This window comes from Fringilla coelebs (assembly GCF_963513975.1).
Source record: "Fringilla coelebs genome assembly, chromosome: 1".
In the NCBI taxonomy this organism is placed as follows: Eukaryota; Metazoa; Chordata; class Aves; order Passeriformes; family Fringillidae; genus Fringilla; species Fringilla coelebs.
This window is the reverse complement of record NC_140028.1, coordinates 153,045,425-153,152,969: the sequence shown is the minus strand read 5'-3', so window position 1 is coordinate 153,152,969 and position 107,545 is coordinate 153,045,425. Positions and strand designations below refer to the sequence as shown.

General features: G+C 68.9%; 10 protein-coding genes across 14 annotated transcripts; 5 read left to right on the top strand and 5 right to left on the bottom strand.

The window, feature by feature from the left end:
* The first annotated feature begins 2,012 nt into the window (after positions 1–2,012).
* Positions 2,013–3,951, top strand: TMUB1 (transmembrane and ubiquitin like domain containing 1). Its single transcript, XM_084211591.1, has 2 exons — positions 2,013–2,511; positions 2,990–3,951. Exons 1-2 carry the CDS (start codon positions 2,138–2,140, stop codon positions 3,342–3,344), a joined length of 729 nt encoding a protein of 242 aa, XP_084067717.1. The 5' UTR covers positions 2,013–2,137; the 3' UTR covers positions 3,345–3,951.
* A 247-nt stretch (positions 3,952–4,198) lies between these two features.
* FASTK (Fas activated serine/threonine kinase) lies at positions 4,199–13,915 on the top strand. Of its 2 annotated transcripts, XM_084219197.1 has the most exons (11): positions 4,199–4,327; positions 4,641–5,244; positions 7,408–7,878; positions 8,493–8,641; positions 8,827–9,043; positions 9,339–9,498; positions 10,442–10,533; positions 10,786–11,410; positions 11,718–11,832; positions 13,145–13,261; positions 13,633–13,915. In XM_084219197.1, the coding sequence occupies exons 2-11, from the start codon at positions 4,686–4,688 to the stop codon at positions 13,717–13,719; spliced, it is 2,592 nt and encodes an 863-aa protein (XP_084075323.1). In that variant the 5' UTR covers positions 4,199–4,327; positions 4,641–4,685; the 3' UTR covers positions 13,720–13,915. The 2 variants fall into 2 exon arrangements, with proteins under 2 accessions (XP_084075323.1, XP_084075324.1); XM_084219198.1 differs by lacking the exon at positions 13,145–13,261.
* A 531-nt stretch (positions 13,916–14,446) lies between these two features.
* SLC4A2 (solute carrier family 4 member 2) lies at positions 14,447–30,821 on the bottom strand. Of its 2 annotated transcripts, XM_084209461.1 has the most exons (24): positions 30,698–30,819; positions 29,937–29,991; positions 25,244–25,387; positions 22,591–22,759; positions 22,231–22,466; positions 21,957–22,081; positions 21,573–21,796; positions 20,757–20,893; positions 20,504–20,684; positions 20,283–20,418; positions 19,962–20,145; positions 19,769–19,883; positions 19,502–19,686; positions 18,738–18,951; positions 18,422–18,643; positions 18,092–18,240; positions 17,723–17,917; positions 17,401–17,643; positions 17,195–17,284; positions 16,776–16,942; positions 16,441–16,694; positions 16,005–16,174; positions 15,579–15,752; positions 14,447–15,029 (listed from the first exon to the last, which is right to left on the bottom strand). In XM_084209461.1, the coding sequence occupies exons 3-24, from the start codon at positions 25,301–25,303 to the stop codon at positions 14,949–14,951; spliced, it is 3,711 nt and encodes a 1,236-aa protein (XP_084065587.1). In that variant the 5' UTR covers positions 25,304–25,387; positions 29,937–29,991; positions 30,698–30,819; the 3' UTR covers positions 14,447–14,948. The 2 variants fall into 2 exon arrangements, with proteins under 2 accessions (XP_084065587.1, XP_084065588.1); XM_084209462.1 differs by lacking the exon at positions 29,937–29,991 and having other exon boundaries at positions 30,698–30,821.
* Positions 30,822–31,091: 270 nt separating this feature from the next.
* Positions 31,092–35,271, top strand: CDK5 (cyclin dependent kinase 5). Its single transcript, XM_084208298.1, has 12 exons — positions 31,092–31,203; positions 31,312–31,400; positions 31,512–31,579; positions 31,684–31,744; positions 31,987–32,043; positions 32,117–32,212; positions 33,490–33,564; positions 33,670–33,766; positions 33,847–33,916; positions 34,269–34,329; positions 34,405–34,485; positions 34,735–35,271. Exons 1-12 carry the CDS (start codon positions 31,167–31,169, stop codon positions 34,819–34,821), a joined length of 879 nt encoding a protein of 292 aa, XP_084064424.1. The 5' UTR covers positions 31,092–31,166; the 3' UTR covers positions 34,822–35,271.
* A 370-nt stretch (positions 35,272–35,641) lies between these two features.
* ASIC3 (acid sensing ion channel subunit 3) lies at positions 35,642–42,792 on the bottom strand. Of its 2 annotated transcripts, XM_084209865.1 has the most exons (11): positions 41,983–42,792; positions 39,418–39,568; positions 39,042–39,169; positions 38,071–38,221; positions 37,932–37,988; positions 37,439–37,592; positions 36,715–36,806; positions 36,563–36,642; positions 36,424–36,495; positions 36,276–36,322; positions 35,642–35,779 (listed from the first exon to the last, which is right to left on the bottom strand). In XM_084209865.1, the coding sequence occupies exons 1-11, from the start codon at positions 42,535–42,537 to the stop codon at positions 35,701–35,703; spliced, it is 1,566 nt and encodes a 521-aa protein (XP_084065991.1). In that variant the 5' UTR covers positions 42,538–42,792; the 3' UTR covers positions 35,642–35,700. The 2 variants fall into 2 exon arrangements, with proteins under 2 accessions (XP_084065991.1, XP_084065992.1); XM_084209866.1 differs by lacking the exon at positions 39,042–39,169 and having other exon boundaries at positions 38,071–38,235.
* A 1,355-nt stretch (positions 42,793–44,147) lies between these two features.
* ABCB8 (ATP binding cassette subfamily B member 8) lies at positions 44,148–49,032 on the bottom strand. Its single transcript, XM_084202671.1, has 16 exons — positions 48,897–49,032; positions 48,012–48,285; positions 47,223–47,378; positions 47,051–47,145; positions 46,876–46,981; positions 46,633–46,794; positions 46,465–46,550; positions 46,295–46,392; positions 46,071–46,176; positions 45,931–45,964; positions 45,657–45,793; positions 45,440–45,534; positions 45,155–45,288; positions 44,904–45,051; positions 44,374–44,624; positions 44,148–44,277 (listed from the first exon to the last, which is right to left on the bottom strand). The coding sequence occupies exons 1-16, from the start codon at positions 48,971–48,973 to the stop codon at positions 44,197–44,199; spliced, it is 2,040 nt and encodes a 679-aa protein (XP_084058797.1). The 5' UTR covers positions 48,974–49,032; the 3' UTR covers positions 44,148–44,196.
* Positions 49,033–49,052: 20 nt separating this feature from the next.
* Positions 49,053–56,606, top strand: ATG9B (autophagy related 9B). Its single transcript, XM_084202689.1, has 15 exons — positions 49,053–49,387; positions 50,945–51,077; positions 51,228–51,313; positions 51,396–51,451; positions 51,528–51,686; positions 52,211–52,352; positions 52,576–53,324; positions 53,437–53,590; positions 54,121–54,300; positions 54,378–54,623; positions 54,696–54,880; positions 55,188–55,290; positions 55,771–55,852; positions 55,976–56,082; positions 56,374–56,606. Exons 2-14 carry the CDS (start codon positions 50,948–50,950, stop codon positions 56,065–56,067), a joined length of 2,364 nt encoding a protein of 787 aa, XP_084058815.1. The 5' UTR covers positions 49,053–49,387; positions 50,945–50,947; the 3' UTR covers positions 56,068–56,082; positions 56,374–56,606.
* Positions 56,607–57,021: 415 nt separating this feature from the next.
* On the bottom strand, positions 57,022–68,846 carry NOS3 (nitric oxide synthase 3). Of its 2 annotated transcripts, none has more exons than XM_084211166.1 (26): positions 68,673–68,846; positions 67,490–67,592; positions 67,060–67,208; positions 66,422–66,584; positions 65,884–65,975; positions 65,672–65,813; positions 65,296–65,435; positions 64,723–64,897; positions 64,081–64,182; positions 63,662–63,856; positions 63,072–63,145; positions 62,835–62,979; positions 62,602–62,706; positions 62,052–62,119; positions 61,852–61,968; positions 61,279–61,453; positions 61,033–61,162; positions 60,426–60,504; positions 60,010–60,197; positions 59,330–59,508; positions 58,875–59,085; positions 58,562–58,649; positions 58,226–58,347; positions 57,681–57,829; positions 57,270–57,464; positions 57,022–57,182 (listed from the first exon to the last, which is right to left on the bottom strand). In XM_084211166.1, the coding sequence occupies exons 1-26, from the start codon at positions 68,807–68,809 to the stop codon at positions 57,060–57,062; spliced, it is 3,546 nt and encodes a 1,181-aa protein (XP_084067292.1). In that variant the 5' UTR covers positions 68,810–68,846; the 3' UTR covers positions 57,022–57,059. The 2 variants fall into 2 exon arrangements, with proteins under 2 accessions (XP_084067292.1, XP_084067293.1); XM_084211167.1 differs by having other exon boundaries at positions 65,884–65,909.
* A 3,221-nt stretch (positions 68,847–72,067) lies between these two features.
* Positions 72,068–98,353, top strand: KCNH2 (potassium voltage-gated channel subfamily H member 2). Its single transcript, XM_084223130.1, has 15 exons — positions 72,068–72,837; positions 73,941–74,171; positions 77,309–77,473; positions 78,277–78,744; positions 79,225–79,439; positions 87,740–88,165; positions 89,542–89,920; positions 92,871–93,070; positions 93,762–94,014; positions 94,464–94,657; positions 95,063–95,162; positions 95,237–95,482; positions 96,072–96,249; positions 96,646–96,808; positions 97,092–98,353. Exons 1-15 carry the CDS (start codon positions 72,762–72,764, stop codon positions 97,251–97,253), a joined length of 3,456 nt encoding a protein of 1,151 aa, XP_084079256.1. The 5' UTR covers positions 72,068–72,761; the 3' UTR covers positions 97,254–98,353.
* A 185-nt stretch (positions 98,354–98,538) lies between these two features.
* Positions 98,539–103,392, bottom strand: AOC1 (amine oxidase copper containing 1). The gene is made up of 5 exons (XM_084204757.1): positions 103,351–103,392; positions 101,329–102,872; positions 100,301–100,589; positions 99,553–99,685; positions 98,539–99,376 (listed from the first exon to the last, which is right to left on the bottom strand). Exons 1-5 carry the CDS (start codon positions 103,371–103,373, stop codon positions 99,098–99,100), a joined length of 2,268 nt encoding a protein of 755 aa, XP_084060883.1. The 5' UTR covers positions 103,374–103,392; the 3' UTR covers positions 98,539–99,097.
* Positions 103,393–107,545: the final 4,153 nt, after the last annotated feature.

Genomic DNA, 107,545 nt, shown 5'->3' with positions numbered 1-107,545 from the left:
CTCAGGGTCTGCACTGTCAGGAGAGGCCCGACTCAGCTCAGCCAGCCCAGGGGCCGGGCACTGCCGGGTTCCCCTGTGCCCCAGGAGGGCAGAGCTGCCCGTCACAGCCCAGCCCCAGCGGGGCAGAGCTGCAGGAAGGGGCTGGGACACCTCTGGGTGTCACCCTCGGGGGTCCCCACCCTGCTGAGCCCTGGGACCACCCCAGTGCCGCCTGCAGAGCCCGGGCAGGGCAGGACAGGGCAGGGCAGGGGGTTCCCACCTCCAGGACTGGCCCTAGTTTAGAGCACCAGTCTTTCAGGAGAGCATTGGAAAGTGCAAGGGATTCAGAGCAGCCCTGTGTTGAGAGCACAACACCGACGCTCCCTGGTTCCTCAGCAGCAGAGTTAAGGAGCACAATCTGCTTTTTCCTGGAAACTGCGGGTGGCTGGATGGTACTGGGGAAGAACTTTCAGGGGAATATTAAACAGCTTCTTAATCGAGGCAGGGAGGATGGAAAAGTCTCACTCTCTGGGAGCTGAACCAGACAAATCCACAGTGACAAGCAGACAGCGGATTTATCAGGGAGGGGATGAACCGCTGGATAAACCCTCAAATCTGAGCAGACACAGCCCCTCCAGCAGTGGATCCGGGCTCATTCCAGCATCAGGAGGGGATAAATCCCGTTCTGTGCCTGCACGGATCAGCCATGGTAAATCTGCTGCTGTGTCACATCCACTGCTCTGACAGCCCGGGATGCGCTGGGCTCCTCGGCAGCTCCGGCTCACACAGGCTCTGCCTCACCTGGGGCGGGCATCCCTCACCTGCAGCTCCCCACCGGAATCCCTGCCTCACCTGGGGCGGGCATCCCTCACCTGCAGCTCCCCACCGGAATCCCTGCCTCACCTGGAACAGGCATCCCTCACCTGCAGCCCCTCCTTCCATCCCAAGGCAGCTCCCCCCCGAATCCCCGCACAGAAATCATGGATTCCCTCCTGGGGAACCCAGGACCCCTCAGCAGGAAGGGGCTCCCCTGGCACGCTGATGCCTCCTGGCTTTATCCTGATTTCATCCTGACTTTTTTCCCAGGAAAAATAACATGGAGGAGAAAATCCTCCTGATGTCATCCCAGGAAATGTCAGTGCCCCGCCACCAAGTGACCCATGGAGGGGACACCCTGGGGACAGGGGACATTGTTGCCCAGAATTTCCCTTCCACCCACAATTGTCCTTCATGGGAAAGTGAGTTTGTCACCATCTCCCCCATCCCTGTCGCTGTATTTCCATGGCCGGACCTCTTCACCTAAGAGTAAGAACTTTTGACATAAATCTAAGAACTTTTCAATTAAAATTAAGAATCTTTCGCTTAAAATGAACAATTTCTAGCCTAAAATTAAGACATTTTCACCTAAAATTAACAATTTTTAGCCTAAAATTAAGGATTTTGCACCTAAAAGATTTTAATCAGAGCCTGCAGGTGGCTTTGGGCACTCCTGGGAATTCACAGCTCCAGAATCACTGAGGGCAGAAAACTCTCGGAGATGCCCAAGCCCACCCACCCTCAGCATGGCCACAGCCACCACTGCCCATGTCCCCAGGTGATACATCCACAGGAATTTAAACCTGGGAGTGACTGGAGCCATACTGGGGGTGACTGGTAGCTACTGGAACTACACTGGGGACAGGTGACATCATCCTGGGGTTAACTGGGTTGGTTAGAATTACACTGGGAGCAACTGAAACCACACTGGCGGCAACTGGGATCGTATTTGGAGCAGCTGGGCTCCTACTAGGGTAAAACTGACCCCACTGGGACTGTCTGGGAACTGGAATAATACTGCAGGTTACTGGAATAATACTGGGAGTGTCTAGGAGGGGCTGGGATCACACCGGGAGTAACCGGGACTGCACGGGGCGCGTCTCCGCCGGGCCGGGACTACAACTCCCGGCGCGCACCGCGCAGCAACCACGCCCCGCTATGGCGCCTACAGCCAGGACTACGTGTCCCATCGCCCCCCGCTCCCAGCCGGAAGCGGCGCGATGGCGGCCCGAGCCCGGCCCGGTGCGGCCGTGGCCCCGGTTCCCCGCGGCCCCGCGGGCTGAGGCCGCGCCCGCGCCCGCCTGCTACTCTCTCCCGGTGCGCTCCCGGTCCTGCCACCGCCATGGCGCTCATCGAGGGCGTCGGCGATGAGGTGACGGTGCTGTTCGCGCTGCTGCTGGTGGCCGCGGTGCTGGGGCTCGCCTGGGCCTCCACGCGCGCCCCCGAGCCCGCGGCGCCGCCGACTGAGGCGGCCCCGAGCACGGCCCCCGCCGAGCGAAAGGCCTCGACCCCCAACCCGGCCCCGGCCTCCACCTCGGCCCCGGACGAGGGAGCGGCGGCCTCCGATGAGGCGGAGGGGCTGCGGCACCGGAACCCTCCCGCGGCCACCGCCGAGGGCCCCGCCGAGCCCACGCTGGTGCTGCGGCTCAAGTTCCTGAACGACACGGAGCGCCTGGCGCGGGTGCGCCCCGGGGACACCGTCGGTGCGCTCAAGAGGTGAGGGCGTGCGGGCAGGGGCGGCTTGTCCCGGCTCGGGGGTCCCGGGTCCCTCCCCGCAGCACCTGGCAGGGGACAGCGCTGTCCCGGGGCAAGCGGCCCGCGCCCGAACAGCTGTGCCTGTCCCTGGCAGGGCCGTGGGACAGCCCAGGCTGGCAGGGGACACCTGGGGTGGCTGATGGGCACAAGCACGCTCGGGTGTGTGGGCAGGGCAGGGCGGGAGGGTCACGGTGGGTGCGTTGGCAGAGGGGACTGTCGCGGCAGGGGACAGCTGGGGCAGGCACAGGTGTGGGAGGTCAGGGTGAGCACACCCATAGGATGCGGCTGAAGAAACTGAGCTGGCAGGCAACACTTGGGGTGGCTGATGGGGACACAGGCTCAGCTGTGTACGTGGGGTGAGAGCTCGGGGTGGGCACAGGAGGTGGGTCAGAGGGGCCTGTCCTGTCAGCAGAGTGACTGCTGTCCCTGTCTCCTGCAGGACCTACTTCCCGGGGCAGGAGCAGCAGGTGCGCTTGATCTACCAGGGACAGCTGCTGCGTGACGATGCCCAGAGCCTGGCGGGGCTGCACCTGGGCCACCTGAGCGTCCTGCACTGCCACCTGTCCCCGCCCAGCGCGGCCCCCACGGCCCCCGGCAGCCCCGGCCCCCGCAGCCCTGCGCCTGCCGCGCTGGGCGTGGGCAGCCTGGCGCTGCCGCTCTTCGTGCTGCTGCTGGCCCTGCTCTGGTACCTGCAGCTGCAGCACCGACACGTCTTCACCGCCACTGCCACCACCTGCCTGGCCGGCCTCACCCTGCTCGTCACCTTCGTGGCCTTCGCCATGTACCGCAGATAGCGCGGCCGCACCCGTGCCGGGGACACACGGGGCCCGGAGCCCCACCGGGACCCTCAGAGCCTGCCCAGCCCGCGTGGGACGTGGAGGGCTCTGCATTCAGCCCACTCAGCATATCGGGGGCACGTGGGGCCTGCCCAGCACCTGAAGGGGACTGGCCCCGGACTGTGTCCCCCACGGGGCCAGGTGCCCACCCACACCCTGTCTGTGCACAGAGGCTGTGGTGGGAGAGGGGGCTCAGCTACCTCGGGGGAGTTCTGCTGCCCCCTGTCCCTGCATGGAGCATCCCCCCAGCCACTCCGCGTGCAGGAGCTCCTCGGGTGCGGTCCTGCCCGAGCAGGTGTCCCCGCCCGTGGAGCTTCTCCTCGTGGGAATACGGCCTGGCCCCTCCCAGGGGTCCCGGTGCCTGCTGAGGGACATGAGCCCTGGGGTGCCGAGGGTCCTGGTGCCGGCGGGATGCGCTCCTGAGGTCCCTGTGCCGGGGGAGGATTTGTGCCCCCAAGCGGTCCCGGAGCCGGGGGTGGCTGCACTCCCCACTCTGCCGGGGTTCCAATGCTGTGTTGGGGGGTGCCACCCCCCCCCCCCCCCGCCGTTCCGATTAAAGCGGAAAGACTGTGACCGGCCGTGGCGTCCCGGCTGTGCTGCGCCGCGGGTCGGGGGAGGTGGCGGCGCCCGGTGTGACCGGCAACCGGGCTGGGGGCGGGGCTCCGGGAGGGGCGGGGCCCGGCTCCTCCCGCCACGCGCTCCGCAGGGCCTTAGTGCGCCTGCGCTGGAGGCACTGCCCCGCTCTCAGTGGCGCTCTCGCTCATTGGCGGAGGCGCAGCGCTGATTTGCATGCAGCGCGCGTCGGCCCCGCCCCGGAAGTGCCGCGCGCGGGGCGGGGCCGCAGGAAGATGGCGGCGGGGCTGCGCTCCCGGCCCGTGTCCGTGTCCCGGCGGCGCTGAGCGGCGGCGGTGGCGGCGGGAGCGAGCGGCCGCCAGCGCCATGTACGGCCGGGCCGGATGGGGGGGCAGGGAATCCCGCCGGGGGGACCGGGGCGGGCCCGGTGCCGGTGGAGGTCGGGGTATGCCCGGGCGAGGGGCGGGCGCCGTGGGGCGGGGGACACCGGGCGGACGGGAGGTCTCGGCACCACGGTGCCGGGCGGGACGCGGGCCCGGACAGGGCGGCGGGCCCTGTGCCGGGGAGTTGCGTGGGCGGGGATCCCGGTGGGTGGGGGGAGTGCCCGCGGCCGCCCGTACCCCCGCCGGCCCCGGCCGTCCCGCAGGTCCCCCCGTCACGCCCCCGCCGCTCTGTCCCCAGGGTCCTCCGGAGCCGCGGAGCCCCCCGCGCCGCGCCGCCCCCGCCATGCTGTGCCCGCTGCTGTGCCCATGGCTCCGCGCTCTGACCCGGGCGGGCCCGCGGGGCCCGGCTGCCCGTGAGCGCCGCGGTGCCGCGATGTTCCCCGCCTGCTGCTGCGCCGGCAAGGCCAGGCCGCGGCTGCTGCTGCCCCTGGACCCCTACGGCCATGGGCTGCTGCCCACCGTGCACCCGGACGGCGGCCGGGGCCGGGCCCACGGCAAGAGGAAGAGCTGGAACTTCATCCACGAGAAGATGAGCTACGACACCTTCTTCACCATGAAGCGGCTGATCGAGCGCTCGCGCAGCGTGGGCGAGGTGCTGCGCTGGGTCACGCAGAACCCGGGCAAGGTGTCGGCCAGTCACTACCCCATAGCGCTGCACAAGCTGGGGCAGCTCCTGCAGCAGCAGCCGGGGCTGCCCGCGGGAGCCGGGGACGGCCGCGGGCCCGCGGGGCAGGTTCTGGAGCAGCCCGAGTTCCACGTGCTCTGCCAGGCCATCGTCAGCGGCTGCGCCAAGTTCGACAACTTCAGCATCGTCAACTGCCTGTACGCGGCGGCCGCGCTGGGTGAGCCTCCCCGGGGTCACACAGGGTGGGCAGCACGGCGCTGCCCCGGGGCCAGCCCGGGCTCCTGGACATTGCTGCAGTGCTGGGTTTGGGGCAGACGGAGCTGTGACCGCTGGCGGCTCTGGGCAGGGGGCCTCAGCTCAGTAGGGATGCTCTGCTCCTCCAGGGCTGAGTGTCCCCAGCTGACCAGGAGGTTGGTGCTGAGCAGCCCTGCTTGGCAGGATATGTATCAGCCACTCCTGGGCCGTGTCTAGCTCCAGTTTGAGTTCCAAGCCCTGAAAACCAGGAAACACCTGAGCACCAATGGGGAACACCACGGGTTTGGCTGCACTCTTGGAGGGCACAAGCCCCTTGTCACCGGGTGTTGCTGTGCACAAGAGAGGGTTTGAGGTATTTGGGTTCCTGTGCAGTTTCCTTGGGGTGCTACTGAGCTGGGGAGGCTGCATCCTGAGGGGCTGTGTCCCAGGGAAGGCTGCATGCCAGAGGCTCCTCCATCTGTGGGCTGGCATGACCCTGCAAGTTCTGCTGCAAGGAAGGGGATGGGGTCCACATCCAAAGAGGAGTGGACAGCAGGGCAGGAGGGGGAATCTTCCCCTCTGTCCCACTCAGGTGAGGCCCTACCTGCAGTGCTGCTTCCAGCTCTGAAGCCCAACAGCAGAAAGACATGGAGTGAGCCCAGAGGAGGCCACGGAGATGCTCTGAGAGCTGGAGAGGGACTTTGGACAAGGGCCTGGAGGGACAGGACAAGGGGGAATGGTTTCCCATGGCCAGAGGGCAGGGTTAAATGGGATATTGGTTAGGAATTCTTCCCTGTGAGGGCTGGGAGGCCCTGGCACAAGTTGCTCAGAGAAGCTGTTGCTGCCCCATCCCTAGAAGTGTTCAAGGCCGGGTTGGATGGGGCTTGGAGCAGCTTGGTGAGTGGAAGGTGTCCCTGGTCACGGCAGGAGGTTGTAACTGGATGATCTTTAAGGTCCCTTCCAACCCAAACAATTACAGGATTCCACGATCTGGCGGGTGCCTGCCCTCCTGCCCGTGGCTCCCCCATCCCATTCTTGTTCCCATTCCCCGCAGCCTTGCCGGGCCAGGGCTCAGTGGTTGAGGCAGTAACTCGAGCCCCTGCCGGGCTGGGGGGGCCAGCCCTGCCCGCCGTCCCGGCCGGCGGCGCCGGGTGTTTGTTGACACTGAGCCGGGGCTGCCTGCCCTCACTAGGCTCCCCATGCTGGGCCCCCCACGGCTCTGCTGTGCCCCCCACTTTGTTCTGCCCCCTTGTCCCTCATTAACACAAACTCCAGCCTTCTTTGAGGCCTTTTTACAGAACAAAGCGGCTGCTCAGACCAATTCTGCTCGTTCCCCCAGCTGAGTTCTGATTAACCCGCAGTGACTGGCTCTGCGCTGCCCTGTGCCCGCCCAGATCCTGGGGTGATGGGGAACTCCAGGCCCCCCCGGTGCTCTTTGCCTCTGCTGAGGCGATCCCTCCTGACAGCCAAGGCACTGAGCCTGTGCCCGGGCCTGGAAAACACGTCCTGAACTGCAGGGAAGTGTTTCCCTGGGAGCCAGGTCTTTAGCACAAGCTAAAGCTGAGCTGGGAAACAGGAGAAGGTCAGAAAAGCCAAAGGATTAGTCCCTGCTGGAGCAAACAGGGTTTAGTTTGGTCACATGGGATGGCACAGTTGTTTTCCAACCACAACTCTTTTTAATGAACTTTTTGAGGTGAGTTTTTTGAGTGCCCAGAGCCCCTGGAAGTGCTTCAGGTTGGATCAGCCTGGTCTAGTGGAACTGTCCCTGCCTATGGTAGAGGTGTGGAACTGGATGGGATTTAAGATTTCTTCCAAACCAAAACAGTCTGAAATTTTGGGATTCTATTAATTCCTTGTCTTTGAGATGTTTGAGACTTAGGAAATGAACCTTGCTCCTGCGGGTGAGCTGCAGCACTCCCATTCCAGTGGGAGGGGTGGGAATGACCCGCAGCTCCCCGCAGTGTTTCCCGTGGTGCGGATGCTCTGGTGTTCTGCCGGTGCTTTGCCTTCCCCTCCCTTCCCCTTCTTGGTTTGGGCACTGACCCAGCACATCCATCCTGTCATGGCAGTGGCCTCCTGCCCGAGCTCCGAGGCATGGCTGAGCCGTGCCCGGATCTGAGCCATGCCTGTGCCCGTCCCCCCGCAGGGCTGCCTGGGGAGTCCCCGCTTGTGCGGGTGCTGGAGGACGAGTCCCGCAGCCGCCTGGGCCGCTTCAACCAGAAGGACGTGTCGATGGTGTTCAGCAGCGTGATGCGGCTGCACCCCTCCAGCCCACACCCGCTGGTCGAGTCGTGCCTCAGCAGCCTGGAGAGGCACCTGGAAAAGGAGCGGCACCCCCAGACCCTGTTCCTGCTGCTCTCCTACTACCGGCTGCGGGCGCAGGCGCTGCAGGGCCACGCGGCCTCCGACCAGCAGCTCATCAACAACCGCAAGATCCTGCGCCTGGTGCGGCACACGCTGGGCCAGGTGAGCGCCATGAGGGAGCACGAGCTGGCGCTGCTGGACGAAATGCTGGCCCTCTGTGCCCAGGAGGCCAACAACAAGGCCCTGGAGGCCATCTTCAGCTCCCAGCTCTTCTACGAGAACCGGCAGGAGCGCTTCATTCGCAGCATGGCAGGTGAGGGGTGCCCGGGGGCGTCCAGCGTTGCCACCCACATTGGGAGTGCAGGGCTCTGGTCAGGCAGGGGACATGGGGGCCTCTGACTTGGTTGGGGGCAGCCTCTCAGACGCTTTCCCTGGCCCTGGACATGTTTGGGTGGTGCAGCCTCTGCTGGGGCCCTGCTGAGCACCAGAAGTGGAGCAGAAGGAGCCCTGTGTCATGGCCACCCTTGTCACTGACAGCCCAGCCCTTTGACAGGCTGGGAGCCCCCCAGTCCTCTAGGGCCTGGGAGGGACCAGGAGCCCCCCATTCCTTCAGGGGCTGTTTTCCCACAGTGTCTCCAGGCTGGGCACAGCAGAGTTTTGGTGGGGTTTTGCAGAGGGCCCCACCTGTGCACATTCCAGCTGTGCTCCATCTGTGCCCTCTAGCTATGTATGAGAGGAATCTGTCTCAGCCTCTCACCTAACCCGTACCTGAGGGTTTTAGGAGCTGCCTGGCTTTTGAGGTTTTTGGGACTGGCACTCCTGTCCAGTCCTGTCCTCCCGCCTGCCTGGGCTGTGGTGGCTGCAGAGGACCTGGGCTGGGGACAGAGCTGGCCCCTATGACGGCCTCCCCGCTGTGTTGGCTCGCAGAGTGGCTGCCCCGGAAGGCAGAGAACCTGACCCCCTACACCATGGCCCTCATTGCCAAATACGTGGCACGGCACCGCCTGCGTGAGCCGCGGCTGCTCGACACCATCGCCAACTTCCTGCTGAAGCGCAGCGAGCAGCTCGACAGCAAGGTGAGCACTCCCCTCCGTCTGTGGGCACACCTGGGCAGAGGAGCCACGGCCCTTCCATTCCAGGGGACCAGGGGCCATGCCCCAGTCCCGGTGGGTTCTGAGCATCCGTCTTTTCATGGCACTGGGCAGGTGGCCCCAACCTGTCCCTTGTCCCAGCGCGGCCCCACACGCCTCTCTTGCCATAGGTGATCCAGAAGTTGGTGTTTCCCTTCAGCCGGATGAACTACCGCCCCTCCAACCATGGCGAGCTCTTCCCCAAGCTGGAGGCCATTTTGGAGCAGAAGGCTGGCAGCTCCCCACTGGCCACCGTCAACATCCTCATGTCCATGTTCCAGCTCAGCCACTTCCCGCAGACTGTCCTGCACCAGGTCTTCTCCCCAGGCTTCATCACCAATGTCATGAGTACGTGGGGCCGTTGCCAGGGTGCTCCCAGCTGGCAGAGCCTCAGCTGGGGCAGGGGTGGTCCCTGCAGCGCGGCTGGGCAAGGGGTGCCCGTGGTGGTGGGCTCCATGCGTGCCACCCCGCAGGCAGCCCCTGCGCTGCCAGGGTGCTCTGGTGGCACAGCTGGGCAGGGGTGCCCGTGGCGTGGGCTCCGTGCGTGCTGCCCCGCAGGCAGCCCCTGCACTGCCAGGGTGCTCTGGTGGCACGGCTGGGCAGCGGTGCCCGTGGCGTGGGCTCCATGCGTGCCGCCCCGCAGGCAGCCCCTACGCGCTGATCGTGCGCCGGTACCTGTCGCTGCTGGATGCGGCCGTGGAGCTGGAGTTCCGCGAGTACAGCGGCCCCCGCCTGGACCCGCGCTACCGCGTCCTCATGTTCGAGCACGCCCTGACTGCCGACGAGGCCAACAGAAAGTACAGGTGAGGGGCGAGGGGGAGCGCCCCTGCTGTGCCTTGCTGTGGGAGACGGGGGTGTGTCACCTGCTCTGGCAGGATCCCACAGGGTGCTGGGATGAAGGCCCCTGTGGCAGCTCCAAAGCCTGTGGGGTAGCGCTCTAGAATCACAGAGGCATTTAAAATTGCAGAATTATTTGGGTTGAGAAAGCTGCAGAAACCTCAGTGGAAAAGAGGTGATATTCATACAGGGATAACTGGTTTGGAAGGGCCTCCAAGTCCAGCCAGAGATACCAATAGTGGGGGGCAGAAGCTGGATGCAGAGGCTCCCTTCCCAAAGCATTCTCAGTCAGTGCCCTCTCTGTGCCACTCCAGCCTCACCACACCCCAAGCATTTTGGGGGATACCACCTGCTGGAAGCAGGATGTACAGGAAGTCAGGAGACTGCCATATAGGTGAAGGCTTTCAGATTGACAATGAGGAGAGCAAAAAATTAGATGATGGAAATGCACCCTGCACATCCCATTTCCCCAGCAGGACCTGGGCACAGGAGGAAGAAGGGTTTTTGTATGAAGGAACTGCACATCTGGATGAAGATGTCATAACAATGCTGGGTCACCTAGCCCCTGAGCCCACCTGTCCCCCAGCACTGCTAAGGCCACCACTGACCATGTCCCAGATGGCCATATCCATGTGGCTCAGAGATGGGGACTCCCCCATGCCCTGGCAGTGCTGCCAGGCCTAGCCAGCCCTTTTGGGGGCTTTTGGTGTCCCAATACTGTGAGGAGCTTTCCTGCAAAAGGAACTGGAGCCCATCCCCTCTGGACTCTCAACAGCAGAGCCCAAAACTCCAGGCCTGTGCATCCCACTCCTGGGAGTTTCCATCTCCACGTCGATGTACTCAGCACCAACAGTGCTGGGGGGACATGCCAGCCCCTGTTGTGCCCCCCTGATTGTCCCCTCCTTGCAGCTACAAGGGGCTGGTGGCCGAGGCTCTGCGACAGCTGGTGGGGGAGGAATGCTACCGGCAGGACGAGGTGCTGCCTCCTGGGTACTGCACAGGTAACTCCCCAGGCTGTGGGCTGCCAGGTGACACTGGGGGGCTGGGGATGGGAGGTCATGTGGGGCAGAATGAGCTCTGGCTGCTTTGTCACTGCCTGCCCTGTGACACTGCCTTTGGGACAAAGCTCCCTGAGCCCTCCCACTACAGAAGGGGGGTTCCCCTGTGTCTCTGCTGGTTTAGAGTCCCAGCTGGGGCACAGAGTTCCCGAGCAGTGTCCCAGCAGTAGCTGATCCCTGTTCTCTCTCCTGCAGACTTCCTGCTGTGGATCAACCGCTCAGGCACAGTGCTGCCTCTTTCACGTGTTCCAGCAGCTTCCAGGGCACCCCCAGCCACATCCCCCGTCACCATGTCCCTGCGGTCCAGCGTCCTCGCCCTCACCTCAGATTTGCAGGACTTTGCCCCGTTTGCTGCAGAGACGCCCAGCAGCCCCCCAGGCCCCCGGGAGAGCGGCCGGGCCGGGCGGTTCCTGCCGGCGCTCTGCCCGGCCCCGGGGGGGCCCTGCTTCCAGCCACCCTCGGACTATTACTGCGGGCTGAGCAAGGAGCCGTCCCTGGCCAGCCCGGGCAGCTCCACGCTCAGCAGCCCCTCCGAGTGCCTCTCGGCGCCGCCACCCGGCACCCCCGACTGCTCCCCCCGCACCTCCACCGCCTCGCTCTTCCAGTTCCCCATCGGCAAAATCCTGGAGGAGGAGGAGGAGGAGGCCACCGGCTGCCCTGGCCAAGAGCACGGCTGCTTCCAGGGGGAGCAGGCCCAGGAGCAGCCTGAGGAGCGGAGCCCTCCAGCTAGCGAGGACGCCGGCCCCCCGCCCTCACCGTGCCGGCCCAGCCCCAAGCGGGGGTCGGGCGAAGGGCCGCAGGGAGCCGAGGAGATCCAGAGGTACGGGCAGGGCCAAATCCCGGGTGTGTCCGTGGTCTCTTCCAGCTGGACAGCCACCGTGGCACTGCCCTGGCTCCTGCTCGCTGAGACACTCAGCCCTGGCCCCTTCCTGCCCGGTGCCATGGGGCACCCACAGACCCATGTGCCCGCTGCGCTGGGTGCTGCATATGGCTGTCCCTGCCACCAGCAGGGTCTGGGCTCGGCTGGGTGCTGCTCTTCAGCTGCCACTGTGCTGGGGGCAGGGTCCATGGGTGGGGTGATACTGTGCCATGGGGTGACGCTGCACTCCCTGCTGTCCCCTGTGCAGGGTGGTGCTGTCGGTCAATGACAAGTGGCACTACTGCCAGAACTCCGACATCCTGGTGGGCTCCCGGGCCATGCGGGACCGGCACCTGCGGCTGCTGGGATACTGTTTGGTGCAGGTAAGGGGGGCTGCCCCTGCCTCCTGGGGGCCAGGGAACACAGGGGGTGATGGGCTCAGAGCTGGCATCCCCCTGGAAGGATGGGCCGGGACCTGGCATCCCCAATGTAAACACTCCTGTCCCTGTGAGGGGAAGCAGGGATGACTCATCCTCATGTCTCCTTGCCCTCCCCCACCCCATGCAGGACTTTTTCCATGCAGCTGGTGGGTGACACCAGCCCTGATGGAAAGCAGAGACAAGAGACAGTCTGTCCTGTGAGCTAAGACCTGACCTGAGTGAGGGGAAGGGGAAGGGGAAGGGGAGGGTGTTCAGCCCAGGCTGGCAGACACAGCCACTGTTGCGGCATCGGGTGTGGGGCCTCAGGGTGAAATCGGGTGGGGGAGACACGCTTGGGGCCACGTGTGGTGACCTGTGGTCCCATGTGCCAAGGGTGCAGGAGGGAGGGTGGTTCACCTTCTGTGCCAGAGCCCTGCCTGCCCTGTTCTAGCCCCAGGTGTTCCCTGCCGAGTGCTGGGACTGGGAGAGCCCTCAGGTGTGCAGCTCCTTTGGCAAACTGCATGTGTTGGTTTGGGATGTGCAGCTCCCACATGCTTCTCTGTGGGTGGTTTTAGCCTGAGGATGAGTCTTTCTGGGAAAAATAGCACTGGAAGTGAGCCCTCTGTCCTGTTCACTCTTGAGCTGCAGAGAGGACCAGGATTGCAGCAGTGCCTCCACCGTGCCATCCCACAGCCATTCCCAAACAGTTTCACTCCCTGTTGCCACCAGGCTGTGCCAGCCACAGCTCCCTCATCCTAGAGCTCAGCAGCCCAGAGCCCCGTGTTTGTGCAGAGCTGCAGAGTCCTGTGACTGCTGAGGAATCACCTGCGAGCTTTCCAGCAGCGTAGCTGGGCTGGGAGCAGGGCCAGCTCTCCCTTGAGCTGTTGTTTGGGCTGGGCTGGGCTGGCCAGGGCAGAAGGCACAGCAGGGACCCAGCTGAAAGGACCTTAAAGCCCATCCAGTGCCAGCCCCTGCCATGGGCAGGAGCACCTTCAACTATCCCAGGCTGTTCCAAGCCCCAGTGTCCAACCTGGCCTGAGACGCTTCCAGGGGCAGCCACAACTTCTCTGGGCACCCAGTGCCAGGGCCTCCTCTCCCTCTCAGCCAGGAATTCCTTCCCAATATCCCCTCCAGCCTTGTCTCTGGCAGTGGGAAGCCATTCCCCATTGTTTTGTCCCTTCAGGCTCTTGACCTAAGTCCCTTTCCAACTCTCTTGGAGCCCCTTTAGGCACTGGAAGGGGCTCTAAAGGGTCTCCCCAGAGCCTTCTTTTTCCAGGTGAACACCCCTAGCTCTCACCTGTGGGCTGAGGCACTCCACCCGTTGGAAGCTTTATTCCTCCCCTGTGCTGCCAGTGGCTGGAGCATGGGTCCCAATGACCCTCAGTCCTGCTCTGTGAGTGCTGCTGGTGCCCTCAGGGCTCGGGGGGTTTGCAGCCCCCCCAGTCCCCTGTCACCTTTCATGGAGGGTGCTGGCAGGGGCTCGAGGGTGGGGTGAGGCTCGAGGTTCCTCCCTCCGTGTGCCGGCAGCACTTGTCCAGGGCTGAGCTGAGGCTGGGCGAGCATGGAGCTGGGCATTGTCTGCACTTGCCGTGCCAGTGTCCACACTTTCTGTCCGTGCCCTCCTCCTCCAGGGAGGGATCTGCATCCTGGTTCTTCTTCCCACCACCACAGAAGGCTGAGTGGGGGCGGGGGCTGGAGGTACTGGGGATACAGTGGGGCCAGACGTGCTGTCACCACTCTAACATCATGCCTGTCCCCTCACAGCTGCCCTACACGGAGCTGGAGAAGGTGAGTGGCATCGAGGAGGCCAAGCACTACCTGCGGCAGAAGCTGAGGGAGCTGCGCTTCTGAGGGACGGATCCGGGGGGTGTGGGGGGCCAGGTGGGTGCTGCCAGCCCCTTCCCCTGTGCAGGGGGATACGGAGCTGCCCCCCATCCCGGGGGGTCAGGGGGATATGGAGATGCTCCCCATCTTGGGGAGCCAGGCTGTGGGGCCAGGCTGTGGGCACTGCTCCTGCTGTGGGGCTGGGGGAGTGTGAGATTATTTATTGCCGTTATGGGGGGCTTGGGTGTGACTTGGGGGGTGCCGGGGGGTGGGGGGAGTTACTGGGGAAGGTCCCTCATGGCCCCCCTGCCCTGGCTCTGCCACCTCAGCCTGGTCTGTTGCTGCTGTTGGGCCTGGCCTGGCACTGGGGGCTGTCCCTGTGTCCCCAGTGTGGCTGTTGGGCCTGGCCTGGCACTGGGGGCTGTCCCTGTGTCCCCAGTGCGGCTGTTGGCACTGGGTGGGGGCTGTCCCTGTGTCCCCAGTGTGGCTGTTGGGCCTGGCCTGGCACTGGGGGCTGTCCCTGTGTCCCCAGCGTGGCTGTTGGGCCTGGCCTGGCACTGGGGGCTGTCCCTGTGTCCCCAGTGTGGCTGTTGGGCCTGGCCTGGGCCTGGCCCTTCTGGGGCCCCGGGGGGCTGCGGTGGATCGTGCGCAGGGCCGGGAGCGGGTGTGCACATGGGGCTGTTCTCAGGGCCTGGGCCTGGAGGAGGGGGGTGTCAGGGAAGGGGGAACTTTCCAATAAAACTGGTGAAAAGTGTGCAAAGTCCGGTCTCTTTATTAGTTGAAGGCAGCGGGGGGCCCCAGCCCGGTAGCCCCCAGGGACTGCTCGGAGCAGGCTGCCCTTGGCAGGGGCGTCCCCCAGCACCTCTGCCCTGAGCCCCCTGCTCGGAATAAAGCTGTTTATTGCCTTTGAATTGCCTGTCCCATAAACCCCGGGGGCTTCAGCCGACGCCTGAGGGTGGGACAAGAGCCGAGGGGCTGCTGAGGGGCCGGGGCGCCCTGTCCTGGGCGGGGGGTGTTCTGTCTCGGGGAGTCCTCTCCAGGGGGGTTCTGTCTCGGGGAGCCCTGTCCCAGGGCACGGGCAGCAGGTGTCCGCGGGGCTGAGCCTGGGGCCGGCGTCTCTTTGGCAGTGCTCCCCGAGGGCCTGGGGGGCGCCGGGCCTCATCCCCGCGGGCACGGCCCCACAGCCGCTGCCCCGGCCCCGCGCGGGGCTCCAGCCGCGCCCGGCGCCCACCGCCAGCCGTGAGCCGCCGGCGCCCTCACACCGGCATCGGCATCTCGTTGTACTCGTCCACACCTTCCCGCTCGTCCAGAATGGGCTCGGCCTCGGCTGCGTCCAGCTGCGGGACACGGCGGCTGAGGGGCGGCCAGGACCCCCGAGAACCCACCGCCCACCGGCCCCGGGAGCCCACCGGCCCGGGGAACCCCCCACCCCCCGGCCCCGGGAACCCACCGGCCCGGGGAACCCACCACCCCCCGGCCCCGGGAACCCACCGGCCCGGGGAACCCACCACCCCCCGGCTCCGGGAGCCCACCGCCCACCGGCCCGGGGAACCCACCTCCCCCCGGCTCCGGGAACCCACCGCCCCCTGGCTCCAGGAACCCACCGCACACCGGCTCCAGGAACCCACCGCCCCCCGGCCCCGGGAACCCACCGCCCCCCGGCTCCGGGAACCCACCGCACACCGGCCCCGGGAGCCCACCGCACACCGGCCCCGGGAGCCCACCGGCCCGGGGAACCCACCTCCCCCCGGCCCCGGGAACCCACCGCACACCGGCTCCGGGAACCCACCACCCCCCGGCCCCGGGAGCCCACCGCACACCGGCTCTGGGAACCCACCGCCCCCCGGCCCCGCCGCCCCCGGGAGCCAAGCGACGCTGCCACTTACACACTTCATTTCCCGCTCGGTGAAGATGCGGCTGAGCAGGCACATGCGGAGCGGCACCGTGAGGATGAGGATGAAGGGGAAGGCGAGGGATGCCACAGTGGACATGACGGCCCAGAGCACGGCCAGGCAGGCCAGCTGCAGCCCGGTGAACAGGTGCATGCGCAGCGTGCGCACCTGGGCACAGAGGGGTGTCAGAGCTGGGGCACTGTATCCCCCCCCACTGCGGGCACAGCTTGGCCGGGGCGCCCACACCCCCAGATACAGCCCCCCCGAGTCCCCACTCTGTCCTCCTGTGCCCCTTAAACCAGGCTCTGCCACAGCCTGTCCTGCAGAGACTGCAGTGCTCCCACGCAAGGGTACCCCAGCCTGGCTGCTGTCCCAGACAAGGGTCCTGCCCCAAGGATCCTCCCCAGGCCCCCTCCCCACCTTTTTGACATAGGTGACATCAGGGTGGTGCTTGGGGGGCATCAGCAGCAGCTGCAGGCGCTCGTAGAACTGGATGCCATTGAGGGAGGTGACGCCCATGTAGAGGAAGATGCCGAAGAGCACGGCCAGTGGGATCTGCCGCAGCAGGTCCCCGATGACGATGGACAGCCCTGGGCCAGAGCAGTGTCAGCCTGGGGAGGGGGCTCAGCACAGCCCTCCAGCCCCACCTCCCCCTGTCCACTTAACCTGCTCCCACAGGCAGGGTCCCACATCCCTGTGTCAACTGGGGACAGGATGGCCACACCAATTTGGCCGGGGCTCAGGGTGCCCCAGCTCCATTCCCCACGCTGCCCCCTCCCCACCGCAGCCCCCCACGGCTCCCCAGCCCCCTCCCCACTGCACTGCAGTCCCCCCAGGACCTGAGGGCCAGACCTACCGACCAGTACGGCCACCAGCAGCCCGGTGACCCGCTGCTCCTTCACCTCCTGGATCTTAGGCTTGTCCCCAGGTGCCACGGCCTTGCTCATGACGGTGAGAGCGTTGGCGTGGGTGACAGAGCGCACGGTGGCTGCGGCGAGCCAGGGCAGCCCGAAGAGCGCGAAGAAGCCGCCCATGGCCACGATGAGCAGGAGGTCGAGGTGGAACCCGGAGCCCTTCTGCAGCATCCGCTCCTTCTTGCTGATGATCAGTCTGGAACCAGGGCAGACAGTTGGCACAGCACGAGCTCCCCCTGCCCCACCAATGCCCCCTGCCCGCCCCCAGTGCACTCACGTGGTGATCTGGGTCTCCATGAAGATGAGGATGAAGACTAGGATGGCGGGGAGGCCACTGGCCACCATCATCCACACAGGGAAGGGACTCTGCACACCCAGGGGATTGATCACCCAACCCCGCTTGTCTGGGGCTGTCACCGAGAACCCACTGGGCACACTCAGCTTCTGCAGGGGGAGGGGGAGACAAATGCTGAGAAAGCACTGGCTGTGCCCCATAGAGTGAGGGGGCCATGGAGGCACCAGCACCCCCCAGAAGCCGGACTCGGAGGTCAGATGCTGGCACCGAGCAGGTGCAGCCCTGCTGGGAGCAGATGGAGCTGCTGACCCGCAGTCAGGACAGTGGGATGGGGCACAGGCATCCCTAGGAGGGTGTGGGGTTAGGCGTGCTGCCCAGGCAGTGGATGGGTGGCTGCTCACCTGTGTGTAGGTGTCCTGGATGCTGTAGTCCACCAGCACCATCACCAGGATGGCGATGGGCACCCCAAAGTCCCCGATGAGCCTCCGGATCTGGGGGAACACCAGTGCCAGCCTGGCCACAGCTCTCCTGGTTCACCCCAGCCCTTCTGGGTTCGTCCCAGCCCCCCCACACCCAGCCCCACGGCCCCATGGCCATCCCCACGCACCCGTCCAGGGAAGAAGCGGCTGTTCTTGAACTTGCGCAGGAAGAAGGCGATGAAGAAGGTGCCAGCCATGAGCACGAGTGAGAGCAGCGCCGTGTTGGGCTGCCCCGTGACCTTGGTGACACCGCGGGCAGTCGGGCTGGTGGCCAGGGCTGTGGTGTTGGCCATGGCCACAGTGCCGTTGCCCCAGGCCTCGGCCGAGGTGTTGGTGCTCAGGCAGCCGTGCAGCGGGTGCTCTTGGAAGATCTGGAGCAGGAGGATGGGATGCTCAACCCCATCCTGCCTGGCCCTGCCCCAGCCCCCCCGGCTCACCCCCACAGCTCACCTTGGCCAGTTTGGAAAAGGTCTCATAGATGAAGATGAGGGAGATGAGAAAGGCAAAGATCTCCTGGGTGAAGCGGGAGACGAAACGCACCAGGAAGCTGCCCTCAAAGGCCACCATGACCAGCACGATGAGGATGAGCCAAAAGCCGATCCAGACACGCCCCACCAGGTACTCCAGCTCATTGGACGTGCAGAACTGCCCAGCCGTGCGGACAGATGGACAGACGGGTGTCAGGATGGCCACAGGGCTGGACAGAGCCCTGGGCAGTGGGGCAGAGCCCTGGCAGGAGGGCTGTGGGTATCTGCCCCAGGCAGTGGGGCTGGGGTGGGGGTGTCTCCCCAGTCACCAGAGCAGACCCCAGCAGCTCACCGTGAAGAAGGCTTCCTCAAAGACGAGCAGCGGCCCCGAGAAGCCGATCACGAGCAGGGGCTGAGCACCCAGCAGGCAGAAGAGGACGCCCTGCAGCGACGTGGAGATGATCAGCTCCGACACCCCGATCAGGTCCTGCGTCTTCTCCCCTGCGGCAGCACAGGCTCAGGCGCACCATCAGGATGGGCCCTCGGTCACGGCCCTGCCCCGCAGCACCCACAGCGGGCAGCACCAGCCCCGCTGCAGCCCCCCACAGCTGCACCACACCTGCACTCACCCAGCAGCCCCCCGCAGCTGCACCATCCCGGCAGGCTCCACACCCGCACTCACCCAGCAGCCCCCCGAAGGTGATGGCGGGCGACAGCGCAGCAAAGTAGATGAAGATGACGGCAGCAATGCACTGGGGGTCCAGCGCATCGCGGAAGTCGCTCAGGTAGTGGGGGTACCTCCGCCGCACATCCCGGATCAGCCCCCCAAAGGGGCGGCCCGTGCGCCTCAGGGGGTCGTCGTCCTCCTCGGCCTCGTCTTCCACCACCTTCAGCTTCAGCAGAGCTGGGGCAAGCGGATGCACAGACAGACAGACAGTGAGACCCCAACAGCTGGGACACCCCAAACCCTGCCCTGGCCCCAGCTCTGGCCCTGGCACCTTTCTCCTCAGGGGACTTGGGCTCCAGCAGCAGCCTCCGCTCCTGCTCCATCCTCTTCTTCAGCATCTCGCGCTGGAAGTGGGCGACGCTGCGCAGCAGCTCCTCGCCCTGCACCTCGGAGGGCGGCAGCACCACGCTGCAGTCCAGGAACTCATTGATGGCATTCAGAAGGTCGTGACGGTCGTCAGCCAGGTAGGCAGCCTCGTGGAATTGCTGGGGGCCGTGGCAGGGTCAGTGCCCACACCACAGCTCTGTGGCTCCTGAGCCCAGTATCACGCAGCCCCAAGCCCACGGCCTCAGCATGGCCCTGGTCCTGGCACAGCCCTGAGCCCCCAGCCCTGGCAGAGCCCCGGCCCCCACCCCAATAGGGCCACGAGACCCCAACACGGCCAGGCTAACTGGCATCCTGGATGGCCCCAAGCTCCCTAGCCCCAACAGGACTCCAAGCCCTCATCCTGGCATTTCTCTGAGACCCCAGCATTGGCATAATCTGAGCCCTCCATCCCATCCCATCGGAGTCCTGAGCTGTCTGCCCCATCACAGCCCCAAACCCCCAGTCCTGCGGTGTCTCAACACCATAGTCCCAGCATGACCCTGAGCCCCGAGCCCTGGCACAAAACCCCTGAGCTCCCTGCCCAGCACAGCCTCAAGCCCCCGCCCCAGCAGAGCCCTGAACCCCCATCCTAGTACGGCCCCAAACCCCTCAACCGAGCACAGCCTGAGCCCCCCGCCCAGCAGGTCCCCCGCGCCCCAGGGCAGGGACCTTGTCGGACATGAGGGTGGAGATGGAGCGCCCAATCTCATGATAGTCCATGTGGGTGCTGCTGGGGCCCAGCAGCACGAAGAGGAACCTCACAGGCACGGGCACCTCCAGCACCGCATCCAGCTCCACAGCCTCCTGCAGCCGCACAAAGGCCATGGTGGGCTGGTCCAGGAACTCCACACAGCCTGGGGGGCACAAGGGGCACAGGGGTCACCAGAATGCCTGGCATGCAGTGCCCACACCCCTGGCCTGCCCACCCCTCCATACCCACGAGCACCACTGTGGCCTCAGCGTTGTCTGGGATCTTCTCCAGCAGCTTCAGCTCATGCTTTGACTTGGAGCGAGTGATGCCGGCTGGGGGTGTGGGAGTGAGGACCTCTCTCTGTGGGGACAGAGTGGAGGACTGGGGTCACGGCCCTCCCCCAGGGCACGGGCAGGGCTGGGGGGCCGTGTCACCCACCTCCCGCTCCACATCGATGCGCGTGTCGTGCTCTCCGGCGTGGCCAGCGATGAGGGGCTCGGTGACGGCCGGCTCGCTGCCCTCAGCCACGTGGTTGGTGCTGTGGTGGTGCACGAGCAGGGAGCCCAGGCTGCCCGCCGAGATGTTCCGCGGGAAGGAGAACTCCTTCTCATCGCTCGGGTGGCTGCAGGACAGGGCCAGGGCTGTCCGTGGTGGCCCAGTGGCACAGCCATTGCCAGAATCCCAGGGACGGCACCAGCCCCACAGCTCAGGGAGCAGAGCCCGGGGGCAAGGGCCCGTGTCCGTGTCCCCCACGCACACCTGTGCTTGAGCAGCAGCGCCCGCAGCACGTTGGCACGGTCCTCAGCCCGGATCTGGTCTGTGATGACCATCTGCTCCACCACCTGGTGAGCCACCCCCGGCAGCGTCTTTTGGTCCAGGTCCAGGAGCACGGCCCCTGGACAACAGAGGGGGTGCTTAGGCCAGCAGGGACAGGACCCCACCTCACCATGGGCCCCACAGGGTGGTCCCCGCCTCCCTACCGTGGGCCAGGGTCTTGCGGAGCTCCAGGAGGCTGCGGAAGGAGAGGGAGGCCACATGCGGCTTGCCCCAGCGGTCCGTCTCCTCCTCCACGTCCTCCTCAAACTTGATCCAGCGCGCCGTCTCCTTCCACTGCAGCTCCTGGTTCTTGTCCACCACCAGCTCGTTCAGCTCCACAAACACCTGCAGCACAGCTGGGTCAGTGCCGGCACCCCAGGGCCCGTCCCTGCCCGTGCCCTGCCCAGCACCCCGCACCTCGTGGGGCTGCCGGTCCTGCTTGCGCTGCCGCGTGCTGGGCTCCTTGTGGTCCCTGCTGACGTGCACCACCTGCGCCTTGGCGCTCTTCCGCACCAGGTGCCGGCGCACGCCCGGCACGTCCTCGAAGCGGTGACCTGAGGGGGTCAGCAGCGGGGGGTGCCCAGTCTGCATCTCAGAGCCCAGCACAGGGGACACTGAGCCCTGGCACGGGCAGCCCCAGAGCTGTGGGATGTATCCTGCCTGAGATAGCTCAGGGCAGAGCCATCACCCCACTGCTGGGGGCAAGTGCTGCAGCTTTGGGGGGGTCACTTGGTCACCGCCAGCAATGCCACCAATCGAGGTGGCTCCTGGCACCGGGGTCACCTGCTCCCTATGTACCAAGGCCCACCCATGGCCACTGGCATGTGGGCTCTGCCCTGGCTGCACTCTCCTGGGAGCTCCACAGCAAAAGCATCACCCGCCACCCTGAGAGTCCTGGGCTGTGAATCCCTTGGGCTGCTGAGTGCCCAGGGGAGCCACCACCACTGCTACTGCTGTCACTGGCTCCAGCTGCCCTGGGCCCAGCTCCTGGCCACATTCCACAGGGACTCAGCCCAGCCCCAGCAGCAGGGATGTGCCCAGGGTCAGTGCCTGCGCCCAGCCCAGCTTGGCTGCAGCCACAAGGCAACCTGGCACTGCCAGCCCCACCATCCCAAACCCACCATCCCCAGCACTGCCAGCCCCACCATCCCCAGCCCCGCTCCACTGTCCCAGCCCACTCTCCCGACACAGAGTGGCCACCAGGGCAGCCCCAGGGGCACAGCCCCCACTCACTCTTCATGTAGTCCAGGTCAGCCGAGGCCAGTGTCTGTGCCTCCGACTCGTCCGTCGGCATCTTCTGGTAGCGGTCCTGCTCTGCAGCCGTCATGCTGCCGATGCAACGCCGCTCGTGCAGGTTGTAGCTGCGGTGCCCCGGCTGCGACTTCGGCGCAGGGCGGCCCGGGGACCCGGCCTCAGCGGCTGCCCCCTCCCCCAGAGCCCCCTGCTCTGCATCAGGGCTGCAAGGCAGGAGCCCAGCTCAGTGCTGAGCCCCTCTCTGCACCCCAGCCCTGCCACGGGGTACAGGAAGGGGCTCTCCGGCCCCCAGCCCTGCCACGGGACGGCCAGAGGATGCTGTCCGCTCCCCAAGAGCCCCAGCATAGCCCAAACCCAGCTGACCTGCTGGTCTGGGCTTCCTTCGGGGCCGTGCCCCCTCGGGGCTCAGGCGGGGAGCCGGGCAGTGCCGTGGGAGCTGCTGGCTCCTCTGCCTGGCGGTCGGTCGCCTCATCCTCCTGCAAGAAGAACTGGGGGGGCAGGGGGTGAGCCGGCTGCTGGGGAGCCGTGTCTCCCCGGCCACGGCAGCACCGGCCTCAGCTCCGCTGGTGCCCTGCTGTGTCCAGGCACGCTGAGCCGGGGGGGCACAGCGCTGCCCCCACCCCAGCCCTGCCCTCACCTGCACTGCCTCAGCCGGCCCGGGCTGCCGCAGCTCCTCCGCCGACCGCTCCGTCTCCGTGTCGCACGCGTCATCCTCATCCTCCTCAGCCTCCTCGATGGTGGGGGTCTCTCCGGGGACAGAGGCACGCCGGGCCTTCTTTTTGCCCTTTTTCGGGATCCCCTTCTTGCGGCGGGCGTCAGAGGGCAGGTGCGTGGAGAGTGGGTGGTGGATGTGGTGGGACGACTGGCGGTGGTCTGGGGGGACTGGGAGTTGGTGCTGTGTTCCCTGCCCATTTCCTGCCAGCTCCCCACTCCCTGCTTGCCCCCTGTCTGCTCCCTGCCCGTTCCCTGCTCCGTGCCCGCCCTTGGCCCCGCTCACACTCGAAGTCCTCCTCGCCGTAGCTGCGCCCGGCCTCCTCGGCGTTGCGGGGGTGAGCGTCGTTCAGGATCTCCTCGAAGCGCTCCACGCCCAGGGCCTTGTTCAGGTCCTTCTCCTCCTCCTCCTCCCCGAAGGCAGGTGAGCCGGCGCCCAGCGCCTCCTGCTCGGGCTGCGGGCCGGCAGCAGGGATGAGCGGGCACACGGCAGCGCTGGCACCGCCGCCCGCCGCGCCACCGACCCCAGCGCGCCCCGGCCACGCAGCCCCGCGAGATGGCTGCCCCGGACAGGGCTGTCTGAGCCCCGAAGGCACCCAGGAGCTGGGCACCCCTGTCCCGAGGTGGGCACCCCCTGCATCATTCGCATCCCACGCACCCCAGCGCTGTGAGCTGGTGTCACCTCCACGTGCCACGGCACCCCAGCTCCGGGCCCTGGGCCGTGCCCCGGCTATCCCCTGCCCTGCTCTCCTCCGAATGGGAGCCAGCACCCCCAGGGCTGTGCCCCTGGACAGCCCCAGCACCCCAGTGCGGTGCCCCGGTGCAGTGCCCCCCGCGCCCCCAGAGCGGTGCCCTGGTGCCGTGCCCCCCCCGGCGCTGTCCCACCCCCTGACCCGCAGAACCCCCTGCTCTGTGCCCCCCGCCCCGGGCTGCCGCTGCCCCCAGCCGCGGGGTGCCGGGGGCAAGGGTGGGCTCGGGGGGAGGGGCTGCGGGGACAGGGGGCGGGGCTGGGGGTGGGAGGGGATGCGGGGCTGGGGGCGCAGAGGGATGTGGAGGGTGCGGGGGGGGCTTGTGGGGGTTACGCGGGACCGGGGGTTGCGAGGACACGGGGGATTCGGAGCTGGGGTAGATACGGAGGATGCGGGGCTGGCGGTTGCAGGGGGCTTGTTGGGGGAGTGCGGGAGGGGCTGCGGGGGCTGCGGGGGGCGCGTCCCCGGCCGGTCCTACCTGAGTCATGGCGGAGCCGCTCCCTCCGCAGCTCCCGCAGCGCTTTATCGGAGCGGCGGGACCGGCCGGGGATGGGGCCGGGAGGTGGGGGGAGAGCGAGGGGGGGGGCCGGGGGAGGGAACCGGGGGGGCGGCGGCTCCGTCCCGGCCTTGCCAAATATTGACGGAGCCGCCTCGCGCCCGTCTCAAGGTGACGGCGAACGCAGAGGGCACCGGCGGCACCGCGGCACCGGCGGCGGCCCCGGAACGACCGCCCCCCCCTCTCCGGAATGCACCGACTCGCCCCGGGATGCACCGGGCCACCGGGCCCCACAGGATGCAGCGGACCCACTCGGGATGCGCCGTTTCCCCCGCCAACTCCGGCCCCTCGGGACGCACCAGCACCCGGGACGCAGCAGCCCCTCCCGCCGACCCCGGCCCCCCGAACCACCGGCTCCCCGGGCCCAGCTCGGATTGCCCCTGGAGGGCAGCGACCCTCCGGCCGCGCTCCCATCCCCCGGGGCTGCACGGAGCCCCGGTAAATCCCCCCCCAACCTTGCACCCCTCAGCCCCTGCGGGGGCTGCACAGCTGAAACCGCGCCACGGCCCCACCCAGTGACCCCGGGACCCCCGGAGTGGGGGATCAAGGGGGTACAGGGGCACCCCAGGCACCAGGGTCTGCCTGCAGGGATACCCCCGGGCACAGGGGGGGAGCTCCCAGCACCCCAAGTGGGCACCCCAGAAGCACTTGCGGGTCCAGGGCTGTGCCATGGCCACCCCACATGAACCCCAGCCCAGGTATCCGGTTTGGGCACAGGTGCCCCATACCCGTCCCCACTGCAGGGTGGGTGACCCCTGGGCTCCCCAGGGGGGTTACCCGGAGGGTGATGCAAGGGGTGACCCAGGTGATGGCCCACGCCACCCCATCACACCCCGGCACACAGAGGCTGCCACGTGATGGCAGCGGTGGCATCAGACCACGTCCTGCACCTGCATCCCCCATTCCTGCCACATCCCTCCCACCATCCCGTGCCCCCTTTGATCCCCCAGACCCCCCGAGCCCCTTTGGCCATGGCCCCATGGCCTCGAATCCGCCGGGCTCCATCCTGCATCCCACCAGCACCCACCCCACCTTTGTCGGGCACATGGCATCACCGTGGCACAGGTGGGCACGGTGCCCTGGGCCGGCAGCGCAGAGCGAGCCCCCAGAGCCCCCCTAGGCCGCAGCTTACCCGGGAGCCCCGGAGGAACTCCATTAGGATGGGGCCAGTCCCATCCCCGGTCACGTGTGGGCAGCAGGGCTCGCCAACTGCACCGGGCGGCCGCGGCGTGACACGGGGCTCAATCATTAACTCGGCCGGGAACCGTCGCCAGAGCAGCGCTGGCACTGCGGGCACCGCCAGGGCCGTGCCACCGGCGGCGCTGGCACCGTGCCGGCCCCAAGGGCGCCCGCCACCCTGGCACAGCTGGCCTGGCCTGACCCGGAGGGCTGAGCGATGGGGCAGGTGCCACACAGCACTGCCAGCACCCCGCAGCCCTGCCCCACATCTCAGCGAGGGGCCGGGGTAGGTGCGACGGGCTCTGCCAGCGCCCCACAGCCCCGCAGTCGGGCATCCCCGCGGTGCACCACGGCAGCAGGGGCTGTGCCGTGACACCCGTCACCCCTCCAGGCACCGTCAGGGGCTGCAGCCTCTCATCCCCCCCAGGCAAGGCCCGCCCCGCGGTGGCACTTACGCTCTGGAAGGCTGAGGAGACGATGTGGTGAAGCTCGGAAGACACCTGGGAGTGGGTCATGGCGCTGGCACGGCCCCCGGCACGGCCGGCTTAGCCCTTTTCCTTCTCGCGGGGGCTCAGGGGACGCTCTCGGGGCAGCATAACCTGGGGGCACACAGGGGGATCAGGGGGTGCCCCCGAGCCGTGCCGCAGGCGGGGGCCGGGGCTGCCTCTCCTCGGGCTGCGCTGGCTCCGGGCTGGTTTGTCTTGGCCACCGGCTGGAATGGGAGAGCTGCGGCCAAGACAAACGCCGGGAGGGGAGCGGAGTCGGGGCAGCGGGACCCCGGGCAGGCACCCAACCCTGCGGGGTGCGGGCAGGGTGCCAGACTCGGGGGGCACGGCAGCTCCCGACCCTCCCGAAAGCCCACACCCCTCCCCCATTTCCCCAGCCCGACGCAGCTTCCACCCACGTTTGCCCCTTGGCAGCTCCCCGGGCCCCGCGCTGACCCCTCTGGCACCAGCATGCCGGGTTTATTGCCACGGGAGGTGGCCCACGTGACGGAGGGGACCGAGCAGGGTGGTGACGGATGACTGCGTCTCACATGGGTGGCATCACCGTCCTCGTCACCGTCACCGCTGGGGTGCCAGCACGGTGGCCGTGGTGAGGCTCGGGGAGTTGCGCCTCAGTGAATGCCGAGGCTGCGGCTCCGAGCCTCACCCAGCCCTGAATCCCACCTATTCCCAAAATTCGGTGCTACCCTGCTCCGGCTTCTCCCTAATCCCCGCTCCCGTCCGGGGCCGGAGCCAGCACATCCACATTCCAGCAGGCAGATTATCCGCCCTGCCACGCCGCTCTCCTGGGGCGCCCGCCAAGCCGCCGCCAGCATTCAACCCCCCCCAAATTCAGGATGGGACCCTCCCACGGGGGGGACGTGGGGCTGGGCCACCACCTCGCTGGGTGCACAGGACGGTGTCGCCGCTGTGGGCACTAAGCAGCTTTTTGGGCTTAATCTCGTGGGCAGCTCGGGATTAGTTTGGGAACACACTGGGATTGTTCTCGGGAACGTCGTGCTTTCACCAAAACACCCAAAAAGGGGGTCCTGGCCCCCAGGTGCCACGGCAGGGACCCGGCGGGATGGTGACACTGGGGACATGTGGCTCCCGGGAGCCAGGGGCATGACCCTGCTGGAAAGGATGACGGACAGCTGGGGGGGGCACAGGGGGACACTTCTGCTTTCCACTGCAGTCGCTGAGTCACGGACGAATGGTGGCCGGGAACGGCTCAGGGCTCGCGCCAGCCCCGTGGAAAGGGGCCAGAACAAGCCTTGATTGGTGCCCTGTGGCCAACCCCACTCCCAGGACGCTCTGGCACCCCGGGATGGGGGGACGGGTCCAGAGCAGGCACCCCAGGACAATCCCACCGCCACCACACGGCTGCAGCGCCGCCACCTCGCCCTCCTGCCGGGCAGAAGGGTCAGGACACACGCCCGAGGCCACGGCGGCAACAGGACCGTGCCGGTGTCGGTGCTGGCACTGCCACCAGCCGCGCCCCGCGCCCGGCCCCGCAGCACAATGGCCCCTTGTGCGAGGCCGGGCCGCCCCGATAAGCGGGGCAGGACCGCGCTCCCGGGCGGCTGCCAGCCCCGGCCGCGCTGGGAATGACCTGTCGCTGCCACGGGCGCTCAGCGCCGCTGCCACGGCCACTCCCGCGCCGCCGGAGTCACATTCCTGGGACCGGCCCTGGCCTGCCTGAGCTGCTGAGGCGATTAGAGGGCTCGGCCCTGGCCCCACACTGCCTCGGGGCTGCCCCAGAGGGCCCAGAGCTCCTGGACCCAGCCTGTGCCGGGACCCACCTCTGGCACCGCCAGCACCAGGCTGAGCACGGTGGGAAGTGGGACAAGGGTGCTGGCATTCTCAGCGGGATACACGTGCCCACACCTGGACAATTATGTCCTGGACAGCCTGTTCACACCGGGACAACTACATCTGTACTGGGACAATCACATCCTGGGCAGCCACAACAGGACATCCTGGACAATCACAGCCGGCACAACCACGTCCACACTGAGGCACCCATGTCCTGGGAAGCCAGGTCACACATCCACACCAGGACAACCACATCCATAGCACAGAGCCAAAACCCCATGAGAAGAGACAAGTCTGGGGGTGGGGGACCCCTAGGGCAGCAAGTGTCCTCCTGCCCACTCTGCCATGCCAGTGCCCCCACTAGCAGTAGCACCATGACACCTGCCAGAACATCTCCTGCCACCACCATGTCACCTGGCAGATCCCTGACATGGGCTCAGTGCACACACACGTGCCACCCATGCTTGTGCCCACATTGGAATCAAGGCTGATGGTGACCCCCGTAGCACGTTCCCCAGCCTTGGTGGTGACACCAGCTGCCCCCTTGGTGACAAGGAACAGCACACTGTTTCTGCTTAGCCTCCCTGCTGGCAGCACCCTCCAGCACGGCACGTGCCAGGCAGGAGGAATGGCTGGGGCGAGGCCAGCACAGCTCAGGCTGTGCCCATCGCCTGGGCAGACATGTCCATGGAACAGAGAAGTCAGGAGACACCCAGTTCTCTGCACCCCAAAATGGAAGAGGCCCAGTGGGTGCCCCAGCACTCTGCCCACCCCCAAAGATGGGAGAACCCCAGCTCCCTGCAGCCCCTTGCTCCCTGCCCCATCTCACCTGACGGCTCCAGGAAACCCCGGGGTGTCACTGGCACCCAGTGTGCCCCTAGATCCCACCCAGCAGAAGCACTTGGGACCCTGCAGCCCCTCGTCACCACAGGACAGAGCCAAGCCAGACACCACTGGCTTGCACCTGGCAGAGCTTCACATGCTGAAACTTCAGAAACCAACACCAAAAATGTTCACCTTCCCCCTGCCCACGACCTCAAAACCACCGGATCTGGAGATGAGTCACAGCTCTGCACCCACATGGTGCCACTACCGCGGTCATTGCCACTGTCACCGATGTGCCAGGGCAATCTCCACCACCCCTCTGCCGCCCCAGAGAGGCCAGGACCGTCCTACGCAGCACCAGACCTGCAAGCGCCTCCTGCCACTGTCCCCATCCCAGCCCCAGGAGGGGACAGGCACAGCTGCCCCCACAGTCCTGTGGGGACCCGCACCAGCATTGACAGCTTGGTCCCTGCAGGATGGGATCGTGGAGGGGTGCTCCGGCCACAGGGACAGCCACTCTGTCACCTGCGGCAGGGCTGGACGCCGCCCATCCACCCTCGGGTGTCGGAGCCCACCGGGGAGGTGTCGCTCCCGCTGTGCCACCCCCGGTCCCCGCACAGGCTCGGCCCCACTCACCCCATCACCCGCCGAGCCGCTCAGCCAAGGCTCCAACTGCTCCCCCGGCCGGGGTCGCCCGGCGGGAAGGACCGGGACCCCCGACCCGGCAGGGGCGAGGCAAGTCCGGAGCAGGAGCGCGGGCAGCGGCGCCGTGCCCGGGGCTGCCGAGCGCTGCCCGCAGTTTTATACCGGCTCCGGAGGAAAACAACCCGCGGGAGCTGCGGCGGGAGCGTGAGCCTTTGTTCCGTGGAGCAGCCCGGATCCAAACAGCGAAGCGCTGCCAAGTCCTCCGCCGTGGCTCCCGTGGCGACCTCACTCCCGCCCCAGGCGTCTTTGGGGACACAGGGGACACGACCCCCTCGGTAAGCGCAGGGTCCGACCTCGGGGAGGGCTGTGCCCACCCCTTGGCCTGACGCCCCTGGAATGCCCCAGCGCGGCGCCCTCGGGCAGCCAGCCCGGCCCTGCGGCCGCCCCGTCCCGTCTAATGACAGGCTGCGACTGTGGGGGCTGAAACGGGGACAGCGCGGGGACACGGCTCCCACGGTCCCCTCCCTTCCGCCGGCTGGGACGGCGCTCTCAGGCAAGGTGGCACCCGGGTCACCCTCAGCCCTGCCCGGGCCACAGGAGGTGCCGGGAGGGTGCCCCGGGCCGTCCTTTGGACCCTTCCGGCAGCCCCATCTCCCGCAGCGTCGCCGCCCGCCGGCACAGGTGACAAAGCAGGTACAGAGCTCCCCGAGCCCCGGCAGCGGAAGGGCTGCCGGCGGGGAGGCGCAGGCGCCGGTGCCAGCGGATCGTTAGAACGATCAAATCCCGGCTTTTTGGCAACCGCTTGAAGTGGTGCAGCGACCCCGAAGGGCTCGACAGCAGGTTCCAGCTGGAGCCCCCTCCGTGCGGGGACGGGGCAGGCACGGAGCCCTTCCCGCAGAACTGGGAGCTGCCAGCAAAATTCCACTGCGGAGCGATCCCGAATCCTGACACCGTACCGAAGAGCAAAAGGGTCTCTGCAGCTGGCGAGAGGCAGCCACGGGCAACGCAGCCCCCAAAACCTTCTCCCAGCCCAAATCTGCTGCCCCCTCCCTGGGGAGCGCTCCGGGGCCACGGGAGCCCACGCTCCGTGGGAGAGCCCCGGGCTGGAGCCGTGCCCGGCATTTCTCAACCCCGGATGGTTTCGCAAGGGGCAGTGCCCCGGCACCCGGCGGCTCTCAGCGGGCACCGGGCGACTCCCCGGGCCCCTCGGAGCCTCCGTTCCGGGGAGCAGGACGGTGGAGGGTGGCTGGATGACCCCAGAGCCCCTCCTGGCCCTGGGGACCCCTCGGAGCGCTCCGCTCGCGGGGAGCGGGTGGGTGCGGGGTGCTCCGGACATGTGACAGGGACACAGAGCGGGTCCCCAGCCCGAGTCACTCACCTGCCGAGGGCTGCCGGGCTCAGGCGCCGCGGGGCAAGCGCATGGAGCGGCCTCGCTGCAAGAGACGGACGAGGGTGGGTGAGGGGTCCTGGCTCCCGCCGCCCCCGGGATCCAGCGTCACCCGGAGAGCGGGGCCGGGGTCCCCCGGGACCGCCCTGCACGGAGCTCCGGGGAGGCGGGGAGGGGCCGGGGTTCAGCGTTCCGGGCAGCATCGCTGCCGGCCGGGGCGATGGCGCCGGGGTGTCCGGGAGAGGTCCGTGGGTGCCGGGGTGTCCGGGAGGGGTCCCGGGGTGCCGGGGCTGCCGGGGATGCCCGGGCTGGGTATCGCTCCTCCTGCGGCTGAAGGAGCCAAGGCACCCGGAGCATGTACCGGGAGAGCCCGGGTCCCGGGACACGGCACAGCCGCCCTGAACCCCCGCAGCGCGGCAGGGGCCCCGGGAGGAACCGGGGGAAGCAGAGCCGCGGCCGCGCCGGGACCTGGGGCTGCCAGGGCGGGGAGGACGGGACCGGGATCAGGACCGGGACCGGGGCTGCCGCGGGCGGGCGGGCGGGAGGGGCGGCAGAGGAGGGAGCGAAATGGACGGGTGTCGGTGAGAGCAGCGTGCGGGAAGAGGAGACAGCACCGACTGGGACGGGCGGCACCGGGAGGGTAGGGGCACTGGGACGAGACCACGACGGGGACCGGGACCGGACCAGCCGTGCTGCGCCCCGCCAGCCTCACCGCCTCCGTTCACGATCCCGATGCCGGTGCCGCTGCTTACCGGACAGTCCAGCCGCGCCGGGCGGGTCTGCGCGTCCCCGCGGGGCGGAACGGCGGGAGCGCGCCGGGGCGGGGCGGCACCGGGCGGGTCCACACCGCTTCCGGCACCGACCCAGCGGATGCGGACACCGTCCCCGCAAGGGATCCCCGCAGGACGCCCGCGCAGTGGCGCTGTCTCGGGAAGGGAGGGCGAGCGGACCGGGGGTCCGGCGGGGACGCGGCGGGCGGAGCCGGGGATCGAACCCGGAACCACGGGGCAAGGGCGGGGCCGGAGGGCGGGGCCATGGCGGGAGGTGTGGCGGGGCGGGGCCGCGCGGGGGCTGTCGGGAGGTGTGGCGGGGCGGGGCCGCGGGGGCTGCCGGGAGGCGTGGCGGGGCCGCGGGGGCTGCCGGGAGGTGTGGCGGGGCGGGCGGGGGCCGGTGGCGGGGCCGGTACCGGGGCCGGGCCGGGCCGGGACCGATCGCGGCGCGATGCAGAAATACGAGAAGCTGGAGAAGATCGGCGAAGGTGCGGCAGGGCCGGAGCCGTACGGAGGGATCCGGCTGCTATGGGGCCCGGCGGCGATGTCGGTACAGGTACCGGGGGCTCGGCCGTGACCCCGTTCCGTCCTCCCAGGCACCTACGGGACCGTGTTCAAGGCCAAGAACCGGGAGACGCACGAGATCGTGGCGCTGAAGCGGGTGCGGCTGGACGACGATGATGAGGTGAGGGGGGGCCGGGGCTGGGACCCTCCCGGTACCCCCGGTACCCCCGGTACCCTCGGTATCCCCGGTATCCCCGGTACCCCCGGTTCCCACAACCCACGTGTCCCGCAGGGGGTGCCCAGCTCGGCGCTGCGGGAGATCTGCCTGCTCAAGGAGCTCAAGCACAAGAACATTGTCAGGTACCGGGGGCACCGGGAGTACCGGGGACCGGGCTCGGGGGCTGCTCCTGCCGGTGCTCCGGGCCCGGCCGGGCGCTGGGGGCTCAGCGACCCCTGCCCCGCAGGCTCCACGACGTTCTGCACAGCGACAAGAAGCTGACTCTAGTCTTCGAGTTTTGTGACCAGGTGAGCACCGGGGGCACGGCGACCCTGGGGGGACACGGGGGATCCTGGGGGGGCACGGGGATCCGGGGGGGCACGGGGGAACCTGGGGGTCACGGGGATCCGGGGGGACACGGGGGAGCCTGGGGGACACGGGGGAACCTGGGGGTCACGGGGATCGGGGGGACACGGGGGACCCTGGCGGGGCACGGGGATCCGGGGGGTCTCTGAGGGTCACCGCTGCCGGCCCCCCTCGCTTCCCGCAGGACCTGAAGAAATACTTTGACAGCTGTAACGGGGATCTGGACCCCGAGATCGTCAAGGTGGGTGTGGCGGTGCCGGGAGCCCGGGGCCCGCGGGGTGCCCGGGGCTGATGGAGCCGCCCGTGCCCCGCAGTCCTTCATGTACCAGCTGCTGAAGGGGCTCGCCTTCTGCCACAGCCGCAACGTGCTGCACCGCGACCTGAAACCGCAGAACCTGCTCATCAACCGGGTGGGCACGGCGGGGCAGGGACATGGGGTGGGACATGGGGTGGGACATGGGGTGGGACAGGGCCGGGACAGGGCCGGGACAGGGCCGGGACAGGGCCGGGACAGGGCTGGGACACGGGGTGGGACATGGGGTGGGACATGGGGTGGGACAGGGCGGGGACAGGGCTGGGACACGGGGTGGGACACGGGGTGGGACACGGGGTGGGACAGGGCTGGGACACGGGGTGGGACAGGGCCGGGACACGGGGTGGGACACGGGGTGGGACACGGGGTGGGACAGGGCCGGGACACGGGGTGGGACAGGGCCGGGACATGGGGTGGGACACGGGGTGGGACAGGGCGGGGACACGGGGTGGGACACGGGGTGGGACACGGGATGGGACACGGGGTGGGACAGGGCTGGGACACGGGGTGGGACAGGGCTGGGACACGGCCGGGACACGGGGTGGGACACGGGGTGGGACACGGGATGGGACACGGGGTAGGACAGGGCTGGGACACGGGGTGGCACACGGGGTGGGACACGGGCTGGGACAGGGCTGGGACATGGCTGGGACACGGGGTGGGACAGGGCGGGGACAGGGCGGGGACAGGGCCGGGACAGGGCCGGGATACGGGGTGGGACCCGGCTGGGACATGGGGTGACGGGCTGAGCACTCACACTGGGAGCAGAGCTGGCTGGCTGGCTGTGTGTCTGTCCTGGGCACTCACACCTGTGAGCAGGGCTGTCTGTGTGTCCTGGGCACTCACACCTGCGAGCAGGGCTGTCTGTCTGTCTGTCTGTCCTGGGCACTCACACCTGCGAGCGAGGCTGAGAACAGGGGTGGCACTTGGGAATGGGGGCTGTCTGTGTGTCCTGAGCAGTCACACCTGCAAGCAGGGCTGTCTGTCTGTCTGTCCTGTGCACGCACACCTGTGAGCAGGGCTGTCTGTCTGTCTGTCTGTCTGTCCTGGGCACTCACACCTGTGAGCAGGGCTGTCTGTCTGTCTGTCTGTCCTGGGCACTCACACCTGCGAGCGAGGCTGAGAACAGGGGTGGCACTTGGGAATGGGGGCTGTCTGTGTGTCCTGGGCACTCACACCTGCGAGCAGGGCTGTGGCACTTGGAAGTGGGGCTGTCTGTCGCTCTGTCCATCCTGGGGAGTCACACCTGGTGTCTGTCCAGCCCCAGTTGCGATTTGTGCCGCGTTCCCAGGGATGGGAAGGCAGCAGGGCCGCTGTCCCTGGGGGGGAATGGATGCAGTGGGGCCCCCCAGGCTGACCCCTCTGTCTCCCCAGAATGGGGAGCTCAAGCTGGCGGATTTCGGGCTGGCTCGGGCCTTTGGCATCCCTGTGCGCTGCTACTCGGCCGAGGTGAGCGGGGCTCTGGGGCTCTGGGGCTCGGGATGGGGCTCCTGGCCCTGCCCAGCCGGCTGGGGCTGCCCCTGTCCCTGTGCCAGTGTCCCTGTCCCTCCCCAGGTGGTCACTCTGTGGTACCGGCCCCCGGACGTTCTCTTTGGGGCCAAGCTCTACTCCACCTCCATCGACATGTGGTCAGCTGGGTGCATCTTTGCGGGTACACTGGGGGGGCCAGGGGACTGGAGGGGGGCCTGGGGAGCTACAGGGGCCTGTGGGAACCACCCCCTGTCCCCCCAGAACTGGCCAACGCGGGGCGGCCCCTCTTCCCAGGCAATGACGTGGATGACCAGCTGAAGAGGATCTTCAGATATCCTTGGGAATGGGGTACCCAAAGGAATGGGGTACCCAAAGGAATGGGGGCTTCCCCTGGGACTGGGGCATCCCCTGGGAATGGGGCATCCCCCAGGAATAAGGAGCCCTGTGCATGGTGATCCCTCCAGAACGGGGACCCCAGAATGGGGGATTGGGGAAATCCTGGAATGGAGAGCCCTTGGGAATGGGGAGCCCTCAGGAGTGGGGAGCCCTGCAGAATAGGGGCCCCCTGGGGAATGGGGAGCTCTGAGAATGAGGATCCCTTGGAATGGGAGCTCCCCTCGGCTGGGCGGGGGGGCGGGGGGCAGGGGCTGGGTGCCCGCGTGGTGGCCCTTGACTGTCCCCACGCTGCTGGGGACCCCCACGGAGGAGCAGTGGCCGGCCATGGCCAAGCTGCCAGACTACAAGGTGAGGGCAGGGGACATGGGGGGTCAGAGGGAATGAGGGGTCTGGGGGAGCTGGGGGTCACCCGTGTGTCCCCAGCCCTACCCCATGTACCCAGCTACCACTTCCCTGGTCAACGTGGTGCCCAAGCTGAACGCGACTGGCCGGGACCTGCTGCAGGTGAGACCCTGCCTGTGCCCCTGCCTGTGCCCCCCGCCCCTGTGTCCCCCACCCCTGCTGTGTCCCCAGCCTGCACGCCCCCTGCTCCTGTCCCAGCACTGTGTCCCCCACACGTGTCACCCCTGCCCACCCCATGGGGGCTCTGGCTCCTGGGAGTGGGTGCCCTCCCCCTTGCAGCCCCCTGCCCGCTGGGGGGCTGTGGGATGGGGAGGCTCCGTGCCCTCCCCCTCAGCCCCCCGTGCCCCCCAGAACCTGCTCAAGTGCAATCCGGTGCAGCGGATCTCAGCGGAGGAGGCCCTGCAGCACCCCTACTTCACCGACTTCTGCCCCCCCTAGGGCCCCCCGAGTCCCCAGACCCCCTGAGGGGGGTAGCCCCCCGCCCCCACAGTCGGGTGCCAGCCCATGCCAGTCCCCCTGACTGCAGCCCCCCAGTATTTATTAGGTTCTGCCCTGGCTGCAGGGGGCTGGCACAACCCCCCGGGCCCCCCAGCCCCAGCGGGGGATGAGAGGGCTGGGACTCCCCCCGGGGCCACAGGACTCACGGGGGGCAGGGGACTTCCCAAGGGCACGGGAACCCCCAGACACGGGGCCACAGGGCTGGTGGAGGGGCAGGACCCTCCGAGGACCCTCCGGGACCAGGCGCAGGGACCCCAGGGGGGAATGCACCCCCATCTCCTCTCCCTACTCCCCCTGAACCCCCCTCTGCGGGGGGGTCCCGGGGGGTGTGCCCCCCGCCAGGTCCTGCTGTACGTGGGTGATGTGCGTTCGGTGTCCCATAAAGAGCTTCCCCCCCCGTGCTGCCTCTTCCTTCCTGGGGTGTCGGGGACCCCCGCTGCCGTGTGACAGACTCCCCCTCAGACAGCCCCCCAGCCCAGCCCTGGGACCCCCCAGTGCTGCCTTCTCCCTCCTGGAGCCCCCCGGACCCCTGAGCACCCCAGGCCCCCCGACCCCCAAGCAGCCTGGAGCCGGGGCCTGGGGCACCTCTTTATTTGGGGGGGCCATGGGGAGGGGTTGCATGTCCAGCGCGGGGGGGCACAGGCAGCGCATGCAGGGACGTGGGAGCAGGGCCGGGGGGGGCCCTCACCCCCAGCCCCCCGACGCCCCCTCAGGGGGCGGGGGAGGCCTGGAGGCCGCCCCGCGGCCCGGGGGTGTCCCCCCAGCCCCCCGGCCGGCGGGGGGGCGGGCTGGGCTCTGCGGGGGGGCCCGGGGGGGACCCTAGAGCCGGGTGACGAGGTAGCAGGTTCGGGGTGACGCCGAGACGGGGCGCGGGGCCGGGCAGGGGGGGCCAGGCGCCCTGCAGGGGGGTGGGGGGTCAGCTCCTGCTGCCACCACTGCGCCCTGCCTGCCGGGGGGCTCTGCCCCCTGCCCCCTCCCCTCGTGCCTCCGGGCTGGCCCAGGAGCCCTCCCCTTTGGCAGGGGACAGCGCGCGGCCAGCCTGGAGCCAGGCTGGACCCTCCCATGTCCCCCACACGGACCCCCCCTCCTGCCCCACTGCGTCCCAGAGGGGAGGCTGGGGGACCCCAGCCCGGCTGAGGGGCGTCGGGGCAGGGCTTCCCCTGAACAAGGTGCTGTGGGGGATGATGAGGATGGGGGATGTCTGCAGGGAATGGGGTGGTCTGCAGAGAATGCAGGGGGTTCGCAGGGAACGTGGCAGATCTGCGGGGAATGGCCCCGCACCCCCGCGCTGGCCCTGGGGAGCCCCCCAGGGACCCCCATCTCCCCCCGGGGAGCGACAGCCCCACACCCCCCGTGCCAGCCCCGGGGGGCTCGGGGTGCCCCCCCACGTGTACCTGGGTGGGCGTGGGGCCGTGGGGCTGCCCGGGACCGCCGGGTGCTCCTGGACGGGTGCACGGAGGGACGAGAGAGCGGTGAGCAGGGGGGTGATGAGGTGCGACCCCTGGGCGGGGGGCTGGGGAGGGGGGGGCGCGGGGGGGTTACCAGGGTGCCGCCATCGCTCCGGGGGCTCCGCTTCTTCTCCTTGTACAGGCTGAGGAGTTTGTCCCGGAACACCTGAGGGGGGCAGGTCAGGGTCCCCAGCCCGGAGAGCCCGGGGCAGGGGGAGGCCGGGGGGGCTCACCTCATACAGGTAATCAAAGATCTCCAGGATGGTGAGGAGGCTGGCACCAATGAAGAGCCCCATCTGCCCCCCGATGTCACCTGTGCGGGAGGTGATGTCAGCAAGGGCAGAGCTCGTGTCCCCCTGGCACCCCTGGGGTCCCTGTCCCTCACCCAGCAGCCCCGCCACCTCGTACGCCTTCTTCTGCTCGATCATCTCGTAGTTCAGTGCCTCGAAGAAGATGTCCAGCACCAGCACATTGTCCCTGGGGGGACAGGGGACAAGGGGGCACTGTCAGCTGCAGGGAGGTGCCAGGCTGTGCCGTGCCAGGCTGGGGGGCTGGACTGTGCCATGGGGTAACGTGGGGCAGGGCAGAGGGGGCACAAGGGTGTGCCAGGCCCTGGTGTGCCATACTGGGCTGTGCTGTGCCAGGCCATGCTGTGCCATGCCGTGCCGTCTGGGTTTCCCGTGTCTGGGGCAGGTCTGCACAGGGGAGGCCATGCCGTGCCATGCTGTGCCATGCCATGCTGTCACAGCATGCCGTGCCGTGTCACACGTCACTTTGGGCTGTCAGTTGGTGTGTGATGGGGATGCCGTGCGTGGCTGTGCCGTGCTGCTGTGTCACACTGTCATGCTGTCCCAGTTCATGTCTGCTGGGGGATGCTGGGTGGGCGTGCCCTGTCACACTGTCACTCTGGGCTGTGTCAGTTCCTAGATGCTGGGGCCCTTGTGTCACACTGCTGGTTCATGTCACGGGGCCATGCTGTGCCGTGCCACACTGTCACACTGTGCCCTGTGATGGCGCTGTCATGCTGGGCCGTGGGGCTGTGTCACGCTGTGCGCTGGCGAGGCGGCGGGTGACGGCGCGGTGGCAGCGGAGGTGGCCGTGTCACTCACGCAATGTACTGCTCCGTCTTGTTGAACTTCTTGGCCAGGTACTTGGCCGAGGCCTTGCTGGGGATCTTCACCATGGAGAGCTCCTTGCCGTAGCGCACCATGGCGCAGGGCGTGCGGCAGGCGCAGTACTCGCTGTCCTTCGTCACCAGGAAGTCTGGGGGGGCGGGGGTGGGACCGGGACCCCCAGGACCCCTGCCCGCGGGGGGGCGGGATGCTCCGGGGACAGAGCTGGCTGCCGGTGGCTGCCACCCGGGACAAGCGCGCAACCCAAGTGCGCCACGGGCACCGTCGGTGGCACGGGGAGGGGGCCCGGCGCTGCGCAGCTGGGGACAGTGGTCACCCCCACCCCAGCAAGGGCACAGGGACACCAGAGCCTCCCTCACAGTGGTGGGGGCACAGGGACACCGGAGCGGCACTCACAGCAATGGGGGCACGGGGAGGCCGAGGGATGCCCGGGGGAGGCCGGGGCCGTTGGGGGGCTCGGGGTACGTACCCAGCGCGGGGTCGGCGCACTCCTTGTACTGCTCCGGCGTGCAGACGTTGGCATTGCCTGCGGGGGAGGCGGCGGCGGCGGGGCCGGGGTTGGTCTCTCGGTGCCGGAGCCCCGCGGCCCCCGGCCGCCCCCCGCTCACCCGGCATGTGCACCATGCGGCAGTTGCAGTTCTCGGCCAGATAGCGCGTCTCGCAGTCCAGGCGGCACGCGGTCAGGCTGTAGTTGGTGAAGAAGTCGGACTCGATGGGGGTGGCCTTGCAGTCCCCCCACGGCGGGGGCAGGTACACCAGCTGCCGGGCACCCGCTAAGGAAAACACGGCGTCCTGGGGCCCCGTGTCAGCCCCGATGTCCCCGGCGTCGTACCCGGCCACGGCCGCGCCTCCCAGCCCGCGGCAGTGCCGTCCCTCGGGCAGAGCTCACCGCGCACCCCAGCGCTGCGGTCCTGCCAGCCCCGAGCCCCCGTCCCGCCCCGTCCCCTCCTTTCGGGCCACGGGGATGGCTGGTGCAGCAGTTGTCACCTGTACCGGGTGCCACAGCGAAGTCTGGCAGGTGGCACTGGCTGGAGCGGGACGTGCCGGGTGGGGGGGTCAGCGCGGACCCCCGCCCTCCCCTTGGTGCGGGGATGGTGCCTGGTGAAGGCTCAGCACCCCCCGCCCGTGGGTGCCAGGGCCGCTCCCGCTGCCGCCGTGCTCCTGCCGCCCATGTGCCGGCACACGTGGTGACGCCCACCCGAGGCACCTAAATTTAGGTGTCTGGCTGCGGGGGCCGGTGCCGCCACCCCCCGGCGGCTGTTCCGCAGAGCCGGGGGTCGCTGCTGGAGCCGCTGCCCGCGCAGGGGCTGCCCCACAGCCTGTGCCGTGCAGTGGCATGGCACCCACGGCATGGCCGGGCAGGGCGTGTCCCCTTGGACATGGCTGGGGTGCCTGCAGCTTGGAATGTCCCCACAGGGCTGGCTGTGGCAGCGCCAGGCCACCCCAAGCCCTCTGGGGATCCATTCTGATCCCCTTGTGTCACTATCCCGGGCCCTCTGAGGGTCCATCCCAATCCCTCCGGGGCCCATCCCGATCCCTCGGGGGTCTGTGCCCAGCCCCGGGCGCCGTGCCCGGATACCCGCTGCTGCTGGCAGGAGACGAAGGTCTGGAAGCCAGGGGCAACGCCAAAGCCCAGCTGGTCAATGAAGGGAGGCTCGTCCTGGCTGTGGATCTGCACCTTCACCCCCACCTCAAACGAGGTCTCATCTGCAGAGCAGGGGACGGGGGTCAGGTGCAGGGCAGGGGATCTCACCTGTGTCCCCCCCACATGAACACGTGTTCACCTGTGTCCCCCCAAAAGGACGAGTACTCAGCTGGGACACAAATGCTCTCACCCATGTCCTCCCAGGTGGGCAGGAGCTCACCCGTGTCCCCCCAGACGGGCAGGGGCTCACCTGTGTCCCCCCAGGCGGGCGGGGGCTCACCTGTGTCCCCCCAGACGGGCGGGGGCTCACCTGTGTCCCCCCAGACGGGCAGATACTCCTCCTGCTGCACGTTGAGCATGAGCTCCAGGCCATTGCCGGAGCCGCCCTGCAGCGTGGTCAGCACCTCGCGGCCTGGCCCGCCCGGGTTGAACGTGTAGCACTTCCCCAGGCGTGTGAAGATCTGCAGGGACACGGGGCACACGTGGGACATGGGGACAGGGCTCTCACTGCCACTGCAGGGACCCCGTGTGGACATTCAGTACCACTGTGGGGATCCTGTGGGGACACAGGAACACACACCGGGACATGGCAGTGGGAATCCCAGTGCCCCACATGAGCCAGGACAGGATCCCAGTGCCCTGCAGGACTTAGGATGGGGTCCCAGTTCCCTGGTACAGGATCCCAGTGCCCTGCAGGACCCAGGATGGGGTCCCAGTTCCCTGATACAGGATCCCAGTGCCCTGCAGGACCCAGGATGGGGTCCCAGTGCCCCAGGACAGGATCCCAGTGCCCTGCAGGACCCAGGATGGGGTCCCAGTGCCCCAGGACAGGATGCCAGTGCTGCCAGGAGAAGGCGAGGGTGCTGATGGTGCCCAGCCTGTGCTGCCGCGGCTCTGCAGGGATATTGGGTTTCGTCACAGTTCCAGGGAACATGTGGGGACACTTGAGATGGGAGGGCACAAGCCAGAACGGTGATGGGGACCAGGACTCCTTTGTCACAGCAGCAGAGGCCACCGTGTCCCCCCCAAGACCCGAGAGCCTGTCCTGGCCAGCCCCCCCAGGACCCGCACCCCCAGCAGGAGCCCCGGGGTGACCTTGAGTTCCCAGGGATGGGCACCCACAGCCCGGGACCCCGGGTGCCCCTGAGCCCCAGCCTGGGCCCACGGCCCCCAGCTCCTGCCCCCGGTGCCATGGTCCCCTCTGCTGGGGGTGCCCCACCCGGGGGTTCTGTCCCACGGGGGGAGCGGAGGGGGCGTTGCCATGGCAACCAGCTGCTCCCAAAGTGGGGACCCGTTGCCATGGCAATGCGGTGCCCAAGGAGGAAAGGGGGGGGTGGGTGTCATGGCAACGGCTGCCCGGCATGGGGATGCTGGGGGGGGCATGGGTGGGGACAGCGATGGGGACGTGTCCCCGGCAGTGCCAGCCCTCCTGCGCTGCATGCTCAGGGTCACACAGGGACCCACAGCCCTGGGGACCCCCAGCCCTGCTCCCCGAAGATCCCCGGTCCCCACACCCCATCCTGCCCCATCCAACAGGCCCTGGGGGATGTGAGAGGAGACTCGGCTCACCCGATGGCCCTCGGGCCCCACCACATGTCCAGGAACCTCGGGGACGCTGGGCCCAGGCTGGGGTGAAGCGCAGGGACACAGGGCCAGGGCTCAGCGCCGTGGCCTGGGGCACAGGATCCCAAGCCAGGACTGAGACTGGCCGAGCCTGGGGATTTTGGGGGCCGGAGCCAGGACCCTGCTGCCTAATCAGCCATGTGCCGCCCACCCCAAGTCCTGCCCTGGGGACCCTCAGCCCTGCTGTCCCATGTCCCGGCCCTCGAACCCAGGGGCCATCACCACTGCCTGCCGGGCTACGGGGACACTGGCAGAGCAGCTCTGGCCGCAGGCACGGGGGGAACAGAGGGAGCACAGGGGGCACAGGGAGCGTGGGGGCACAGACCTGTCAAAGCACAGCTCGTCCCTAAGCTGCATGGTGAATTAATTAGTGCCCAAGAGCATTAAGGGGACAGCGATGGGACTGGGCAGAGCTGGCATGGCAGACACGAGCTGCCCAGTGCCCACGCTGCTGCCTGGTGCTGCTGTGGCAGGAGGGGAGTGTCTGTGCTGCCCATGCCGCCATCACTGCCTGTGCCAATGTCCCTGCCTGTCCTGCCCGTGCCACTGCCCCTGTCCACCCTGCCTGGGCCAATGTCCCTGCCTGTCTGTGCCACCATCCGTGCCTGTGCCACTGTCCCTGCCCTGTGCTGGGGGTCACAGTGGGGCTGCAGGTGGCAGGAACGGGGCTGCTGGAGGTAGGGGTGGAGGGTACTGGGAGCAGCGGAAGGGGGTCCCAGGAGGGCTGGCACAGGGACCCCCACCCACGCCAGGCGTGGAAGTGCTGCCCACGGGAGCCTCTGTGCCAACAGTCAGGGCAGTGGCTGCTGCTGGCGGTGCCCAGTGGCACCTGAGGCTGGCACGGGTGATGGGGGCTGCACCTGTACAAGTGACACCCCGTACAGGAGAGCACATCTGTGAGCATCCTGTGCCTGTGAGCACCCCACAACCCTGAGCATCCTGTACCCCTGAGCAACCTGTGCCCACCACATCCCTGCATGCCAGCAGAGACTCCAGGCAGCCCAGAGAGCCCAGCACAGCCCCGCTCCACCCTGGGCACTGCCGCAGCCGCCTGGCGCCCCTGCAGCGCCCAGGGTGGGGACATCCCGCGGTGGGGGTGCTGTCCCCAGCGGGGTGGCTGGGGCTGAGTGCTGCGGGCGCGGGGATGAGAGAGGGGCATCACCTGCCGATGCCTGACCCCAGCAGGACTCCCCCGCCCCTCTGCAGCCCCGGGCCACCCCGCGGGTCCCCTCCCCAGCCCCGGGGCACTCACCACGGTGAAGTTGCGGGCGGTGCAGCCGGTGCCGCGGAAGGAGCACTGCAGCAGCATGTCAGCCAGGTCGTGGCCCGTGCGGTTGTAGAACTCGGCCATGCTGAAGGGCTTCGCCTTGAAGTTCTTGAAGTTGGCCTTGTCGCGCAGCGCGGCCAGGACGTGGGGCTCGGCCAGCTGCGGGTTGCTGATCTCGTAGCGCTCGTTGAGCAGCGCCAGCAGCTCGCCCACGTGGTACATGTCGTTGCGGGTGATTTTGGAGAAGCGGAACTCGTTGAGGTTGCAGATGGTGATGGCCGGGAAGGTGAGGTTGCGGGCAGCCACCTCGTCCAGCTTGGTGACGTGCGGGTAGGTGAGGAAGTAGGCGACGCGCTCGGCGCACACGAGCAGCAGCAGCCCCAGCGAGCCCAGGAAAAAGCCGCCCCAGAGCACGCGGCGCAGGGACACGGCCCCGTAGGCGAAGACGTGGCTGATGCCGTGCAGCGAGGAGCTGTGGGCGAACGCCCGCAGGCTCGAGAGCCCCTCGCCCTCGCCGCTGCCCTCCGAGCCCCTCCTCATCCTGTTGCCGCCGGGGCCCCGCGGTGCCCCGCAGCCTCAGCCCATCGCCGCGCCGGGCTCAGGGCGCAGCCGGCGGGGAGGGAAGGGGGGAGGAGGGTGGGCAGGGGAGAGGAAGGCAGAGGATGGGGGGGCAGGACCGGCCGCCTCGCTCTCCCCGGTCCGTCACGCTGCCGGGGCCGATGCCGCCCGGCCGGCGCCGCGGAGCCGCGGGCAGCGCAGCGCAGCCCCCGTCCCGCTTCCAGCCCCAGCCTCGGCCCCGGTCGCGGTCTCGGTTCCGATCCCGGTTCGAGCCCTGGACCCGGATCCGGTCCCGATTCCAGCCTCGGTCCCCCTCCTGATCCCGCTCCCGGATCTGGTCCCAGCCCCGATCCCAGCTCCAGCTCCAGTTCCAGCCCCAGTCCCGGTCCCGCTCCCGGCTCCGCTCCCGCCGCGGCGCAGCCGCCGCCGGTCCCCGCCGTCCCCCGCCGCCGCCGCCCCCGCCCCTCCCGCGGCTCCACCCGCCGCCCCCGCCGGCGGCCGCAGCGCTGGGGTAGAGGGGGCCGAGACCCCCGGGAAGGGGCGCCGGCAGACAGCGCCCCTGCATCGGGCAGCCCAGGGGAGCCCCGCTCGGGGTCACACGGAGGTCCCCCCATGCCGGGGTCACACAGGGGTCCCCCCACCCCGGGAAGGGATGCAGGGGAGCCTTCAGCCCAGAAGGATGTCGCAGGGTCCCCCCACTCCGGGGGTGACACAGGGGACTCCCATCCAAAGGCTGACCCGTGGGACCCCCACCCCAGGAGTCATGCAGGGCTAATCCCACCCCGGGGGTCACACAGGGGCTCCCCCCGCCTGGGGGGGTTCGACACAAGGGTCCCCGACCTTGAGGGACAGCACAGGGGACAGTCCCTCCAGTGGCGTTAGGAAGGGGTAACCCCATTCCAGGGGTCCCCCATCCCGGGGTCATGCAGAGGGTCCCTACCCTAGGAAGATGACACAGGGTCCCTCCACTCCAGGGTGACAGAGGGCCCCCCCGCCCTGGAGGGTGACACAGGCGACCCCCTCGTTCCAGCGGGGGTCATACGGGGGTCTCCCCACCCCAGAGGTCACCCAGGGGTTCCTCCACTCCGGAAGTGACACATGAGGCCCCCTGCCCCGGGGGTAATATCGGGGTCCCCCCTGACAGAAATCACGCATGGGCTCCTCCATCCCGAGGGTTGCAGGGGGCGCCCGTCCCGGGGTCACGCTGGGGTTCACCCCCTCCAATCCCGGGGGTCTTGCAGCGTTTCCTCACTGGGGAGTGACAGCGGTGGCACACGCCACGGTGACACACGGGACACCCGAGGGTGACACGGGGAACGCTCACCGCAGCAGGGCCACGCAGGGGTCCCGCACCTCGGCAGGGAGGCTGGCACCAAGCAGGGGGTGACACAGGGGGTGACACAGGGGGTGACACAGGGGACACCCCCGCCCCGTGGGGCAGCGCGGTGGGGAGGGGGCGGAGCCAGCCTATCCTGTCCCGCCCACAACCCGACGTCACTCACCCGGCCCCGCCCGCCCCCGCCCCCTCCCGGAGCCTGGGCGCCCCCGAGCGGCCCGGAGGACCCTTCGCAAGTCCCGCCACAGAGCGCAGCCCCGTCCGCCGGACAGCGCCGCTTTATTGGGGAGCAGCGCGGGGACCCCTCAGGACCCCTCCTTCGTCTGCCGTCGGATGAGCTCGGCGTAGAGACCCCCCCGTCGCAGCAGCTCCTCGTGAGTCCCCGCCTGCGGAGACAGCGGGGACAGCCGATGGTGTCACCTGCGGGGGCCCACCCAGGTGTCACCTGCGGCGGCCCGTGCCCGCCGTGCCGCACGCCTCACCTCGGCCACGCGGCCCCGGGCCAGCACGGCGATGAGGTCCGCGCCGCGGATGGTGCTGAGGCGGTGCGCGATGAGCAGCACGGTGCGGCCGGCGGCAGCGCGCTCCAGCGCCGCCTGCACCGCCCGCTCCGCCTGCGCGTCCAGCGCGCTCGTGGCCTCGTCCAGGATGAGCACGGCCGGGTCCTTGAGCAGAGCCCGGGCGATGGCGATACGCTGCTTCTGCCCCCCGGACAGCGCCGTGCCGCGCTCGCCTGCAGGGCACCGCGGGGACACCGTGGAGATGCCGTGCTGCACCATCCCAGGGCGCCCCCCAGAACGTCCGTGCCACAGAGCCCGGGGACACCGCCCCGGTCCGCAGCCAAGGACCCCCCACACCCGGGGCCCATCGCTCCTGCTCAGAGCCCAGCGCAGCCACAGCTCCCTCTGGCAGAGCTGAACGTCAGCGGTGAGCAGCACCGGTGTCCCCGCAGGACCGGGAGCGCCTCAGCTGGGCTCCCGTGCCAGCCTGACCCGTCCCGCCCCGGCCATACCCACGATGGTGTCGTAGCCCTCGGGGAAGCTGCGGATGAAGCCGTCAGCGTCGGCCAGCCGGGCGGCCTCGTACACCTCGGCATCAGAGGCTCCTGGCTTCCCGAAGCGGATGTTCTCCTTGATGGTTGTGCCAAACAGCACCGGCTCCTGCAGCAAAGCCCGGCCCTCAGCACTGAGCTCACCCAGCCCCACCTCCCTCCCCTTGCCCAGGGACAGCCGGGGCTCCCGGCCAGCAGCACTCCTGTCCCACCTGGCTGATGAAGCCGATGACCTGCCCCCGCAGCCAGGAGGGGTCCAGGCTGGCGATGTCGTGCCCGTCCAGGGTGATGGTTCCTGCCGTGGGCTCGTAGAACCGCTCCAGCAGCGCTGCCACCGTTGACTTCCCTGGGGAGGGAACCCCTGAGCCCCGCTGCCCTGGAGCCCTGGCTCCAGCAGCACTGGGGGGTTCCCAGTCCCTGGAAGACACTGGGAGCACTGGGCAGAGGACTGGGGAGGAGGAGGATGTGCCCAGGGAGAGGGTAGGGGGTACTGGTACCTCCTCCTGAGGGGCCCACGATGGCCACGGTCTGGCAGGGGGGCAGGGTGAGGCTGAAGTCCTGCAGGACAGGGTAGCCAGGCCGGGTGGGATAACTGCAGGGAGAGGAGCAGGGGCTGCACGGGGCTGCAGGGCTGCAGGGACATGGTGCCAATCCCCCTGTCCATGGGGTGGCTCAGAGCCATGTGGGGCCAGGCAGGGGCCTGCTGGGACCCACCTGAAGAAGACGTGGTTGAAGCGGATGCGTCCGGACAGGGAGTGGGCAGGGATGGTGGCCCCCCCCTGCAGGGGCACGAGGGGCTCCAGTCTCAGCAGCTCCAAGACACGGGCACCAGCACTCAGACCCCGCACCACCTGTGGGAGGACAGCAGGAGCACCTCATGGCCCCCCAGACCCCACCTCACCCACAGGGAGGGTGGTGAAAGCAGCCCCAGAGCCCCAAACTTGAATCCCCAGGCTCAGGGGGTGGCAGGAGCCCTCGGCCCACCTACCTGGCCCATCAGGATGGAGATGCTGGCCAAGGACCTGGGATGCACAAGGGTGGAGGTTGAGCTCAGGGCCGTGCCCAGGCAGGCTGTGGGCTACAGGGGGTGCCAGGGGTACTGGGGGCACCACTGGGCCCTGCCCTGACCTTTGCACCGTCTGCGAGGCCACCAGGAAGGACATGAGGTCACCGGGCGAGAGCTGGTCTCCAGCCATCAGGGAGCCACCCACAAAGATGGTTCCCAGCACGATGCCTGTGGGGTGGGGGCAGAGCTGGATTTGAAGGGGACATGCAGAAGGGGCCTGGAGGAGGTCCTGCCCGAGGGAGTCCCACCCGCAGCCCCCCGGTCCCGCCGTGTGATCCCCACTCACTGTTGAGCGCCAGGTTGGAGAGCCCCTGGAAGGCAGCGATGCCGAGTCCCAGCCGCTCGCTCAGACATCCGGCACGGTCCACCTCGGCACGGAACAGCCTGGGGCAGGGATGGGCTGGGGTCCCCTCTGCCCCACGCCCGCCACCCCCAGGACCCCGCCCTCGCCCTTACCCTGCCTGCTGCTCCTCCATGGCAAAGGCGCGCACCGTCCGCACGTTGCCCAGAGCCTCGTCAGCCACCACGGTGGCCTTGGCCACCTGCAGGGACAGCGGGGACATTGAGACACCCCACGCTGCGGCCTCGGGGCTGGCAGGACACGGCGTCTCAGGTGAGGGTTACCTGCTCCTGCGCCCGGCGGGACAGGCTGCGCAGGAAGGCGCCGATGAAGGCGCCGGCGCCCACGAGCGCCGGCAGCGCCACGAGCAGCAGCCCCGTGAGCTTGGGCGAGAGCAGGTACAGCGACACGAAGCAGCCGGCGGTCTGGGTGCTGCTGCGCAGGCCCTGGGGGCACACAGAGGCTAGGGGCACCGCCGGGCTTGCCCAGGAGAGAGCCGGGCTCAGCTGGGAGACGGCCGGGCTCACCTGGGAGATGGCCAGCTTGAAGGAAGACTTGAACTCCTGGATGTCGGCCGTCAGCCGTGTCACCAGCTGCCCCGTGCGTGTGGCATCGAAGAAGGCCACCTCCTGCCTGCCGGGGGAGCGGTGGGTGGGGGTCCCCGGGCACCCTCTCTCCCGTGCCCCGTCCCTGCGGGGTTACCTGAGCAGGGCGCTGAAGAGAGCCTTGCGCATGTTGCCGGCCACCCGCTCGCCCACGCGGGCCAGCAGCGCGATGTAGCCGAAGGTCAGCAGGCCCTGAGGGACGGGGGGGTCAGCGCGGCCGGGGGGCACCCCCGGGACCCCCCGCCCGCCCTCGGGGGGTCGGCACTCACCTGCAGGCAGTAGATGGTGAGGAGGCGCAGGGCCGGGCGCCGCACCTCCCGCAGGTAGGTGGCCACGTGGCCGCGGGCACATCGGGCCACCACATCCACCAGCTGGCCCAGCAGCACCGGGATGCGCACGTTGAGTAGGGCTGCGCCCAGTGCCAGCTGCGGGGACACACGGGGACAGGGACAGGGCTGTCACAGCACTGGGACAGCAGCATGGGGTGCCACGCCATTGCACCAGGACAGCGGGTGGCCTGGCACAGCACTGGGACAGCAGGTGTCACGCTATGGCACTGGGACAGCGAGTGGCCTGGCACAGCACTGAGACAGTGGGTGTCATGCCATGGCACTGAGACAGCAGGTGTCACAGTGTAGCACCAGAAAGTGGGTGTCACACTGTGGCACCGGGACAGTGGGGGTCACGCCATGGCACCAGACAGTGGCTGTCTCGTGTGAGCACTGGGATGGCAGCTGTCACACTGTGCTGCTGGGACGGCACATGTCACACAGCAGTGTATACCAGGATGGTGGGTGTCACACAACGGCAGCAGGACAGTGGCTGCCACACCATGGCATGGGGACAGGTGGTGTCACGTCCCTGCACGGGGCCCGTGGCCATCACGCTGTGGCACTAGGACAGTGACAGGCAGTGGGATGGCAGGTGTCACACCATGTTCAGTGGGACAGTGGCCATCATGCTGTGGCACCGGGACTATGTGCTACTCCACAGCATAGGTGTGACACAGGGACAGTGGGGACAAGGGCGGCCATGGCCACCCACTCGGCCCTGCTCACCACAACAGCAGCTGAGAGCGCCAGGAGCTGCGGGCGCAGGAAGGTCCAGAAGAGTGGCCAGTCAAAGGGGGTCTCCGTGGGGGGCTCTGGCGGCTCGGGAGCAGCAGGGGGGACAGCAGGGACAGTGGCCTCCTGGCAGCGCGCGGCCGTGCGCAGCAGCCCCAGCAGCACGCAGCCCGAGGCCGAGCCCGCCAGGAGCAGCCGGCGCGGGGCCGGGAGCGCGGGGGGCAGCCGGGGGGGCACGGCCAGCCCCAGGCGCCCCCCATACCTGAAACTGGGGAGAGGAGTGAGTGAAGCGAACCTGGGGGTGAGAGAACCTTGGGGGAGCCCCCACGGATCAGCCCAGGCACCTCACACTCCCATCTCCCCCCTCTGGAGGTGTGTTCCTGCCTCCCAGGGAGCCAGGATGCCCCAGGACCGCCTGGAATCCCGGAGTCCAATCCCCCACCAGGAGCTGGGGTGCCTCCGCCACCCAAGGCCCGTGAGTCAGGGAACCTCGCGGACGCCGCAGGACTGCAGAGTGCGAGCTGCCCACCCCGCGCCCAGAGGCGGGGTCGTCCTCCCAAGGACCACGGTAGCCTCCCAAGGTAGCCCGGGGCACCCCAGTACCGCCCAACCCCATTCCCGTCCCGCCGCTCCGGGAAGCCCACGTACCCCTCAACCTCCCGGGAGCCCCGGCCTCCCCGCGGTCCCCCCGCAGGGATCCAGGCGTCCGGGAGCCCCCGCGAGTTCCCGGCACCCCTGGCTCCCCCGCAGCCCGACTCGCACCCCCGGGACCCCCGCGACCACCGAATCAGGGCTCCTCCCAGCAGGAGTTGGGTTCCCGCGCTCCAAGGGAGCCGAGGGTCCGGGATCCGCCCGGGATGCCCCGCACTCCCCCGGTACCTGCGCCCCGGCACGGAGGGCGGCCGGAGCCGGGTCCAAGCGCCCGCCGCCCGCAGCAAGAGCACCGGCAGCGGCATGGCGGCTCCGGGCGGGGGCGGCTCCGGGGGCGGCACCGGGCGGCACGGGGCGGGACCGGGGCGGGCCGGGGCGGTCGCGGGCGGGCGGAGCCCCAACACCGCGGCCCGGGCCCTGCGCCGGCCCCGACCCGCACCGGCCCCTCTCCGGCGCCTCGGGCCCTTCCTGGGCTCTGCGCCCTGACCCCGCCGATCCCCGGTCCCGGCACACCCGCTCCTCCCCGGGGCCGCCTTCGGACCCCCGGACCCGCACCGGAACCCCGCGCCGGAGCTCGGAGCGCGCACCGGCACCCCCGACCCCGCCGCTGCCCGGGGCTGCTGCCGGTGCGGCCATGGCCGGCGGCGGGGCCCGCGGCGAGCGCGGGGCCCCCTGAGCGCCGGGCACCGGCGGGGACCGAGCCGGCACCGAGCGGCCAGGTGAGCAGGGACGGGCCAGCGGGTACCGGGGCTGGCGGAGCCCCGCTGTCCCCGGAGCGGGGTCACGCCGCTCCTTTCCGGGGTCCCTCAGCCCGGCCGCTGCCCCGGGACCCCCCAGCCGGGCAGCGCGGGGTCACCGGGGCCGGTGTGTCCCTTGCGGCCGTGGCGGTGCCGTGTCCCCACGTGTGGTCCCGGGGCACTCGCGGGGGTCACTGACGAGCCCCGTCCGTGTTCGTACGGCGCAGCCATGTGTCACCACGGGGCTCGTGTCACCACGGGGGCGTCACCCTGCCGTGTCCCCACGGGCAGGTGTCCGTGTCCCCCCATGCGGAGTCGCGGGGGTCACAGGTGACGCTGCGGAAACCCACGTGTGTCCCGGCAGGGTCACCGGGGCCACTGCCGGGGGCCGCCGTGTCCCTCGTGTGCCACGTCCCCTGGGCTGTGTCCCTGGCCCCGGGGGTGTCCCGGCCGCCCGGCCGGGGATCCCCCGGCCCCCCCACCGTTTACCCTCTGGGGCTATTTTCGGGCTCCGCCGGTATTTTTGGCTTCCCGATGCGGAGCTGGTTGGGGACGGGCCGTGCCGATGTCACCCGCCGGGACACCCGATCCCGGGAGACGCGGCCACTGTCCCCAAGGGGTGTTGCACAAGTGGGGTCGGGTCCCTCTTGCTGCATCAGCCCCGCGCCGTGAGTCAGCCCCGGACACGTGGGGCCGGACGGTGTCACCCGCGGCCACCGGCCTGGCCGGACACGGGCTGCGGCCACCGCGGGGGACGCTGGTGACGCGGGGCGCTGCGGGGCGGCGGTAAGGGGACCGTGGGGGGGTGAGCGGGGGGTCCCGTCCTGCTCCAGGGGTGGGGGTCCCGTCCTTCCCCACGGGATGATGGTCCCATCCAAGGGTTTGGGGGTCCCCTCCAAGAGTTTTGGGTCCCGTCCTCCCCGGTGGGGGGTTGTCATCCTGCCCCGAGGTCTGGGGTCCTGCCCTGCCGCAGAGGGCTGGGGGATCCAGTCCTTACCCGGGCCGGGGTCTGCAAGGCATTGAGAGGCCACCAGGGCTCGGGACTGGTCCTGACCTGGTCGCGGCTCTGGGGGTAGTGTGTCCGTTGTGAGTGAAGTCTGCGGGGTGTCTGTGGGTGCGCGAGTCCGTGAGGAGGGGGGCTCTGTGTGGAGGAAGGGTGTGGGGGGCTGTGGACACAGGGGTCCGTGGGGAGAGGCGTCCCCTCACTCGGGCTGGGCAGCACAGCGTGGCCCGGCGACGGCCAGGGAAAGTATTGGGGTCCCTCGGACCCCGCAGGGGGGTCCTTCCCGGGGAGCCCTGCAGGGTCACGGCAGGCTCTGGCACTGGCCTGGCCGGTGGGACAGGACGGGCCGGTGGCAGCTGCGGTGTCACCTGCCCGCGGCCGGGGCCAGCTCAGGCCACCCGAATTCGGGGCACGCGGGCGGCGCTGCGGCACCCCAGCGGCATTTCCGGTGCCCCACATCTGCCCCCGACCCCTCCGCCCCCCACCTGCCCCGCGGCGGCCCCACGGCGGCGGCAGGCGCTCACGTTCCCCGGCAGGTGATGGCGGAGCAGGGCGAGGAGGACCGGGACTACCGGGAGTACCGGCGGCTGGAGGATTGTGAGGAGGACTCGCCCCCCGGCGAGGAGGAGGAGGAGCAGCTGCTGCTGCACGTCACTGAAGGACCGACAGGTACTGGGGTGCCGTCTGGCGGGGGATCCGGTCCCATGGGCTGTTTGGGGAGCCCAGGAGGTGTTTCTGGGTCCTCGGTGGGATGCGGGGGTCCCGAAGAGGGGGCGGTAGCACGTTGCCACCTGACCCCCTCGTGTTTTTCCCCCCCAGACTCGTGGCACCACATTAAGGACCTGGACAGTTTCTTCACCAAGATATCCTGGCACAGCCCCTGGTGGCACTGTGGGGCGCATGGGGTGACTCTGGGAACGGGGGGGGGGGACATGGGGGATCTGTCACTCCTTCACAGTCTCCTTAACTCCCCCACACATCTACCAGTTCCACCAGAGGAATGGCTTTGCCTGCGTCTTGCTCTCGGACGTCCTCGAGCTGGTGTAAGTGATGCCGCCTTGTCGCTGTGCGGTGCCAGGCGGCTGTGACACGAGGTCCCGCTGACCCCCGTCCCCCCAGGCAGTTCCTGTTCGTCGTCACCTTCAGCACGTTCCTGCTGTGCTGCGTGGACTACGACGTCCTGTTCGCCACGCGCCCGCTCAACCACAGCCACGTCCCCGAGCGCGCCAAGGTGACGCTGCCCGACGCCGTGCTGCCCGCCCCGCAGTGCGCCCGCAGGTGGGCAGGGGACACCGGGGACACCGGGGGGGCTCGGTGCCGCAGGTGACACGTGAGCTCCCGGCGGTGTGGGTGACACGCGTGTCCCCAAAGGGTCGGTGGCGGTGGGTGGCTTCGGCTCCTGCTGCTGCCTGCGTGGCCGTGCAGAGGTGCCGGTGCCCCCAGTGTGGCTTTGCGGTGTCAGGGTGCCACTGGTGCGGCTCATGGGGTCCTGGTGCTGTGGGTGACATGTCCCCAGCAGTCTCGGAGACTGCAGATGGCTGTGAGGTGGTTGGTGGCACTGGTGACACCTATGTTTTTGAAGGCTTCATGGCAGTGGGTGACTGCTGCCTCTGAAGGGTTTGTTGGCCCTGCTGACACTTGTGTCCCCACAGGTGGCTTCTCGTTTTGCTGGCACCAGTGTGGCTGGGGGGGGGTCCCAGTGGCGCTGGTGACACCTGTGTCTCCTTAGCAGGCTCTGTGGCACTGGTTGGCAGGTAGCCACGGGGGGCTTGCTGGCACTGGTGACACCCGTGTCCCCGCAGGCTCCGCGGCAGCGGGTGGCTGCTGTTCCTGCTGGTGCTGGCGGGCGCAGTGTGGCTGTGCCGCCTGGTCACGGCGCTGCGGCGCCTCGTGGGCTACTGGGAGATCCGCAGCTTCTACATCCGAGCGCTCGGCATCCCCGCGGTGAGGGGGCCGGGGCCTGGGCTGGGGTCTGGGCTGGGCTGTCGGGTGCCCGCGGTGGGGGCTGGGGTCCGGGCTGGGCTGTCAGATGTCACTGGGGGGTCAGGGGTCCAGGCCGGGCCGTCAGGTGTCTCAGGGCACCGGGCCGCGCTGAGTGACGCCGGCGCCGAGCAGCGCTGCGCCGTGCCGCGGGTGCCCGGCGCCCATGCCCGTGCCGTTGCCGCAGGAGGAGCTGTGTAACCACAGCTGGCAGTCGGTGCAGGCCCGGCTGCTGGCCCTGCAGCGGCGCCAGCCCCTGTGCGTGCCGCGCCGGGAGCTGACGGAGCTCGACATCCACCACCGCATCCTGCGCTTCCGCAACTACACCGTGGCCATGGTCAACAAATCCCTGCTGCCCGTGCGCTTCCGCCTGCCGCTGCTGGGCCCCGTGGTCTTCCTCACGCGCGGCCTGCAGTTCAACCTGGAGCTGCTGCTGTTCCGCGGCCCGGCCGCGCTCTTCCAGAACACCTGGAGCCTGCGGCCGCAGGTGAAGCGGGCGGGCGCGCGGCGGGCGCTGGCGCGGGGGCTGGCGCGGGCGGCCGTGCTGCTGGGGGTGGCCAACCTGGCGCTGTGCCCCTGCGTGCTGGGCTGGCGCCTGCTGCTCGCCTTCTTCAGCTACGCCGAGGGGCTGAAGCGGGCCCCGGGCAGCCTGGGTGCGCGCCGCTGGTCGCTCTACGCGCGCCACTACCTGCGCCACTTCAACGAGCTGGGCCACGAGCTGCAGGCGCGGCTCGGCCGCGGCCACGCGCCCGCCACCAGGTACATGGACTCGTTCAGCAGCCCGCTGCTGGCCGTGCTGGCTCGCCACGTGGGCTTCTTTGCGGGCTCCGTGCTGGCCGTGCTCATCGTGCTCACCGTGTACGACGAGGACGTGCTGACGGTGCAGCACATCCTGACGGCCATCACGCTGCTGGGGCTCGTGGTCACGGTGGCCAGGTGGGTGCCGGCTCGGTGGTCACGGCGGCCGGGTGGATGGGGCAGACCCCGTGCTGTGCCGTGCGGGCGGGCAGCGGGGGGCTGAGGGGGGGCCCCGGCTGTGCCCCTGCAGGTCCTTCATCCCGGACGAGCACGCGGTGTGGTGCCCGGAGCAGCTGCTGCAGCGGGTCCTGGCGCACGTGCATTACCTGCCCGAGCACTGGCAGGGCCGTGCCGGCCGTGCCGAGACGCGAGCGGAGATGGCACAGCTCTTCCAGTACAAGGCGGTGCGTGCAGCCCCCCACTGCCCGAGACCCTCCTCCCTTGGGACCGTCCTCTCCCCCCTGCTTCCCACCCCCAGCACCCCACAGACTGGGAGCCCCCCATCCTGGGACTTCCCAGCCCTGGCACTCCCCACCTCAGGATCCCCAGCCTGGACCCCTCAACACTGGGAACCCCTGCTCCGAGACCCCATTGCCCTGGGACTCCCTGTCCCAGTCCCCTGCCCTGGGACCCCCCACCCCCAGGACCCCTCGGAGCAGGAGCATCCTGTGCCAGGATCCCCTACCCTGGATCCCCCACGCTGGGATCCTCCTGCGCCAGGGCTCCCCACTCTCGAGGCACCCCCATCCTGGGAGCCTCCTGCTTTGGAATCCCCCACACTGAGATCCCTCGACCCCGGGCAGCCCTGCCCAAGGACTCCCCTGCTCAGGACCTACTGCCCTGATACCCCCACCCTGGACATCCCACCCCAGGACTTCTGAATCTGGGCTCTCCGCCCCGGGACACCCCCAGATCCCAGTGCCCCCCACTGCAGGTTTTCATCCTGGAGGAGCTGCTGAGCCCCCTGGTGACACCCCTGATCCTCATCTTCGCCTTTCCCCCCCGCGCCCTCGACATCGTGGACTTCTTCCGCAACTTCACGGTGGAGGTGGCGGGCGTGGGCGACATCTGCTCCTTCGCGCAGCTGGACGTGCGTCACCACGGCAACCCCCAGGTGGGCAGGGGGCCGGGCTCAGGCGGTCCGGGGCCGTGTGTCCGCCGCTGGGGTGTGCCATGTCCCTGTCCCCGCAGTGGCTGTCGGAGGGACACACGGAGGCGCCCCCGGAGCGCCAGGCGGAGCACGGCAAGACGGAGCTGTCGCTGATGCGCTTCGCCCTGAGCAATCCCCGCTGGCGGCCGCCGCCTCCCGCCCGCCGCTTCCTCGGCCACCTCCAGGCGCAGGTGACCCGCGACGCGGCCACCGCGCCCGCCCCGCGGCACCTGCTGGCCGAGGGGCCGCTGGCCGCGTCCCTTCTGTCCGAGGACTCGGCCCTGGCGGTGAGTGGGGGCGCCTCGGGGGGGCTGCCAGGGGGGATGTTTTGTGCCTCCCCCTGACGGGTGTCCCCATAGCCCGAGGGGCTGGTGACCAGTGTCCTGGCGGCCAGCGGGCTGGTGGCCCGGGACCCGCGCTTCGGGCAGCCCTGCAGCACGGCCAGCGCCACCGCCAGCCTGCTGGCGTCCCTGCGGACCCCCCTGGGGACCCCGCCCTGCGGAGCCCCCGCCAGCCCTGCGGAGCCCCAGTGCCCCGAGGACAGGTGGGGACACGGCACAGCGGCCGTGAGGAGGGGTGACATGGCGGGGACATGGGGGATGGGGGGCTGGGGAGGGGGGACAGGGCTGGGAAGGATGTGAGGGCAGTCAGGGGTGTCACTGAGGGGGTGTCATGGTGGGGACGGGGGTCGGGAGGGGAAGGGGGTCACGGAGGGGGTGTCATGGCGGGGAGGGGGTGTCATAGTGGGAAGGGGTGGCAGGGAGGGATGTCGTGGCAGGGAAAGGGTGTCACAGCGAGGAGGACTGCTGTGGCGGGGCTGTCACCGCGTGCCGCCCCTCCCGTGCCCCAAGGCCGGCGCTGAGTGAGTCGCGGCTGCGCAGCCTGAGCCGCTCGGCGCTGCTGGCCGAGGTGGCCTCTGCCGAGATGAGCCTGCACGCCATCTACCTGCACCAGGTGTGTCACCCGCGGTTCCCGGGGTCGCCCTGCCCACAGCACCCCGGGACACAGGTCCCTTGGGGTTCCCTGGTGGCTGTCACCACATTGTCACTGTCTGTGGACTCTGCCTCACCCCCCGGGAGCCATGCCTGGCCCTGGTCCCTTGTCCCCCGTCCCTTGTCCCCAGCACCATTCCAGGCTGCCCCCACCCTCCCTGGCCCGCTGGGTGACACCCACGCCCTGTTCTGGGGTGCTGGGGATGAGGCACTGCAGCTGGTGTCACCCATGGTGCCCCTTCTGCCACCCCTTTGGGGCTGGGGAGTGTCCCGGGCTGAGGTACCCCTGTCCTGCTGCCCCGTGGGGGCTCCGAGTGCCAGTACAGGGGGCTCTGCTGTGGTGGGGGGCTCCAGCAGCAATATGGGGGCTCTGGCTGCCTCTGGGGGTGTTCTGAGCACTCACCCTGGTTCTCTGCTATTCCTTGACCCCTGTCCCCCCCAGCTCCATCAGCAGCAGCAGCAGCAGCCGCAGGGCCCCGGCCCCCAGCCCGCGGCGGCACCCAAACACCCCTTCGTGACCACAGGTGAGCACCGGCCTGGGGTGTCCCGGGGCTGGGGGGACCCTGCTGACCCCCCCCCACCACGGGGCTGAGCCTGGAGCCGGGCAGGGGGGGTTCTGGAGGTCCTGACCCCCCTGTGCCCCCCAGGCTCGGCTGCCCGGGCGTCGCAGCTGCGGGAGATGCCGCTGGGTGGGTGGGCCGAGGAGGAAGAGGAGGAGGAAGAGGAGACGATGACGTAGCCGGGCCCGGTGCCGGTGGGTGGGGACCCGGGGAAGGGGGGACCTCCGGGATTGGGACATGGAAACCCCCGGGGGTGGGAGATGGAACCCCTCGGGGCTGGGGGACATGGTGACCCCCAGGGCTGAGGGTACAGGGACTCCTGGCGCTGGGACACGAAGGGGCTGGGGCACAGGGACCCCCGGTGCTGGGGTTCAGTGGGGCCTGGCTGCCACGTGTGCCAGGATCCCCCCTCTGGGTCTGCTCCGGGGTCCCTGCCCTGGGGTCCCCACTCTGGGGTCCCTGCTGACACCCCGTTCCCTCTGCAGGGTCCTGGTTGTGCCGAGAGCCCCCGGAGGTGCCGGGGGAGCTGCCAGGGGCACAGTGGGGGGCTCGCCGTGCCCACTATGCTGCCAGGGGGGCCCTGTCTGTAGGAGCCCCCTGCTCGGGGCGTCCCTGGTGCCCCCACTACGGTGCAAGGCCAGGGGTGCTGCCAGGGCCCCCCCAGGTGCTGTTTTTGGGGGGCACAGGGCTGGTGCCCCCCGTGGTGCCCCGAGCACCAGCTGAAATAAAGGTTTACAGAGGGGCTGTGCCTGCTGGCTGTGCCTGGGGGTGAGCTGGGGGTCCCGGGGGGCGATGCCCTGGCTGGGGCTGTGGCAGTTTGGGGTGACATTGGGGGTTCTGGGCAGGTGGAGCAGTGGGGCTGGCAGGGGGTGCACTCACCTGCAGCCTCACAGGTGGGAGCCACAGGACCATGGCCCTCCCACCATTTCCCACCCCTCAGAGCCCCAGGCTCTGTCCTTTTGCCCCCCATTTCCCAGCCCTCGTGTCTGGAGCGTGGCCAGGTGACCCCAGAGGTGTCACAAAGCCCGTCCTTCCCCGGGCACCTCCCATGCCCCCAGTGCCACCGCAGGAGCCGAGGTGTCGGGCCGGGGGTATCAAAACTAAATCTTTACTGGGGGTGGCGGGGCGGGGGCACGGCCACGGGGCCGCCCTGTCCCCCGTGTCCCCGCGCTCAGGGGCCGGGCCCCGGCGGGCGCCGCTCCTGCAGGGAGAAGGACTGGCTGCGGATGCGCAGGGCCACCTCCTGCGTGCGGAACGTCAGCCCGAAGATGTCTTCGTGGTAGCGGTTCTTGTCCTGCGGGACACGCGTCAGGGCCGGGCCCGGGCACCCCCGCCGTGCCCACGGCTGTGTCCCCTGGGTGTCCCGGGTCCCGGCCCTTACCCTCAGCTCGCTGATGACGTCCCCCGCCTGGCCCAGCGTCATGCCGCCTTCCTGGGCCAGGATGTGCTGCACGGTCTGCAGCACCTCGGTGGCCATGGTGACGTCCCCGCACACGTACATGTGGCCCCCGTGCTGGCAGAGCACCTGGTGCACCTCGGCGGCCAGCTGTGCCCGCAGCACGTCCTGCACGTACGTCTGGGGACACACAGGGACCGTGGCATCCTGTCCCCAGGTGCCCATTCCCGCCCCGACCCTTTGTGCGCTGTCCCTGTCCTTGCCTGTGTCACCTCCAGCTCTGGCTTAGTGTCCCCCAGCAATCCCTGTCCCCTCCGCTTCCATCCTCTCCTTGTCCCCATCCCAGGCTGTCCCCGTCTCAGTCCCCACCCCGTGCCACCGCTGTCCCCGTCGCACCTTGGGGCTGCCGGGCTCGCGGGAGAAGGCGGTGAGCACCTGGCTGAGGGCGCCCTGCTGCCGCGCCTCCTCCATCTCCTCGCGGTAGATGTGGTCCAGGGCGGAGGAGCGGCACCCGAACACCAGCACCATGGGCCCCAGGGGGCCACCTGCAGGGGGACAGTGTCCTCGTGTCCCCGCAGCCCCGCTCACCCCTGTCCTGCAGCCTCCCTGTCCCCACATGCCCGTGTCCCCAGGTCCCCAGCCTCCATCCCCTTCCCCATGTCCCCAACCCCTTCGTCACTGTCGTCACGTCTCTTGTCCTCCATCCCAGTGCCACCATGTCCCTGCGCCCATGTCCCCATGTCCCCCACACCCCCGCATCCCTCCCATCCCCAGGGCCCTGTCCCTGTCCCCACACCCTCCCAACCACCTGTCCCTCCCCCACTCCCCACCCTCATGTCCCTATTTCTCCATCCCCTTCTCCCGGGCCCCCTATGGCCCCTGTGCCCTGCCCCCAGCCCGCCCTGTCCCCCGTGTCCCCTGTCCCCTGTCCGTGTCCCCACCTCCGGCGCGCAGCAGCTGCAGCCGGTGCTGCCAGAAGCTGCGGAAGGGCGCCACGCCGGTGCCGGGGCCCACGAGGATGCAGGGGGTGTCGGGGGCGGGCGGCAGCCGGAACGAGGGGGCCCTGCGGCAGTCGGGGGTCACCGGGGAGGGCTCGAGCCCAGCCCCGGCGGGGGAGGTCGGGAAATGGGGCGGGGGGAAGGCTGGGGGTAGGGGGGTGGGCTGAGACGTGTAGGGGAGCAGTTGAGGGAGCGGGGGGCAGGCACAGGGACAGGGAGGGCAGCCATGGGGACGGGCATGGCAGGCGGGGGACACGCGGCAGGACGGTGATCCCTTACCCCCGGATAAAGGCTGGCACCGTGTCCCCCGGCTGCAGCCGCGCCAGCCACGTGGAGCAGACGCCGTAGTGGAGCGGACCCTGCCCGTCTGTGGGGACCAGAGGGGGCCGGTGGGGCTGCGGCGGGGGCGGCCCCAAGGCAGCCCCTCACAGAGCCCCCCGCAGGGCTGGGGACCCCTCTGTGCCCGGATGGGGGACTTGAAGATGCTCTGGGGACACTGGAGATGTGCTGGAAAACCTGGAGATGGGCTGGAGGTGCCCTGGGGGTGCCCTGGGGGTGCCCACCCGCCCGCGCCCATCCCCGCCCCGCTCACTCTCGCTGTGGTAGGTGACCACGGCCACGGTGAGGTGGATCTCGCCCGGGTGAGCGCCGGGCGCGGAGCTGATGGAGTAGTAGCGGGGCTGGAGCAGCGGGAGCTGGGAGAGCAGCAGGGCGGCCGGCAGAGCGACGGACGGAAACTCGGCCAGCACCTCCGGCAGCGTCGGGCACCGGAACCACTTCCACTCCTCGTACAGCCGCGCGTCCTGCGGGCACGAGGCTGGCACAGCGGGGACCCCACGCTCGGCCCCCGGGGACCCCCAGCGCCTGGCACCGGCCCGGGGAGCGGGGCAGCATCCCGGTATCCAATGGGGCAGCGGACCGGCATCCCAGAATCCGGGAGGAGATCAGCATCCCGCTGTCCCGACTGCGAGGTAACTGCCATCCCAGCACCCCAGTATCCCAGCGCCCCCAGCCCCTCTCCGGACGGTGTCCCCCCACCCCGCTGACCTGCGCCAGGCGCTGGAGCCGCTCCCGCTCCGCGGGGTCCCGCGCCAACGAGCCCAGGAGCTGCAGGAACTGGGGGGTCGGGGGCGCCGCCACGTCCAGGTAGAAGGTGAGAGCCTGGGCCAGGGTGCAGGGGGGCAGCCGGGGCTGCAGCACCCAGCGGGGCCCGGGACTGGACCCGCCTGGGGACGGGGGGATTGCGGCGCTCAGTTCTCTCCTCTATCCTTCCCGATGCCCTTCCTCCTTTCCGTCTTCCTGCCCCCCACCGCCACCCTTTGTCTTCCTCTTCCTCACTCCCTTCCCATTCCTTTCCCCAGCCCCTTCTCTCACTTCCTCTGCCCCAATTTCTTCCCTTTTCCTTTCCTCTTCCCAAGCCTCAGCCCCTCCCCATCTTCCCGCGGTCCATGGCGGCGGGAGCCCCTCCTGACCTCCTCCTGTCCCCCTCCTGACCTCCCCCGTATCGGCGGGGTTCCCCCAATCCCCCCGTGCCCCCCGTACCGGCGGGGTTCTCCCAATCCCCCCGTGCCCCCCGTACCGGCGGGGTTCCCCCAATCCCCCCGTGCCCCCCGTACCTGAGGGGTTCCCCCAATCCCCCCGTGCCCCCCGTACCTGAGGGGTTCCCCCAATCCCCCCGTGCCCCCCGTACCTGAGGGGTTCCCCCAATCCCCCCGTGCCCCCCGTACCGGCGGGGTCCCCGTCGCGGCTCTCCAAGGCCAGGGGCTGCTCGGGGGGCGGCGGGTCCTCCACGCGCTCCAGGACGGCCCGCACCAGCTCCTCGCGGTTGGCGGGGAACACGCCCAGGTGGTCCCCGGGCAGGTGGCGCAGCCCGCCCTGCTCCGCGCAGCCCACCCGCACCAGCAGCGTCTGCCGGCTGCGGGCAGCGGGGTCAGCGGGCACGGGGGGTGCGGGGGCACCGCGGGGAGAAGGGGGGTCAGCGGGGCACGGGGTGGGGGCACGGAGCGACACCGGCCCCGGGGCTGCCGGCAGTGGGGGCGTCCTGCGGATCTGGGGACCCCGGGGTCCCGGGAGCGGAGGGGGACGGGAGATCCCGGGGGTGGGCGGGGGGGCGAGGTGGGGATCCCTGTGCGGGGGCCCTCACCTGGACTCTTCACTCTGCAGGTTCTCCACAGACAGCACCGAGCAGGGGAACACCTGGCGCTTGTGCAGCTGGGACAGTCCTGGGGGGCGCGGGGGGGGTCACGGGGGAGCTGGGGGCACGGAACGTGCGGGGAGGCACGGAGGATTGGGGGACACGCGAGGCTGGGGACCACGGGGGCTGGGGAGACACAGGAGGGCGTGGGGAGGCTGGGGACACGGGAGGGACACAGGGGACACGGGAGGGACATGTAGGGCTGGGGGACATAGTGGGACTGGAGGGACTGGATGGTGATGAGGGGACACGGAGGGGCTGGGGAGGAACAGGGGTTTGGGGGGAGATGGGGGGCAGGGGGGGCTGGGAGTCATGGGGTGAGGAGAAGGCTGGGGGAAACCAAAGGGTCTTGGGGAGGTCATGAGGGGGCTGGAGGAGTCTCTGGGGGGCTTGGGGCTGACCCCACAGAGCTGTGGGGTGTGAGGGGTCCCCCAGGGTGTTCGGGGGTCCTATGGGGTGTCCCGGGGAGGCCACGGGGCAGGGGTCAATGGGGGGGGGGGTGACACGGGGAGTCGGGGGGTGCCGCAGGGTTTGGGCGTCCCGGAGGAGTCGGTACCGGCCAGAGTCTCGGTGGCCTGGGGCTGCGGCACCAGCCGGTGCCTCTGGCGCTTCCAGCCCTGGGGCGGGGCGAACAGCTCCTCGGCGCCCCCCGCCCCGTCCCCCACGCAGAATGTCTCGCAGGCAGCCTGGGGGTACGGGGGGGTCGGTGGGTGCCAAGCGGGGGGGCCTGTGGGTGCCCCCCACCCTGGTACCCGGAGGAGCCGGGGTACCCAGGTGCAGAGCGGCCCCCCCGCCCCCATACCTGGAACACCTGGCGTGCCCAGGTGCGGAACGACTCCTCCTGCGCGCACAGCTCGTCGCCCTCGCCCAGGGGCAGCACCCGCTCCCCGCCCAGCTCCTCCAGCCGCGTGTCCACGGCCCGCGCGAAGGCGCAGAAGTGGGGGTACGCCCGGGACCCCAGCCCGAACACCGCGAATCTGGGGGAGAGGACGGGAGAGGGTCCTCAGGGGCGGGGGGGAACGCCCGGGACCCCAACCTGGGCAGGGATCCCCAAAGTCAGAAGGGCCTGGCCATTATCAGGCCATTACATGAAGGGGTCACGGGGGCACCTCGGGGCAGCTCCTGCCCCCACCCACAGCCGCAGGGCAGACGGGGCTGGGGCTGCCGGTGCCGGTGTGAGCCCCTGTACGGGGCACCTCAGCCCCAGAAGGGCAGCACGCCCAGCCAAGGAACCCTTCCCCATCCCTGTTCCATCCCTGTGGCTGTGCCATCCCGTGCCCATCCCTGTGGCTGTACCCATCTCCATGGCTGTGCCCTGTCCCTGTGGCTGTGCCCATCCCGTGCCCATCCCGTGCCCATCCCGTGGCCCCGGTACCGCAGGGCTCCCAAGGTTCCTGCACTGTCTGTGTTGCTCAGCTGCCGCCGCTTCTTCTTCCAGGAGGACACGAGCTGGTCGGACTGGGAGACGCTGTTGAACCTCAGCTTGTAGCTCCTGGGGGTGTTAGGAGGGTCAGGGGGGTCCGGGGGATCCTGTCCCTGTCCCAGCAGGGACCCCCAGGACCCCGGGGTGCTCACATGGGCGGCTCTGCCTGGGAGGTGCCAGTGTAGGGAGATGTCATCTCCATCAGGGCCTTGGAGAAGCTCTGTGGGGGGCAGAATGTCACCCCCACATCCCATCCCCACTCCATCCCGTCCCCATCTCATCTCCAACCTCAACCCCATTCCATCCCATCCCTATCACACCCCCGTCCCCATCCTTATCCCCATCCTCATCCCATCTCCATCCCCAGCCCTATCCCATCTCCAATCTCAATCCCATCCCTATCACACTCCCATCACACCCCCATCTTCATCCCATCTCCATCCCCAGCCCTATCCCATCTCCAATCTCAATCCCATCCCTATCACACTCCCATCACACCCCCATCTTCATCCCATCTCCCTCCCCAGCCCTATCCCATCTCCAATCTCAATCCCATCCCTATCACACTCCCATCACACCCCCATTCTCATCCCATCTCCATTCCCAGCCCTATCCCATCTCCAATCTCAATCCCATCCTTATCACATCCCCACCCTCATCCCTATCACATCCTCATCCCATCCTGTCCCATCCCATCCCTACCTCAGCACATTCTGGAGGGTCCCCATTCCCAAATGTGCTGGTGACCACCAAGACCAGGGTCTCATGCTCCAGGGCCACCACATCATACTCATCCATGCACAGCACCTTCGTGGAATGGCAGGATCAGGATCCCTCCAGCACTGCACCTCCCGTCACCCCATCCCCCCCCACAGGGCCTTGGGGGGAGGTGGGTGAGGGGAGCTGCCCCGGTCCTGCCCCTCTGTCCCCCAGACCTTGGGGTCGAAGGCCCGGCGGAAGAGCTGGCACAGGTTCCAGGCGTAGGTCCGGGACTTGCCGGTCTCGGTGGCGTAGAGGATGGTGGCCTTGACCCGCCGCGCCATCACGTGTCCCATCAGCTTGGCCGAGATCTTAACGGCGCTGCGGGGTGGCCGGGGCACCGCGGGGTCAGCACGGGATTCCCGGGATCCCAGAGTTCCCACGGGAGCCCCGGGATCCTGGGGTTCACCTACTTGGCCACCTCCTTGAAGGTCTTCCTCCGGGTGACAGTGGTGCCCTTGGACACGTAAACCTTCCAGGCGTCGGGCTGGGGGCGGGAGGGGGGCAGGGGAGCCGGGGGGCACTTGTGAGGGGAGGGGTTGGGGTCTGTGGGATTGGGGAGTGGGGGGGTTGGCTGCGGGGAAGAGGGGTTGGGGGTGTGTGGGGCCAGACCCACCAGGTACCAGAATGTGAACTGGGGGTCATGGGGAGCACTGGGGGTCGTGGGGGGCTCCCGAAGGGGCTGAGGGAGAGCCCCAGCTGGGTGGTGGCCTGTCAGGGGATGCTCAGGGCCTGCTGTGGGGTACATGCCAGTGCAGACTGATGTTGTTGGGGGTCCCGCAGGGATCAGCGGTGCCCAGGGCAGCCCCAGAAAGTCCTGGGGGGTCCAGGGGGCTCGGTGCCAGCTGACCGGGGGTCTCAGTGACCTGGGGCTGCATCTCCAGCCCTGGGAGGGGGGCACAGGGGCTGGGGAGCCATGGGGCAGGGAGGGTCTGTGGGTCCAAGCCCACAGCCGACAGCAGGAGAGGGCCGTGGGACGGGACCTGTGGGGCAGGGGTCCCACCTGGTAGCGGAAGGTGGGGCTCAGGTGGTAGTTGACCATCTCCTGGTGGAAGACAGGCGTGAGACTGCCCGAGAGGGGGGGCACGATCCAGGCCCAGTCCGCGGGACACCCGCCCCGCGCCCGCCCCTCCGCTGCCAGGTGCTTCATGAAGGACTCGGTGGCCGCGTGGTGGTCCACGATGGTCACCTGGGCCACCTGCGGGGGGGACAGGGGGCAATGGAGACGTGGGCTGCCTCTGGGGATGGGGGGCACAGCGATGGAGGGGTTCCCGTGGCCCGGCAAGGGGGGGGCTCCAGCACTGAGAGTGTCCCGGTAGGGGGGTCCCAGCTGTGGGGAGTTCCCAGCAAGGGGGATCCCAGCAGTGTGGGGGTCCCAGCACGGGGGATCCCAGCAGTGTGGGGGTCCCACGGGGCTCCCACCTGGAAGCTGTGCAGCACGGCCACGTTCACCTCCACAGCTGCCCGGTCCTTCCAGAGGGACGAGCTGGTTCCTGTGTCCAGCCCCATGCGCTGGGCCACCTCCTGCAGGGGTCAGCAGGGCAGGGTTGGCCAGGGGTCAGCCAGGGCGTCCCCGAGGGGTCCCGGATGGGGTCCTAGTGGTGTCCTGTTCGGGGTACCAGAGGGCTCCCGGGGGAATCCTGAGGGAGGTCCCAGGAGTGATCCAAGCATTGTACTGCTGGGGGTCTCAGGGGGATTCTGATGAGGATCTCTGGATGGGCCAGAAGGGGGTCCCAGAGTGGTCCCAGTGGGGGTCGCTGGGGGGGTTTGGAGGGGCTCAGTGTGGGTCCCAAGGGAAATATTGGGGACTACCAGGGGGCTCCCAGGAGGGGTCCCGGGGGAACCCCAGTGGAGTGCCAGGGCTGTCCCTGTGGGGTCCAGGGCCATCCCTGTGGGGTCCCAGTGCAGCCCCAGGGTCCCAGTGCAGCCCCGGGGGTCCCAGTGCAGCCCCAGGGTCCCAGTGCAGCCCCGGGGGTCCCAGTGCAGCCCCAGGGTCCCAGTGCAGCCCCAGGGTCCCAGTGCAGCCCCGGGGTCCCAGCGCTGTCCCGCGGTGCCGGGGCTCACGGGCAGCACGTCGTAGCGGTGGCGGTCACAGAGGTTCCGGGAGCCGATCTCGGTGCCCATGTACCAGCCGTTGAAGGGCGCCGCGGGGAACTCGAGCCCCCCGATCTCCAGCAGCAGGTTGGCCACGGCCGGCAGAGCGTGCCAGCGCAGCCCCAGCTCCGAAAACCACTCCAGCCTGGGGGCACGGGGGCTGTGGGGCCGCTCCCGCACACCCACAGCAGCCCCACAGCCCCCAGAGTGGGAAGCCAGCCTCCATCCCCCCGCATCCCACCCAGGGAGCGTCAGCACACCCATGGCTCCGTCGGGAGGATCAGCACCCCAGTAGTCCAGGATCCAGCACAGGAGGGGCTCAAAGAACCAGTATCCCAGCGCGGGAAGGGGCCGGCGTTGCGGTACCCGCCAGGGATGGGATCAGACCCGCGGCTGCTCCCTGTCCCCAGCGCGGTTCCCCAACCTCATCCCCCACTCCTTCCCCTCTCCAAACCCTCCCCAGGGGCGACCCCCGGGACTCCAGCCCCGGTCACCGGGAGAGTCCCTTGGCCAGGGAGATTCCGGGGTCGCAGCCGCACTCACGTGGGGTGGTGCAGCGGCACCTCGAGCACCAGCTCCGGGGGCAGCGGGAACAGCTCGGGGGACTCGTCGGGGCTCTGCAGCAGCAGCGGCAGCACGTCGAAGCGGCCCCCCCCGGGGGTCCAGCCGTGTTGGATGCAGAGCTGGGGGGCAGCGTCAGAGGAGGCCTCCAGGAGGTGTTTGGGGGCGCGGGGAGTGGGTAGAGATAAAGGGCGTGGGGGGGATGGAGGGGGGTGGTGTAGCACGAGGGGGGAGAAGGACGAGAGACGGAGTGGGAATGGAGGGCGGCATGGAGGGAACACTGAGGTGGGGATGGGAGGGAAGAGAGGAGGGGTGGAGAGGCGGTGAGGGGGGCCTGGGGGCGCAGGGGTCCCCGCACCTCGGTGATGTCCACATTGGCAGGGTCGCCCCGCACGGAGCCGTCGGGCTGCCGGTAGCCGGCGTAGCGGATCAGCTGCGGGTTCCAGATGCGGAAATCGCCGCGGCCCGGAGCCCGCGGGGGGAAGATGGTGATGGCGGACCTGGGGGCCGGGGAGGGCCGTCAGGACACCCTGCGGCCGCGGGGCCGGGGGGCGCCGGGGAGATTCTCACCGGATGTTGCCGCGGTTGGTGGCGAACTGGATGTGGGAGCAGAGCAGGCTGAACATCTCCCCCAGCCCCGCGCAGTCCCGGGCATCAAACACCTGCGGCGGGACAGGGGGTGTGGGGACCCCTGCGGGGCAGCTGGGATGGGAGCCCCGGGGGGAATCTGCGGGCCGGGAGGTCCTTTGGGAGGGGTCCCCACGGGGCGGGGGTGCCATGGGGTCTTTGTTGGGGCGGGAGTTCCCTGTGGAACTGGGGTCCTGTAGGACGGGGTTCCGTGAGCCAGGATCCCCTGGGTCCCCGTGCTACAGGTGCGAGGCAGAGTCTCTGTGGGGTGGGGGTCACCCCAGGACACGGGACACGGGATGAGGGTCCCCATAGTGTGGGGGTGACCATGGGGGTGTTGGTGCCTGTGGGTACCCGTGAGATGGGGTGGGGTTCCTGTCGGTGAGTTGGGCTGCCTCTGGTTCGGTGTCCCCAGGAGGTTGAGGTGTGTGGGTGTCCCCGTGGGCCGTGGTGGGTGAGGGTACCGCGGGCGGGGCCGCACCTGCAGCTTGTTCCACTGGATGCGGCCGACGCAGCGCGCCGCGTTCCGCCAGGCCTGCTTGGCGCCGAACGTCAGCTCGGGCTCCCGCAGCCGGTACGAGCCCGAGGCCGCGATGTCCGCGGCCACCTCCCGCAGCCGCTGCGTGTGTGCCGGGGAGTTCTCCCTGCAGGGGCACCCTCAGCACCCACAGACTCTGGGACCGCCCTCCCAGCACCCCCAGACACGGCACCTTCGGGGGTAGGGGGCCGAGCAGCAACAGGGGTGTGGGGCACTCTGGGGCACGGATGAGGTTATGGGATGGCCCAGGGCAGGGATGGGGGATCTGGGGGTGCTTTGGGGGAGAGCTGGGAACATGGGGCACCCCAGGGCACGTCAGGAGCTATGGGGGTACCCTGGTGTGCAGGTGGGGATGTGGAGTGCTCTGGGCAGGGAGGGGGCTGGGGGTGCTCTGCGGCAGGGGTGGGTTTTTGGGGTATCCCAGGACAGGGATAGGGATATGGAGGTGTTTTGGGCAGGGGTGGGACTATGGGTGCCCGGGGCAGGGCTGGGGCTGGGCTGTGGGTGCCCCGGGGCCGCGGGGTGCCCGCGCCCATTGTGGGGGTGCCCGTGCCCGCTGTGGGGGTCCCGTCCGCGCTCACCGCCGCAGGGACACGTAGTACTGGGTGATGAAGTCCCGGGCCAGCTCCAGCAGCTCTTCGGGCGGTCGCGTCCCCTCGGGGGTGGGGGCGGGCAGCGGCCGCGGCAGCACCAGCGACCCCAGGCAGCGCAGCCCCGAGCAGGGCAGCTCCTGGGGGGGCACCGGGTGACCCCCGGGGCAGATGTCCCCGTCCCTGTATCCCCTCCCACGCCGTGCTCCACCCACGTCCGGCACCCCACAAACCGGCATCCCCAGCCCTGCCCCCCGACTTTGCCTCTCCATCTGCCTCCTGTCCTGCAGCCCCCCCAAGCTGCAACTCCAACCTGCGCCGCCATCCCCCTGCCGTCCCCCCGCCTTTCCCCCCTTCAGCTGCACACCCCACTGCCATGCCCCCCCTGCCGTGCCCCCCAGGCGCTCCCTCGCCCCCGGACCTGTCCCGCCGTGGCGCAGAGCGTGTCGTAGCTGATGCTCCCGGTCTCCCAGTTCTTCAGGCGGGCGAAGCGGGGCGGCTCCGCCGGGGAAGAGGGCACCGGGCTGGGGGGTGACACGGGGACCCCTGAGACCTGCCCGAACACGGGGGGCCCAGCCGGGGTCTCGGGGGACTTGGGGAGAAACACGCGCCCCCTCCGCACTTGCTCCCGCGGCTCGGACAGCGGGACCCCTCGGGTGCGGGGACCTGTGCGGGGGTGGGACGGGAGGGCTCCGGGTGGAGGGGAGCAGGGGCTGGGCTGTGGCGGGGACAGCGGGGCAGGTCCGGGGGCTTCCCCAACATCTGGTGCTGTTGGGGGGCCCCGAGCCGCCGGATGCACGCCGTGGGGATGGGGAGCGGCAGGGGATGGAGGGCAGGGGATGGAGAGGCTCAGAGGCTGGGGGTGCCTCAGAGCGGGGGGCAGAGGCTGGGGGGGCTGAGCTGAGGGGATCAGGGGATGGGGGGGTGAGCGGACGGGGAATCAGGGGATGGGGGCTACGCTGGGAAGTCAGGGAATGGGAGATCAAATACGTGGGGCTGAGTTAGAGGGGTCAGGAGTTGAGGGGTCAGAGGATGGAGGGGGCGCGGGCGTTCCTGGCCCTCGTGTGAGTGCGAACAATGACCGTGAGTCAGAGCGGGCTCCGGGCCACCGCGGGGGGAGGACACGCCCCCCGTCCCATGCCCGTCCCTTCCGAGCCCCTCCGAGCTGTGGGGTCCCTGCACCTCCATCCCCACTGGACCCCACAGACCTCTCCCCATATGTCCCCCATGTGCCCCCAGATGCCGCTGGCCCCAGGGCACCCCCGTGGGTCCCGAGGGCGGCGGGGGCCGCGCCGTGGGACAGGAGACACTGTCACGACGCCACGGGCAGCGGGCACAGCGCTCTGCTGCCGGCGAGCTCCGTGTTCTGCCCCGGTGCCCCACGCCAGCCACCCCGTGGGGACGCCTCCACGTGGGGACACCTCCACGGCGGGGACACGTCTCCGGTGGACTCGGGCCATGTGCGAACGTCCCCACGAGCGAGGAGGGGGTCCCCGACGAGGCTTGGAGCTGCGGCAGGTGAGTGCCGATGCCCCGGTGCCCCGTCTGTCCTTTCCGTCCCGTTCGTCCCCATGCCAGCCCGTCCGTCCCACCTGGGCACCTACCTGGGGGGCTCGGTGACAGCGGCGGGGGCAGCGGTGACAGGGGGGTCCTCGGGCGCGGGGCCGCGCGGGCGCGAGCAGAGGCCGAGGCCGGGGCAGGCGCGGGGGGCTCCGGGCAGGACCCCCGGCAGGTTCCCCATCGCGGCCTCACTGAGCCGGGAGCGGCCGCTTCCCGCTTCCTACTGCCCGGGGAAGTGGTGACGAGGCCGCGACGCCCCCGCCCCGCACACAATGGGCACCGCCACCTCCACCGTCACCGCCACCGCCACCGCCACGCGGCGTGGGACACACCGGGGACCCCACCGGGGGGAGTGGAACCCAATCTGCCCCGCGGGCCCCTGGCGTGTGGCCATGGGGAGGGAGCGATGGCACCCAGAGAGGGGACACGGCACTCATGGGGGGACATGGCCCCCGGGGGGACTTGGGGGCACACGTGACACCCGGGTGGGACACAGCCCTGGGGGGGAACTGGGGGGACAGATGGCACTGGGGGGCCCGCATGGCAGCCAGATGGGGGATACATGGCACCTGAGGGGGACACAGCGCTGAAAAGGACATGGCACCCACGGGGACATGGAACTGGGGGGACACGCGTGGTGCTAGGGGAACATACACATGGCGCTGGGGTGGACACGGCACCCTGGGGACACAGCCATGGCACCAGACGGGAGGACACAACCCTCATGGGGGACACACAGCACTTGGGGGGCCGCGGTGGTGGCAGGGACCCCCACCCTGGCCACAGCCGACCCCCCCACCTTTTCACCGAGCGATTGGGTGCCCCGGGGGGTTCCCGGGCCGCCCCCAGCCCCCCGGCCGTGGGGCGGATGTCCTGCGGGACCCCCCCACTTCCCGCTGCTTCCACCCAGTTCCGGCCATTGACGCGCTGGGCGCTGCCGGGGACCCCCGGGTCAGCGCCCCTGGGGGAACCAGGCGGGGGGGCTGCACCCCGCGACCCTCCCGGGGGCACCCTGGGAAACCGCGCGGGGTGGGGGTTCACCCCAGCTGCCGGCGGGGAGGGTCCTACGGTGACCCCGGAGCGGGGCGGGGGTCGCGGGGGTCGCGGGGCTGGGAGTCCGGGCCGGGGGTGCTGTTGGGGTGCGGGGGTGCCGGGGGGTGCGGGGTCCCCCGGGTGCCGGCGGGTGAGTCCCTCCGGAGGTCGAGGAGGGGCGCAGCCCGCAGCTCACGCAGCGACGGGAAACCGCGCCCGGTGCCGGCTCGGCGGTTCCTTCCTGCGGGGGGAGAGCGGGGCGGGGGAACCGGGAGGCGCGGGGCGGGACCGAGGCACCGCACGGGGAGCACAGCTGGGCGGGGGGCGCCGCAGGGATTCACGGGGGGACAGGGAGTGGGGTTCGATCACCCCGTCGGGGGGGATCCCGGGTTGCCGCCCCGGCCCGGGGTGTTCCCCGCCCCCGCGGGCCGTGGGGCGGGACAGGCCTGTCCGGCACAGCAGAGCGCCCACCGGATCGTCCGCCCTGCCCGGGGGCGGGACTGGGCCACGGGCGGGCGGGGGTGATGAGGGTCAGGCATTGACCCCCCCCCGAGCTACCCCAGCCCCACAGCCCCTCCAAATCCACAGCCTCGTCCAGCCCCACAGACCCCCCCGTACCCCACGGACTCCCCCGTACCCCACAGACCCCCCCGTACCCCACAGACCCCCCCGTACCCCACAGACCCCCGCCCGGCTCGGCTGAGCCCCGCTTGGTCTGCTCTCTCACGTTTGGTCGGATTTGGCTGGTCAAGTCAGTCCAGTGGATCCATTTGTGTCCGGTCGGTCCATTTGTGTCCGGTCGGTCCCGGCCGGTCCCGGCCGGTCCATTCGGGTCCATTCGCGCCCGTTCGGGTCCATTCGGGTCCGTTCGGGTCCGTTCGTGGCCACTGAAAGCCGCTTGCAGCCTGTCGGTCGAGCCAGAGTGGTCGGAACTGGTCGGATCCGGTCGGGTCCGGTTGGCAGAGTCAGCCCGGCCGGACCAGCCGGTTCCGCCGGTCTATTCGGGGCCGTTCGGGTCCGGTTGGTCCGTTCGGGTCCGGTCACCCCGGTCGGTCCCGGCGGTCGCGGCCCCGGGGCCGCAGCCATTTTCAGCACCTGGGACAGAGACCGGGAGCATCCCGGCCAGCGCCAGGCTGGGACTGAGACCGAGACCGGGCTGGGACGGCGCGGAACCGACACCGGGACTTGGGGCTGGACGGGGCTCTAACCGGGACTGACACCAGGGCCGGAAGAGAACTGGGACCGGATTGGGCTGGCGTGGGACTGGAGTCGGCACTGGGACCAGAACCGTGGCTGGGACTGGGATTGTTCTGGATGGGGACAGCGCTGAGACCCTGACGGGACTGGGGCTGATCCCTGACTGCGACTGGGACCAGGACTGGGCCAGAAACGGAGTGGGAGTGAACTGGGGTTGCATTAGACTGTAAAGGAACTGGACTGGTCTGGAAGCGGACAGGGCTGGAGTTTGAACTGGGACCGGGACTTGGACTGGACTGGAACTGAGATTTGGACTGAATGGAGACCGGTACTGGGACTGAACTGGACTGGGACTGGACTGCAAAGGAGACTGGGATTAGGATTTAACTGGGACTGTGGCTAGATTGGGATTGGGACTGGGATCACAACTGGACAGGACAGGGACTAGATGAGGTCTGGGCTGAAATTGGAATGGGACAAGACTGGGGGTGAGACAGGAACTAGAACTACAACAGAGACTAGAATTAGGATTGGATAGAGATTAGGACTAGGCTGGGATCGAGCCTAGGGCAAGGGCTGGTCTGGGACTGGTACTGGGGCTGATGCTGGAACTAGCCTGGGAAGAGGGTTAGGCTGGGCCAGGATGGCAGGACTGGGGTGGGGAGGGTCCCACCAGGACCCAGCTGGGGCTGTGCCTGGAAGCTCTGCTGCTGCCCCTCATGGCCCCGTGCTCCCATGTCCCTGTGTCCCACTGTCCTGGTGTGGAAGTGTCCCCATGTCCCTGTGTCCCAGTGTCCTGATGTCCTGGTGACCCAGTGTCCCCATGTCCCCATGTCCCCATGTCCCCATGTCCCCATGTCCCCATGTCCCCATGTCCTCATGTCCAGGTGTCCCACCTGTCCTGCTGTGTGGCCCCGTTGCAAAGCGGGGCTGTGACCGGAGTGTTCCCCCGGCTGTCGGGGGACGGTGCGGGGCGTTGCGGGGATCCGGGGAAGTGGGCGTGGCCCGACAGCGGTGGGCGTGGTCGGGGCGGGGACTGGGCGGGGCCAAGGGGCGCGCTCGGCGCCCCCGGGCGGGGCGGGGCGGGGGTCCCGGGCCCCCCTGCGGCCATTGGCTGCGCCCGCGCTGGCCCCGCCCCGGCCCCGCTGTCAACACGCAGCGCCCGCCGCGCCCGCCGGGCCGGGCCGGGCCGGGCCGAGCGCACGGACCCGCCCGAACCGAGCTGAACCGAGCTGAACCCAGCTCAGCCCGCCAGAGCCGAGCCCAGCCGAGCTGAGCCGAGCTGACCTGGGCCGCGCCGCGCCGCGCCGCGCCACCCCGAGCCCAGCCGAACGGGGCCGGGCCGAGCCGATCCCGGCCGAACCCAGTGCAGCCGAACCCAGCCCAGCCGAACGGCGCCGAGCCCTGCAGAGCGCGCCCGAGCTCAGCAGAACCGAGCCGGGCCGAGCCGGCCCAGCCGAACCGAACCGAACCGGAGCGGGCCGAACCCCGCCGCACCGAACCGGCCGAGCCGGGCCGAGCCCAGCTCAGCCCGGCCGTTCCGAGCGGAGCCGAACCGTTCCGACCTGTTCCGAGCGGCGCCGAGCGCGCGGGGCGGGTCTCGGTCCCCCCCGGCCGCTCCGTGACTAAATAAGGCCGATGGCGCGGCGCGCACCGGGCGGGTAGAGCGGGGGGGCTCGGCCCCGCCGCCCCTCTCCGGCTCCCCGCCCCGGACCCCCTCGGCCCCGCAGCAGCGCACCGGGGCGGGCGGGGTCCGGCCGCGGGCCGGGAGGGCCCCCCCGGTCCCGGGGCCCCCCCGGAGCGGCGCCGTCCTTGGCTCAAGGGCAGCGGGACCCCCCGCGGCGCGGGGCCCCCCCGGTCCCCGGCCCCCCCGCCCCGCCGGCGCTGCCCATGGGCCCGGCACGATGCCGGTGCGGCGGGGGCACGTCGCCCCCCAGAACACCTTCCTGGACACCATCATCCGCAAGTTCGAGGGGCAGAGTGAGTGAGGGGCGCCGGGGGAGGCCGGGGGGACCGGGGGTGGGACCTGGGGGGCCCGAGGGGGAACCGCGCGGGGGGAGCGCCCGGTGAGGGGATTGGCAGACACCGGGAGACACCGGGGAGCACCAGGCGGGGAGGGGAGTGAGGGGACTGTGGCCCTGGGTGGGTTTGAGGTGACAGGGACAAGCCCGGCAGGAGGGACCCTGCTCAGCATGGTGTCCCGGAGTCCTCACCTCGAGGTGGGCTTGTGGTGACGGGGACAAACCTGGCTGGCGGGGAATTCCTGCCCGTCCTGTCCTCCAGCCGCCCCTGGCTCTGGGCTGCCAGAACTGGGCCTTCCCCACAGTCCCCGAGGTGAGGAGCCCCCACCACCGGCCCAGGCTGCTGTGGGACTGGGGGTCCCGCTGGCCTGTGCCACCCCCACTGCCCAACAGCTGGTGCAGGGCAGCCTGGCAGTGGGGGCTCCGGGAGACTGAAAATCGGGGTTCCCAGCGCCTCCCTGGGGTCAGGCCCTGAGCATCCCCAGCCTGGAGACAGGGCAGTGATGTGGGGGGATGCTGCCTGTGGGTCGGGCTGGGGGTGTCACCTGCTGGGGGACAGGCTGTGCTCGTGGGGCCCGGCCTGGCTGAGCCGCTGCCCTCAAGATGGGCGGCTGGGGGTCGCAGGGTCCCCATGCTAGTGGTGTCCCTAAGGGGTCTCTGCAGTTATGGGCATCCCTGTGGTGATGAGGGGGTCCCAGAGTCCCTGCTATTGTGGGTCCCTGTGAGGTGTCTGTAGAAGTTGGGCCCTTGCTGTTGTGGGTCCCTCTGAGGTGTTTATAGAAGTTGGGTCCCTGCTCCTGGGGGGTCCCTGCCGTGCTGGGAACCCCTGGGTCCCCATGGCTATGGGGTCCTTGTGATGGAGGGATCCCAGCAGTTCTGGGGTCCCCGTGGTGGTGACGGCACCAGCTTAGGGGGTCCCTGGGGAGTGAGCAGGATGACTCACGGCATGGTGTCCCTGGGAAACCCAGAGCCGTGCGTGGGTGGGTGGGTGTGGGGGACCCCCGCTCTGGGCTGCTGGGCCGGGGGGGCTCCGGCCTGACCCGCGCCCCCTTGTCCCTCCAGGCCGCAAGTTCATCATCGGGAACGCGCGAGTGGAGAACTGCGCCGTGATCTACTGCAACGAGGGCTTCTGCCGGCTCTGCGGGTACTCGCGGGCCGAGGTGATGCAGCAGCCCAGCACCTGCGACTTCCTGCACGGGCCCCGCACGCAGCGCCGCGCCGCCGCCCAGATCGCCCAGGCGCTGCTGGGCGCCGAGGAGCGCAAGGTGGAGATCTGCTTCTACCGCAAGGATGGTACGGACCCGCGCTGCGCCGGGCAGGGCACCGCGGGGACAGGGGGACGGGGGGCTGCGCTGAGCGCCGCCGCAAGGGTGGTCCTGACCCCCCCCCCGGGGCCTGCGCCGGGACAGGGGCACAGGGACACAGCTGGGTGGCAGGGGCTGTTGGCACACGCGGGAACCCGGGGGACCCTGGCAGCCCCGGGGGCTCGCAGCGCTCTCCAGCACCGTGGTGGCTCCCAGCCGGGTGCGAGCCTGGCGCTGGTGGCTCCAGACGGGCACCAGCCCCCTGCGACCCTCAGCCCCTCCTGGTGCCACGGTGGCCATCAGGTGGGCCCAGGGAGCCCCCAGATGTTGTGGGTGCAGGGTTGTGGGGTGCAGTGATCCCCGCAGACGGGGATACAGGGAGCTGTGTCCCCTGGAGTGGCTGAGCTGGCATCGCAGTGCCACCATCCCTGCGGGGCTGTGACATCCCGGGTCCTGTGCCCCGCGGAGCCTGGGCCGGGCTGGCTCCCTGCCTTGGTAGTGCCGGTGCTTCCCCTCCCCGTGGCCCCGTGCCAGTGCCAGGTGTCCCGGCTGTCACCACAGCTGTCCCGGCTCTGGGCGCACGGCCCCGGTTCCGGTGCTGGAGTAAACAAAGCCGGTGCCAGCTGCCGGCGTGGCCACAGCGCCGTGCAGAGCCCTGGGAGGTGGGCTGGGGCCAGAGGCTCCCCTCCTGGCTCTGGCACCCTCACCCTGCTGCATGGCTGTGCCTGGCACGCCCCAGTGCCCCTTGGACTGTGCGGTGCCAGGGCTCCGGGGCTCCGGTGGACACGGGGGCCTCCCTGGAGCCTTGCTGAGCCCTGGTTAGGGTGACACTGACTGGCCTCCCTGGAGCCTTGCTGAGCCCTGGTTAGGGTGACACTGATTGGCCTCCCTGGAGCCTTGCTGAGCCCTGGTTAGGGTGACACTGACTGGCCTGCCAGGCGCCACCGGCTGTGCCGCAGGGGTGGGGGAAAGGGGGCTCCTGCCTGGGGCCTTCCTTGGGGCCCCAGAGAGCTCGACACCCCTGGCTGTGCCCCCCGAGCACAGTGGGGGTCTCACCCCTTACCAGCCCTCGTGCGCTGCCAGGGAGGGGTGGGAGAGGGGGTTCCCCGAAGTGATGAGGGGTCCCTGCCCCTGCCAGCCCTTGGGAGCTTCTGTGGGGCCCATGGGGAAGTGTGGTGAGGGCTCTGGGGGGGCTCTGGGAGCCCCTGACGGGACAGGGACACTCCGTGGGGTCCGTCTGTCCCTCGGGATGGGGTGGGACCCTTGGCAGTGAGTTAGCCCTGGGCCTGGGGCGTCCCGGTGCTGTGGGGGTTGTACCGGCCCTGGGGGCCGCAGCGATGCCACCGCGGGGGTCTCCTCCCCGTACCACCGTACTGGTGCTACCAGCCACTGTGTGAGGCTGCTGGGGGCTCCACTCACGGCACTGGGACCCCGGGCTCCGTGGGGCAGGGACCTTGTTGCCGTGGCTCCGGCAGGCCCGGCGCTCCCGGTGTCGCTGCCGTCCCACGGGTGCCCTCGGGATCGTGTTGTGGTGCTCACCAGCAGCCGGCAGCCCCCACCCCGAGCCCCGGAGTGTGCCGGTGCCCGGTGCTGTGTCCTGCTGGCTGGAGCCGCGGTGGAGCCGTGCTGGAGCCGCCGCGGCTCCGCGCTGCTGCAGCCATTTGTCTTTGCGACGTGTTGTTTACGGTGCCGGGGACGCGGGGAGGTCACGGCGCCCGTGGGGCACCTGTGTCCCCGCAGGGACACCTCAGGGACCCCAGGCTGGCTGGGGGCAGGGAGGGGGCACAGACGCCCCTGTGGCCTTTGGGGACCCCGTGCGTGGCCCCCGGTGTTGGTGCCGGGCGGGAGCACCGAGGGCTGAGTCGGGGCCTTGTCACTGTGACACCTCGGGCTGGGGGGGTCCCCCCTGTGCCAGAGGGGTGTCCCCAGCCTGGCTGCAGGCCTGGGGGGGCTGGTGGCTGCTCGGTGCGGGGGTGCAGTCCCAGGGCAGTGGGTGCAGTAAGGGGGAGCAGGGATGGGGGGCCAGGGGGGTCCCCCGTTTTGGGGGTCCCGGTGCTCCGTGCGGGTCACGGGGAGCAGTGTGGGTGCTGGGGGTGCACTGTGGGGCTGCGGGGGGATTTGGAGCTCTGGAGTCGGCAGTGCGCTTAGGGGTGAGGGGGCAAGGGGGGCGGGTCCCGTTGCAGTGGGGTACCCCTGTGCCCCCGCGGTCCCCCGGTCGTGCCCCCGCCCCGGCAGCAGCCCCCCACAGGCAGCTGGACCGGAGCTCTCGGCCCTGGGGGCCCCAAGATTCCCGCGGGGGCGGATGGAGCCGCCGCGGCCCCGGGTCTGTGGCACTAATCCCCTCGCGGCGCTGGCTCGGCCGGGACCCCACGGGAGCCCGGGGCCACCCTGTGGCACCCTGTGGCACCCTGTGCTGGCCCGCGGCCCCACGTGCGTCAGGGAATCCCCCCGCCGCGGGCACGGGAGCAGGGACAGTGCCAGCTGGCACCCGCCGTGCCAGGCTGCCGGGCCCGGCGCCAGCCCGGGGGACACCGTCAGCGGGGCTCGGTGCTTCGGCGTCACCCACGTGTCCCCCTGGCACCTCCCACCTGTGTCCCCTTAGGGTGAGGGGTGCCGGGGGGCAGCAGGATGCCCCCCCATCCCCCAGAGGTTGCCCCGGGCTGCCCTGAGCACCCCCAATTCCCCCCGCCCCCAGCTGTGGCACCGGATTAACGCCACAGCTGTTAACGAGTTCTGAGCGGCTTAACCCTGCCCGGCACCCCCAGAGCCCCCCCGGCCCTCCCGGCGCCGCTGCCCACGCACAGACACGCCACGACATTTGGGGGCAGAAAGGGGACACCCCCGCCCTCCCGTGCCTCAGTTTCCCCCGGCGGTGGGGCTGTCTGGTGGGGTCAGTGTTGGGGGGCAGGCGGGGGTGATCCCCGGGGGGGGCAGGAGGGGGGGTTCAGCAGGAATGCGGGGCGGCAGGGGTGCTCCCAGGAGGGGGTGCCCAGCAGGGTTGGGGGGCGGGACGGGATGCCTAGCAGGGACAGGGACAGTGTCTCCCGGGGTGTTTGGGGCCAGGCAGGGGTGCCCTCCCGGGTGGGGGTGCCATCCCCCCTTGTCACTGACCCCCCCTCCCCGCAGGCAGCTCCTTCCCGTGCCTGGTGGACGTGGTGCCAGTGAAGAATGAGGATGGCACCGTCATCATGTTCATCCTCAACTTCGAGGCCGTGAGGGAGCCTGAGCCCGGGGAGGCCCCGACCCCCAGCACCAACCACTGGGTCACCCCGGGCCCCTGGGGCCCTGCAGGTACGGGGGCACAGGGACACCGGGTCAGCCCCAGGTGAGGGGCACAGGGACACCGGGTCAGCCCCAGGTATGGGGCACAGGGACACCGGGTCAGCCCCAGGTGAGGGCACAGAGACACCGGGTCAGCCCCAGGTGTGGGGACACAGGGACACCGGGTCAGCCCCAGGTATGGGGACACAGGGACACCGGGTCACCCCCAGGTATGGGGCACAGGGACACCGGGTCAGCCCCAGGTATGGGGCACAGGGACACCGGGTCACCCCCAGGTATGGGGCACAGGGACACCGGGTCACCCCCAGATGAGGGGCCACAGGGACACCGGGTCACCCCTAGGTGAGGGGACACAGGGACACCGGGTCACCCCCAGGTGAGGGGACACAGGGACACCGGGTCACCCCAGGTGTGGGGACACAGGGACAGGGTCACCCCCAGGTGTGGGGACACAGGGACACCGGGTCACCCCCAGGTGTGGGGACACAGGGACACCGGGTCAGCCCCAGGTGAGGGGCACAGGGACACCGGGTCACACCCTCCTCCCGGGTTCCTGCAGGGAGAATGGGGTCAGCGCCACCGGGCTGGTGTGAGCCCATGTCCTGCTGACTCCACGTCCCAGGTGTTGCTATGGGGCACGTGGGGAGAGTGGCAGCACCGTGGGGAGGGGGGAATCAGACCCTGCCCCCGGCCCCAGCCCTGACTCCGGGTGCAGCCGATCCCTGTGGCTGAAGCAGCCCCGGGCGGGGGTTTGGAGCTGGCTCCTGGCCCTGTCCCCAGCCCAGGCGTGACCCAGCCCTGTTCCTCCCCAGGGCGCAGCCGGTCCCTGCGGCTGAAGCTGCTGGCGCTCACGGGCAGCCGCCAGTCGCTGCCCCCCGAGCCCCCGGAGCCGCCGGACGTGGTGGTCGTGGACCCGGGGGTCACGGACCCGCTGGCCACGGAGCCGGCCCCGCCTGCCAGCGACTCGGGCCCCGAGGACGCGTCCTCCTCGCTGGAGCCCGGTGCCGGGGACCGTCCCGAGGACGAGGCGGCGCTGATGGGGGACCCCGAGCCGCCGGTGACGCAGTCGTCGCCGCGGGCCGAGCGCCTGGCGCTGGCCTTCGCCAACCACAGCCTGGCCAGGAGCCGGTCCCGGGAGCGCCGGTCCCGCGAGAGCCTCCGCAGCCTCCGCCGGGCGTCGTCCGTCGATGACATCGAGGCCATGAAGGGTGACGGGGACAAGCGCTGCCACAGCCGCCACGCCAGCGCCAGCGCCGGCCTGCACCGCGGCTCCAGCACCGGTACGGCCGCGCGGGCACGGGGGGGCTGGGGACGTGGGGCAGCCACAGCCAGAGGGGGCTGGGGACCCCCCCTCCCATCACCCTAGACCCTCCTAAGCCCATCCTGCGGCCCCCTGAGCCACAGGGTGGAGTCACCCTGGGAATCACCTCGGGAGTCACCTCGTTGGCCCCAGAGCTCGTTAAGGGTATTAAGATAAGGGACAATTATGGTAATGACATTAAAGGTAACTGAGAGCAGCTCTGCAGGTCCCTGGGGGGGCCGGTGGGTGGCACACGGCTGGGGTCTGCCCCCGCCCTGGGGCTCCTCATCCCCTTCTCCTGCCGTGGGACCCCAACCCTGGGAGCTGTGGGATCCCCCAGGGGCCGTGGGAGCCCTGCCCCAGGGGAGCTGTGGGAGCTGCCCCGGGGATCCAGGCTCTGTGCCGCGGTGGCGGTGGCCCCTGCCGTGTGACAGCACGGTGACGGTGTGTCCCCCTGCAGGCGCGGTGGCCGCCGTGCGCAGCGCGCTGCTCAACTCCACGTCGGACTCGGACCTGGCGCGGTTCCGGGCCATCGGCCGCATCCCCCAGATCACCCTCAACTTCATGGACCTGCAGCCGGGGGCGCTCCTGGCCCCGGCCCCGGCCCCCCGGCCCATCATCGCCCCCACCAAACTGCGCGACCGCACCCACAACGTCACCGAGAAGGTCACACAGGTGAGATCCAGACGGGGGGAGAGGTGACACAGGTCACACAGGTGAGCCCTGGGGACTGTGGAGGGCCCCGGGGCTGGGTGGGAGCTGACTGTGTGATGCTTGAGATGACTGGAGGTGGCAGAGGTGGCCAAGTGGTGGCAAAGGTTACCAGGGAATGCCATAGTGGCCAGGTGCTGCTGGAGGTGGCCAGGTGACACCAGGTGCCCGGGAGGTCCCAGAGGTGGCACGTGGTGCAGAGGTGGCTGGGCTGTACCGAGGCATCCAGACAGTTTCAGTGATGATGTGGCCAGGCTGTGCCAGGATGGCCCAGCAGTGACAAAGTGTCCGAGCAGTGACAAGATGTCCAGGCAGTGCTGGAGGTGGCTGAGTGGTGCCAAAGTGTCCAGGTGACGCCAGAAGTGTCCGAGTGGTGCCAAAGTGACTGGGCAGTGCCAAGGTGGCTTGGTGGTGCTGGGGGGACTGGCTGGGGGTCGTGACCGTGGTGTTCTGGGGCAGTGGGTGCCGTGGCTGGGGGCAGCCGGGTCCGGGACAGGCCCTGGGGGGCTCCCAGCGAGATGCAGGGGACAGACACGGGTCGGTGCCGCGGTGCCCCTGGCCCCGGTGCTGTTGTACCCCTCACTGCAGTGCCCCTGGCCCCGGTGCCATGCCTGCCGGGTGCCAGGCGCTGGCGGCCGCCGCTAATCCGCGGCCCGTTGTGTAACCGCCATCTGCCGCGGGAGCAGGAGGCGCCGCTTAATTACACCCTGATTTCCCTCCGCTAATGATCCGGGGGGGTCGGCGGCTCCGGGCATCCCCGGAGGGCCGTGCGGGGTGGGGACCCGCTGCCTGTCCCGCCCCGCGGTGTCCCCAAGCCTCCCGCGCAGCCCCGGCCGGGGCTGTCCCCGGGGTCCCCGACAGCTGGCAGGGGACGGCGCAGCCCCGGCGCATCTGCCCAGCCCCCTGGGCTCCCCCCGGCCCCGCACCTGCCCGCACACGTGAGGGGCCCCGTGGGAGCCCTCGTTCCCACCCGGAGCTCCAGGGCCTGCCGCCGGGCTCCGGGGCTCACCTGCGTCACCTGGAGCAGCCGCAGGGCCCTCGGTGGGCCGGGGGGACCCTCTGTGGGCCGGGGGGACCCTCTGCGCGCTGGAGGGACCTCCTGTGGGTGGCACCCCCCTCACTCCGCATCCCCGACCCCCCAGCTCCTCACGGAACCTCTTGATTGCCTCGGCCGTGATTAATTGTGCCGCCAGGGTGACGCTGCGCTCTGACTTCCCCGCCGTTGCCACGGGGCCATGAGGGGACGCGAGGGAGCGCGGCGGCGGTCACCGGGCCCGGCTCTGCCCCCGGCACGGCGGGGCAGCCTCGGGGTGCCCCGGCTGTGCGGTCGGGGGAACCGGGGACACGGGCGCAGGGGACGCGGGAACTGGGGATGTGGGGCTGTCCCCGGCTCGGGCACGGCTCGGCCCCTCGGGTCGGTGGCACTGGGGGACAGGCCGTCCCTGCAGCGGCACCGTGATTCACCCGCGGGGCCGGAGCCAAGCTCCCGTCAAGGTCACCGCGCTCTAGGTGACAGTGACAGGGGCCTGGTGTGGCCGTGACACCCCCAGGGCTCATGGGACCCCCGGGAACTCCTGCTCTGTTCTGGAGGGGATCCCTGGGTGGGGCAGGATAGGGCGGGGGGACCCCAGCCCCACTCAGGGGGTGTGGGGACCCGGCGGTGCCACCAGCAAGGGCGTGTCGCTGGGGCTTCGCTGGCTGTTGGGGGCGGGCTGGGGACACCAGGGACCCCCCACTGCGGGACGAGTCCTGCCGACCCCGGCCTGCCGGCACCGGCTGGGTGGGCGGGGGCGCTGCCCCCCAGGTCCCTCTCCTCGGGGCTGGGGGTGCCGGGGCTGCCGAGCGGGCGCAGCCGTGGGGCACTGCCAGGGCTGGGCAGCGGCCAGGGACACGGGGACACCGGGAGCCGTGAATCAGCCGGGGCTGCCAGGGCCAGCTCACCGCTACCGTCACTGTCCGTGTCCCCGTCACTGTCCGTGTCCCCACCACCACTGTCCCCATCCCTGTCATCCTCCCCGTCCCCATCTCGCTGTGCCAGCGCTGTGCCAGTCACACTTCGGGGATCCCTCCTGGGGCCTGAGGGGCCGCAGGTGCCGGCTGGTAGCGGGCAAGGGGGTGGCGGCGGAGGCACCGGTTCCGCGGACCCCCGTGCCCCACCTCTCCCGGTGTCCCCGCGGGGCCGTTCCCGGGCGCTCCCGGTCCCTCCTCCGGGGAGTGGCGACGGCTGGAGCCGGGGGGGGCCCGGCGGGGGCGAGCGGCGGGGAGGGCTCGGGGGGTCCCGCCCCGCTCCATCTGCCGCGCGCAGGGCCGGGGGCGCGGGGGGGCGCGGGGACCCCCGGAGCGCGGCCATGGCCCCGGCGCGGCGCGACAGCGGCGAGCGCGGCGAGCGCCCCGACGGGGAGCGGCGGGAGCGGGTCCGCCGGGCCGTGCGGGTGTCCAGCCTGGTGGCACAGGAGGTACGGGCCGGTCGGGGGCGCATCTGGCGGAACGGGAGGCGCGGGGGTCGCGGGGGTCCTCACCGGGAGGGAGAGTGGGACCCCCGATTTGTACCGCCGCAGGTGGGCTCGGGGTCCCGGGGGCGTCCCCCGCCGACGTGGGGGAAACGGAGCGGGGGGGCACCGGGAGTCGTGGGGGGCGGCTCTGGGGGTCGCCGGGGAGATCGGGGGGCTCTGGGGAGGGTCCCCCCGCCGGGGGTTCGGGGTCCCTTTGTCTTTTCACCGTGCGCGGGCATGGCGTCCCGGGGCTGTCCCCACCCGGGATGGAGGGCACGGAGCGCTGGGGACAGCGGTGGGCGCTGCAGGCGGCTCCGGGGGGCTCCGAGGGTCCCCCCGCGGCGGAAACCGGGCCCCGCTGTCGTTTCACGGCACGCGAGCACGGGGGCGTCCCCACGCCGGGATGGGGGGGAGAGGGGCGGGCACCGGGGACCGCGGCCGGCGTGTTTGGGTGGGTTTGGTGGTCCCGGGATTTTCGGGGGGGAACAGGGACCCACAGTTTGTCCTGCCACGCGTGGGTGCGGGGTGTCCCCATGCCGGGCTGGGGGACACGGAGCAGGGGCTGGCGCTGGGGGTCGCAGCAGGAGGCTCTGAGGGGCCGCGGGGGCCTGGGGGTCCCGAGGGGGCCTGGAGGGTCCCCCTAGAAGCGGCTCCTGTGGCTCATCCCGACCTCAGGGGCTGTGGGGTACCGGGGATGCCCCCGCGCTCAGAGAGGGGGGCGCTGGCGGTTGTGGTGAGCGACTCTGGGGGTCCAGGGGGATCTGGGGCCCCCCAGTGCCCCCGGGGGTTGGGGGCATAGTCGCCTCCTGGGTCCCCACTGCCCACCTGGTGCCGGGGCCGGGCCCGGTGCTGTGTCCCGCTGTGCCGTGGTGGCTCGCGGTGTGGCCGGGGGTAACGGCTCGCGGCTGTCACGGCCTCTGCTGTGTCCCAGGCGGTCCCCAGAGTGTCCCAGGCGGTCCCCAGAGTGTCCCAGGTGGTCCTTGCAGCCGTTCCCTTGCCGTGGCCCGTGGCTTTGGGGTGGGTGTGGGTCAGTGCCGGCGTCACCGGGCAGGGGTCGGAGCTGGGCCGGGCGCACCGCCCCCAGGGACGTCACCCCGTCCCACAGGGGCGTCACCCTGTCACAGGGCTTGTCCCCCACCCTGCCACGGGTGCCAGAGGCAGCGGGTGCCACTGTCGCTGCCCGCCCGGGGCGGCCCTGTGTCCCCTGTGCCCATGTCGGGGGGTGCCGAGGGCGCTGCGACGCCGCAGCTCAGCGCCGTGAGTACCCCGATGGCACCGGGGGGACAGCAGCGCGGGGAGGGGACCGTGGGGGGGTCCCCAGCATGGGATGTCTGTGTCGGGGTGTCTCCTGTGTCGGGGTGTCCCCACACCGCTCTGGTGTCAGCTGGCTGATAGCTGGCACTGCCTTGGTGGTGCCCACACCGGGTGACACCTGCCAGGTGGCAGAGATGTCATGGGGGTCAGTGTCCCTCGGGCTGGGGGTGTCCCCGGGCCCCAGTGCCTCAGGGTCAGTGACAAGGTGGGTGTCAGTGTTCAGGCTGGGGAGGTCTGGGGGTATAAACCCCTGGTGGGGCATTGGGTGGGTGCCAGGGCCTGCTTAGGGCAGGTGTGGGGTACCCAGGGAGGTGTGGGGTCCCTGCTGGGGCAGGATTTGGGGCTCTGGGACTGTCAGGTACCTGCCAGAGCAGGGGTGGGGGTCCCTGTCGGGTGCTGGGGGGCCCCTGCTGGGCTGGCCCGGGGGGGAGCAGGGGCTGGGCAGTGACGGAGGGGTGTCAGTGCCCCGGGGGGTGCAGGGGGTCAGTCAGGGTGCAGGGGGGTCAGCCAGGGTGTCGGGGGGCTGTGGGGGCCCCGGGGGGTGCTGAGGGGTCAGTCAGGGTGTCGGGGGGCTGTTGGTGCCCCGGGGGGTGCTGAGGGGTCAGTCAGGGTGCAGGGGGGTCAGCCAGGGTGTCGGGGGGCTGTGGGGGCCCCGGGGGGTGCAGGGGGTCAGTCAGGGTGCAGGGGGGTCAGCCAGGGTGTCGGGGGGCTGTGGGGGCCCCGGGGGGTGCTGAGGGGTCAGTCAAGGTGCAGGGGGGTCAGCCAGGGTGTCGGGGGGCTGTGGGGGCCCCGGGGGGTGCAGGGGGGTCAGCCGGGGTGTCGGGGGGCTGTCGGGGGTGCCGGGTCTCCCCCTGTCCCGGTGCGGGTATTTGGGGTGGCCGTGGGCGCAGGTGTCTGGGTCGCGGCAGGTGCGGCGCCGGGTGTCCCGGGGGGCGGGGGGTGGCGGTGTCACCGCAGGTGTCGAGGACGCGTCACCAGGGCGGGACGTGTCGCCGCGTGTTGCCGAACGTGTCACCGGCACCGCCGCCATCTGTGTCACCGTGACTGACGGGTGTCGAGGCGGGGGGGTGGCACCGGGCCCGGGGCGCTCGGGATGTCGCCGCATATCGGCCCCGTCCCGACATACGCGCCAGGGGTGGGGGTCCCACCTGGGCTTGGGGGTCCCCAGCCCCTCTTCGTGGCACCCCCGAGCCCTGCTGGCAGAGGAGGAGCTGGGAACTGTCCCCACGGCCGGGGGGCACGCTGGGCTGGGGGCTTCCCCACCACCTGGGGGTTGCAGGCCCCGCGGCTGGGGTCCGGGGGCACTCTGCGTGTCCCCTGTGCGTGCGGGGGGCTGGCACAGGGAGGGGGTGCCAGGACTGTCCCTCGCCCTCGCTGGGATCCCCGGGAAGCGGCACGGGCTGCGCCGGGGGTGCTGGCCGGGTGCTGGGGCGGGGGGCACATTCTGGGGGGGCTGAAGGTGTATCTGGGGGGCTGATGCGTGCGGGTGTATTTTGGGGGGCTGTGACTAAGCGGGGGTCCCGTTATGGGTCACGTGGTGGGGGCGAGCTGAGGTGGGGCGCGGGCCGCCCCCAGCCCAAGGGGGCCGCACGGCTCGGGGAGGGAGCGGGGGGGCCCGGGGTCTCTCCCCTAGATGGCGGGACCCCGCCCGGCCCCGGGGCCTTCCGCGGGCCCCGGCCCCCCGCCCCCCACGCCGCAGGCCGGGATTTGTCCCACTTTGCCGTGGCAGCTGCGATAAATTTAGCGGCAGGAGCGGCTGGTGGCTGGAGCCGCCCCCCGCCCCTCCCCCGCTGTCCCCCCCGTGCCCGCCCCTCCCCCGCTGTCCCCCCCGCGTCCCCCCCCGTCCCCTCCCCCTCACTCCGAGCCGGCACAGCCAGGGGGGCTCGGGCACTCGGGGGTTGGGGTCCCCCTCCGGGACCTCCCTGGGGACACCCCCGGGCTCCCCGCTGGCACCGGCGGTGGTGGGGGGGGCTCTGTGCGGCGGTACCTGTCACCCCCCGTGTCCCAGGGCCCCGCGTGACCCCGTGGCACCCGTCCCACCCCCGGGGAGCGCACCTGGGGCTCGGGGGGTGTTGGGGTGCAGCCCCCCAGGAAGGGCTGAGAACGGGGACCCCCGCACGCAGGGCACGGGTGGCCTCGTCCCTCCGTCACACGCCGCGTGGGGACACGGGTGGCCCCGGGAATCCCCCGCGTGGGGGCGGCGGCCATGACGCAGGAGCTGCCGTGTGTCCCAGTGCTGTCATCGCGTGTCACCGTGTGTCCCGGCGCTGTCACCACGTGTCCCGGCAGCCCCGCCGTGTGTCCCAGTGCCATCGCTGTGTGTCCCTGGCGCTGTGTGCCCGTGTCACCGCGTGTCACCGCGTGTCACCGCGTGTCCCGGTGCCATCGCCCCGCGGCTGCTCCCGCTGCCCCGCGAGGCCACTGCGGCTGGTGGCCCCCTGGGGACAGAGGTGACGGGGCCTGTGTCCAGGGGGAGTTGTGGCAGTGCGGGACATGTTCTGGCTGGGATGGGACCCGCATCCCGGCCTGTGGGCACCGCACGGGTGGGGGACATCCCTGGCGTGTCCTGGTGTGTCCCTGGCGTGTCCCCTGCATGTCCCCGGTGTGTCCCTGGCGTGTCCCCTGCATGTCCCTGGCACGGCTGTGGCCCCTGACGCCCTGCTCGTTGCCGTGGGCAGCGCTCTCCCCCCACACCTGGGGCAGGTGGGGGTTCCGGGGTGCCCTCGGGGTGCCCAGGGGCTGCCCGGGGGCTGTGACGTGTCCCTCCCCGTGCCGTGACGCCCGAGGGCACCCGCGGCCACAGCGGTGTCCCCGCGGTGTCCCCGCGTGCCGGGGGTGCCGGGGGGCGCTGGGGGGCCGGGGGGGCAGCCCTGGCCGTGGCCGTGGCGGCGGCAGCGGAGCAGCCTGGGAAAAATTTCCGCCCCAATAATTCCTGTCGGCTCCGGCGGAGCGCGGCTGGCGCACCGCGCCGGGGGTCCCCGCTGCCGCCGAGGGTCCCCGCTGCCGCCGAGGGTCCCCGCTGCTGCCGGGGGTCCCGGGGCGCGCAATGGGCACGGGGCCGGGGCGGGGGGGTCCCCGGCACTCCCGGGCCGGCGGGGGCTGACCCTGCCGCCCCCCCGAGGATGCTGCCCGCGCTCCTGCAGCTGCTGCAGGAGTTCCCGGGCGCCTCCCCTGCGCCCCCCGGGGCCGGGTCCCCCCCCGGGCCCTGCCCCATGCCCGGGGTCCCCCTCTGCAGCGCCTGCCTGGGGCTCCGCCGCGATGGCACCGGGCACGGACAGCAGGAGCAGGTACCGGGACCGCCCCTTCCTGCGCCCCCGGGACCAGGCGGGGGGGGCGGGGTGCCGCGTGGGTGGGGGGCTCTGCGCCCACCCGAGACCTGGCGGGGGCTGTGGGGGCCGCAGGCCGTGTCCTCGGCACCGGTTCAGGAGGGTTTGGGGCTTACATAAAGCTCCGGCTCTGCGTGACGGGGGCGCCCTGGTCCCCCAGGGGTGCCCTCGGGGCTGGGGGCCGATGGGGGGTGGGGGATGGCACCCGTCCCCTCCCGCTGGTGCGGCAGCAGATGGAGCCCCACGACGGGCCTGGAGGGTCAAGGGGACCCCCAGGGGTGCAGGGGTGCTGTGACCCCCACAGGGCAGAAGGGAGGCTGTGACCCCTGTGGGGCACAGGCCGTGGGGCTGTGGGTCACCCCTGTCACCTCTCACTCTTGCCGTGGGGCTCTGTGTGGTGATGGACCCTGTGGACCCCCAGGCACCCCCAAGGATGACCAAGACCCCGCAAAGACCCCTGGGGTTGTGCCCCCAGGATGTGCAGGTGTTCTGCACAGGGACTGGCACGTGGGGAGGGGTCTGTGCCCTCCAGATGGAAATGCCAGGGGAGGCCGTGCCCCCCAATAGGGGCACAGAGTGGGGGCACAGGGCAGCATCATGTCTGTGGGTGTTTGGGGTGGGAGCTGCCCTGCTGGTATTTGTGGGGCAGGAAGGGGTTGTGGGGCAGCTCTGTGGTGTGGGGGGGCTTTGTCCCCCCTGTGCCCCCCAGCTGTTCCCCTGGCACCCCTGGTCACACGTGGTGGTGTCCCCACACCCCTCATTGCCTGTGCTGGGCTCCCTCTGCACCCCCAGAGTCACAGAACGTTGGTGACCTTTAGCACCGCGAGCTCCAGTGATGGCCCAACGCCCCTGACCCAGGTCCCCACCTCTTCCAGGCTGGGGGTGTGAGCCCTGCGGCAGCACTGCCCCCCTGCAGCCCCCCACGTGCCCTCCCTTGCCCTTGTGGGGTCCCTCCTCACCCCGGAGTGTCACAGCGCTGCTGAGGCTGTGCCGGCCCCCCAGAGCCCTGGGTCCAGCCCTGACCCACCACGTCCCACAGCCCGAGGCACCGCACCGGCCGGGGTTGGGGGGCAGGGGCAGAGTGCTGGGGGGCGTTGGGGTGCAGGCTGAGCCCCGTGTGCCCCCGGGCCAGGTGCTGTCCCTGGGCGCCGACGTGCTCCCCGAGTACAAGCTGCAGGCGCCGCGCATCCACCGCTGGACCATCCTGCACTACAGCCCCTTCAAGGCGGTGTGGGACTGGCTGATCCTGCTGCTGGTCATCTACACGGCCATCTTCACGCCCTACTCGGCCGCCTTCCTGCTGAGCGACTCCGAGGAGGCGCAGCGCCACCACTGCGGCTACTCCTGCAGCCCGCTCAACGTGGTGGACCTCATCGTGGACATCATGTTCATCATCGACATCCTCATCAACTTCCGCACCACCTACGTCAACTCCAACGAGGAGGTGGTCAGCCACCCCGCCAAGATCGCCATCCACTACTTCAAGGGCTGGTTCCTCATCGACATGGTGGCCGCCATCCCCTTCGACCTGCTCATCTTCGGCTCCGGCTCCGAGGAGGTGACAGGGGACGCGGGGACGCGGGGACGCGGGGACACGGGCTGCGGGGTGCCTGCCCCGCTGGCTGGGCAGTGCTGCTCTGGGGGTCAGCGCCGTGTCTGGGGGTCCCAGCCGTGCCCCCAGTGCTGGGGGGGATGCTGGCGTGGTGGGGGCTGTTCCTGGGTGCTGGGTCCGCCCGTGAGGAGTGCCTGGGGGCCCCACATGCACCCCCAGGACACCACCAGTGCCCCTGGTGACCCCCTGAACCTCCTGCCCAGACCCCCCTGAACCTCCTGCCCAGACCCCCCTGAACCTCCTGCCCAGACCCCCGCCTTTGCTCTGCGTGGGACGCTGGGAGCACTGGGGCTGATGTGGGGAGAGGGGCAGGGGCTCATGGCCCCTCTGCCCTGCCAGGGATCTGTGTCAGCTCTCTGGCTCTGCTGTGCTGGTGACCTCCCATTCCTCCTTCCCCAGACACCTTCAGCTTGGGGGGCACCTAGGGCAGGGGAGATCCCCAGAATGGAGGTGCCTGGCTTGAGGCAGGGACCCCCCACCCTTTTGGGGTCCTGAGGGTGTCTCTTCACTGTCACCCCCTCCCCTTTTTCCTGTCTCCCAGACAAACACGCAGCTCAGGTGGCTGATGGGAGGAGAGAGCATGGAACCCCCCTCTCCCTTCCAGGGGTCCCCAGGGTGTCCCCACGCCTGTAACCCTTTCTGTGCCATTCCCCAGACCACAATGCCGCTGGGGCTGCTGATGTGGGCAGAGAGGATGGAACCCCCTCCCCCTTCTGGGGGGCCCTGGAGTATTCCCATCCCCGTCACTCTTTCTGTGCCATTCCCCAGACTATGATGCCCATCGGGCTGCTGATGGGGGGAGAGAGGAAGGAACCCCCCTCACTCCTCTGGGTTATCCCCACCCTCTCTAACCCCTTCCCTGCCATTCCCCAGACTATGATGCTCATCGGGCTGCTGATGGGGGGAGAGAGGAAGGAACCTCCCTCACTCCTCTGGGGGTCCCCAGGGTGTCCCCACCCTCTGTAACCCCTTCCCTGCCATTCCCCAGACTATGATGCTCATCGGGCAGCTGATGGGGGCAGAGAGGGTGGAACCCCCCCCTCCCCTTCTGTGGGTCCCTGGGGTATCGCCACCCCTGTAACCCTTTCTGTGCTGCTCCCTAGACTATGATGCCCATTGGGCTGCTGATGGGGGGAGAGAGGAAGGAACCTCCCTCTCCTTTCTGGGTGTCCCCAGGTTATCCCCACCCCTGTAACCCTTTCTGTGCCGTTCCCCAGACCACGACGCTGATCGGGCTGCTGATGGGGGAAGAGAGGAAGGAACCCCCCTCACTCCTCTGGGTTATCCCCACCCTCTGTAACCCTTTCTGTGCCGCTCCCCAGACCACGACGCTGATCGGGCTGCTGAAGACGGCGCGGCTGCTGCGGCTGGTGCGGGTGGCGCGGAAGCTGGACCGGTACTCGGAGTACGGGGCGGCCGTGCTCTTCCTGCTGATGTGCACCTTCGCCCTGATCGCCCACTGGCTGGCCTGCATCTGGTACGCCATCGGCAACGTGGAGGGGCAGCGCACGGGCTGGCTGCACGCGCTGGGACAGCAGATCGGCAAGCCCCTCAACGGCAGCTTCGGGCCCTCCATCAAGGACAAGTACGTCACGGCGCTCTACTTCACCTTCAGCAGCCTCACCAGCGTGGGCTTCGGCAACGTGTCCCCCAACACCAACTCCGAGAAGATCTTCTCCATCTGCGTCATGCTGATCGGATGTGAGTGCCCCGGGCTGGGAGGGCACCTGTGTGTGAGGGTGTGCTGCACACCTGTGTGTGTGAGCACCTGTGTGTGTGTGAGGGCTGTGTGAGGGTGTGCTGCTCACCTGGGTGTGTGAGCACCTGTGTGTGAGGGTGTGCTGCACACCTGTGTGTGTGAGCACCTGTGTGTGTGTGAGAGCTGTGTGGGTGTGTGCTGCTCACCTGGGTGTGTGAGCACCTGTGTGTGAGGGCCCCGGGCTGGGAGGGCACCTGTGTGTGAGGGCCCCGGGTTGGGAGGGCACCTGTGTGGGTGTGTGCTGCACACCTGGGTGTGTGTGAGGGCTGTGTGAGGGTGTGCTGCACACCTGTGTGTGTGTCAGAGCTGTGTGGGTGTGTGCTGCACACCTGGGTGTGTGTGAGAGCTGTGTGAGGGTGTGCTGCACACCTGGGTGTGTGTGAGAGCTGTGTGTGAGGGCCCCGGGCTGGGAGGGCACCTGTGTGTGTGTGAGGGCTGTGTGGGTGTGTGCTGCACACCTGTGTGTGTGTGAGCACCTGTGTGTGTGTGTGAGGGCTGTGTGAGGGTGTGCTGCACACCTGTGTGTGTGTCAGAGCTGTGTGAGGGTGTGAGAGCTGTGTGAGGGTGTGCTGCACACCTGTGTGTGTGTGTGAGCACCTGTGTGTGAGGGCCCCGGGCTGGGAGGGCACCTGTGTGTGTGAGAGCTGTGTGTGTGTGTGAGGGCTGTGTGGGTGTGTGCTGCACACCCGGGTGTGTGTGAGCACCTGTGTGTGTGTGAGAGCTGTGTGAGGGTGTGCTGCACACCTGTGTGTGTGTCAGAGCTGTGTGAGGGTGTGAGAGCTGTGTGAGGGTGTGCTGCACACCTGGGTGTGTGTCAGAGCTGTGTGAGGGTGTGCTGCACACCTGTGTGTGTGTCAGAGCTGTGTGAGGGTGTGCTGCACACCTGTGTGTGTGTCAGAGCTGTGTGAGGGTGTGCTGCACACCTGTGTGTGTGTCAGAGCTGTGTGAGGGTGTGCTGCACACCTGTGTGTGTGTCAGAGCTGTGTGAGGGTGTGCTGCACACCTGTGTGTGTGTGAGAGCTGTGTGGGTGTGTGCTGCACACCTGTGTGTGTGTCAGAGCTGTGTGAGGGTGTGCTGCACACCTGTGTGTGTGTCAGAGCTGTGTGAGGGTGTGCTGCACACCTGTGTGTGTGTGAGCACCTGTGTGTGTCAGAGCCAGGTGTGTGTGAGAGCCCCGGGGGCCTTGGCACCCCGTCCCCCAACATCAGCTCCAGGAGATCTCCATCTGCATCAGGCTGATGGGATGTGAGTGGGATGGGGTGTGAGAGCACCTGTGAGTGTGCAGAGCTGTCTGTGTGCACACCTGTGTGTGTGCCCTCACACCTGTGAGTGTGCAGAGCTGTGTGTGTACCCTCACACCTGTGACTGTGCACACCTGTGAGTGTGCACACCTGTGAGTGTGCAGAGCTGTCTGTGTACCCTCACACCTGTGAGTGTGCATACCTGTGTGTGTGCCCTCACACCTGTGTTTATATCCCCACACCTGTGGGTATGCACACCTGTGTGTGTATCCCCACACCTGTGTGACACCTGTATCTGCCCCCACACGCACGGGGGGCTGTAGGAGCACCCCCAGGCTCAGTTTTGGGGCTGTCCCTGTTTGACACCTTCACTGATGCTCTGGGGATCGGGGCCCCTCGTGGCCTGTCCTCAGGTGACACAGCTGGGTGGGAGGTGGCTCTGCTGGGGCACAGGAGGCTCTGCAGAGATCCATGAGCTGGGGACACCTCTGGGTCACACCAGCCCCGTGGAACACTCCAGGCTGGGCACAGGGCTGGTGACAGTGGCTGGACATGAGCCCAGGGCAGGGATTGTCCCCTGTGCTGCCCTGCTGAGGGACCCCCTGGAATCCTGGGGGCAGCTCTGGGCCCCTCCTGCAGGAGAGCCCTGGAGGGGCTGGAGTGAGTCCAGGGAACTGAGCTGGGAAAGGGCTGGAGAATCCCTGAGGGAGCTGGGAAGGGTCTGGAGAATCCCTGAGGAGCTGGGCAGGGGCTGGAGAATCCCTGAGGAGCTGGGCAGGGGCTCAGCCTGGAGCAAAGGAGGCTCAGGGGCCCTTGTGGCTCTGCACAGATCCTGGCAGGAGGGGACAGCCGGGGGGTCGGGCTGTGCTCCAGGGAACAGGGACAGGAGCAGAGGGAACGGCCCCAGGCTGGGCCAGGGCAGGTTTGGGTGGGTAGAGGGAAAATTCCTTCCCCAAAAAGTCCGTCCAGCCCTGGCACAGCTCCCAGGGCATGGTGGAGTCCCCATCCCTGCAGTGATTTAAAAGCTCTGTGGATGTGGCACTTGGGGACATGGGCTGTGGTGGCCTTGGCAGTGCTGGGGCACGGCTGGGCTTAGGCATCTGAGAATTCCCTTGAGGACTCGGCACCAGCAGGACAATGACGCCCCTCCATGACAACGGGGACCTCCTTAACGATGGGGACCCTCACAATTGTGGGGTCTGGTGACAGTGGGAACCCGTGTGGTGATGGGGACTGCTGTGACAAAGGGCACTCTGTGGTGATGGGGACACTCCCGTGCTGATGGGGACACTCCTGTGCTGATGGGACCCCCGTGACAAAGGGTGGTGGTGGGACTCTGTGGTGCTGGATCCCCCCTGTGGCAGTGGGGACCCCAGTGACAATGGGGACCCCATGACAATGAGCACCCTCCACGATGATGGGTGCCCCACACTACAGCCCTGGCAGCAGTGGTGGTTTGGGGAGGTTTGTGGGTGTTTGGGGGTGCAGAGCCCCCCGACACGCCCCCCCAGCACCGACGCAGGGCAGCACCCTCGGGAGCGCCTCGGCCACCCCGCGGGGACACGGGGACCCTTCAGCCCGGCCGGGGGGTGGCAGCGGGGGTTTGGGGGGTCTCGGGGGTGCAGAGCCGCCCTGACCCTGCCCCCCCAGCGCTGATGTACGCCAGCATCTTCGGGAACGTGTCGGCCATCATCCAGCGGCTGTACTCGGGCACGGCGCGCTACCACACGCAGATGCTGCGCGTGCGCGAGTTCATCCGCTTCCACCAGATCCCCAACCCGCTGCGCCAGCGCCTCGAGGAGTACTTCCAGCACGCCTGGTCCTACACCAACGGCATCGACATGAACGCGGTGAGACCCCGAAACACCCCAAAACACCCCAAACCCCATGGGAGCCCTAAACCCTCCCAGCCTTCAGCCCCTCTTCCAGCACGCCTGGTCCTACACCAACGGCATCGAAATGAACACAGTGAGACCCCAGAAACACCCCAAAAAATCCCAAATCCCAAAATCCCTAAACCCCCATGGCCCGCAGCCTCTCTTCCAGCACACCTGGTCCTACACCAACGGCATCGACATGAACACAGTGAGACCCCAAAACCACCCCAAACCCCCTGGGACCCCAAAACCCCGCCAGCCCTCAGCCCCTCTTCCAGCACACCTGGTCCTGCACCAGCAGCATCGGTGTGACCATGGTGTGACCCCCAAAAAGCCCCAAAATCCCCTGTGGGACCCCAAACCCCCCTGGCCCTCAGCCCCCCTCCTCAGGGAGCATTTCCAGCACGCCTGGTCCTACACCAATGGCATCGACATGAATGTGGTGAGACCCCAAAAAGCCCCCAAAACACCCCAAAACCCCCGTGGGACCCCAAACCCCCCCGGCCCTCAGCCCCCCTCCTCAGGGAGCATTTCCAGCACGCCTGGTCCTGCACCAGCAGCATCGGTGTGACTGCAGCGAGACCCTCCGGGACCCCTAAAACCTGCCACGCACCCCTGGGCCCCCCGACCTCGGTGCCCCCCGTGACCCCACGGTCCCCCGCAGGTGCTGAAGGGGTTCCCCGAGTGCCTGCAGGCCGACATCTGCCTGCACCTGAACCGCAGCCTGCTGCAGAACTGTGCCCCGTTCCGCGGCGCCACCAAGGGCTGCCTGCGGGCGCTGGCCATGAAGTTCAAGACGACGCACGCTCCCCCCGGGGACACGCTGGTGCACGCCGGGGACGTGCTCACCGCGCTCTACTTCATCTCCCGCGGCTCCATCGAGATCCTGCGCGGCGACGTCGTGGTCGCCATCCTGGGTGAGCCCCCAAGAAGCAGCCCGGGGGTCCCGCGGTGCCCCGCGGGGCAGCCGCTGCCTTCGGGGGTCCTGGGTGCCCCCAGGGTGACACCCCGTCTCCCTGAGACCCCCTGGTGCTCCCCGGGGACACCCCACCTGCCTCCCGAGGGATCTCCCCCCCAACCTTGGGGTCCCCCCTGCCCCCCGGGGCCCCCCAGTCCCGTGCACAACCTGAGTGTCCCCCCAGGGATACCCTGGCTCCCAGGGACGCTGAGTGACTCCTGCCCCTCCCGGATCCCCCCCAGCTTTGGGGTCACCTTGCGTGCCCCCCCAGCCCTGCTCAAAGCTGGGTGACCCCTCCTCCCTCCCTCCCTGGGTGTCCCCCCAGCTCCCCCAGGTCAGAAGCACACCTTGGGGAGGCGGGGGCGGTGCGGGGCCCGGCTGAGCCCCCGCACCCCCGTGGCCCCCCAGGTAAGAACGACACCTTCGGGGAGCCGCTGCACCTGCACGCCCGGCCCGGGAAGTCGCGGGCGGACGTTCGGGCGCTCACCTACTGCGACCTGCACAAGATCCTGCGGGAGGACCTGCTCGAGGTGCTGGACATGTACCCCGAGTTCTCCGACCGCTTCTGGGGCACCCTCGAGATCACCTTCAACCTGCGCGACGTGAGGGGGGGCCCGGGGGGTGGGGCTCCAAATGGGGGGTCCCGGGCAAGCCGGGGGGTCCAAGTGAACCGGGGGGTCCTGGAAATGGGTGGCTCTGGATAAATAAGGGGGGTCAGAGCAAGCTGATGGGGGTCCGGACCAGTCTGGAGGGTCCTGAGCAAACTGGGAGCCTTGAGGGAGTTGGGGGAGTTCGGAGCAGGTTTTTGGGGGGTTTCAAGCAGTCTTGGGGGTTCTGAGTAAACCAGGAGAGCCCCGAGAGAGGCCGGGGGTCCTGAGCGGGTTGGGGGGTCCTGGGCAAGGGAGGGGGCGCTGAGCCAATTGTGAGGGGCTGAGAGAGCTCTGGGGGGTCCTGAAGAAGCGGGAGGGGTCCGGCAGCCCCCCGACTGTGCCCCCCCGTCCCCGCAGACCAACATGATCCCCGGCTCCCCGGGCAGCGACGAGCTGGACGGAGGCTTCTCCCGGCTGCGGCGCCGCAAGCTGTCCTTCCGCCGGCGCCCCGAGAAAGGTGGGGGCCCGGGACCCCGGGGGTGACCGCAGGGTCGCGGTGGCCCGGCCCTGACCCCGCTCTGTCCCCTGCAGATGCCGCCAGTCCCGGGGAGTCCCGGGCCCTGCGGGGGGACGGCGGGGGGGGCCAAGCCCCCGGAGCCCCCCGAGGCCCGGCCGAGTGGGACCCCCCCAGCCCTTCCAGCTGCGGCTCCAGTGACGAGGAGGAGCCCCCCGCGCCCCCTCCGGGGGCCACCGCGCTGTCCCCGTTCCGCAGCGCCCCCCCGGCTGCCCCCGAGCCCGAGGAGCGGGAGGGCAGCGATATGTGCAACCCCCTCTCAGGTGGGTCGGGGGCTCGGCGTGGGGGCGGCCCCTTCCTCCCCTCCTCACTCGGGGCTCCGAGGACGCCCCAAACCCTGGCACTGCTGTTCCCAGCGCTGCCCCAACGCCATCCCCTGTCCACTGCTCCCCTGTGCCCCCCTCACCTGGGGGTGGGGAGTCCCCCATTCCTTCCTTCCCCCCTAGGGGTCCTGCAGAACCCCCAAAACCGCAGCACACCCTGGCTCCCCAGCCCCTGACCCCCCTCTCACACGGCCCCTGCGCCCCTGGAGCCCTCCAGGTGAAAGTTGGGGTGGGGTGGGGGTTCCCCTCTCCCGCCCTCCTCACTCAGGATTCTAGAGCTCCCCCCAAAACCTTGAACCCCCATTCTCAGCCTTTTCCCCCAACTTCCCCTGCACCCCCTCAGGTGGGGATAGGGGTCTCTGGTTGGGCAGGGGGGTCCCAATCCTCCCCTCCCTGGTTTAATGCTGTAAGGAGCCCCCCCAAAAGCCCCAGCCCCCCCTCCCCACCCCTCCCCCAGGCCCCTGGATCCCCCAAACTCCTCCCTCATTTCACCACCCCCCCAAACCCATTCGCCCCCCTCCTTTTCCAGGCGCCTTCTCGGGGGTCTCCAACATCTTCAGTTTTTGGGGTGACACCCGGGGCCGGCAGTACCAGGAGCTCCCCCGTTGTTCCCACGGGGTCCCCCCAAATCCCCCCCCGACCCTGACCCGCCGCCAGCGCTCCGACCTGGAATCCCGCTTGGATCTGCTCCAAAAACAGCTCAACAGGTAAATCTGGGGGGCTCGGGTGGGACCCCAGGGGGGCTTCGGCCACTGGGACCCAGTGGGAGCCCCCCCCTTGCCAAAGGGGTCTGGAGAACCCTGAGCAGCAAAAGAAGGAAGGGGAGACCCCCAGGCCAAGCTGAGCCCCCCGAGCCACCTGAGAGATGGGTGGGACAGGGGCGGCTGCTGGGGGTCCTGGGGGCGGGGGGAGGGATGGGCTGGGGGTGCTGGGGGCTTTGGGGTCCTCCTGACTGGGGAGGGGAACGGGGACCCTCACCCCGACCTGAACGCTCCCATCCCCACTGAGGTGGGACAGGGGCAGCGCCGGGGGTCCTGGGGGGCCGCCGGGGGTGGGACTGGGGGTCTCACGTCTCGTGCCGTGGCGGCGCCGCTGCCCCGCAGGCTGGAGTCCCGGCTGAGCTCGGACATCTCCTCCATCGTGCACCTGCTGCAGCGCCAGGTGCTGGTGCCCCCCGCCTACAGCGCCGTCACCTCCCCGCACCAGCCCCCCCCGGGGCCGCTGCCCCCCACCCTGCCCATCACCCCCATCCGGCCGCTCGCTCAGGTGAGGGACCCGGGGGCGCCGGGCTGGGGGGGTTCCGCTGTCCCGCTCTGTGGGTTGGGGTCACCCCGGAGCCCCCCAGGCCGGGCCGTGCCTGGTTTGGGGGGCACCGCTTCGTCCTGCTGTCCATCGTGGGCTGGGGTCACTCCCGAGCCCCCCGGACCGGGGGTGCCGCCCTCCCGTGCCCGCCGCCGTGCCCTCCTGCCCGCGGGGGGTGCAGGTGGAGGGGGGCGCGCCCCGAGCCCCCGGTGGCGGTGCCCCCCCCTGACGCCCCCCCGTTCCGCAGGTCCCGCGCCCCCCGCGCGCCCCGGACCCCCCGGACGTGGTGCTGCTGCTGGAGCCGCCCCCGCCGCGGCGCCGCTCCCTGCCCGGGGCGCTGCCCCCGCCCGCGGGGACCCCCCCGGGGACCCCCCCGCTCCAGAGACACTGCTCCGACCCCGGCAGCTAATGGGAGCGCCGGGGCGCGGCGGGACCCCCGGAGCCACGGGACCCCCGACCCCGGAAAGCGGGACCCCCGGAGCCCTCGGACCCCTGGACGTGGGACCCCTGGAGTCCTCAGAGCCCGAGACACGGGACCCCCAAAGCCCAGGACGTGGGACCCCCGACCCCAGAGCGTGGGAGCCCCGGAGCCCTCGGCCCGCAGCCCTGGACGGCGGCACCCGGGACCCCCGGAGTCACGGGATCCCCGGCTCCGGACCGTGGGACCCCCGGAGGCCTGCAAGTCCTGGAGCCCTGGGGCCCCCAGCCCCGGAACGGGGGAGCCCCGGAGCCGCGGGACCCCTCTCCCCAGCATGTGGGACCCCCAAAGGCCAGGCCGTGGGACCCCCAGAGCCCTGGGAGCCCTGAGCCCGGAAGGTGGGGACACAGAGCCCCCAGCCCCGCGGTCCCCAGAGCCCTGCCCAGCCCGGCCCGCCCGGGGCTCCGCCGCTGCCCCACGGACACTGCCCTCGGTGCCGGCGGCCAGCGGGGGCCCCCCGTACCCCGCCTCGTCCTGGGGCCCCTGCCCCGGACTGTCAGACTGTGCTGCTCTTCCTCCTCCTCCTCCTCCCCGAGCCCCGGGGCGGCGGGGGGGTGCACGGGTGTGTGTGTGCACAGGTGTGCACAGGTGTGTCCCCGGGTCCTGTCCCCAGGACGTCACGTGTGTGTCGGGGGGTCCAGCTGCGCTGGGACACGCGTGTTGCCCCCCCGTCTGTGTGTGTGTGTGTGTGTGTGTCCCCGCCGTGTCCCCGCCGCGTCCCCCCGCCAGGACCCCCCGGTGGCGTGTGGGGCCCGGTGGGTCCGTGTGTGCCCCCCGTGTCCCCAGGGACGGCCCGGCTGAGGGAGGGTCGGGACCCTCCGTGTGCCCCCCCCGTGCGGCCGGGCCGCGCGTCCCCCGAGCCCCCCCCGCACAGCCGGGTGACACACGGCAGTGTCACCCCCGCACAGGGAGGGGGACGCGGGGCTCGAGGGGCTGCACTGCCCGGCCGCCCCGTAGCGTGTGCTGTGTTTGTCCCCTGTCACCCCTGCATGTCACCCCCGCGTAGATGCCCCCAATAAACCAGACAGAGACCCCCGGCTCCGTGTGTCCCCTCCTGGGAGCTGGGGGGAGGGACAATGGCCTCGGATGTCACCGTGATTAAACGTTGTGACACTGGAGACGCGCTGGGGCATCCTGGTAGCCACAGCATTGGTAGGGACACGGGGACAGAGGAGGTGACATCACCTTTACTGAGCCCAGCACACGGCATCGTGTGACGTGTCCCACACCGTGGTGTCCCTGTGACACGGGGGTCCCGTGTGGTGGCAGAAGGGGTGGCATCACCTTTACTGGGGCCCAGCAGGTGGTACCGTGTGTCACAATGTGACGTCAGCCGTGCCCATAGTGTCCTGGTGGCACCGGAGTCCTTGTGGTGCCAGTGCCAACAAAGGAGGCGACATTGCCCTTACTGGCACATGGCACTGCGTGTGACACTGTATGTGACACTGTGTAGTGTCCCACAGCCAGTGTCCTGGTGGCACCAGTGACCCACAGGGTGGTGGAAGCGTTGGCATTGCCTTTACTGAGCCTGACAGGTGGCACAGTGTGACACATCCCACTCCGCAGTGTCACTGGGGTCCCACACGGTGCCGGGGTCACAGGAGGTGACACTGCCTGTGCCGGGCCTGGCCCGTGGCAGCGTGTGACACGGTGTGACGTGTCCCCCGCCCCGGTGGCACCAGCGTCCCCGTGGTGCCGAGGCCAGGGAGGCGCCCCCGGCTCTGCTGCCTCTGTCCCGCGGCGCGCGGCCCGGCCGGTGTCCCCGGTGCCCTGTGTCACACCTGGCGGTAGGTGCCGTTGTAGGTGAAGGGCTCGGGGTGCACGCAGGGCCCGGGGCTGGCCGGGGTCCAGCGCTGGATCTGCAGGCGGGAGCAGGCCGGGGGGTCCAGGGGCCGCACGATCACCGGGGCCCGCGACGCCACCGACGGGTCCTCGCTGAAGAAGTTGAAGGGGCGCAGGAAGAAGCCGACGGCGTTGCCGGGGGTGGCCGTGTTGGGGATGTCCTCGGCGTGGGGCACGTGCAGGAAGCCCACGGTCACCCAGGCCACCAGGTCCTGGGGGGACGCGCCACGGTGTCAGCGGCACCGCGGCCCCCCCGCGGGAGCCGGGGTGACCCTCTGGAGCTGGGGAACCCCCAGAGATGGCCCCCCGCTCTGGGGACGGAACCCCCCGGCCCCTCAGCGGCCACCGGCCCCACGTGCCCAGGGTCCCCCCGTGTGCCCGCTGTCACCTGGTCCTCGATGGTCTCGTTGTCACGGATGAAGCTCTCGAAGGTGACCGGGGGGTCCCAGGGGTTGTTCTGGGTGTAGATGCTGCTGCTGCTCGGCTCGTTCTCGTGGTGCCGCGTCACGGCCAGGTGGTACCTGCCACAAGTGAGGGGTGGGGTCAGCCTGGGGGCGGGGGGTTCCTGTCCCACCCCTGCCCCTGTGTCCCCCGACTGTGCCGCCCACAGGGGACACAGGGCTGGCAAGGGGCGCGGGGGTCCCCAGCTTTGTGCGCTCCTCAGCTCCTGAGGCGTTCCCCAAGTCCAGGGGGATTCCCCAGGTCCCCTGAGGGACTCCCCAGCTCTCGAGGGGTTTCCCAGCCCTGGAGGATCCCCAGATCTTGAGAGGGTCCCCATTTCCAGGGCTTCCTCATCTCCCAAGGTGTTTCACAGCTCCCAGAGGCTCTTCAGCTCCCCGGGGGTTCCCCAGCTCCGACAGCCCCCTCAGCCCCGGGGTGTCCCAAACTCCCATGGGCTGCTCCGGCTCCCCGGGGGTTTCCCCTGCTCCAGGGGAGCTCCCAGCTCCGGAGGTTCCCCGGCTCCCAAGGACCTACTCCAGCTCCAGGGCAGCACGGGGAGGTGCCAGCAGGGAGAGGTGCCGCCGCAGGAAGGCGTGCCCGGGGCAAGGACCCCGTGCCCCCGCAGGTGACACGCCGGTGACGCTGGAGTCCCCGCGCGGCCCCGTCCCCACGCCGCGGAACCCGCCGGTGCGCACCTGGCCCAGGTGACGCCGCGCTCCTCGCGCCAGCCGCGGGGCAGCACGGGCCCGGCGTGGGAGCTGAGCTGCAGGCGGAAGGTGCGGCGGTGGCCCCAGCGGTTCCGCCGGCGCGGGTTGGAGAAGAGCAGGTAGCGCGGCGCCGGCCGGTCCAGCGGCAGCGCGGCCTCCCGCTCCCGGCGCCGCGGCTCCCGGTGCAGCCACGGCTGCACCACGCGCGCCCCCGCGCTCCAGGGGTTGGAGATGTTCTCGAAGCGAATGTCCATCGTCTCGAAGCTGTTCCCGGAGCCTGCGGGGACCGCGGGTCGGTGGAGGGGGCACGGCGGCGCGGCCCCACCCCAGTGTGAGGGTGGGACACAGCCGAGGCGCCGCCGTGGAGGGGCGGGACACCACAGGGGCGTCACCATGGATGTGGACTGGGACCTCATGGAGATGCCAGCGTGGAAGGCTGAGATGCCACCCCCGTGGAAGGCTGTGACCCCACAATCAAGCTATCAGGGTGGGCTGGGGTCCGTCTCGGTATACCAGCATGGAGAGGAGGGCCTTTGAGGAATTGCCACCATGGAGAGCTGGGGACACCTTAGAGATGCCACCATGGCGGGCTGGGGACACCCTGGAAATGCCACCACCACTGCAGGGCACTGAGACACCAGGAGATGCTACCGTGGATGTGGCCTAGGAAATATCACCCTGGGGGACTGGGACTCCACAGAGATGCCGCCAAGAGGGGCTGGAACCCCGGGCAGATGCCATCACCCATGGGGGGCCGGGACCCCACAGAGATGCCATGGAGGGCTGGAGCCCCAAAGGTCACCAGGGCTGGGAGATCCAACCACCAGGGAGGGATGTGTCCCTGCAGAGATGACACCGCAGAGGGGATCATCATCTGAGGGCGTGGGTGACGCCCAGGTGATACCCCCCTTCCAGAAACAAGGCACCCGAGCCCCCGGAGCCCCCCGTGGGTCCAGCCTCTCTCCCAGTACCCTCCCCACGGCCAGGGGGTGTTGGGAGCCGTCAGGGCCCTTCACCTGCGACATCCAGGTCCACCTTGTAGTGCACCAGGTGGGTGTGGATGTTGCCCAGGAGGTGGCTGTGCACGCGGCTGCCGTAGCGCCGGCCCTCCGGCGTGTAGAAGGTGGCGTGGATGTAGCCGGTGGCGTGGACCTTGGTCTCCAGGACGCCGTTGGGGTAGAGCAGGAAGTCCCAGATGTAGTCGTAGTTGTAGACGGTGGAGGTGGTCCTGAGCACCAGCGCCCGCCCCTCCAGCCCCGCGTAGAAGTGGAAGCCGCCCTGGAAGTCGCTGTCGAAGTGGCGGCGCAGGGGAACGCCCGTGGGCAGCTCGAAGACGCAGAGGGCGCGGGGGAAGCGCACGGGGCCGTCGGCGTCCAGGAGGTGGTGGGCGTCCAGGAAGGCGGCGGTCTCGGGGCAGTCCACGCCGCGGGCCAGCTCGTAGCTGGAGGCGCCCATGGCCCAGCCCGCGTCCATGTACTTGGTCTGCATGGCGGCCGGCGAGTGGCCGCCGTAGAAGGCGATGGCCTCCTGCACGCTCAGCTCGTAGGCCACGCGCTCGCCGCCGAAGCGCACGTCGAAGAGCTGCAGGCCGGCCGAGGAGCGCAGGCGGAAGGCCAGGCTCCAGCCGCCGTACTCCAGCCGGTTGCCGCGCAGCCGGTAGCGCCGGCCCTGCGGCTCGCACACCTTGGCGCCGTGCACGTCGGTGGGGGTCCCGCTGGGGAAGCGCCCCCGGGGCTCGTAGCTGGAGAAGAGGTGGCGGGCGGGGGGCTCGGGCAGGCGGGCCAGGGGCAGCGCGCCCCGCGCGTGGCTCTCGGCCAGCTCCCGCACGCTGCCGAAGTAGCGCCCGTCGTACCAGAGCCGCCGCACGGCCCAGCGCCGCGGGTCGGGGTCCCGGTGGTCCAGCAGCACCTCCAGCCCCGCGGGGTGCAGGAAGAAGCCCTCCACGAAGCGCTGGATCACCAGCCAGGTGCGGCGCTCGCCGGGGCCCAGCCCGCGCGGGGCGATGTCGGAGAAGGTGAGGCAGCGCTCGGAGCAGTTCTGGAAGCCGAAGCCGGTGGCCTCGCGCAGCAGCGGCTCCAGCGGGGCCAGGGCGGCCACCAGCGCCTCGTGCAGCAGCTCGTACTCCAGGCGGGTCATGGGGCGCGCCCAGAAGGGCACGGCCCGGCCGCCCTTGAAGGGCAGGTGCCGGTAGGAGCTGGGGCGCGGCAGGGGCCCCACGGCCAGCTCGGTGACGTTGGGCTCCGCCTGCGCCCCGAAGAAGATGACGGCCCGAGCCTCGCGCCGCGGGCGCGCCCCGCCGTGCTCCAGGAACCGCAGCGCCGAGCGCTTCTTGGGGGGCAGCAGCTCCACCAGGAACAGCGAGTTCTTGGCCAGGGGCCCCCCCCGGCTCGGGGACAGCCCCAGCTCCGGCCGCTCCATCAGGAAGGTCCGCACGGCCCGCAGCTCCGCCGGGGACAGGTCGGCGAAGATGGACGCGGGGTCCGGGGGCTCCGCGGAGGGGCCGGAGCCGGCCGCGGTGACCAGCAGGGCCAGCGCCCAGGGGAGCCCCAGCTGCCACATCCTGGGGGACGCGGGGACGGGGGGTCGGCACCGGAGAGGGGATGGGGCTCAGCCGAGCGCCCCCTGCTCCAGCGGCGCCACGATCCCAGCGAAGCTGGGGCGACCACGGGGTGACCCCCAGGAAAACGGGGGGCACCCCCGCACAACTGGAACCACCGCGGGGAGGAGCAGAGCGCCCAGAAAAAACAGGCGGACCGTGGGGTGACCCCCAGTGAAACCAGAGACACCACGGATGTCCCCAGGGGAAATGGGGACACCATGGGGTGAGCCCGGAAAAACTGGGGATTTCATGGGGTGACCCCCAAAAAACTGTGTGACCCCCCCAAAATCCCTCATCCAGCCGAGAGCCCCTCAGCACCCCCAAAACCCCCTCTCAGGGCAGCTGCTGAACCCACTGAGTGGGTCTGGGGACCCCCCAATGTCGGGACCCCCGAGTGGCCCCCTCTCACTGCAGGGAGCCCCCCACGCCCCCCACTCACCTGCGCTGGCTCTGCCGCCCCATCCGAGCAGCGCTGCCGGTCTGTGCCCGGCCCCGGGGCTCTGACCCCCGCTCCGGCCCCCCCCGGGGCGCGGACCCTCCCCCTTCCGCCCCCGAGCCGCCCCCGAGCCGCCCCCTCCCCGCCCGCCGAGCCGCCGCGGGGTCAAGGCCACCGGCAGGGCCCGTGTCCCCACCGGGCTGTCCCCACCGGGCTGTCCCCACCGGGCTGTCCCCCCCGCACCCCCAGTCCGCACCTTCGCTGTCTCCGCCGCATCGCGCCCACGCGGGGGGGGACGGGGGAGGGACCCTCCGGTACCGACCGCCGGTACCGACCCCGGTACCGACCGCGGTACCGCCCCCCCGCGGGTTAATGATCACCCGGGGGGGGCACGGAGGCGCCGGGGCCGCCCGGTCGTTGTCCCCCCCCCGCGGCGGGGGGGCTCCGAGCGATCGAATTCCGGGGATTTGGCGAGAGAAGCGACGGGAAATCCCACGGGAGCCGCGGCCGCCCGGACCTGCGGGGGTGCGGGGCGGGCTGGGGGCGCTCCGGACCCTCCCGGAGCCCCTCGGACACGCAGCGCCCCCGGCACGCCCCCCCCCGCCCCCCAAAAAATCCACACGGAAAGGGACTTCGGGCCCTCCATCCTACGGCTGCATCCTGTTGCCATGGCAACGCGTCCCCGGCCCTCCCGTTGCCATGGAAACGGGGCGCCGACCCCCAGAATCCGCCTGGAAAGGGGTCTTTGACACCCCCCCCCAAAACTCCACGGCTGCATCCCGTTCCCATGGCAACGCGTCCACGGCCCCGCCCCCGCCCCGCCCCTCCCTCCCAAACCCGCGGTGAAAGGGTTAAAAACCCCGAACAGGGAAAATTGGGTTAAAAAGGCACAAAAGCGGCCGTTCGTGGATTCACCAAACCCAAAAATTCGGAGTGAGTGGTTTTAAAAGCAAAACAAAACCCGATGAGCGGTTTTAAAAGCCAAAAAAAGTAAAAAAGGCCAAGTGGTTTTAAAAACGAATGAAAGCCCAGGAAAAGCCTTCGAAAAGCCCCAGAAATGGGTTTCGGGGTTTTCAGTCCCCCCAGAGTGTGGTGGGGGTTTTAAAGCCGAAAAACCCCAGCACAAGTCATTTTAAAAGCAAAGAAAGGGACAAGTGGCTTTGGAATGCCCTGGAAAGGGGGGACGTGGCTGGAAAAGCCCCAAAATTGGGATGGGCGCCAAAAAAGCCCCAAGATGAGTTATTTTTGAAGGGGAAAACAAAAAAGATTGGTCATTTTAAGATGCTCCCGGAAAAGGGATAAGGTTTTAAAAGCCCCAAAGTTGTGGTGAGTGGTTTTAAAAGGAAAAAAAAAAATAAAATAAAGAAAAAAGAGAAGTGGGTTTTGAAGCGCACAAAAAAAGTGGGATGGGAGGTTTTCAAAGACCACAAAAAATGGCCCGGGTGGTGCCAAAAGCCCCAAAACCCAGGATAAGTGGGGTTTAAAGTCCTAAAAAACAGGACAAGTGGTTTGAGAAGCCATTAAAAACAAACACCACTCGGATAAGTCGCTTTTAAAGCCAAAACAGGGGGGGAATAAAAGGTTTTAAAGCCTCGAAATAATGGTGTAATGTTGTTATCATATTTTCTGAAATTTTTTTAATCTAGCATTTTTTCTTGGGAAGCCGAGAAGCCTCAGAGAGGAATGAAAACAAGAATTATTTGATTGTTGCTCCTGTGTTTGCTGGTTTTGAATGTGGTTTGTAGATTGTTTATTAACAGGGGTATGTTTGATTAGTTTTATGTAAATTGGGGTTTTTTTTACTGGCCAATTACAGCCAGCTGTGTCAGACTCTCTGAGTCAGTGATGGGGGTTTATTATTCATTCTTGTTAAGTTTTTTGATTTTTTTTAAGTATAGTTTGAGTATAGTATTTTTTATGATAATATAAGTACATAAAATAATAAATCGATTTTTTGAAAAAACAAATTCTTGTCACTCACCTCGTCCTGGGAACCCTCACAAACATCAGAGTAAAAGTGGTTTTAGGAGCATGGGGGGAAAAATATCAAATACAGGGTCAGTATTTTTTTAAAGCCAAAAGAACAAAAGCTACAGGCCATTAAAAAAAAAAAAGGAGAGAAAATGAAAAAAAAAAACAACAACAACAAGAGGTTTCATAAACCCCAAAAAAATCGAGATAAATGGTTTTAAAGCCAAAAAAATCCTAGGATATATTATTTATAAAACAAACCAAAAAAAGGATGGTTGGTTTTGAAAGTCTCAAAAATGGGAAAAGTGATTTTGAAAGTGAAAGGAAAAAAAATATATAAATTATTTTGAAAGCAAAAGAAACCTTCAGGCAGGGCAATTTTAAAAGCCAAAAAACATAAAAACCTCCAAAATGGTGCTGTGTTTTTAAAAGGCCTCTAAATCGGGGAGAGGAGAAAGGAAAGAAAAAGAGAAAGGAAAGAAAAAGGGAAAGGAAATAAAAAATGCTTTTAAAGCCAAAAAAAAGAGGAACGAGTGGTTTAAGAGCCCTGCAAAATGGGGAAAGTGGTTTAGCACACATCCTTCCTTCCTCCCCACCAAAAAAAGAATAAATAATTTTAAAAGGCAGAGAGTGAACTGGAAGCCACAGGACTGGGAGGAGTGGTGCTGAAAGGCCCCAGAACTGCAGAAGTGCCCCCAAAACCAGGATAAATCACTCACAGCCAACCCAGGGACAATTTCCTCTGAGGGTTCCCCAAAAGCGCAATAATTTGTTTTAAAAGCGAAACTTTTGATGAAGGGAACGAGCAGTTCCGAAGGACTCCAAACACCCCAGAATAAATGGCTTTAAAGGGAAAAACCCAAACCAAACAACAACAAAGAAAGGGGGGGCTGGGTGGTTGAAGGGTTTTGAAGCTTTGGGAACGGGAGGAGTGTGTTTAAAAACAAACCCAAAAACAAGTGAGGGATGCTGCAGAAATTGGGGATGAGCTCTTTGGCAGGCCCCAGAATGGGATGGGCATTTTGGGGACTGGGTGGTTGAAGGGTTTTGAAGCTTTGGGAATGGAGGAGTGTTTATAAAAGCAAAACCAAAAACAAGTGAGGGATGCTGCAGAAATGGGGGATGAGCTGGGACACGGCCCCAGAATGGGATGGGCATTTTGGGGGGCTGAGTGGTTGAAGGGTTTTGAAGCTTTGGGAATGGAGGAGAGTGTTTGAGAGCAAACCCAAAGACAAGCGAGGAATGAAATCGGGGATGAGCTCTTTGGCAGGCCCAGAGTGGGATGGGCGCTGTGGGAGCCCCAGAAATTGGAATTGTGAAATGGTTTGGGACGGGCTCAGGGGCTCAAACCCCTCCAAAGAGAGGATCTGTCACCTGAAAAGCTGAATTGGGTCAGGGGTCTCAGAGCCCCCAGCCCTGGGGTGACCGGGTTTAAACTGCCCCAAAATGGGATGAGTGGCTCAAAGCAAACAGCCCAGGACGGGTCCATAAAACCCCCCAAACCCAGAAAAGTGCCTTACAAAACAGCACAAAATAGGGGGAGAGATTTTAAAAGCAAAGAAACCCAAACCAAACCCAACTCAACCCCGCAGAAAAAATAAACCCAAAAGCTCACCAGGATAAATGATTTTTAAAGCCCCCCAAACTTGGGATAAATGGTTTTAAAGCCCCTAAAATAGTGGGGTAAGTGATAAAAGCCAATGCCATCAAAAAACAAACAAAAAAACCACAGCAAGAAGCCTGGGGAAAATATTTTCAAAGGCCAAAAACAGGGGACAAGTGATTTTAAAAGGGGAAAAAAGCAATGAGTTTTTTTATAAACAACAAAAAAATTGAGATAAGAAGTTTTGATGCAAAAGCCACCCGGGATTAATAATTTATTATAAAATAAAATAAAATAAAATAAAATAAAGTAAACCATAAAATATAAAATAAATAAAATAAAATAAAATAAAATAAAATAAAATAAAATAAAATAAAATAAAATACAGCAAAATAAATTACTAAAATTTTAAAATAATAAAATAAAAAATAAAATAAAATTTAAAGAATAAATAAGATAAAATAAAATAAAATAAAATACATATAAAATAAAGTAAAATAAATATACAATAAAGTAAAATAAATAAATAAAACATAAAATAAAATAAAGCAAAATAATTAAATTAAATTAAATTAAATTAAATTAAATTAAATTAAATTAAATTAAATTAAATTTTTAAAATAA

Bases quoted from the DNA above. Each gene is read 5' to 3' on its own strand.
- AOC1 (XM_084204757.1), bottom strand. From the start codon at position 103,373: ATGGGGCGGCAGAGCCAGCGCAG. The intron at 102,873-103,350 runs GTGAGTGGGGGG...CGCGTCCCCCAG, and splicing joins GGGCGGCAGAGCCAGCGCAG to GATGTGGCAGCTGGGGCTCC. The intron at 99,686-100,300 runs GTGCGCACCGGC...CACTTGTGGCAG, and splicing joins CGCGGCGTCACCTGGGCCAG to GTACCACCTGGCCGTGACGC.
- ATG9B (XM_084202689.1), top strand. From the start codon at position 50,948: ATGGCGGAGCAGGGCGAGGAGGACCGGGACTACCGGGAGTACCGGCGG. The intron at 52,353-52,575 runs GTGAGGGGGCCG...CCGTTGCCGCAG, and splicing joins GAGCGCTCGGCATCCCCGCG to GAGGAGCTGTGTAACCACAG. The intron at 54,624-54,695 runs GTGAGTGGGGGC...GTGTCCCCATAG, and splicing joins CCGAGGACTCGGCCCTGGCG to CCCGAGGGGCTGGTGACCAG.
- TMUB1 (XM_084211591.1), top strand. From the start codon at position 2,138: ATGGCGCTCATCGAGGGCGTCGGCGATGAGGTGACGGTGCTGTTCGCG. The intron at 2,512-2,989 runs GTGAGGGCGTGC...TGTCTCCTGCAG, and splicing joins ACCGTCGGTGCGCTCAAGAG to GACCTACTTCCCGGGGCAGG.
- SLC4A2 (XM_084209462.1), bottom strand. From the start codon at position 25,303: ATGACCCACTCCCAGGTGTCTTCCGAGCTTCACCACATCGTCTCCTCA. The intron at 20,685-20,756 runs GTGCGGGGTGCT...GCTGTGCTGCAG, and splicing joins AGGACCGGCAGCCCCACGAG to GTGTTTGTGGAGCTGAACGA. The intron at 18,241-18,421 runs GTGAGTGCGGGT...GTGCTGCCGCAG, and splicing joins CACCTTCGGGGGGCTGCTGG to GGGAGAAGACGCAGGACCTG.
- FASTK (XM_084219197.1), top strand. From the start codon at position 4,686: ATGCTGTGCCCGCTGCTGTGCCCATGGCTCCGCGCTCTGACCCGGGCG. The intron at 9,499-10,441 runs GTGAGGGGCGAG...CCCTCCTTGCAG, and splicing joins GAGGCCAACAGAAAGTACAG to CTACAAGGGGCTGGTGGCCG. The intron at 11,833-13,144 runs GTAAGGGGGGCT...TTCTTTTTCCAG, and splicing joins TGGGATACTGTTTGGTGCAG to GTGAACACCCCTAGCTCTCA.
- CDK5 (XM_084208298.1), top strand. From the start codon at position 31,167: ATGCAGAAATACGAGAAGCTGGAGAAGATCGGCGAAG. The intron at 32,213-33,489 runs GTGGGCACGGCG...CTGTCTCCCCAG, and splicing joins AGAACCTGCTCATCAACCGG to AATGGGGAGCTCAAGCTGGC. The intron at 34,330-34,404 runs GTGAGGGCAGGG...GTGTGTCCCCAG, and splicing joins CCAAGCTGCCAGACTACAAG to CCCTACCCCATGTACCCAGC.
- ASIC3 (XM_084209865.1), bottom strand. From the start codon at position 42,537: ATGAGGAGGGGCTCGGAGGGCAGCGGCGAGGGCGAGGGGCTCTCGAGC. The intron at 37,989-38,070 runs GTGAGCGGGGGG...CCTCCCCCGCAG, and splicing joins CCGCATGGTGCACATGCCGG to GCAATGCCAACGTCTGCACG. The intron at 36,323-36,423 runs GTAACCCCCCCG...GCACCCGTCCAG, and splicing joins GGAGCGATGGCGGCACCCTG to GAGCACCCGGCGGTCCCGGG.
- NOS3 (XM_084211166.1), bottom strand. From the start codon at position 68,809: ATGGGGAACCTGCCGGGGGTCCTGCCCGGAGCCCCCCGCGCCTGCCCC. The intron at 65,436-65,671 runs GTGCGGGGACCC...GCTGCCCCCCAG, and splicing joins CCAATGTGGACATCACCGAG to CTCTGCATCCAACACGGCTG. The intron at 57,465-57,680 runs GTGCGACGGGGA...GTGTGTCCCCAG, and splicing joins GCGAGCCCGGCAGCCCCAAG to ACGTACGTGCAGGACGTGCT.
- ABCB8 (XM_084202671.1), bottom strand. From the start codon at position 48,973: ATGCCGCTGCCGGTGCTCTTGCTGCGGGCGGCGGGCGCTTGGACCCGG. The intron at 46,795-46,875 runs GTGAGCCCGGCC...GTGTGCCCCCAG, and splicing joins TCAAGCTGGCCATCTCCCAG to GGCCTGCGCAGCAGCACCCA. The intron at 46,393-46,464 runs GTAAGGGCGAGG...TCCCTGCCCCAG, and splicing joins ATGGAGGAGCAGCAGGCAGG to GCTGTTCCGTGCCGAGGTGG.
- KCNH2 (XM_084223130.1), top strand. From the start codon at position 72,762: ATGCCGGTGCGGCGGGGGCACGTCGCCCCCCAGAACACCTTCCTGGAC. The intron at 77,474-78,276 runs GTACGGGGGCAC...GTTCCTCCCCAG, and splicing joins GGGCCCCTGGGGCCCTGCAG to GGCGCAGCCGGTCCCTGCGG. The intron at 79,440-87,739 runs GTGAGATCCAGA...CCCCCGGGCCAG, and splicing joins TCACCGAGAAGGTCACACAG to GTGCTGTCCCTGGGCGCCGA.